Source organism: Neovison vison, chromosome 7, assembly GCF_020171115.1.
Source record: "Neovison vison isolate M4711 chromosome 7, ASM_NN_V1, whole genome shotgun sequence".
In the NCBI taxonomy this organism is placed as follows: domain Eukaryota; kingdom Metazoa; phylum Chordata; class Mammalia; order Carnivora; family Mustelidae; genus Neogale; species Neogale vison.
This window is the reverse complement of record NC_058097.1, coordinates 41403121-41546031: the sequence shown is the minus strand read 5'-3', so window position 1 is coordinate 41546031 and position 142911 is coordinate 41403121. Positions and strand designations below refer to the sequence as shown.

At 47.0% G+C, this 142911-nt stretch overlaps 3 protein-coding genes and 1 pseudogene across 6 annotated transcripts in view; 1 reads left to right on the top strand and 3 right to left on the bottom strand.

Annotated features, from left to right (window-relative positions):
• The window catches only part of PDCD2L (programmed cell death 2 like), a 24526-nt gene extending 14758 nt beyond the window's left edge, over positions 1-9768 (bottom strand). For 2 of the 3 annotated variants that reach the window (XM_044256289.1, XM_044256291.1), the window contains exons 1-6: positions 9623-9768; positions 9343-9509; positions 9140-9200; positions 7140-7513; positions 5089-5199; positions 456-604 (exon numbers count right to left, since the gene is read on the bottom strand). In XM_044256289.1, the coding sequence (XP_044112224.1) occupies positions 456-604; positions 5089-5199; positions 7140-7513; positions 9140-9200; positions 9343-9509; positions 9623-9730 (970 nt within the window). In that variant the 5' untranslated portion in view covers positions 9731-9768. The remainder of the gene's footprint in view (positions 1-455; positions 605-5088; positions 5200-7139; positions 7514-9139; positions 9201-9342; positions 9510-9622) is intronic. The other variant, XM_044256290.1, reaches the window with a different exon arrangement.
• A 5854-nt stretch (positions 9769-15622) lies between these two features.
• GPI (glucose-6-phosphate isomerase) lies at positions 15623-41975 on the bottom strand. The gene is made up of 18 exons (XM_044256287.1): positions 41771-41975; positions 40411-40501; positions 39984-40052; positions 38270-38389; positions 33886-33969; positions 33610-33756; positions 32975-33046; positions 32433-32477; positions 31098-31151; positions 19999-20059; positions 19539-19582; positions 19276-19428; positions 18001-18130; positions 17802-17878; positions 16800-16928; positions 16502-16577; positions 16131-16197; positions 15623-16030 (listed from the first exon to the last, which is right to left on the bottom strand). The coding sequence occupies exons 1-18, from the start codon at positions 41890-41892 to the stop codon at positions 15895-15897; spliced, it is 1677 nt and encodes a 558-aa protein (XP_044112222.1). The 5' UTR covers positions 41893-41975; the 3' UTR covers positions 15623-15894.
• Positions 41976-48912: 6937 nt separating this feature from the next.
• On the bottom strand, positions 48913-130952 carry GARRE1 (granule associated Rac and RHOG effector 1). 2 transcript variants are annotated; one of them, XM_044256286.1, is made up of 14 exons: positions 130900-130952; positions 99913-101202; positions 76617-76823; positions 72778-72918; positions 72465-72560; positions 72167-72328; positions 71128-71286; positions 68177-68274; positions 61432-61557; positions 59510-60543; positions 54676-54841; positions 53835-53972; positions 52044-52122; positions 48913-51550 (listed from the first exon to the last, which is right to left on the bottom strand). In XM_044256286.1, exons 2-14 carry the CDS (start codon positions 100405-100407, stop codon positions 51242-51244), a joined length of 3210 nt encoding a protein of 1069 aa, XP_044112221.1. In that variant the 5' UTR covers positions 100408-101202; positions 130900-130952; the 3' UTR covers positions 48913-51241. The 2 variants fall into 2 exon arrangements, with proteins under 2 accessions (XP_044112221.1, XP_044112220.1); XM_044256285.1 differs by lacking the exon at positions 130900-130952 and adding an exon at positions 123852-123944.
• On the top strand, positions 119455-119553 carry LOC122914784 (annotated as a pseudogene).
• Positions 130953-142911: the final 11959 nt, after the last annotated feature.

The following is a 142911-nucleotide window of genomic DNA, read 5'->3' as shown; positions in this document are numbered from 1 at the left end:
CCAGCCAGGGGCTTTCTGCTATGAAAATAATTTTAAGGACAGAAAACAGCTTGCCCTTAAACCAACAAAATGATATTGGTGTTTGTGTCGGATTGGCTGGATATAAATTTTCCAAAATTTCTGGGGGCCCCTGGGTGGCTCAGTAGGTTAAGCCTCTGCCTTCGGTTCAGGTCATGATCCCAGAGTCCTGGGATCAAGCCCCGCATCGGGCTCTCTGCTCAGCGGGGGAACTGCTTCCTCCTCTCTCTCTCTCTCTGCCTGCCTCTCTGCCTACTTGTGATCTGTCAAATAAATAAATAAAATCTTTAAATAAATAAATAAATAAATTTTCTAAGATTTCTGTAATAAGCTTATATTTTATAAGTAAACAAAAATGAAATGATAGCCTTTCCTTTTGAAATAATTCCTATTTGTGCAATAAATCCACAACCTCAAATTCATAAAGGGCTTATTACCTAAATTAGTGCTTCTGAGCATGCTGACCAGTGCTGGCATAAGCTGAAGCTCAAATGTCCTTCGGTCTCCACAGTGACTGCAGGCTGGGAGCTCAGTGACTTCTGATGTAGGAGAGGTCAAAAAAAGTGGTTCTCCACTCCAGGAATACCTAAAGCAAGGAAACAAAGAACCCTGAAGGAAGATAGCACATAAGTCACATTTCAACATCAGAGACCATGCTTTGCAAACTTTGCTTCCTTCTTGCAGACGACCAGGAGCAAAACCAGACAGCAAAGAAAATCCAAAGACCCAAAACCTAGCAGCAAGCCTGTAGAGCTCAGCAAGATATCTAAAGTCTTGTCAATGTCTGGTTCAAAGTGTGGATGAAGGCACTAAAGCCAATGTAGAACTATATCTAACCACACTGCAACCAAGCCCAGACTGAGCTCAACCACAGAGTAAGCCGACTTGGACTCCACACTACTGGCCTTACGGAAGGAGGCCATGTCCTTCTAAGGAGTAAATATTCACTTCAGTATCTTCAATATATCATGGCAAACAATAAAAAGAAATTAGATATACATGACAACAGAAAATTAATTACCTGAGAGAGAGTATGTGTAAACTGGGGGGGGGGGTGCACGGAGGGCAGAGCAAGATGGGAGAGGAGAGAACCAGAACCCTAAGCAGGCTCCACACTCAGCAGAGCTCGATGCAGGTTTCGGTCTCACGATAGGAGTTAAAATCAACAGTCGTGCACTTAACTGAGCCACCCAATGCCCCAAGAGCAGCAGAAAAATTTAACCCACCAAGAAAGTCAATACAGGAACACCCACTGGGATGCCCAGGTGTATGCTCAGTGGGTTAGGCCTCTGCTTTCAGCTCAAGTCATGATGTCAGGGTCCTGGGATCAAGTCCCTCATAGGACTCCCTGCTCAATGGGTCTGCTATTCCCTCTGCCTGCCCCTCCTCCTGCTTGTGCGCTCTCTCAAATAAACAAATAAGATCTTTAAAAAAAAAAAAAATACCCAAAGACAAGGTGATGGACTTATCAGAAAGAGACTTAAAATATCAGTGGAAGGGGGACAAAACAAACAATAAAATATCAATAATAAACATATAAAAAAATAAATAAACATAAAAAGAATCTAGCAGAAAAGGTAGACATGCATAAACAGGGAAGTTAGCATAGAAATGGAAACTAAAAGAGATTGACAGAGAAATGCTAGAAATGAAAAATGGTGTAGCAGAATAAAGAACTTCATTTAGTAAAAGTTAACAGCAGGTAGGAAATAACAACAACAAAAAAATCTGTGAATCTGAGCAAAATAGAGATATCCAAAATTAAACAAAAGGTGAAAATAATTAAAAAAAACAACAACAAAAAAAAACAGGGGCGCCTGGGTGGCTCAGTGGGTTAGGCCTCTGCCTTCGGCTTGGGTCATGATCTTGGGGTCCTGAGATTGAGCCCCACATCAGGCTCTCTGCTCCGCAGGGAGCCTGCTTCCCACCCCCACCTGCCTCTCTGCCTACTTGTGATCTCTCTCTGTCAAATAAATAAATAAAATCTTAACAAATAAAGTACACTTGAGATAGCACCCGACACCTTTCAGAATGGCAATTATCAAAAAGACAAGAAGTAAGTGTTGGCAAGGATGTGGAGAAAAGGGAACGCTTGTGCACTGTTCACAGGAGTGTAAATCAGTCAGCCACTACAGAAAACAGTATAGAGATTCCTCAAAAAATCAGAAACAGAACTACCATATGATCCAGCAATCTCATTCCTGGGTATTTATTTAAAGGAGACAAAAACACAAACTCAAAAAAGATACCCACTCTGATGGCCCACTGCAGCATTATTTACAATAGCCAAGACATGTAAGTAACCCAAGGGTCCATTAACAGATAAAAAATTGTATGTGTGGGGGTGTGCATGTGCACACTCACATATACACACACAACAAACAACAGAATACTCAACCATAAAGAAGGAAATCTTGACATTTGCGACACCATGGATGGGCCTCAAGGGCATAATGCTAAGTGAAGTAAGCCAGACAGAGAAAGACAAACTGTGATATCACTTACATGCAGGACCTAAAAAAAACAAATAAACAAACAAAAAAACCCCCACCAAACTCATAGAGAAGAAATTGGTGGTTTCCAGAGGCAAGGGATCAGGGCTGAGAGAAATAAGTAAACTGCTTTTCTTTTTTAAGCTTAAATAAATCAAATAACTTAGTAACTTATAGAAACAAAACAAAACAACCCACTCTAAAGGAAGAGGTTGAAAGTAAAGAGTAAAAAAAAGATTAACCTTAAAAAGATGAAACAAGGGGCACCCGGGTGGCTCAGTGGGTTAAAGCCTCTGCCTTCGGCTCAGGTCATGATCTCAGGGTCCTGGGATCGAGCCCCGCATCAGGCTCTCTGCTCAGTGGGGAGCCTGATTCCCCCTCTCTCTCTGCCTGCTGCTCTGCCTACTTGTGATCTCTCTCTGCCAAATAAATAAATAAAATCTTCAAAAAATTTTTTTTAAAGAAACAAAAGAGAGCAAGTGTGCCTATACCAACAGGAGACCAAATATACTCCAAGGATAGAGTATCACTACAAATAAATAGAAACATTTACTTATATCAAGATCAATTCACCAGATAAATAAGCCTACAAATTGATACATCTTAAAACAGTACCAAAATGTGTGAGACAAACTGACAGAATTAAAAGGAGAAAAAGGCATATTCATAATTATAGCTGAATGTTTTGTTACTCTTTCTCTGTAACTGATAATCAAGACAAAAGTGATCAGTAATAGAAACTGGTGTTGCCAACAATTGGATATTCAGACCAAAAAAGAACCTTGAGGGGCTCCTGGGTGGCTCAGTGGGTTAAAGCCCCTGCCTTCGGCTCGGGTCATGATCCTGAGGTCCTGGGATCAAGCCCCGAGTCGGGCTCTCTACTCAGCGTCCCCCACCTGCCACCTGCCTCTCTGACTACTTGTGATCTCTCTCTCTCTGTCAAATAAATAAAATCTTTTTTTTTTTTTTTTTAAAGATTTTTTCTTTATTTCTCTGACAGAGATCACAAGTAGGCAGAGAGGCAGGCAGAGAGAGAGGAGGAAGCAGGCTCCCTGCAGAGCAGAGAGCCCGATGCGGGGCTTGATCCCAGGACCCTGGGATCATGACCTGAGCCGAAGGCAGAGGCTTAACCCACTGAGCCACCCAGGCGCCCCTAAATAAAATCTTTAAAAAAAAAACAAAAACAAAAGAAACTTGACCCTCATACATTATACACAAAAATTAACTCAATGGATCACAGACCTAAATGTAAAAACTAAAACCAAAAACTCCTATAAGGAAACACAGGAAATCAAACACAACGAATTCTGTTACCTTTGGTTATAGAGAATTTCCTGTGGAAATAAAAAGTTGAGGATTCCTGGCTGGCTCAGTCAGTTAAGGCTCTGTCTTTGGCTGAGGTCATGATTCTGGAGTCCCAGGATGAGCCCCACATTGGGATTTCTGGTCAGCGGGGTGTCTGCTTCTCCCTCTGCCTCTCCCCCTGCTCCTGAATCTCTTTTTTTGTCAAATAAATAAATAAAATCTTAAAAAAAAATCTTAAGAAAAAAACAACAAAGCTCTCAAGGTACTGAAAAGATAATGTAAAGATTACTTAAAAAAAAATCATATAAGGGGCACGTGAGTGGCTCAGTGGGTTAACCTGCTTTCAGCTCTGGTCATGATCTGATTCCTGGGATCAAGATCCGAGTAGGGCTCCATGCTCAGTGGGGATCCTGTTTCTCCCTCTCCCTCTATTGCTCTCCCTGCTTGTGTGTCTTGCTCTCTATCAAATAAATAAAAAAAAATATATATCGCGCTATATGATCCAAATTATGGGTTTTTTTTTTTAGCTTTTAAGTAATCTCTACAGTCAATGTGGGACTAGAACTCACAACGCTGAGATCAAGCGTTGCATGCTCTACTGAATGAGCCATCTAGGTGCCTCCCAAATTATGTTTTTTAAAAAATACACAATTCCTGGGGCGCCTGGGTGGCACAGTCAGTTAAGCACCCAACTCTTGGTTTCAGCTCAGGTCAGATCTCAGGGTCATGAGCTTGAGCCCCACAATGGGCTCAGTACTCAGCATGGAGTTGGCTTGGGATTCTCTCCCCTCCTCTGCCCCTCTGGCTCATGCTCTCTCTCAAATAAATAAATGTTTAAAAAACAAACTAAAAAACCTACACAGGGACACCTGGGTGGCTCAGTGGGTTAAGACACTGTCTTTGGCTCAGGTCATGATTCCAGGGTCCTGGGATCCAGTTCCCCAACGGGCTCCTTGCTCAGCAGGGAGCCTGCTTCTCTCTCTGCCTCTGCCTGCCTCTCTGCCTGCTTGTGCGCGTGGGCACACTCTTTATCTTTCTCACTCTTTTTCTAACAAATAAATAAAATCTTAAAAACAAAAAACAAAAAAAGCCCACACAGGTCCTACCCACATTCATGCATCCAAATGCATAAAAAATAAGTGAACATAATACACTAAAATCTTGGGCTCTTGGTTTGTGGAATACTAGATTTTGGTTTTCTCATTGTATTTTCCAAACTAGCATGTACGGTTGTTACAATCAAGAAAAACAATAAAAGAAAAAGTGCCTCTACCTCAAAATCTGCTCCTGACAAGCAGCAATTCTCTTCATGAATTTGTAAAATATCTTATCTCCACTTTTAATTATGGTCTTCTCATATTTTTCATCACCATCACTAGAAAGACTAAGAAAAGAAAAGCAGAAAACACTTTTGAGTGTCTATATCCAGAGAATTACAATATTCAGAGGAGCAAACAAGATAACGCACATAATTTAGAAATCATAAATTTAAGTGGTACCTGGGTGGAGCAGTCAGTCAAATGTCAGACTCGGTTTCAGCTAAGGTCGTGGTCTCAAGGTTGTGGGACTGAACCCCACGTCATGCTCCGAGGTCAGTACAGAGTCTGACTGGGATTCTCTCTCTCCCTCTGCCTCTCCCAACCCTACCCTGCTCACTCTAAAATAAAATTCATAAATTTAGGGTGCTTGAGTGGCTCAGTTGGTTGAGTGTCTGCCTTCGGCTCAGGTCATGATCCCAGTGTCCTGGGACCAAGCCCTGCATCAGGGAGCCTGCTTTTCCCTCTCCCTCTGCCGCTCCCTTGTTTGTCCTGCCTCTCTCTGTCATATAAACAAATAAAATCTTTAAAAAAAATTTAAGGGCGCCTGGGTGGCTCAGTGGGTTAAGCCGCTGCCTTCGGCTCAGGTCATGATCTCGGGGTCCTGGGATCAAGTCCCGCATTGGGCTCTCTGCTCAGCAGGGAGCCTGCTTCCCCCTCTCTCTCTGCCTGCCTCTCCGTCTACTTGTGATTTCTCTCTGTCAAATAAATAAATAAAATCTTTAAAAAAAAAAAAATTTAAAATAAAAAATGAATAAAAATTTAAAAATGATAATTTTTTAAAAAAGATTTTATTTATTTATGAGAGAGAGAGACAGTAAAAGATATCATAAGCAGGAGGAAGGGGCAGAAGGAGAAGCAGGCTCCCTGCCGAGCAAGGAGCCTGATGTGAGGCTTGATCCCAGGACCCTGGGATCAGCACCTGAGCCAAAGGCAGAGACTCAACCCACTGAGCAACCCGGGTGGCCAAAAATCATAAATTTAATACCTTGTAATATCTAGCAGTAATCCCCTACCCACCATTCTCCCAAGCCCTGCTCCCTAGCCATTTTCAACTCTGGAATAATTATTTGCAGTTTTAAAAGTCCTTATGCTCATTGACTATCTTCATTTCTTTCCCCATTATGGATTATTTTTAAATCAGTCTGTAAGCAGCCCAACATTATTCTGAAATGCTTACAAAAGAAACAGCTCTGGTAAAGAACCAGATTATCTCTCCAAATACCCAACTGTAATTCTACTAACAGCAAAAATTATTATTCTTAGTTCTTTATAGGGCTTTGGTTTATAAAGCCTTTAAAGACCTACTCTCTTGGGGCACCTGAGTGGCTCAGTGGGTTAAAGCCTCTGCCTTCAGCTTGGGTCATGATCCCAGCATCCTGGGATCGAGCCCCACATTGGGCTCTCTACTCAGTGGGGAGCCTGATCCCCATTCCCCCTACCTGCCTCTCTGTCTACTTGTGATCTCTGTCAAAAAATAAATAAAATCTGGAAAAAAAACCAAACAAACCACCAAACCTACTCTCTCACTGATTCCTAAAACCATCTGATGACACAGACAACAGAGATACCAACATGACTCTCATTTCAGTGGTGAGAGCTGAGGCTCTGGGAGGGTCTTTGACATCCCAGGCCAGTTCCTGAGCCACAGCCAAGAGTCAAAAAACAAATGGCGTTTTTCTAACTTACTTGTCTGAGCTAATCATTTAACAAAGAAAAGAAAGAGACAGTAAAGATATTCTTCTGCAAAAGCTGTCAGCCCTAACTTCCTTGCTCATCTTTTTGAGGGTACTTAGAGCAGTGTTTTCCAGCTAACCCAACAGTGGCTCGTAAGATCGCCTTGTCTCGGTCTCCCTTTCTCATCCAGGAGGAGCAAAGCAGAAAGGTCCTACACAGACAAGTTCTGCTTGAAAATGTTTCCCCAAGTACTAGAATCAAACCAAAGGGTACCTACCGTGGTGGCTTCCTGATCAAGTCCCCTCTCAGACTCAGCAGCACATATTCTCACCTTTGGGAAAGCAACTGTTCCATATCCACTCCTTCCTTCCGCTGATATTCCCTCAGAAGACTATGAGCGTGATCCAGACTGACAAAGTCCCCGTAATCCTCCTCATCGACAACACAGATATAGTAGGGCAGGAACTGCGGTGCCACAGAAGACAAGGCCGTCTCTTCCCCAGGAGAAACAGGAGGAGCAGCACCCATGACGGTATCCTGCAGGTGGAGATCTTGGAGCTGGGCAGTACAGCCTGTGTCCTCGGCACTGCTGGAATCATTTCCAAAATGCAAGGTAAGCTGTGGTGGCAGCGCCTCCTCACTGTCACTCCCCCAGTCATCTGCACCTTCGCACCAATCCTCAGCTGCAAGGCCGTTTTCCTGTTTCTAGAAGAATATCCAGTGAATGAAGCCCAAGCACATTTGGGTGATCTCACGCATCCCCTTGGTTTGAGCTATCCATTGCCTCACCTTCCCAAGGGAGACGTCACACAGCACCTTCCCCTCTTGCACACTCTAGACTCAACTTCGTGGACCCCATACACTCAAAGCATGTTGGAGGTAACAAAAATTCTCTTCCCTTTCCAGGGGCAGCATGGCCAATGTAGTAACGTGGTTTTTTCAACCATCTATTCCAAACCCTCTCCAGTTGTGTTTCATGTATTACAGAAGCTAGCTGGAGAAAACTACATTTCCCAGACCCCTTAGCAGCTAGGGTTTCAGATATGATCAAAGGCGGGCTACTCAGGTCCACTGGGGAGACACAAACTTGAAACAGAATGATGCGGAAAGAGAGACCACCAAGCAAAAGTCTGTAGATCGATACAAAGCAAGGACTTGGATCCAAAAGATCTGACAAGGGCAGCTTCCAGTTCACCAGACCACATCTCAGCTTTCCGACTGCAGGTGTCGCAGGTGGTTAGAAGGGGTCCTTGACAGGCCAGTTCTGAGGTGTGGTTCTGGAAGTCATTCCTGGAGTGGCCCCCTCCAATCTATTCAGGGTTAATAAAAACCTAATTCTGGGGCGCCTGGGTGGTTCAGTGGGTTAAGCCGCTGCCTTCGGCTCAGGTCATGATCTCAGGGTCCTGGGATCAAGTCCCACATCGGGCTCTCTGCTCAGCAGGGAGCCTGCTTCCTCCTCTCTTTCTCTGCCTGCCTCTCTGCCTACTTGTGATCTTTCTCTGTCAAATAAATAAAAATAAAATCTTAAAAAAAAAAAACTAATTCTGTCTAGGCTTTAAAAAGTCAGTGCTCTTCTATTTTCTGCAACCCAATGCTGCCATATTAAAGCAGATACCGGGGCGCCTGGGTGGCTCAGTGGGTTAAGCCGCTGCCTTCGGCTCAGGTCATGATCTCAGGGTCCTGGGATCGAGTCCCGCATCGGGCTCTCTGCTCAGCAGGGAGCCTGCCTCCTCCTCTCTCTCTCTGCCTGCCTCTCTGCCTACTTGTGATCTCTCTCTGTCAAATAAATAAATAAAATCTTTAAAAAAAAAAAAATAAAATAAAATAAAGCAGATACCACGTCTTCATCTCTTCATTCCTGGTACTGCTGGTACCAGGCCTGGCACACGTTTAGAGCTCGGAGTATACATAAGCGCACATTTACAGGCAAAACAGACTGAATTTTGTTCTGCAGCTACCAGCTTGCCCAATTTTGGGGTTCAATAAATTGAGATTTTTTTCCTTTTTGTTTGCTATATACACATACACATTATCACAGCAACTATGTTTACAATAAACACATATATATTACACGCAACCACATACACCTATACATCCATACTTGTTCCCCAACAGAAACATCACTGAGTCATGTGCCTCAAGGTCTTCAAGGTATATTAAAAGAAAAAAAGAACAAAATCTTAAGGAGATAGCACTTCACAGTTCAGGAAAGTGCAAAAACCATTCCAACGTACTTCAAAAGACCACGGCTGAAAGTTTATCTTAAAGGATATTCTAGAAAACACTCTCAAGTTACAGCAAGTCGTAATATGCTAAGAACAACCGGTTTACCTGAGCGTCCTGCGCCTCCGTCTCTTGCATCTGCAGATACTGGGAACGGAACACCTTCCAGCTTCAGGATAAAGATAAATGGCAGTGAGGCTCCAATGCTGACCACCAGCTAGCTGGCCAGCCCTATCCCGTGTGGCCCGTGCGGCCCCCCAGCTCTCGCCCACTCATAAAATCCCGAAGCAGCTCGGAACTTCCCCGCCTACCTGCGCGCCCCGCCGCTGCCGCACCTGGGGCGGGGGCAAGCGAACACGTGCAGTAGCCGGTGAAACGGGGAGCCTTCCAGCGGGCAGTACACCTGCACGACCAGGGCAAGAGGCTGCCTGCAACGTTCACACACTGGCCTCGGCGCTGCTACCGCCGGCAGGGCGTCCTGAGGGCAAGGGAAGCGCTCAAAACTCCGGCTCTGCTCCTGGACCTCGCCCGCTCTCTCACCCCGTAGCCTTCACCAGCACCCGCCGACCCCGGCCCCGATGCTCCACTCACCGGAAGGCCGCCCAGCTTGTTAGCAGTCCAGGCGCCCGGCCCCGTCGGGCGGCCATGCACTGCAGTGTCTCGAAGCCCGAGCAGTACCGGCTTCCGAAAAGCCGCCATGACGACGACGAGGCACCCACGTGGAAATGAGAACTATGGCGGCCGAGACAGGACGCCTCTCCGCGCACGCGCACCGGCTTCACCTCCGAGACGGCCCCGCCCCCTTAAGATTCTTAGGAGGATTAGGTCCCCTGAGCTGCGCAGGTCACAGTGGTTGCTCTTGTGGGCTCAAAATCCCAGAGCCCCAGACAGAGGTGCCTCCGAAAGCTCCTGAGGTAGGAAGAACGCACCATTTGGTATGAAGTAGTCTTGCCAAAAGATGTTACCTAAGTGGAATAATAGTATTATCGTTAAGACAAAAAAAAGTTTAATTTTTACAGGTACACGTTGAAATGTTTATACATTATTGGAGTGGGCCATGAGTTGACAACTGTTGAGATTTGGCGTTAGATACATAGAGATCTATTATACTACTTGACTTTTATGTGTTTGGAATTTTCTGTAAGGGAAAAAATTTTCTTTTTAATGCCTGTGGCACAACCTAGGTGAATTTTGAAAACATCATGCTAAGTGAAAGAAGCCAGACACTAAAGTCCAAGTTTTGGAAAAGTTAACCTCAAAGAAAGAAATCAGATCACTTGTTGCCAGGGTTTGGGTTCATGGGGTAGGGTTTGACCACAAAGGGGTGCCAGGAATCTACCTCTTCAGATAATGAAAATTCTGTGTATCTCACCGGTGGTGGATATATTTGTCAGAACTCAAAACTGCACCCCAAAAGAAGGTGCATTTTTCTGTATGTAAATTATACCTCAACCCAATTTTTTAAAAAAAGATTTTATTTATTTATTTGACAGACAGGGATTACAAGTAGGCAGAGAGGCAGGCAGAGAGAGGAGGAAGCAGGCTCCCTGCTGAGCAGAAAGCCTGATGCGGGGCTCAATCCCAGGACCCGGGGATCAAGACCTGAGCTGAAGGCAGAGGCTATAATCCACTGAGCCACCCAGGTGCCCCACCTCAACCCAAAAAAAAAAAAAACACAGATTGCAGGGCACCTGGGTGACTCAGTGGATTAAAGTCTCTGCCTTCAGGGGCGCCTGGGTGGCTCAGTGGGTTAAGCCGCTGCCTTCGGCTCGGGTCATGATCTCGGGGTCCTGGGATCGAGTCCCACATTGGGCTCTCTGCTCGACGGGGAGCCTGCTTCCTCCTCCTTCTCTCTCTGCCTGCCTCTCTGCCTACTTGTGATCTCTCTCTGTCAAATAAATAAATAAAATCTTTAAAAAAAAAAAAAAAGCCTCTGCCTTCAGCTCAGGTCATGATCCCAGGGTCCTAGGATCGAGCCCCACATCAGGACTTCTGCTCCTCAGGAAGCCTGCTTCCTCCTCTCTGTACCTGCCTCTCTGCCTACTTGTGATCTCTGGCAAATAAGTAAATAAAATCTTTAATTAAAAAAAAAAAGAAAAGAAAAAGAAAATAATTAAAAAAATTAAAGGGGCGCCTGGGTGGTTCAGTGGGTTAAGCCGCTGCCTTCAGCTCAGGTCATGATCTCGGGGTCCTGGGATCGAGTCCCGCGTCGGGCTCTCTGCTCAGCAGGGAGCCTGCTTCCCTCTATCTCTCTCTCTGCCTGCCTCTTCATCTACTTGTGATCTCTCTCTGTCAAATAAATAAATAAAATCTTTTAAAAAAAATTAAAAATACAGATTGCAAAGACACTATTGCAGTCTTCATACTATAGCGTGCAAAGGAAGTGTGTATCTTAAAGGACTGACATTTTTATTTGACAGAGAGAGATCACAAGTAGATGGAGAGAGGCAGGCAGAGAGAGAGAGAGAGAGAGAGGGAAGCAGGCTCCCTGCTGAGCAGAGAGCCCGATGCGGGATTTGATCCCAGGACCCTGAGATCATGACCTGAGCCGAAGGCAGTGGCTTAACCCACTGAGCCACCCAGGCGCCTAAGGACTGACATTTTTAAGCAGGATATAAATGCCTCATATGTTTGGCTCCAGCCCCAGCACAAACCTGGAGACGAAACCACTTTGCTACTGGTTTATCAGTGCCAATCTGCTTTAAAAGCTTTAGAAAGCACTGTGAAGTCTGACTTTGGTGTTCATTTCAGGTCTATTCAGAAGCTGGATGACTTGGCAGATACTTGTTACTTTAGCTAAGTTTCCCAGGGTATATATTCTGGTTATGACAAAAAGAAAGAGACTTCAAAACTGGCATTCTTGCTACCACAGCAAGACATCTTCCAGTCGTTACTGAGCTTTCTCCATCATCAGTCTCCTGTTCACATAACACTACTGACTACAGCCCCTTGTTCAAAGTGTGATCACAGCATGAAGGCTTATTGCTTAAGATGAATTTTCAAGATGTTAATTGCTGCCCCATTCTGGAATTCCGGAAACAATTTAACATCAAATTTGAAATTAACATTATTTTGGTGTCCTTGGAACAGTGTTAACAAGAAAATGCTCATATGTGTGACTCGAAGCAGTCCACTTAATGATTTTATAGGGTTTGGACTTCCCTGATAGACTCACATAAATCATCAAGGTAATAATATTTATGTGTGTGTGTATGTAATCTCTGCCCCCCAACCTGGGGCTCAAACTCACAACCCAGAGATTAAGGGTGGCATGCTCCACGGCCTGAGCCTGCCAGGCACTCCTGTTTGTATTTATCTGAGCAAGTACAGAATGAAGACGTTGAAGGCTGCTTGAATCTCACATTGAAGAGATGTTCATGGCGGTTTTTATGTACCAACTTAACTGGGCTAGGAGGTGCCCCGATACCTGGTAAAGTGTTATTTCTGGGATTGTCTGTGATGGTGTTTCCAGAAAAGAACAGCATTTCCATCAGTAGACTGAGTGACAAAGTTCTGCCCTTTCCAGTGTGGGTGGGCATCACCCAGTCTTTGGAGGGCCCTAAGAGGACAAAAAGGCAGGGGAAGGGTGAATTCTCTTAGTGAGCTGGGACATCCATCTTCTCCTGCCCTCAGACATCAGATCCTGGTTCTCAGGCCTTCAGACTCAGACTGAAAGCTACCTGCCCCGGTTTCCCTGGTTCTCCAGCTTGTGGGGAACATCCGTATTGTGGGACTTCTCAGCCTCTGTAATCACGTTTGCCAATTCTCATGATACATCTCCTCACGTCTATCTATATCCTACTGGTTATGTTTCTCTGGAGAACCCTGAATAATACTGCTTAGGAACTCAGAACCACTGGCTGCCATAGGACAAGCGGAAGCCACAAGGGAGGATAGTGGTGGTGACGGGGGGGGGGGGGGGAGAGCAAGGCGGGGCCAAGGGACATGTGGCTAACTGACCCGTGCAAGTTCCTCCTGCATAAAGCAAGACAGGAGACGAGCAACTGGCTGGTGAGAGGAGCAGTGGTCCCACTCCTAACAGATCCTTCCTGTGAAGCCAAGTTAGCCTGAGGGGCTCTGCCACCTGGAATTTTTCTCTCTCTAGAACTTTTTTGTGCTTGCTCTTTGTAATAGAGATGCCTCCGATGGGAAAAGACCTTCAGGTGGGTTGGGGCACCTCAGTGGTTCTGTCTGTTAAGCATCCAAGACTCTTGGTTTTGGTTCAGGTTGTGATCTCTGGGTCATGAGGTCAAGCCCTACGTTGGGCTCCATGCTCAACAGAGTCTGCTTGAGTTTCTCTCCCTCCCTCTTGCTCCTGCTCTAAAATTAAAAAACAACAACAACAACAACAAAAAAAACGGGCATCTGGGTCGCTCAGTGGAGCCTCTGCCTTCAGCTCAGGTCATTATCTCAGGGTCCTGGAATCGAGCCCCGCATTGGGCTTTCTGCTCAGCAGGGAGCCTGTTTCGTTCTCTCTCTCTCTCTCTCTCTGCCTGCCTCTCTGCTTACCTGTGATCTCCATCAAGTAAATAAACAAAATCTTAAAAAAATAAATAGGGGTGGCTGGGTGGCTCAGTTGGTTAGTCTCTGCCTTCAGCGCAGGTCGTGATCCTATGGTCTTGGGATCGAGCCCCGCCATCAGGCTCTCTGCTCAGCAGGGAGCCTGCTTCCCTTCCTCTCTCTCTGCCTGCCTCTCTGCCTACCTGTGATCTCTGTCAGATAAATAAAATCTTTTAAAAACATAAATAAATAAATAAAAATCTTTAAAAAAAAATTAAATGTAGTAAAGAAAGGAGGTTGGTTGCCAGGAGCCTCGACAGGGCCCGACGTCAAAAAACATCTTTTTTTCCTTTTTTTAAGATTTTATTTATTTGACAGAGCAATAGCACAAGAAGGCAGAATGGCAGGCAGAGAGAGAGGGAGAAGCAGGCTCCCTGCTGAGCAGGGAGCCCAACGTGGGACTCGATCCCAGGACCCTGGGACATGACCTGAGCCGAAGGCAGCTGCTTAACCGACTAAGCTACCCAGGCACCCCTCCCCCCAAAAAAACATCTTTATATCACATCTACCAAACTGAGAAGTGGGCATTCACTTTTGGAATTAAAAAAAAAAGCAAACAATAGAGAAGTGCTAAAAATTTCTGAGTATTATTTTATGCAGACACTGGCACCTGCATGGTCACACTTTCTGTAATTAGGACATTCCTCCATTTGAACCTTCCTGGGTGCAGTCTGCCTTCTCCTTATGGGAGCAAAAATACAAATCCTGGCTTTCCTTGAGGAAGGCACATGACCCAGCCAGAGTAAAACACAGAAGTGGGTGACCCAGGAGAGACTTGGGGTGAAGGCAACTGTGATGACAGCATGGAGGATAGCAGGGCTTTGGGAAAGGGGAGCAGTCTTCCTGTCCAAACTGTGTTGTGATCTAGGGTGTAGATCCCGGAAGCTCAGCCTCTAGTCTGCCTGTTAGTTCAGCTCATCAACATTTTAAAATAAAATTCCCCTTCTGCCTAGTTGGCCAAAAATAATTATTTGATATCTTGAATAGAAAATAAAAGGGGGGCGCCTGGGTGGCTCAGTGGGTTAAAGCCTCTGCCTTCAGCTCAGGTCATGATCCCAGGGTCCTGGGATCGAGCCCTACGTTGGGCTCTCTGCTCAGCAGGGAGCCTGCTTCCCTCTTCCTCTCTCTGCCTGCCTTTCTGTCTACTTGTGATCTCTGTCAAATAAATAAAATCTTTAAAAAAAAAAAGAAAAGAGGGCGCCTGGGTGGCTCAGTGGATTAAGCCGCTGCCTTCGGCTCAGGTCATGATCTCAGGGTCCTGGGATCGAGTCCCGCATCGGGCTCTCTGCTCAGCAGGGAGCCTGCTTCCTCCTCTCTCTCTCTCTCTCTCTGCCTGCCTCTCTGCCTACTTGTGATCTCTCTCTGTCAAATAAATAAATAAAAAATAAAATAAAATAAAAAAAAAAGAAAAGAAAAAGAAAAGGGTGGGTGCCTGGGTGGCTCAGAGGGTTAAAGCCTCTGCCTTCGGCTCAGGTCATGATCTCAGGGATCGAGCCCCGCATTGGGCTCTCTTTTTGGCAGGGAGCCTGCTTCCTCCTCTCTCTCTCTCTGCCTGCCTCTCTGCCTACTTCTGATCTCTCTGTCAAATAAATTAAGAAAAAAAAAGAAAGAAAAGGGTTATTTGTTAAAAATCCTTTTTTTCAACATCTGTCTTATAAAAGGAAAGAATTACCCGAGCATCTGGCCAGAAAATGAGCATCACCCTTGATTGGGACTGGGTGTTCACCCAAAATGGACATCATCTCATGCAGGTTCTTAGAACTATCCAGTGAACAGAAGGATGCAATTCCTCCAAAGTCACAGAGGTGAGGAGGAGACAAAGAAGGGATTTGCTTCCAGAAGCCAAGCTGCCCCTGTGACTCCAATTGTGCTCCACCCCCTCCACTCTCTTCTCAAGGGATCACCCTCCACTCTGGACCTATTCACCACTTACAGTCAAGCCTCAATCAAGCAAGGCACATCACTCCTACCAGGCACCTAACTCCTGGGTAGAGCACCTTCTGCAGACGAGAAGAGGCTGAGCCCACAACCTCCTTTCTGGCATCTTTATTTTTCTAGCTGGTACATGAACAAAGTGAACGTGGTCAGAAAAGTCTGCTGCACTGAAACACTTGAGCCGATGGTAAAACGGAGGGTGCGTGGACATGGAAGGGCGGGGTGGCAATTCCAGACCAGCTTCCCCCAGAGGGCTTGTGCGCCAAGCCCGCGACCAGAGGCTGCTCCGGGCAGGACCGTGCAGTGCATCTCTGGTGAGGAGGGACAAGAAGGACCAGTCACAACAGGGACTGCAGCCGGGCATGAGTTTATTGGCTTCTGGCCTCACGCTCCTGCTTGATGAAGTTGATTAGCCCATTGGTGGAAGAGTCATGAGAGGTCACTGGGCTACTGCCGTCAAGCTCGGGCTCGATTTTCTTGGCCAGCTGCTTTCCTAGCTCCACCCTGCCAGGACAAGGAGAAAGAATGGTAAGAGGAAGGGTCCAGCTTCGCAAGTAAAATCCATAGACATTCTCCACCCTCCCCTTGAGGAGCAGTTACTCACCCCCACTGGTCAAAGCTGTTGATGTCCCAGATGATACCCTGAACGAAGATCTTGTGCTCATACATGGCTGCAGAGGTGACAGATGGGGCACATTAGGGCTCAACCGGTTTTTTGTTTTTTTTTTTTTTAAAGATTTTATTTATTTATTTGACACAAAGAGAGATCACAAGTAGGCAGAGAGACAGTCAGAGGGAGAGGGGGAAGCAGGCTCCCTGCCAAGCAGAGAGCCCAATGTGGGGCCCGATCCCAGGACCCTGGTCATGGCCTGAGCTGAAGGCAGAGGCTTTAACCCTGTGAGCCACCCAGGTGCCCCTCAACCGGCTTTATCCAACCCACCCCAGGCCAGGACTCCCCACCCCACCCCCACTCACCAATCAAGGCTCCCAGAATGAATGGCGTGAGCTTGGTGAATACAATGGAGTTGGTTGGGCGATTTCCTTCAAAGACCTTTAGAAAATACCCGGGAATGTCCCCCGGTTAGTTATGACCCCCAAATCCTCAAGGGATGTGCATCCTGCCCCAGAGGTTGGGATATGCCTATCTGTAAGGACAGTCCCTCCTACTGGGTAGGACATCCCAGGCGTGCCATGAATCCCTACCCAAACCCCACAACTTTATCCTTCTGGCTCTAGGAGGCCAACCAAAGCCCACTTCAGGAGAGGTACTGACCTTGTGTGGCAACAGCTTCTCCAAGGCCTCTGGACTCTTCCCTGCAGCCTGCAGCTCCTTCCGGGCCTCCTCTGTCGACTTCCCCTTCATCAGGGCCTCCGTCTGGGCCAAAAAGTTGGCCAGGAGGATCTGACAAGAGACACACCCAGTTCCACTTGGAAGTCCTGCCTGAGCTACAGGCAGAGGGGCAAGATTGCCTGGCACTTCCCAGGTGGGGTTAGTCCCAGCCCCCAGTGTAGAGCTCAAGTTGGGGGGGGGGGCCGACGAGACGGCAGGGCACATCTGATGACACAACAAAGTAAGTGACAACAGTAACTGCCCTTTAAGGGATACACGTGACTTGCCAAGGACCCTGCTAAGAACTTAGCAATATCTATCTTGTTTTTTTAAAGATTTATTTATTTATCTGAAAGAGACAGACAATCCTAAACAGACTCCCTGCTGAGCACAGAGCCTGACTCAGGGCTCCATCGATCTTGGCTTCATGACCTTTGCCCCACCCCCGCTGTTACACCTGTATGGGTTATATCACATGACAGATGGAATGAAGGTAGCAGACCTTGTGACAGGGAGAGATGGGCCCACTGTAATCACACGGGCTCTTAGAAGTAGAAGACTGAAGACAAATGAGTCAGTCAGAGAGAGCAAGAGAAGGGGCAGGATAGAATCGAGGCTGGAGCAGGACTCAACCCCCCACTGCTAGCTCTGAGATGGACAGCGCCACAGGCCAAGGCGGCTTTTTGAAGCTGAGCATGACCCCCAGCTGCTGTTAAGGAAACTGGACCTTGGTCCTGCCCTGAGCAGACACCCAGCGGAGCCTGCTAGACTTCAGACCCACGAAAACCAAAAACTGGATGTTGTTCTAAGCCACGAAGTTTGTGTAATTTATTATGGCAAGAATAGGAAACTTGCATAACTGCCAACCAAAGCAGCAGCTCCTAAGTAGCCCGGGTGTAAGGTGAGCCTGAGAAAGTGTGAGGAGAGGCTGGATGAGGCTCTTACCTTGTGGTGCAAACCCTTCCTTATCGGGTGCTGGGTCTGGACTGGGATGAGGAAGTCACAAGGTATCATCTTGGTGCCTGTAAAGGGCACAGTGGTCACCCACGTGCCAATCCCAGCTCGCGGGAGCCACCGGAGGGAGAGGTCTCTGCTGGCCTTTCACGTGCACAGCGCACCCCTGCCCAGGCCAGAGGGTCCGTACCTTGGTGGATGAGCTGGTAGAAGGCATGCTGGCCATTGGTCCCTGGCTCCCCCCACAAAATGGGGCCCGTCTGGTGGTCCACGCGAGTGCCAGACTTGGTGATGTACTTCCCGTTGGACTCCATGTCGCCCTGGAACAGGACAGAAACCCAGCCCTCTAGCTGCAGGTCTTGCTTTTCTTGAAGTACGGTACCCCAATCCTGCCCAGGCTACACTACGCGTAGCTTCCCAACCCTGTGTGGTGTCCCCAGGCAGTACCCCTGTATCTCCCCTCCCCCGCGAGGACACAGGCGCACAGCTTTCTGGCTCAGACCCTGTAGGAAGGAGCCATGACGGGGGTGGGGGGGGGTATGGAGGTCTGAGAAAGACTTCCCTAAGAGCAGAAATCGGTCACAGTTTCTTTAACGGATGTCTTTTTTTTAAGTTTGTTTATTTATTTATTTAAGTAATCTCTACATCCCACGTGGGGCTTGAACTCATGACCCCAAGATCAAGAGTTGGCATGCTCTTCTGACCGAGTCAGCCAGGTGGCCCTCTTTTTGAGGTGACAGACCTCAAAGGCTGCACACCTTGGACTCCTGTCAGCCTTTCTCTTAAGACATCAGTTAAAGAGGGCCACCATGTCTTAAAAGAGAGGCTGGCAGGAGTCCAAGGTGTGCAGCCTTTGAGGTCTGTCACCTCAACCAGATACTGGGCTGCCTCTTTAATCAGCTTGCGGTATTGGCCCAAGTCTGCTGTGCCTGCCCAAGGGCTGCAGGGCAAAAACCAGGTTCATGCTAAACCAACCGGGGACACATGTAGAAGGACTGCCTAGAACAGAATCCGGAGCAGGAGAGGGGCTACTCAGTCCCCAGGGGTTCTGGGAGACTTGGTGGGGGGGGGAGCAGAGGGCCATGAGTAGCCCAACGGGGCACCCCAGACTGGGTGTGAACTTGCTTTCCTGAAGGGGCAAAGGGAGTACCAGCCACAGGGGTCCCTGCCGGTGGCCCCACCCTCTGGCAGGCACCCAGAGTGATGGCCAAGAAAGCAATGACCCAGGGGAGATGCGTGCTTTCTGACTGGCCACCATGGTAACCAGTAATATCCTCCCATGGTGGATTCGGCCAACACTCACCAACAGATTTACCCTGAAATCAGAACACAAGTGGGCCTTGGCTGTGCCCAAGGGCAGCTGGGGGAAAAACCCACCGGAGGGGCCAGAATCTGGACCCCTGGGCTCCGGGGCCTCCCAGGCCCCCCATAGGTGGGCCCCAAGGCCTGGCCTGGCAGCAGGTACCTGCTGGAAATAGGCCGCAAAGCGGTGCAGATACTGGTCGTAGGGCAGCATGGCCTGCGTCTCGCACCCAAAGCAGTTGATGTACCAGATGCCCAGCATGGCCAGGATGACAGGCGCGTTCTTCTCCAGGGGCGTCGTACGGAAGTGCTGGTCCTGCAACCAGAGAGGGCGGGTGGGAGCTGAGCAGTTGCCCAGGAGGGAAGAAAGGAGGGAGCTGGACCAACCAGACATCTCCAGTGGAGAACACAAGCCTCAGCACTTACCATCCAGTGAGCCCCTGAGAGCAGCTGCTCGAAGTTGTCAAATCCTGCGACACAAAAGCAGCATCAACAGAAATGGTCATGCCCAGTGCCCTCGTGGCAGTGGACACAGCTTCTTCTGGAACCAAGAAAAGCTGATGTGCAGCCAGAAAAAACAGGACCTGGGAAGACTCGGGCCCACAGAAAGACTCTCTAACCAGAGTCGGCCTTGAGCGCAAAGGCCGATCTAACTTCACCGACCACTGGAAACAACAGGACAGCGGCTGTGAAGGGTAGAGGAAAAGGCCAATCTGCCAACCCCAGAGAAAAGTCAGGCCTGCCCGCCTGACCTGAGAGAAATGTTCCAGCCAATGGGGGAGAGCACAGTGGCCTGTGGGGTCAGAAGGGTGCTCAGGGACATGAGATCCCCATCCCTGACCGCAGACTACAACTTGGTCCCCTGCCATAACAGACACACACTCACCCACATGCAGTGCGATGGAGAGTCCAATGGCTGACCACAGCGAGTAGCGTCCTCCTACCCACTAGGAGAGACAGGAAAAGGTGCTGAGGAAAGGTTGGCACACCCCGCCCCCCTCCCTCCTGCCACAAAACTTGCCCCCTGAGAGCAAAGCTCTTCCACAGGTGCAGCACGGAGGGCCTGGACCCAACCCACCTCTGGGAAGCAAGACAGCAGGCAGGCGCTGGCAACTCTTTGTGCTGACCAACAGGGCAGACTACATGGGACTGATCAGAGCCACAGGACTCAACTGAAGACCTTACCATGGCTGGCCCTGTCTCCTCAGACAAAGACAGACCCGTACCTCATACCTGCAACAGGCCGGGCCTCCTCCTCATACAGACAGACCCAGGACCTCATACCTGCGCCAGGCCCAGGCTCCTCCTCTGACAGACCGACGGACCCAGGGCCTCATACCTGCGCCAGACCCCACCACCTCTCAAACACACAAACCCAGGGCCTCGTACCTGTGCCAGGCCCAGGCTCCTCCTCTGACAGACCGACCGACCCAGGGCCTCATACCCGTGCCAGGCCCAGGTTCCTCCTCCTCTGACAGACAGACCCACGGCCTCATACCTGTGCCATGCCCGGGCTCCTCCTCTGATAGACAGACAGACCCAGTGCCTCATACCTGTGCCAGACCCAGGCTCCTCCTCTGACAGACCTAGCGCCTCATACCGTGCCAGGTCTGGCCTCCTCTCAGACAGACAGAACCAGTGCCTCATACCTGCACCAGGTCTGGCCTCCTCTTCAGACAGACAGATAGAACTAGAGCCTCATACCTGTGCCAGACCTGGCCGCCTCCTCCTCAGACAGACCGATTGACCCAGTGCTTCATACCTGCACCAGGCCTGGCTTCCTCCTCAGACATACACACCCAATGCCTCATAGCTGCACCAGGCTTGGCCTCCTCTTCAGACAGACCGACCCCCCCAGCATCTCATACCTGCGCCAGGCCCGGCCTGTGCCTCAAACCCAGCGCCTCATATCTGGTACCAGGCCCGGTTTCCCCAGACACAGATCCAGTGCTTCATACCTGTGCCAGGCCTGGTTTCCTCAGAAACAGACCCAGTGCTTCCATACCTGGTACCAGGCCCCCCTTCCTCAGAACCAAAAGACCAGCATCTTGTACCTTGCCATGTCCAGTCCCCTCACACACCGATAGATCCAGTGCTTCATACCTGTGCCAAAGCATCTTCAAATACTGACAGACCCAGTACTTTCATACCTGTGTGTGGCTGTGCCTCAGGGACACTGACAGAACTGGTGCCTCATACTTGTGCCAAACCCTATCTCCTCAGACACACACAGATCTAGTACCTCAAAGCTATATCCAGCCTCTGTAGACACGGACAGACCCAGGGTACCTGTGACTAGCCCACCTACCTGGATGCTAACAGGTCAGGATCTACCTGTGCCTGGCCCAGCCTGCCCTCCTTGAGCAGTGACAGACCCAGCACCTCATACCTGTGCCAGGCCCTACATCCTCAGACTAATTGACCCAATGCCCCATACCTACACTCAAGCACACTCCTCAAGCAATGAAAGATCCAGCACCTTCTACCTGGGTCTTGGGCCTGCCTCCTCAGATACCGATAAACCTGGGTTTGGCCTTGCCCCAGCCAGACCCCTTGCCTCCTGGGACAGTGACAGGCCCAGGGCTCATACCTGAGAGGTCTTCTCAGCCTCATCCCCAAGACCTACCTAGCCACACTTGTGGACTCCACCCTGTATCACCTAAGTCCTCAGAGATCCATTCCCATCTTCCTAACAGCTTTTTACGGACCACCTACCATATTCCCAGCACAGGCAATGGAAGCAGCCCATGAGGGCTCCCCAGAGATGTAAATAGAATAATCATGCCAATAAATGTGAAATGAAACGCCAAGTGCTTGGGAGAATGGAAATACAGCAGTGAAATCAATTATAAAAGCAATCTGGGGAGCACATGAGCTTGGATCTAAAGAGCGAGCAGGCATTACCTAGGAAAGCACTGGGTGGGGGGGCATTCCAACAGCCAGTATGGCATATACCAAAGTCCTGTGGTAAGAGCAGCCTTTCTCAACAGTGAAGAGAATTAAGCCCCACAGGAAATACTTTCAATGCTTCATTTCTCCATTCTCTCAAGGATGGTCCAAGGCTAGCACCCTCCTAGAAGCAAGGAAGAGATGCTAATTCATGACCTCCACTGGATGCCTTGGGGCATGAGGGCTTAATTCTCTACTAGAGGCCCATCCAGACAGGTTGGGCAAGAGGAACCACAGCACATTCTAGACGAAGGAAGGGGTGGGAACAGGAGGGTGGAAGCTGAGAGGCAGTGCTGGGGGATGAAGCATGGAGCCCCGGTGGTCGTCGGGAACACGATTCTACCCTCGATAGGGAGGGCAGAGGACTGATTCGGGAAATCAGACAGGAAGAATTGAAAGAACAAGACAATCACGTGTGCCCCAGAGGTTTCTGGCTTAGGTAATGAGATGAATGGTGGGGCCCTTCACCTGGAAAAAGTCCAGGTTTGGGGGAACCTTACCAGACACAGTCCCAGAAGCCATACCATGCCTGACACAGGCTCTTGGATCTCACCAAACAGGCTCAGTTCTAGAAGCTGGACTGCCAAGCTGTTGATTTTGGCTGCCCCAGGTCATCAGACCTCACTTTTAGGAGCTCAGCAATGGCAGCATCCGACCTGAGCCTCTGAGACCTCCTCTTCCAGACATAATCTCTAGAACTCACTTTACCTGCAAGAAGCCCCTTTCAGATCGCACCTCACAGACGTAGCTCCTCATCGGTTCGGTATCCTGTCCCTCCCCTGCCCCAGCCCTCACTTTATCTAACCAGTTATAATCTACTTTTATTCCCACCTGAGTAATTCAGACCCTAAGCCAGTCGGACCCCAATGCTACAGACCACACTTCGGCCTGGCTACAGATCCTTGGGTCTCTGCGATACGGTGAGCTCTGCCCATCATGTGTGACCCGGGTACCGAGAATGGGCTCAAGGCACTGTATCTGTCCTACATGATCCTAAGTGTTCCTGAGACCTCCCCAGGCTGGTGACTCTGGCTTTCCCCTACGGAGAGCCTGTGCCTGATCCTAACACCAAGGATCCCGCCTGCACCTGGCCCGCGTTCTCAGGCCTCACCAACCACACCAGTTCCTAGGCTAGAGCAGGCCTACCCATTTCACCTAACAAGCCTAGGGATGCCAACTTGTTCCTGAACCCAGGGCCAAGGACCCATCTAAGATCACCTTTATATACCTCTGTCCATGGCTTTACATCCGCAGACTCATAACAACTCCAAACACGGATGGATGGATGCAATGGCTTCACCTGCGAGCTCAACTCTGCCTGCCTGGGTCCTCTTCCAAGGCGCACCCTGCAGGGTCACAGCCACGCCTAAGCCAGGCTCCACCAGCTGTCCTCTGTCTCTGCCTGACCCCCAGCTCCTCACATCTCAACCAACAGACCCAGGTTCACCTTGCTAAGCCCAACTCGGACTCCTCACACCTTCCTGAGTGAGCAGCTCTGTCTACACAGGCCTGACCTCAACTCTCCCAGGCCTAACCTGAAAACCCGCTCTCTATCCTTGTCTGACTAGCCCTTCACATCCTGCAGACCACAGCTGACCACCAATAGCTCACCGACGAGCCTCAGCTCATTGGACACAAAGATCTCTGCAGACCTGTGCCCTAGAGAACCGCCTACCGCACGAGATGGGGTTCTCCCTCCCTGTGACTGAGCCGTGCTCTCCAAGCCTCCCCTCTAACACCTGGGTTCACAAAAGTGAGCCAGAACCATGTTCCAAGGACTTCAGTGACAAGACCCAGAGGGCTCGCAGACCTCCTCGAGCCCCATAGGGACTCGCCTGTGGCCACTGCGCTCACCTAGGTTTCACCTTCCTTCTTCAGGCCTCACCCTGAAGATCCAAGGGTACATACCCTTGCCTGAATCCAACAGCTCAAAGTCTGACTACCTACCTCACCGACCTCCTCAGTCCATACCTGGCAGGCCAGCTCTGCCCATCTAGGCTGGACCTTAGTTCCAACTCTTCAGGACCCCAACTCTTCAGGCCTTCTCAAAACATTACACTTGGCAGATGGGCTTTGCCCTCCTGCCTGTGACCCTGGGTCCTCAGACCACACGTGGCAAGCCAGATCTGTATACCTGACGAGCCCCACGTTCTCCCACTGCAGCTAGTAAAACCAGCTCTGCCTATCTTGTGTGTATGTTCTGGGCTCCTTATACTGTACCCACTGGACCAGCTCTGCCTACCTGTGCTTGACCCTGCTTCTCACACTTTGCCTAGCAAGCCGAATCTACCTACCTGTGCTGTATCCCAGTTCCTCAGACGTCCTCCCATAGTCTGGTTCTACCTACCTATGCTTGACCTTGGCCCCTGAGACCATACTACCTACCTGCGCTTGACCCTGGCTCCTCAGACCTTGCCTAGCAGTTAGATTGACCTACTTGTGTTTGACTTTCGCTCCTCAGGCTTCACTGGACCAGTTCTACCTATCTGTGCTTGACCCTGGCTCCTCAGACTTCACCTGGTGGGCCAGCTCTGCCTTCCTATGTTTGGCCCCAGTTCCTCAGACTTCACCTCATAGGCTGGTTCGACCTACCTATGCTTGACCTTGGCCCCTCAGATCATACCTGGCAGTCCTATTCTACCTACCTGTGCTTGACCCTAGCTCCTCAGACCTTACCTGGTGGGCCAGCTCTGCCTATCTGGACTTCATCCTGGTACCTCAGACCTCACCTAAGCAAGCCTAATCTGCTTACCTTTGCTTGATTCCACTTCTGCAGACCTCACCTGGCAGGCTACCTAGCTGTGCTTGATTCCAGTTTCTCAGACTTCACATGATAGGCTATAGTGCCTGAGAGAGCCTACCTGTGCTTGACCCTGGCTCCTCAGACCTTGCCTAGCAAGTTAGATTGACCTACCTGTGCTTGACAGGATAGTTCTATCGCTATTCTTGATCTTGGCCCCTCATATCATACCTGGCATGCCCGTTCTACCTACCTGTGCTTGACCCTAGCTCCTCAGACCATAGATGGCAAGCCAGTTCTACTTACCTGTGCTTGACCATGGATTCCTCAGACCTCAACTGGCAGGTGAGTTCTACCTACCTGTGCTTGACCTTGGCTCCTTAGACCTCACCTGCAGGCCAGTTCTACCTACCTGTGCTTGACCTTGGCTCCTCAGACCTCACCTGCAGGCCAGTTCTACCTACCTGTGCTTGACCTTGGCTCCTCAGACCTCACCTGCAGGCCAGTTCTACCTACCTGTGCTTGACCTTGGCTCCTCAGACCTCACCTGCAGGCCAGTTCTACCTACCTGTGCTTGATCCTGGTTCCTCAGACCTCACCTAGCAAACCAAGTCTGCCTACCTGTGCTTGATTTAAGTTCCTCAGACTTCACCTGACAGGCTAGTTCTAGCTACCTATGCTTGACCTTGGCCCCTCAGATCATACCCGGCACACCAGTTCTACCTCACCTGTGCTTGACCTTGGCTCCTCAGACCACATTTGGCGGGCCAGCTCTGCCTACCTGTGCTTGACCCTGGTTCTTCAGACCTCACCTGGCAGGCCAGTTCTACCTACCTGTACTTGACCTTGGCCCCTCAGACCATACCTGGCAGGCCAGTTCTACCTACCTGTGCTTGACCTTGGCCCATCAAATCATACCTGGCAGGTCAGTTGCACCTACCTGTGCTTGACCTTGGCCCATCAGATCATACCTGGCAGGTCAACTATACCTACCTGTGCTTGACCTTGGCTCCTCAGACCACACTTGGTGAGCCAGTTCTACCTACCTGTGCTTGACCGTGGCTCCTCAGACCATACCTGGCAGGCCAGTTCTACCTACCTGTGCTTGATCTTGGCCCGTCAGATCATAACAGGCAAGCCAGTTCTACCTACCTGTGCTTGACCTTGACTCCTCAGACCACACTTGATGAGCCAGCTCTTTTCCTACCTGTGCTTGACCCTGGCTCCTCAGACCATAACCGACAGGCCCATTCTACCTACCTGTACTTGACCCCGGCTCCTCAGACCATACCTGGCAGCCCAGTTCTACTTACCTGTGCTTGACCTTGGCCCCACAAATCATACCTGGCAGGCCAGCTCTACCTACCTGTCCTTGACCTTGGTTCTTCAAACATTACCTGGCAGGACAGTTCTACCTACCTGTGCTTGACCCTGGTTCCTCAGACCTCATCTATCAAATCAAATCTGCCCACCTGTGCTTGATTCCACTTCCTCAGACTTCACCTGGTAGACTAGTTCTATCTACCTATGCTTGACCCTGGCCCCTCAGATCATACCTGGCAGTCCTGTTCTATCTGTGCTTGACCTGGTTCTTCAGACCTTACTTGGCAGCCCAGTTCTACCTGCTTGAGCTTGACCTTGGCTCTTCAGACCACACTTGGTATGCCAGCTCTACCTACCTTGACTCATCAGACCTTCCTGGCAGGCCAGCTCTGCCTACCTGTGCTTGACCTTGGCTCCTTCAACCATACCTGGCAGGCCAGGTCTACCTACCTGTACGTGACCTTCAGACCTTATCTGGTTTTACCTACCTGAGCCAGTTTTACCTACCTGTGCTTGACCTTAGCTCCTCAGACCATACTTGGTGGCCTAATTCCCTGGTACTTTAGACCTCACCTAGCAAGCCAAATCTACCTACCTGGGCTTGACTCCCAATTCCTCAGACTTCACCTGATAGGCTAATTCTACCTACCTGTGTTTAACCCTGGTTCCTCAGACCTCACCTGGCAGGCCAACTCTGCCTACCTGTGTGCTTGACCTTGGTTCTTCAGACCTCACATGGTGTCAGTTCTACCTACCCGTGCTTGACCCTGGGTCCTCAGACCATACCTGATGGGCCAGTTCTGCCTACCTGTGCTTGACCCTGGCTCCTGAGACCTCACCTAGCAACCAAATCTACCTACCTGGGCTCGACTCCCAATTCCTCAGACTCTACCTGATAGGCTAGTTCTACCTACCTATACTTGACCTTGGCTCCTCGTATCATATCTGGCATGCCAGTTCTACCTACCTGTACTTGATCCTGGTTCCTCAAACCTCACCTGGTGGGCCAGTTCTGCCTACCTGTGCTTGACCCTGGGTCCTCAGACCTCACCTGGGAGGCCAGATCTACCTACATGTGCTTGCTCGTGGCTCCTGACACTGTACAAAGTGGGCTAGCTCTGCCTACCTGTACCTCCTCTCAGTTGTTTACATCTAAGACATTCAGTTCTTACCTGGACTCAGCTGGAACTATTTTAGATCTCACTGGAGAGACCTAGCATTATGAACCTGCCCTGATCTTGGTGGCACAAATCTTACCTGACAAACCCTGCTGTATTCACTTGTGCTGAGCTCCTATGGCCAGTCCCAAGGATACAAACCCTTGCCAGATACAGACTCCGCAGACCTCACCTGAGAAACTCAATCTCACATAGCTGTACCTGACCACAAACTCATCAACTTTGTGAGAGAGCTCTATAAGATAGGCAGAAGTGCAGTTCTGTCTGCCTATTTTGACCTGAACCTGGGAGATCCAGATCAAGTCACCTGCACTCAATCCTGGCTCCTGAGATCTCAGCTGAGAGACCAAGCCTATCCTCCTGATGTCCCTTCATCACCTCAGAGATCGTCTAAAAGATAGAGTTCTTTCTAGATAAGCCTAACATGGCCTCTCTAGGCCTTACCTGACAGATCTGGTCTACCTACCTGTACCTAAATTCAATGGCGAGACAGAGTTGAATGACACTAACCATGGCTCTTCAGGTCAATCTACCTCTGCTTGCCCGTGGTTTCACAGATGTTACCTGAAAAACTCAGCTCTGCCCACCTATGCTTGACCCTAGCTCCTCAGTTCAGAATACAAACCAGAACCCGACCTCAGCAATTCAGACCCTACCTGTTCAGGACCCCAAATGTACAAACCTGAATCTCACCTCCCCTCTCAAGGCCCACCAGACATACCTGTTCTACATACCTAAGCCAGACCCAGAACTCATACACCTTCCAGATGCACACAGCTGTCCATCCCTCTGCCTGACTCCAGCTTTTGTCTTAGCCCACAGGACTCAGGACCACCTCCAGGATAGTCAACCTGAGGAGCCCCAGAACCACTAGATGTCTATCACCTGAGGACACAGTTCTCACCTGGACCCAATCAGGCATTTCTAGTACTCACTTGTCAGACTCGACTATGTCTGCCCTTTGTTGGCTCTGGTGTCCTTACCTGAGCTACCCACTTTTTTTTTTTTTTTTTTAAGATTTTATAGATTTATTTGACAGAGATCACAAGCAGGCAGAGAGGCAGGCAGAGAAAAGAGGAGGAAGCAGGCTCCCTGCTGAGCAGAGACACACACACACACACACCCGCCCCTGATTCAGGGCTGGATCCCAGGACTCTGGGATCATGACCCGAGCTGAAGGCAGAGGCTTTAACCCACTGAGCCACCCAGTGCCCCAAGCTACCCACCTTCTACCTTTATGTGCCTCATCTTGGCTCCTTAGGCCTTCCTAAGAAACCTAGTTACATACACCTTGTCTGATTCCAGCTCCTGTGACCTCAGACGGACAAGGTTCCCTGGGCAGACTCCACCGTACAAACCTAACCTGAAAGGAGTCTTTCCTCAGACCAGACTGCTTGCTCCTGGCTGCCTACCTCAGCCTGAGGGAAAACGGGTGAGACCCTCTTGGTCCCTGAGACTTGGGCCTCAGATACCTCACCCTGCAGATGTGGTTCTCTAGGCCTTTATCTACCACGAGCCTCTCGGATTACACCTTACCAACGGAGCTCCTGTCTGTTCATCACTTGTCCCAACTCCCCATTCCTTACCTTTCACAATTCAGTATATTCCTACCTTTTACTTCTCTGGGCCCCTTGAGCTCCGCCCCCTCCCCCCACAAAACCCCTGCCAGGACCCTGAGCTGGTTCCAGGTCCTCAGAGGCCTCTGCAACCCCTGAGCTCTTTTCATCACACCTGGTCAGGTTGCCAAGAGCCAGGCAGCTGACGCAGCTCAGGGCACTTACCTAGGTTTGCCTAATTCTGAGTTTTAATCACCTCATTTTTTTTTTTTTTAATCACCTCATTTGAGTGATCAGACACCCATCACCTGATACTCACTTTGTAGAACCAGTCGGATAGACTCCAATGCATACACCTGTCCCATGCCAGGGACTTCAACTCACAGATCAAGGTGTAAGTACCTGTATGTGACTCTCATTCCGCAGACCTTACTCGACAGAACCATCTTGAAACCTGTGTCTTCCAGAATTCGCCGACCTTATCATTACCTTTACCTATCCTGGCTCCTCTTCAGACCCCGCCAGCCAAAGTTAGCTCTCCCAATGCATACTAACTCTGGTTGAGCCCTGAGAAACCCCATCATTTACCACCATATCTCTGTGTGATCCTAGCACGAAGCTTACCCGTGACTAACTAACCAGGCCTCACCACTTAGATGTCCCCCTACCAGAATGGCCTCTTCTGAATCTTACCTTAGAGCCAGCACAACATCCCTAGGTCTGGCCTGACCTTCTATTTTGCCTAAGAGATACTAGCTCCAAGTTTCACCCATCCCTGGCTCCTCAGATGTCACCTTCTTGACTCAAAACAATATACATCCTTAGCGACCCAGGCAGGTCCCCTCTTCTAGCCACTGTGTATGTGGTTTGCCTGGCCTGGCCCAAGAGGCCTTCACTGTGTCCCCCTTGGCCATTCATGCCTCACTACCCGGCCCCAGCCCCACATTTGTGTGCCCAACTGTCATTCCCAGGCCTTACCTGGGAGGCCTGGGCCTCGCCCTGAGCCGCACCCCAATCACCTCTACATGCTGGGAAGTTACAGGCAGTGAAAACCCACACAGGGGTTTGGCTAGCAGGAGCCCCTTTTGTCCCTGACCACCACCTGTTGAGGCTCCAGATCCCAGAGAAGAGGTAGCAGGTGCCTCCCCTACTTTATCAGACATGCAACATTTGCTAGAAGCTGCCCGATCTCTCTCGACTGGGCTTCCTCATCTGAGCCACAGGATGCAGAAAATGCTTTGAGTGACTTCTCAATTTTTCCAAGGATGGTACATAATTAGTCCCATTCTAGAAAGAAGTTAACTCATTACACACAACAGACGCCTCAGGACATTAGGGCTTGATGTTCTCCCAGACTCCAAGGCCTGTAGAGTTTTCAAGGGAGAAAACTGTGGATGCTACCACCAAGCGAATAGCTTCCAGTCTAAAGGCCTGAAAACTGACCCCACCCCCACCCCTCCCTGGGAAAATCCCCAACCAGAGGATGCCCTCCTTGGTGCGCCTGCCAGTCATGTGTTAGAACAGTGCCCCCTGGGTTCATAGAGCCCACACTGCACCCTGCATCCCACAGCGTGAACCCTCTCCCCAGGACAATGTGCAAGCCAGCCGCCCAAGGCAAGGTGCCCCTCCCCACTAGCTGCCTGGCACCAGGGGCCTCCCACCCCCTCTCCCCCAACCCCCAGCAGGGATGAGTCCGTGACCCCCTACTGCTAGACTCGCCCCAGCACGGTTTGTGCTGCAAGCTGCCTGACAAGGGCCCAAGCAGGCCCCAGGCCTGGCGCCTCCTTTCTGCCACCTTTCAGCTGTTCCTGTACCTCCTGACCGGGCCTGCCCGGTCACACACCCTGCCTCACCCTGCCCTGTGGCCTTTAGAGACCGATGCTGCAAGTATGGAGAAAGGTCATCACTGAGAATAACTCACAACTTCAGTTCAGTGAAGGGGGGCAGGGGTGGCTCCGGTTACCCCCCAGTGGGTGCTGCTGGCAGATGCCCCAGGGAGCATTAGCCTGGCCCGGCAAGCTCAGCCCTCCCAGGTAGAAGTGGAGCCCTCCTCCCGACGGGGTTGCTCCTGCCCCCACGAGCCTCCCTGAGGGCCTCTCAGCCCCTCCCAGAGCCAGGCATGCAGCAGGTGCACAGTAAATGTTGACCTGACCTCACAAGCCCCTCATCTGTGCCACGGTGGTCATGCCTTGACCCAGGACACATAATTCACCCAGCACAAGGATGTGCCTTTACTTACATCCCAGAACTCGAACATGTTTTGAGGGTCAATCCCAAACTCCTTCACTTTGGACTAAAAAGGGGCAAAGGGAGAGAAGGAAGAAAACCTATGTTAGCTGGATAAGAACAGGAGCTCCAGGGTGCCAGGTGTCCCGCTGTCCAAGCTACGGACGGATGGATGGTTGGACGGGGCAGGGCTGGAGCGGCCTTTCAGTCCAGGCAAGGAACCAGCAGCGGCCAACCCAGAACTGCCGAGGCCAGCTCCCATGTGGCAGCACCCGTGGCCTGGTGCCTGTGAAGCCCTCTGGCTGAGCGAGGCTGCCCAGCCCATGCATGGGCCTGGCCCCACACATCGTCCTCCAAGAGCCGCTGCCTAGAACCGTCGGGGTACAGACACTGACCCATCCAGGACAGACGGGAAACTGTGCCAAGGGCCGGAGGCCGAGCAGAGCGGGGCCCACATCTGAGGCCAGGTGTCCCCCAGCGAGGACCCCTGTCCAGCCCTTCCGCTATCAGGGATGGGGACTCTGCTGCAGGAAGCCTTGAGGAGATAACACATCCTACCCCTTGGGTGCTCTGCGCCTCTGGGCAGACCGGGTCGGCGACCCCTTCTATTGCCCAGCATGAGCTCGGTCAGCAGCAGGCACATAGTGGTGCTGTGGTGAGCCAGCCCGAACACGTCCCCCTGCCTCCCCACCATGGGCAGGTTAGCACTGGAGGGCAGGGGTGGGGGTCGGACAAGAGGGGTGGACGAGGTGGGAGGGAGCAGTCAGGACAACTGGAGGGTGTTCCAGCTCTCCCACAGCCGCGGACCAAGCCTACTGCACCACAAGTGCTCACCTGGTTTGTTATTGCTGGCACTCAGCTCCGCCCTGCCCCCCCAACCCTGGCCTACACCTCTCAACAGCCTCAGGCTGGGCGGACAGGGGCAACGTTCTCATCCCGGCACCACTGACTCAGCCAGTCGCTGTGCCAAAATCCTTCCCTGGGGCTTAACCTCCTCATGAAGAAATGGGATGTACCCCCACCTCGACGCCACACATCCCATGTGGGGAGAGGCCAAAGGAGGTCATGTATGTGGAGAGTTCTGGACATCAGTCAGGCCTGAGAGGTGGACACAGCCAACTGGATGCCTCTCTGGAGCTACAGAGATTTGATGCAAATGGAGGAAGCAAAAGGGATGGTTTGCAGTTCATATCCCTCACAGGCAACCGGCCCTTCTATCCCATCAGCTGAGCCAAGATCCCCAGACCTGGGACTGACAGCTGCACTTGAGTATTCTGATAGGCCGTGACCTTGACATGATCTGGGCCCTCCCAGGGAAGGAAGTCTGGGAGGCCACACGGGCACTTACCGTGTTGGTAGACAGGGCAACAAAGTGCTTCGCAACTGCAGAAGGCTACAAGAGACAGAGCCGGGTTACACCAGACCCATCCCAGGGGGGCCACCCGAGGAAAGTAAGCCTCCCGTCTCTGGAGAAACCAAGGCCCTGGGTGGGACAGACTATTTCCAGGCTTTGACTCTGAGGCTGTCAGAGGAGCCCCATGTCAAGGGGAAGGGGACAGAAGAGTCAGAGGCCCATCCTTCCACACAGGCATCCGAGGCCCAGGTTCCCTCCCCTGTAAAGTGGGTGTGGCCAGGGGCAGAGAGGATCCTGCCAGAGCCAAGAGACCTTGAAGTGCCTTCAGCTAGTTCCAGCAGGTTCTAGCACATCTGACATGTCTCGGACTAGCAAAGCCAAATGTCTAAAAAGCAGGCACCAAGACAGGCTACCTCCTGCAGCCAACTTCGGGAGAAACATGGCAACAGTATCAGATAAGGCCTCTCAGGTGGATGGGGCAGCCCACTCTGTCCTTCCCCGCGCACACACTGCCCACCTCCCACCCCAGCACTCACGTCCTTGGCCGACAGGAGAAACCACTCCTTCGCCGTCTCTGCATTCGTAATGGTCTCCTGGGTGGTAAAGGTCTGCGGCCAGAAAGTAGAGCAGTCAATCCCCAGCTCAGGCTCAGTGTGGCCTGGAGTCAGGGCCCAGTGGCCATGTGCGTGCCCACTGGTCACAAGCAGTGACAGTCGCCCCACATAACCTCTGCCCACCTGTCCACAAAGCCACAGCGAGTGGCTGGGTCTGGGGTAGGGGCCTAGAAGGAGTAGTACCATCGTCCTGGGGTCCAGGACTTCACAAGCCGAGGAAAACGTAAACAGCAGACAAAACCCTTACGTTAACTGGGCATGGCTTTGGGATCAGAAAGGAGCAGACATTAAGCACCGAGGTCTCAAAAGACAAGAACAGTCCCGGGCTGGGCACAGATCCCAGAAAGCAAACGGATGTGGCCTTAAGATGAAGGTTCTGACTAGTTCAGGCTTCCATCAGGAAACCGTGTGTGTCGCCTGCCAAGAACAGTTTGAGGGCAGCAAGCCTGACCCGATCCACAAAGCACAGTGAGCCAGAACACTGGCAAAGCCTCCACTCCCCCCACCCCCACCCCCCGCACAGGGCTGAGGAGCCAAGCCAGGACCCAGGCCCATACCTTGGAGGCAATGATGAACAGGGACGACTCAGGATTCAGGGTGGCCAGAGTTTTGGCGATGTGGGTCCCGTCGATGTTGGAGACAAACCAAACCCGGGGACCTCCTGAAGAGTATGGCTTAAGGGCTTCGGTCACCATGAGGGGTCCCTGTGAGGAGCCGCAACGTCAGAAAACAAGATTCCAGGGACCACAGGGACGAGGAAACCAGGTCTCCCCCTGGAAAAACCAAGGCTCTGGGTGGGCCCCCTCACCCCGTCCCCAGGGAAGACTCCTCACCAGGTCAGAGCCGCCAATGCCGATGTTAATGACGTCCGTGATGGGCTTGCCTGAGTACCCCTTCCATTCGCCACTGCGGACGCGCTGGCACAGAACGGGAGAGATGCGTTCAGTCCCAAGCCCCAAGGACACGCTGGTGCTCAAAAGCATCCTCACAGCTCAGGTCCAACGTCCAGGTGCTCGCTGGGGCCTACAGAGACCACACTGGCAGCTGCCTGCCATACTCGGCCCCAGCTAAACCCTATTTCATCATCAGCAAAGTGGGGGACACCCCCACCTCTCAGAATTCACAAAACAAGGGCAAACTCTCAGCAGAACCTAATGAATTAGAGACCGAGAAATGTGGAATGCCAACTACCGGGACTGGTCTGTGCCAGGGACAGGACGACCAGATAGGCAGCCAGCCTCCTGGTGCTTACAATAAAACCCAAGAATAGAGAAATAAACTAAAGGTAGAATGTCCAACAAACAAAGCAAGCCAGGAATTGTTGGGTTTAGAAATTCCCAGCTTCTCCAGGCAACAACAGATGCTAAAATGAAGAGATGGCTCCTTGGCAAAGATCAAAGGCAGGACACTCTAACAAAAAGCACAATATGAAGGGGAAGCAGAGGGTGTCGTTTTAAGACCTTCCCTTGTCTAGACCTCCAAAAGGCCTAAGGTGGTAACACAGAAAACATTTTGGTCAAAGAGAAGGCTTCTGAGAAAATCTGGTCTCAAAAACAATGGTAGAAAGAGAGAGAGAAAGGGAAGCAGGCTCTCTGCTGAGCAGAGAGCCCGATGTGGGGCTTGATCCCAGGACCCTGAGATCATGACCTGAGCGGAAGGCAGAGGCTTTTTTTTTTTTAAAGATTTTATTTATTTATTGGACAGAGAGAAAGATCACAAGGAGGCAGAGAGGCAGGCAGAGAGAGAGGAGGAAGCAGGCTCCCTTCTGAGCCGAGAGCCCGATTCGGGGCTCGATTCCAGGACCCTGAGATCATGACCTGAGGTGAAGGCAAAGGCTTGACCCACCGAGCCACCCAGGCGCCCCCGAAGGCAGAGGCTTAACCCACTGAGCCATCCAGGTGCCCCTAAATAAAAATTTTTTAAAGATTTTCTGTTTGGGGCACCAGCAGGTAGGAGGGGGCTGTGGTTACCCTGAGCTGCCCCACTGTGCGGGATCTGCTGTGAAGTTGAAAGTGGAAGTTGCAGAATAGGCACGTGTCATAAAACCCCATCCGGTCTAATAAAGAGTGTGTGTGATCCTGTTTAAGACGTACAATTTTCTTCTCTGGGATGCTTTATTGTAATGAAACTTTAATGGTGAGGTTAAGGGGTTGAGAAGCTGAGCGACTTTATTTCTGTATTGATGGAAAATTTCCTATGGCCGTTGATAGCCTTATTTGGGGGAAAAAAAAGCTGCTAGGTGTTACTGGTTTAGGGAAAGATATACAATACTGGTTTTCTATTGGTATATAATAAATGGCTCCAAAACTTGGCATCTGTCAACAACAATCAACATTTTTACGAACCAGGATTGGCGGTGGCTGTGCTGGCTGGTTCTGGTCTCTTAAGGTTGTAAACAAGATGTTGGCCAAGGTTAGCACTCCTCTGAGGGCTTGATGGGTGGAGCCTGAAGGATCTGCTACCAAGATGACTCTCTAGCAGTTAGTGCAGCTTTTGGGAGGCTTAGGTTCCTTACCTTGTGGACCTCTCTACAGGCTGAGTGTCCTTATCACAAGACATCTGATTTCCCCAAATGAGTGATCCAAGAGAGCTTGGCAAGGCAGAGTGCCTCAGGGTCCTTTATTTCCTTGAGCTAGCATCGGAAATTATATCTGTCATTTCTGTAATACCCTGTTTGTTATAAAGGTCACCACTGAGCAAAGTAGGAGGGGACAGGGGCGCCTGGGTGGCTCAGCGGGTTAAAGCCTCTGCTTTCAGCTCTGGTAATGATCCCAGGGTTCTGGGATCGAGCCCCGAGTCGGGCTCTCTGCTCAGCAGGGAGCCTGCTTCCCCCTCTCTCTCTGCCTGCCTCTCTGCCTCCTTGTGACCTTTCTCTCTGTCCAATAAATAAATAAAATCTTTAAAAAAAAAAAAAAAAAGCCTCTGCCTTCGGCTCAGGTCATGATCTCAGGGTCCTGGGATCAAGCCCCACATCTCTGCCGAGCAGAGAGCCTGCTTCCCTTTCTCTCTCTCTTCCTGCCTCTCTGCCTGCTTGTGCTCTCTGTCAAATAAATAAATAAAATCTTACCAAAAAAATTTATTTAAAAATTAAACGAGGGGCACCTGGGTGGTTCAGTGGGTTAAGTCTCTGCCTTCGGCTCAGGTCATGATCTCAGGGTCCTGGGATAGAGCCCCGCATCGGGCTCTCTGCTCACTGGGGAGCCTGCTTCCCTTCCACTCTCTGCCTGCCTCTCTGCCTACTTGTGATACCTGTCCAACAAATAGATAAAATCTTAAAAAAAAAAAAAATAAAATAAATAAAAATTAAATGGATGTAGAGGTCAGTTAAACCTCTGCCTTCAGGGACGCCTGGGTGGCTCAGTTGGTTGGACGACTGCCTTTGGCTCAGATAATGATCCTGAAGTCCCGGGATTGAGTCCTGCATGGGGCTCCCAGCTCCACAGGGAGTCTGCTTCTCTCTCTGACCTTCTCCTCACTCATGCTCTCTCTCACTGTCTCTCAAATAAATAAATAAAATCTTAAAAAAAAAAAAAAAAAGCCTCTGCCTTCAGCTCGGGTCATGATCCCAGGGTCCGGGGATCGAGCCCCGAATCAGGCTCCCTGCTCAGCAGGGAGCTTGCTTCTCCCTCTCCCTCTGCCTGCTGCTCTCCCTGCTTGCGTGCTGTCTCAAATAAATAAAAGCTTTAAAATAAATAAAAAGAAAGAAAGAAAGAAAGATTTTATGTTTAAGTAATCTCTACACCCGATGTGGGGCTTGAACTCACGACCCTGAGATCAAGAGTCACATGCTCCACAGACTGAGCCGGCCAGGTGCCCCAGACTCAGGTGGTTTTTGATTTCTGCCACTAGAATCTAGATCACGGTGAACATCCTCAATCCAGCCTTGGCAAACTTCTAAGAGCACAGCCACACCGGGTGTTCCTTACGTGGAGCTGCTGCCACTTGGTAGCATTTTTTGAACTATAAATACCCCATCTGTCTGAGTCAGGTATCCCGCAGCCAGCTGTTAAGGGAGGGCTTTCCTGGAAATAGCTTCCCAGACAGCCAGGACCATGCTCCTCCATACAGCAGACATGAGCTCCCACATGCTCACTGGACAGAGCAATGGGCTTCCAATGCACATCAGCTCTACCACTCACCACCCATGGCTGGGAAGGCCCTTCCCTACACGCGAAGCCCATGACAGGTACCCACCACAACTAAGAAACATTCTGGAATCCAGATTTGCAATAGGCTGCCAACCCCCTCCTCACCCTCAGACGTTCCATTCACTTGGCTTATCAGGCTTCCAGGATGGATGGCCAGATCGCTTCTGCCATCTGAGGTCTGAAGTGGCTTTGAGCCAAAACAACCAGACTTGGACCAGCCAGAGGCAGGGGCCGCTGGTCTCAGGGATAAGCTGACCAGAGCCCAGATTATCACTCCCACTCCCAGAGCAAGCATGGCCCACTCGTACCATGCATGCACACACACACCTCACCCTGGTATCCCAGGCTTGAAGGTGGCCACTAACCCTTGCAGAATTGCCCCTGGGACAGACACCATGGTAACAGGAATTGATGTGGGGAAATCTCTAGCTGGTCTCTGAGGCAATCTCTACTCCCCCATCCTTCAACAGGAGAAGAGGGCACAGTTAATGAGCATTGACACAGACCCAGGGACATTTCTTATTTTTAAGTACAGACAAGCTGCAGAAGGATATGTAAAAATGAACCCGTGTGTGTGAACGCGTAGAATGCGTATGCACATTTGTTTCGAAGAGGAGGAGACAGATGTACACATCCACAGCACATGCACAGGAAGCTTTCAGAAGAGCTCACAGGAAATGTTACAAACGCAGGGGTATGGCCAAGCGAATGTTAAAACATTGATTTTTATCTAGTTCTAGCCCAGAAAAGGAGGGCATATCACTAAAGAGATTTGAAAAAGCAAGTCTCTCCTCTTACTAGCCCACCCCTCAGGGACCTCACTTCTCTCTCCCCATCTCTGCGCTGGCGGGACGGTCACCAGGAGCCCACCGCTGCCTAGAGTTCAACAAGGAGACTGCTCTGTAGCGACTGGTGGTAGGTTCCCTCACCACAGGGGCAGGGAAATTCCCTCAGAACACGGGCCGATGGTCGTCTCTAAGCAGAGTGGATGGCCCATCAAGGCCCCCAGATTGCCAGTCCCATGCATGTGCACATGCCCAAGGGCATGTCTAGCACAGGCTTGGCTTACCTGACAGAAAGACTTCATCTTCTCCAGGACCCTGTTGACTTCTGGCATCACATCCTTGCCATCCACCAGAATGGGTGTGTTTGACCGGTTTCGCAAGGCCACGTGCAGCACTGCCCGTTCCTGCGGACAGCAGTCAGTGCATGAAAAACCCCAGCCCAGGGCAGCCACACCAGGCATGCTGGAGCACACGGTGCAACATGGTCCAGGAGTCGGCTTAGCCCTTTCCCCACTGGACATGCAGGCCCCAAGGTCTACTGACAGTCACAAGGGGAGAGAGATCAGGAGAAGACCAGGGCAAGCCCAGATGGTCCCTAGCTGTTCAGAGCATGAAACAGCTCTGAAAGAGGAACAGAGTGAGCACTGGCAGAGAGAATAGAATGGGGACCACAAAGCAATAAACAGCTTCAGAGGACAGGGGCTCATTAAGGCTAATCTCCTCGTCTCCGTGAGAGTACATGGCGTCTTTGCTGGCACCTTCTAAAAAGTATTCCCAGGGACGCCTGGGTGGCTCAGTTGGTTAAGCAGCTGCCTTCGGCCCAGGTCATGATCCCAGCGTCCTGGGATCGAGTCCCACATCGGGCTCCTCGCTCGGCGGGGAGCCTGCTTCTGCCTCTGCCTGCCATTCTGTCTGCCTGTGCTCGCTCGCTCTCCCTCTCTCTCTCTCTGACAAATAAATAAAAAATCTTTAAAAAAAAAAAAAAATAAATAAAAAATAAAAAAAATAAAAAGTATTCCCAGCCCCTTGGCTGTGGAGCAAAGCAGGCAACTCAAAATGTCCCTTGCCAAGCAGCCCCATTACACACACTAACTGCCAGAAACAAACGGAACTGTAGGCTTGTGACAGGTGCCAAGAAGCTGGCCTTGTTGTGTGAAAGCAACAGTCCCATCAAGCTGAAGCTGGTAGAGGAGTCCTTAAAGGAAACAGATCTGAAGACTCTAGATGGGCAGGAATGGGATGGTGGCTGGACTCCAAACCAAGGAGAGGCCCATTAAGGTGGAAGACTTCAAGCCACTCTGCCCTCACCGTGCCCAACCTCACTCCTGTCCCCTCTTCCATAAGAAAATGAACTCCTCCAGGAAGCCCTCTGTGACTGCAGCCCCCCTCAGCCTAGCCCAGGGGCGAGGTAAATGGAGTCTGAAACCTCTGTCTCTTACAGACATGTCTTGGATAAGTGATCTGCTCTCTGATCATCAGCTTCCTAGAGTGTGAAAGGAGGATGTTACCCCTGTGAGGAAGGGACTCGGAGCACTCAGTGGTTATTATGCCTCCAGGCTGCCACAGCAACTCAGGAACAAGCCCCCAAGGCCTGGCCTTATTGCGGCTTCTTACTGACGCTTACCACGGGAGAGGCTGAGCTTGTGCCCTAAGATTCCTCTTTTCACTCAAGAAACTTGCAGCAAAGAGACCAGAGTTAAGCTCGCTGAGGATGCCTCAAGAAGCCAGATCCCTGCAGGCCTGAGACCTGCTCTCACTAGGCAGATACCGGGAGCCACTCCATGCTCACCAGATCCAGACGGCCAGTCCCGGGGAAGAGGCACCCCACAGCCCTGCAACCCACTCTAGGAAACAGGTTTCTGTGCCCCTCGTTAAGCAAAAACATTGCTTAAGAGAAGAGATGAAGACACAGTGGGATGCCATCAGTCAGATAAACCCCAGAGGGAAGGAAGAGGCCCTGAAGGGTATGCAGCGCCGGCTGCCCACAGGCCAGCTCACCTCTGTGAAGTTGATCTTCTCGCCACTGAACATGCGATCCCGGGCAGCCTCCACGCCCCTGGACTTGGCCTGAGAAGAGAAGATACTAAGGCCTAATCCCATCCACATCGGTGACCAAGAGCCCAAGCCACCAAGTTCTGGCCTTGCTGCAGCCCCCAGTGGAGCTGACAGATAGCTGCAGCCTGGTGTCCACCCCCTCTGCCTGCGAAGGGTCTGCTCCGACACCTGGCCCTGGGCCCCCTGGGATGCTGCTCAGAACCTGAGCCAGGGGAGCAGGAGCTCAGAGCTGTAGGTGGACACAGAGGCAGTGACCAAGATCCACCGAGAGAGGGAAATAAAGCTGCTCAAGGATCTGGGGGCTCCCAGGAGCTCAGCTCACTTGCCAAGCCGTGGGTCACAAGCCAAGCCCCCCACACCAGAACATTACCAGGTCCACCAGCATCTGCATCACAGTGTCGGTCACAAGGTTTTTTGAGTAATCCACCAGAATATGCCCATGGCTGGTGTTCAGGTTCAAGCTGCAAAAAGATGGCAGAAGCCAGTGACCACACCCCAGTTCTCCCCAGCCTATTCCTGACCAGAGCTGCATCCAGAAAAAAACATCCTCCCTGAGCCACACCCCAGACAAGCCCCAGCTGCCCAGCACAGCGGTGGTGTCTGTTACCTGCAGCAGCAGCAGCAGCACAGTGAAAGAGGGGCCATTTACACAGAAGGCAGGTGTAGACCCTTCCTGAAGAGTCATTCTCCGCTCAAACAGCGAAGCCAAACAGCTGCGCGCACCGCCCCTGCCTAGCCAGGAAAGTGACCATTCCCTCCCAGAGCTTCCACGCTGCGACTCTGAACGCAGGGCAGGCCATGATGGCTTCCAGTCTGGAGCCCCAGACGTCCCCTCCCCCACACACCCACCAGCACCACACACCAGAACGCCCCGAGATTCCTGCTCCCCAAGATTTCCTCCAACAGACTCCTTTCCATTTCCTGGCCGTTCACAGGTCTCCGCATCGAACTTCTTTTTTTTTTTTTTTTTTTTTTTTTTTAAAGATTTTTTTTATTTATCAATTTGACAGAGAGAGATCACAAATAGGCAGAGAGGCAGGCAGAGAGAGAGAGGAGGAAGCAGGCTCCCTGCTGAGCAGAGAGCCCGATGCGGGACTCGATCCCAGGACCCTGAGATCATGACCTGAGCCGAAGGCAGCGGCTTAACCCACTGAGCCACCCAGGCACCCCGCATCGAACTTCTTTTGCAGAAATCATGCCCGCACATCTCAACCCTTTCTCCGCGGTTCCATGCAAACCCCCCCGCCCGGCCTGTCCATCCTCATCACACCCCGCGGATGTCCCCCACCCGTTCTGGGCCAGGAGCTGGGGGAAGGCGACAGCCCCTTCCCCGCTTGCTGCGTCACCGAGGGCCCCTGCCCACAACTGCGGAAGGAGTCCCTTCTCAAATGGCAGGGGCTGCGGGGGGAGGGGGCGACAAGAGGTGGAGAAAGAGATGCCCCTGCAGAGACGAAACCGCAGAGGAACCTGCTTCTCATGACTAAGCAGCCCAGTTCCGATACCTCCAGCGAGCCCGCGAGCCCCCCAAAAACCTCCTTCAAGGAGGCGTCAAGGACGAACGGAGGCCTGGGCCCGGGCCCCGATCCGTGGCCGGGAGAGGCCAAGGACCCCCGGGGACGGACAAGGACCGCCGACCGGGCCGTGCCCGCCCCGGGCCTGCACACCTGACCCCCAGCGCCCGGAGCCAGCTCCCGCCCGTTCGCGCCCCGCCTGTGGCCCGGCGCGCGCACCTGAAGTGGCTGAAGCGTTCCTTGTCCCCTTCGAAAAGGCGGCGCAAGTTGAGGTCAGAGCCGTGCTCGCGGTACCATTTCTGCAGCTTCTGGAACTGCGGATTCTGGGTGAGCGCGGCCATGGCGACAGCAGTGGGGTGCACCGGCTTGGACGAGCTCGGAGGAGGAAGAGGGGGCGGGCGGCGCGGCTAGCGGAGGCCGTGTGCGCGCAGCGGCCTTTATGGCGCAGGCGCAGCGCCAACCCCGCCCCGGTCCCCGCCTCGTCCCGCCCCGCCCCGCCGCTGTCCGCGCCCTCGGGGCGACCTTGGCAGCATCTGAGGCTATGGGGCCTAGCTTTGTCTCTGCCTGCAACAGGTCAGCCACTTGGCCTGCCAGTCTATGCATGGAAGTGACTGGGGTAAAGAGGCCGAGCTCCTCATGCCCCTGCCAGCGTCCTTTGTCCATTCATTCATTCATTCATTCAGCACCTTCCACATCCCTAATCATGTTCCAGGTGTTAAGGACACAAAGTGATACATAAAATATATGGGGGGTGGAGGTCAGAGGCTGGTAAGGGTGCTAGGAATTGGGGTTGCAGTTTTGAATAGAATGGCCAAGGGAAATGACTAGTGAGGTGACTTTTTGAGCAAAAACCTAAAGGTGGGGAAGTCAGCCGCTTTGATGTTGGAGGGGGTGCGGTGTTCAGGCAAAGGGAAGAACAAAAAAAATTCCCCTGTGAAGATGCTTTGGTGTTTCAGAAGCAGAAGGCAGGAGGCACGTGTGGCTGGAGTAGAGTGAAGGAAGGAAAGAGACAGGAGTTGAGGTCAGAGAGAGAAGGAAAGCAACAAAACCGCATAGAACTTGTAAGTCCAGGTTGCCTGAGTGGCTCAGTAGGTTTACTATCTGCCTTTTGCTCACAGTCCTGGGATCCAGCCCCATGTTAGACTCCCTGCTCAGCGGGGAGCCTGGTTCTCCCTCTCCCTCTGCCTGCTGCCCCTGCCCACGCTTGTGCTCAGTGTGTGTGTGTGTGTGTATCAAATAAGTAAGTAAAATCTTAAAAAACACAAAAACAAACATAAGTCCTTGTGAAAACTTTGGTTTTCTGAGAGAAATCCGAAGCCATCAAAGGGTTCTAAGAGTGGAAGGACATCATTTAAAAAGCTTTACAAAGGATCAGACCCACAATGTAGCTGGAATGGAAGGACTCTAGATAGGAGGCTACTGCCTCAAAGCAGGCCGGGGATGAAGGTGACTTGAGTCAAAGTAGTAGGAGTCGGGCATGGTGATCTAGTACTGAGTGAAGAACTGACAGAAAAAGACCAAAGTCACATCCAGTTTTTAACACAAATCCCTGGGAAAATGGATTTGTCTTCACATCTAGGAGAGATGAAAGTTTGGGGTTGGGGGAAGATCACAAGCTCTGTTAGAGAGCTAAGTGTAGGTGACACGTTGGGTATTTTTTACTCTCTCCCCAAAGGTTCGAGCTGGAGGAAAAACTTGGGAGTCATCAGTGGATGGATTGCATTTGAAGTTATGAGCCTAGGTGAGAGTCTGGATGACACAGTATGGATGGTCACAGAGGAGAAGAGGTCCAGGAACTGTGCACCCAAACTGAGCTTCTCCATTGCCTGCTTCCTCCAGAGAGCCAGGCCTCTGGGAATGAACCATGTCCCGCTGCTGCTCCAGTCACCCCCCCCAGCTCCATGCAGTCCCTACCTCCTCCTCCAACCTCTGCAAATGGCTTTTCCCTTCCTGCCCAGGAATATCTGGGGTCCTAAAGATGCACAAGGAAAATGGAGAAAAGCTGAAGACTGAAGAAATGAGTGGTCAACAGGACTTTATAGGGAACTTCCTTGTCCACATGGGCCCTTACTTACCCAGAGTTTTGGGCCAACTGTCAACTCTTGAGATGTAACTGAACTTCCTTCACTCAGCACACCCCTGACAGCACTGAATGGCATCTGTTTTCCTAGAGTCCCTGAGAAATACTTTAACCAGCGTTTCTCACACAAGCCAGGAACTTGTCTACACAGAACAGCACTCCCACCCCCAAATCCTGTGTTTTATAACCTTATCCAAAAGGAAGGCCTGTCTCGGTAGACACGACCCCCTCATCACTTGCCCTGTAATTCCTCAGATGGCCCTAGCCCAACCATAGTCACTGACTGATTGCCTTCTTCTAGTAGGCTCTTTCTGGTGACCACAGTGGATGTCTGTTGTCTTTATCCAAAACCACTGCATCCCACTCCTGTGTCTCTTCCTTTGCCTCCTCAGTTGCATCAGAGAAGAGCCCATGACCTAAGCCAGCCAAAGGAGTGTCAGAGGGAGAAACTCAGTTTTGTGTAGTGTTAAGCTGCCCCTTCTGAAAGAGAAGACCTGAGGATCATCTGAAGGAAAACAATGCAGAAAGTCACCCCCGGCGCAATACCAGAGTCAACCTCACAGGGCCCAAGTCCCTGGTTACCAGGCTACCTCTGTCTGCAGCTGGAACATAAGTCAGTGATTTCCCTTTGTGTTGATGTTGTTGGGGCTGGGCTGTCATTTACAACTATGTCCTTCCAAAGGTTTTCTGGGTACTCACCTAACCACTGCCACACACCTCTAATTGTCGTCTCCTGGCCACTTGATCCCCACAGGTGCTGCTTTGGTTACTGAAGAAGAGGCTGGCCATAATGTCTAATGATTGCCTTTTTGGAGGCTTCATCTTGTTTGACATTCTCTGATATATATACCTTTGGCACTTTAGGCTCTCTGATTCCCAGCAGGTTTAACTACTCCAGATTTCCCAATAATATTTGAAGTTTGACATTGTGCTTTGAAAAGCCAGTTGCATGCATTCTTTTTAAATTTATTTTTGCAAGATACACACACACACACACACACACACACACACACTCGAGCAGGGATTTGGAGGGTGGGGTGGGGGAGGTGACCGGAGTCAGAACTTGATCCCAGGACCCTGGGATCCTGACCTCAGCCCAAGGCAGATGTTTAACCAACTGAGCCACCCAGGTGCCCTATATTTTCTGTATTAGCAGAAAGCTATATTGCTATGTGGAGGGCCAGAAGTCACAGCTGCTAAAGAGAGAAAACAATTAGGAAGAGACAAAGAAGATCATTATTACGTGAAGGTCATTCATCAATCAACTACTAGCATTGTTACTACTTCCGCTGGTTTACTATGTTTGCAGCTCTGCGCCAAATGCTCGCCCATGTAATTCTCAGAGCAGCCCTGTTATCCTGCTGTCCTCCCCATTAAACAGGCAGGTTAAGAAATCTGAAAATAGGCACCCTATTGCTAAGTGGAGAATCAATCTAAAGTTGCCTGATTTCTGAGCCCTGTTCTTTATCACAACCCTGTCTTGCCTGCCACTTTCTGGCAATTCCCCATCATCCCAGTTCTGTTTTAACTTCAATTAGGCCTCTATGATATTAATTCCAATCGACAGGGTAGAATTTTACAAGTGGAAAAGGCCCAGAAGGGCATCTCAAACAGGAAAGACAGCAGCTTAATCATAGGCATCAAACTGAGGGCTGCTCAGGTGAGGGGGAGTGATGGACACTGGGTAGGGTTTGTGTTGTAACCAGCACTGGGTATTATATAAGACTGATGAATCACAGACCTGTAGCCCTGAAACAAACAATACATTATATATAAATTAACGGAATTTAAATAAAATAAAAAGGACAGCAGCACGGAAAAAGTCAGAGAAGTAGGAAAATCCAACCATTGCACTGCGTTAACACCGGTCCCTCTATACCGGATCTAAGGATTTGTGTAGGGCAACAGGGAGAAACCCTGCAGGAAAGGTGTGGCGAGCGGGAGAGTGATCAGTTACTGGAGTGTGAGGTTAGCATCCCAGATCAAATCTCACGGGATGGTTTGGGATTTGGAGTTTGGAAATTTTTCAGTGTAAGGGAATTTTACGTTATCACAGAAGTAAACCCCTACTGTTTTCCACCACCACGATCACCATCGCCACTTGTTGTTGTAGCCCTGTCTACAACTATCTACAGAGTTCAGAGTTCAGATACCTGAGGATCCTGTGGCAGTGAAGCTTGGAGGGATGGACTAAGCCACAACCCAAAGAAAACCTGGCTGGCTCAGAGCCTAGTGCAGTCTTGGAAAACCTGCTGGGCCCCACTGAGTATTTGCAGAACTAGCACTTAGTGAGCCTGCGGCCAGCGAGCAAGCAGAGTTCCAAACAGGAGCCCTGTTCTGTAAATGGGGAAACTGAGGCATGGGCATTGAGTTAAGTCAGGCCTTCATTCGGGACAGCTGGACAGGATTCAGGCAGAATCTGGAGACTAGAGAATCACCTGCTAAGGTCGGAAACAGTGCGGGGGCGGGGGGGGGAGAAGGGAGGGACAGTTCTGAGGCAGAGCTGAAGTGGCCCACAGGAGGTCGGGCGCGGGGCGATGCACGCCGACGGATTTTCGCCAGCTGTTCCGGGGAAGCGCACCCATCCCGATGCTGAGTCATGGCGACCTGGCGAGGGGTGGGAACTGCGCCTCCAAGGAGCTGCCCGAAGATCTTTGCGCGCAAGCCACTCTCCGGAGAGGCAGTGTGCACGCATCTACATGCAGGCGAGGCGGGATCGGCGCAGGTTGGGGGCGGGGGCGCGCACGCGTTTGCGTGTGGGCCGGCACGTACGGGGTGCACGTGTGCGCATGTCCTCGCGCCGGGTGGGAAGCAGGATGCAGGGAGCACTAGCAAACGTCTCCGTCCGCACGTCTCGAATGGACGCGCGCGCGCATGTGCGCAAAGTCCAAGTAGGGTGGTTGTGCGCGTGCGTACGCGAGCAGAAACGCGAATGGGGTCATCGGCGCCCCCCGCAGGCGGCGAGCTCGTCCTGCGTCGCGGCGTTTCGTGCGACAGATTGTCGCTAGGGGATGTCGCCGCAGATTTTCCCTGCGCTTCCAGTTGTTAGGTGCTTGAAAAAAATTCCTTAGGGTTTTCACGAGAATAGAAAACTCCATAGTTACTAAAAAGCTGCATAATCCTGCCTGTAGTTCCCAATGTCAATCTCGTTTCACAGTTCTGGTACAAACTCTGGCATCGTGTATTATTCTTCTAGTTTGATGTGAGAGCTAATTCTAAGTCGTTATTATTATTTTTTGGCATTGGAATTTGCTCAATAATTTCCTCATCAACACCTCGTTTGGTCTGGCTCCTCTGAAATTGTTTCATGCTGTTCTGCACTCTGGCCATGTGGCCACGAACAAGACTTGTTCCTTTCCCTTACGGAGACTTCGTTCTAGTGAGAGGGACAAAGGCAGACTCGATTCCAGGGGAGCGCTAAGTGCTATAATGAAAAACAAAGCGAGTAAAGGCTGGGCTTCTACCCAAAAGAGAACAGATGGAGGCAGAAGCAGGGAGCACTGTGGGAGCAGCAGGCAGGTGGGCATTGGGGGAGGGGCACTGAGGTTGGCAGAAGTGTATAGGAAACCCTGAGACCAGAGAGGAAGAGGCAGGAGCCAAGTGAGGACCAGGTTGTTGGTAGCATATATGTAAGAACATGATGGAATCCAAATGTGCTTTTAGATAGACTTACAGAACCTGCCAGTTAAGGAGAGTAAAGGAAATAATTAAGAATGTCTTCTAAGATTTCTGCCAGAGCAGTTGGGTGAATGGATGGTGGCACCTCCTCAGAAGTATGGGAAAGATGGGACTGTGAAGACTGAGTTTTAAAAGCAGAGACTAGATTTTCTTTTCAGCCCTGGCTCCTAGCAAGGGCCTTGCCCTTAGGTGACTTTAGTTGTTGCAAGGAACATGACCTCCTGAAACAAACCTTCCTCCTCACTTAAGCCCACATTCTGAACCCAGTCCCAGTACTTGCCACATGCAGCGCCCCCACCACACTCACAGAGGCCTGAGTCCAGCCAGCCTCCCCTTGTGGAATCAGAAGGCCAGCTGTGGGTGATACTTCCGGGAGCCTGCCCCTGGATGTTCCTCAGCATATGTGGCCGGGAGGCAGCCAGTCATGCCTTCCTTGGACATGGCTTTTTGGCACTTGAGGAGCTGGCCATTGGAAAGGTTTATTTCCTCTGTGCCTCCAGATCACAGGTCACAACAGTGGCCACAGGATGCACAAAGGACCATCTCCTCAGAGTGCCACAGCTGGCATGCCGTGTTTCAGCAACACTCCTTTAAGCTGGATGCCCTACTTTTCCAGGGTCACCAGCCTCCCAAGGACCCTCTTGCAGCTCAGGTGTAACATCTGTTCAGGTTTCCACTCAACCATTGGGCATGTAGCCAGGCCCTGGGAATCCTCTTGTCTCCACCACTGCTGTGAATCGAAGTCAGTGAACAGCACCACGTACTGGTGTTGAAGAGGAACATGCTTGAATAAAAGGCTAGCATTTTAATATGCACTTCTAGTGTATTTCCTAGCACACTCATGCAACACAGCTGTTACTAAGCAGCCTTGTCCTGGGGGGCACTTAGAAGGCTCTGGGTCTTGGTCCCCATGCCCAGCTTCTGGGCATTTCAGCAGAAAGAAGCCTGAGCAGTACTTACACTGGTAGGTTATAGATTAATGCTCATATCCATTTTCCTGAGTTCATGAAAAAAAGTTTCGATCAAATAATGTCTTGCTCTAAGTGAAAAGAAGTTGAAATTCTCCTGTAACACACCCTACCTTTGTGGTTCTCACCCAAGCTTTCCTTTTGCTGAGCAGGATGATATTATCCAAAGAGACTAGTCCTTGTCCCTGAAAGGTACGGTCTCTTTGCCAGATATGGGGTCCCTGGCAGAGCAGGGGGAGAGCTCATCCCTGGATCCGCTCCTTGGAAAGGCTGGCTGGGCAGTTCATAGTGCCCAGGGTTGGTGGAAGGGGGGTGTTGATAGGCCACAACCCAAGGAGAGAACCTGCATCCTTCCAGGTGGTCTCCTTCACCATGACATTGGCTCTGTCCCTACAGAAGCCTCTTCCAGCAACTGGCCTTAGGGAAGCCAAATGGAGAGGTGTAGTAGGTCATCTGCTTCCTGCTCACCCACGCCAGCTCATCTTAATATTCCCGGTGGTCTTTCCTCTCTCAAGGTCTCAGAACCAGGGGCCCGGCTGACCTAAAAAGCAATGCGGGTGTCCCTTTTCAAAGTCATGAACCAGGCAGGGTTTCTCATGTGTCTGCTGCAGTTCATTTCAAACAGAGATACAAAGTATTATTAAATGTATATTTTTAATAAAGCCAATAGTTATTTTACTTATAGGAGCTTTAAAAGTAAGATACAAAATGTAGAGTTCCAGTTTGGAAGCGTTGTAACTATTCACACGATGTCCTGCTGATGCCCGAGCAAGGCAGTCACGCCCGGCCATGCAAAGGACACACACACTCACACACGCACACACATGCGCTTTGGCAAGACCCCTCTGCCGAGCGCAGCACCTGGAATTACCAGTGTTCAGAGCAAGGCGGTGCCGAGAACACAGCACCTACAAGGAGACCACACAAACAGCTTCACACAGTCTCACAGCCCACGGATATGCGATTACAAAACGTCCCGCTTAATCGAGAAAAACAGACCAGAGAGTGACAATGTAGCAGTGTCAAGGTCACCTGCACTGGGGCGTCAAGGGCTGACCTCTGTCCAGGGTGAGGTCTTTAGGGAGGCACTATTAAAACAAGAGTACTTCAGTATAATTGAACTTGAAAATACAAGATACTGTGGACACCTTACAGAAGGAAAACAGAAAACTACCTTACAAGGAAAACAGCCACAAACACGCTCAGACAGATACACACTGGGACAGCGAACAGAGACAAGAGCCACGCAGGGTTGGTGCAAAGCACGTGCCTGGAGAAGTCTATGTACAAAATAGTTCTCTGTAAACATGGTGAGGTGAATGTTCGGAAGCCACGGTGAAAAGGATCAGAAGTACAGGCAGCAATGGCATCCCCACACAGCACAAAAGACGACACCCGAGGCCTGCAAACAGCCTGGCAACACAGTACTAAAAATTCAGATGGCTGGGCTCAGACACCCCAGGGGGCCTCTATCATTAGTGTGTATACATACATATACATATATATTTTTTCTTTTTGGTATTTTTAAATATAAATTTACTTATATCCGTAGAAAAATGAGAACATAAATGTGTTATTACAATCTCTGCTGGAAAAGCTTATATGGAGTTAGAAAGAATAAACCATTTATTAGTAGTTAACATATATATTAAAATGGTTTAATGATTTAAGAAAATATAAAAAAAAATATTAATACTGTCCAACTTTCATACCAGAAAATATTATGGATTTTTCTCAATTAGACTTTTTCAAAGATGAAATATGAAAAATTTAAATAAGTTTTATATAAAGAACTTCTGTAACCTCAATTAATATACAGCGGGATATGTCTACTCTGTAGAGATATATGTATCATTATTTCTCAATTTAAGCACCATTCAATTCTTCTGGATCCATTCTGGCTGGAAAATATCCCTAAATCCACAGGATGTTACCTCTTTAATGGCACATGTCAACTGAAAATGAGGTGGTTTTTTGTTCTTGTTTTTTTTTTTTTTTTAAAAGAAAAGACTTTAAATTAATTCCTATCTACATCTTAATCGGTTTGTCTTGAGCCAGCTCACAAATGTTACTGCAAGTTCAAGTGCAGGTGTCTTTGTGCAGCCTTTTGACCACACCCCCAAGTTTGGAGACTGTGTCAAAGCCTCTGGCCACGTGTGGATCTGAGGGCAGCAGGTGCAACGTCATCCCGCACATGGACAGCAGCCAGCTGGCTCATCTCCATGCACCATCAGGAATATGCCTCTCAAACGATCCTGGTTTTGTAAATCCAGTCAGGACTGCACCCCTGGGGTGCTGCTTGGGGTGGCGAGGGGCTGGCTGCCCACCCACAGAAAAAACAGGTGATTGCTTCCAATCACAAGTATTCTATACTCTGCCCGTTTTGTGTAAGCTTAAATAAAGATAGTGTTGAACAAACATCCAGCCTCTATATTTGTTATCTTAAAATATTCAATGCGTTTTAGGCGGGAGATGTTTTAACTAAAAACCTATATGAAAAATAGCTATAAAATACAGTGATTGATGTGGTCATCACTCAACGTGTTAAGGAGGAGGAGTGGGAGGGTTTCAGAAGAATGGTCAGTTTTGCTCTCAGCCTTCAGGCCTGAGGCCTTCCCAACACACACAGTGGGACTACAAACTTGAGAGCTGTGTTTCTCAAAGTGTGGCCTATGGCCCATCTGCATCAGAATTACTGGGGGAGCTTATAGCTCAAAGATCCCCCAGCATCTCCCTGAGGGTCAGAAAGCTGTTTCCAGCTGGCCCTCCAGGGCTCTGATGCCTCCAAAGTTTGAGAAGCCAGGCCTTAAAGGCTTGGAGCTGCCAACTACCAACATCCCCAGGGATCCCTGCCTGGGACAGGGGTGCACTGGTCCTCTGGGGGGGCTGGTGCCAGCTAGTCAGCCCTGGGATGGGGACGCTGGCCCCAACAGCTCTGGGCAAGGCAGGCAGGCTGCCCCTGGGTCAGTACTGGGGCAAGTAGGCCGGCCGGCGCTCAGCCTTCCCGGGGAAGGCCTTGAAGCCCTTGGGTGTTGCCTTGTGTGCTGGTGGGGGTGGGGGCTGCGGTGGGGGCTGCACATAGGTAAATGAGGCGGCGCTGCAGTCGCTGGTCGCGGCCCACACTGGGGACTGCAGCATCTGCATGGTGTCGTTCCACTGGCTGCCGGGGCTGGCAACTGCGTAGAGTGGGGCGCTTGGGCTGGGCAGTGTGCTGGGCAGCGGGGCCGGGTGCTGCCAGGGCGCTTTGGGGGGCCACGTTTTGGTTTTGTTATCCTGAGAGACAGAAGAGGGTTCTTAGTGGCATTTCTGGCAACTGGTCATCTTTTCCCACCTCCCCAGGTCTCTGGTCCTTATCCCCACCTGGGAGACAGGGAGGGAGCCCCTCACCCTCCCCACAGCCCTGGAGCAGCACTGTCCAGCTGAACCTGCAGTGACAGAAATGTTCTGTGCCTGTGCTGTTCAATGCAGTAGACACTCCCCGCACGTGGCCAGTGCTACTAAGAAACTCAATGTGTATTTATATTGGATCCATTCCAATTTAAATAGCCAAATGTGGCTACTGGCTATCCCAGTGGACAGCACAATCCTAGGGGCTCCTCTACATCTGGCTCTGAGTCAGGTGAGATGGTTAATCATGGGGAAAAAAGTTGTTCACCACAAAGAACCCGTCTTTGAAGCCCTCTTGAAATTTAAGCTTTGGAACCTCGCTCATGGTCTGTACCCCCACACAGCTGGCCCTCTGTGGCCAGAGCAGGGCCCATGGTACCTGGTTCATGTCCTCCACTGTGGTAAGAAGAGGCGGTGAGGGGAGCGTGCTGGTCTCCTGCTCTCCACTGCTGTGTTTCCTGAAAGAACCAAGAGCTCAGTGCAGTGGGTGCCTGACTTGCTGCCCTGCTGACCTTGACACGCTGGCCACCTGGTTCTGGGTGCTGGTTCTAGGTGGGGAGAACCTGGGTCCATTGCACGCAGGAGATCGGGTGGTGGGCAGTGAATGGAGCACTCCCAGGAGGCCTCTGGGCTTGGGGTGGGGGGCTGGCTCTCCCAGCGGCTTTGAGTCTGCTGGCTCTGGCTTTTGTTAATGCAGTCAATGGATACTGACTGTTTACCATGCCCTGGGGAAATGGGACTTAAAAGACTGTTAGTTTTAACTACAAACATGAAAAATTTCGGTTATAATGTTGAATAAAAAAGGGAGGATGGAGCAAGCTCCAAGCCAAGTAAATCAGTCTTCCGTGCTCCCACCTGCAGACAGCGGTGTCTACAGAAGCCATGCTCCTGGTGGCTTCCTCGCCGTCTCATCGGCCTCTCTGATTTCCCTTGTCTAATGCAGACATCTTAAATGCTACCCCTGGCTCAGTCCTGCTCCTCCGGTCTCCGCTCCTTGGCACATCCTTTCACACAGATGCTCCAGCTAAAACCTCACATACCATCCCTGATTCTTCTCTCTCACACACACCCAGTCTCTCACCAGCTGCTCCCTCATTGAGTTCGGCTGTCTGCTCATTAGAGGCCTCCCTGACTCCTATATATATATATTTTTTTTTTTTTTTCTTTTTTTAAGTAGGCTCCATGCCCAGTGTGGAGCCCAATGTAGAGCTTGAACTCATGACTCTTGAGATTAAGAGCTGATATCAAGAGTCTGATGCTTAACCGACTGAGCCACCCTGGCCGCCAACCATATTTTTCATCATAGCAACTAACTGAACCTAACATGTTTGATTTTTTTCTTTCTTTTTTCCTTTTCCCTTCCCTTCTTTTTTATTTTTATTTTTTGACTAGTCACGATGCCCAAGGAGGGGCTTGAGCTCATGACCCTGATACCAGGAGTCTCATGCTCTACCAAATGAGCCAGTCAAGCACCCCTACTTTCAAAAACTTCTTAGACCTGAATATACTCTTATTATGTTTTCTTTTCAACTTTGATGAAGAAACTAAGGAACACAGAGGGCCAGGTCCTTGTTTGGAGTTGCAAAGCCCATTGGTGAGTCCTGATTAGAACCTAGTCATCCTGGTCCTGCTCCTTCCACAGAAAGGGCTGCCTCTTGTAAGGATCAAACCAGTGTCCAGACCCATCTCTAGAACCCTCCCTTGCCTCCTACTGATTTTTCCGGCTCCTACTTGCATGAAACTCTTCTGCCAGTGAAGTCTCAACCCAATGTTAAGTCACCTGGGCTACAAGCAAACCCACGGGGAGCCTGGGCTACAGTGAGGCCGTGCTAACAGAGGCTCGCTGCCTCTCTCACACCAGGCTGACCAGGAGCCATGCCGTTCCTGAGCTTTCCAGAGGAATGAACTGGGGGAACACATTCATGTGACCCTCTATCCTTTGCTTTTAAAAATCTCTTTGGGGCGCCTGGGTGGCTCAATGGGTTAAACCTCTGCCTTCGACTCAGGTCATGATCTCAGGGTCCTGGGATTGAGCCCCACATCGGGCTCTCTGCTCAGCGGGGAGCCTGCTTCCCCCCACCCCCAACTCTGCCTGCCTCTCTGCCTACTTGTGATCTCTCTGTCAAATAAATAAATAAAATCTTAAAAAAAAAAAAAAATCTCTTCATACCTTCTCTGCTTGACAGCAGCCACGAGGTCAGGCCCTGAAAACATGGAGAACAAACTGTCCCCGTTGGCGGAGGATGTCTCATCACTTGAGCTGGCTGAGTCCCCCTGAGCACCAGACCAGCCGCTATGCAGGCCATCCCTGAAAGCCAGAGAGAGAAGCTAGTCCTGGGCCTCCTACTGCCAGCCTAGACACCAACTGGATATGCCCGAGGCTTTCCCCACTACCCCGCACTTATCTAACAACCAGATCTCGGTCTCTTGTCTCCCCTTCTAAAAACCCGAGCTTTCCTTCCTGTCCCTTATTTCAAAAGTAACATGTACTCTTCGCTGCCCCGTATTCTTCTTGGAAGCCTTTGGTTTGCGTGTGAAACTCATGTTAGAACAAAAAGCTGAAATGGTCTTTAGCTGTCCAGATTTATTAACTGGGTGGCAGTAAGAGACATGCAAATCCACAGTTCTCTGGATACACTGGTATCTGAACCATACACATCTGCTTTTTGGAGTTTACAAGATTTGCATTCCAAGAATAGCCTGGGGTTCACAGCCATGCCCATTTCAGCACAGAGACTGTGTTAAACATTCAGTGACCTCACAAACACCATCAGGTAAGTTCCTGGTTCCGGGCAGAAGAGTACATGCCGAAAATCATCAACTTCCACCAATGGTGTGTTCACAGGGGCATATCATGGCACTCGGCATCTTTGGGTCTGTCACAAAACTTTGACCACCTGAAGATCTGACCAGATGGGCTTGGAATCATCGAGTTGTCTGATAAGAGTGCAGAGGGCCCCTGGGGATCCCCAGGGCCCAAACTCAGCTTCCCTCCATCCCCCAGCACTCACCCTTCTGTGAAGAACTCTGGGAAAGGCCAAGTCCGATGGGCATCATCCATGGGGGGCCAGTGGCCCCGGGGGTGGCCTGGGCGGCGGCCATGTTGCACTTGCCGCTTCTGCTGCATTGCCTGGCTCACTCCTGCCACGTAGCGAGCAAACTCGGGGTCCGAACCCACTGTGTTAAGACAAAGGGGGAGAGAGGGGTTGGGGACACACTGGCCTCTTGTTTCCTTCCCTGCTGCCTGAGCATGTGCTGGTCACACACACAGTGAAAAGTGGGGAGGTGCCGCCAGGCTGGTGGCCCCAAGAGCTGTAGGACTGGGGCTTTCAGCCCGACATCTGACCTGGGGGACGGGGTGTGCACAGGGACTGTCAAGAAGGGTTAGGCCTAGGACAGAGGCAAGCTAAGTGGGACCAAAAGAGTATGAAAAGGATCCATGGTTAAAGTTTAAAGACAAATACCAGATACTTAACAATGTTCCCATGTCTGGTGCTACCTACATAAGAACTTAGAAAATCATATGATTGGGGCGCCTGGGTGGCCCAGTGGGTTAAAGCCTCTGCCTTCGGCTCAGGTCATGATCCCAGGGTCCTTGGATCGAGCCCCACATCAGGCTCTCTGCTCAGTGGGGAGCCTGCTTCCTCCTCTCTTTCTGCCTGCCTCTCTGCCTACTTATGATCTCTATCTGTCAAATAAGTAAATAAAATCTTAAAAAAAAAAAAGAAAGAAAGAAAATCATATGATTGATGTCCTTAAGTGAACTAGTAACCTTCAAGTTGTCAAAGAATCAGTGTCATTGCCACTTGGCCCAATCTGAATCCAGGATTTTCCTGGATATTGGATGGCAGATCTCTGTGTGAAGACAGTGAGTAATGAATGAGATGAAATATCAGAATTTCAGAGGTATTAAGAGGGGCCTGGGTGACTAGGTATTAAGAGGGGTGCCTGGGTGACTCAGTCGGTTAAGCATTTGCCTTTGGCTCAAAGGGTCTTGGAATTGAGCCCCACATCGGGCTCCCTGCTTAGTGGGGAATCCCCTTCTCCCTCTTCCACTCCCCCTGCTTGTGTTCCCTCTCTATTTCTCTCTGTGTCAGATAAATAAATAAAATCTTTAAAAAAAAAAAAAAAAAAAAAAAGAGGTGACTCGAAACATACCGGCCAGAGCTGAGTAAGGATGGGCAGGACAGTGCAAGCGGGAGGAAAAAACAGGAATAGAGGACGCTGAGAGGAAAAGTCAAACAAGAAGATATGGCGGGGGATGGGGGACGCATGAGGGGGCGCCTGGGTGGCTCAGTTGGTTAGGTGTCTGCCTTCAGCTCAGGTTATGATCCTGGGGTCCTGGGATTGAGCCCTGTGTCGGGCTCCCTGCTCAGCAGGAGGCCTGCTTCTCCCTCTCCTCCCTGCTCATGCTCTCTCTGGCTATCTCTATCTCTCTCTCCCAAATAAAATCTTAAAAAGAAAAAAAAGAAGATATGGCAGGAAGGCATCTATGGTTCACAAACTGAAAATGACTCAGCAGTGTATATCTAAAGCTTCACACTGGGGAAGATACTAGGGCAAAATCTCATTCTTAGCTCATCCTCAGGGCACGCCACAGGACTGCTGGTAAGACTGCGTGCACTGCACAAAGATGCCCACAACAAGGGAGGGGAGGGGCTGGGCTGAAATTAAAGCTCCCTTCGCAGTAAGTCAAGCTATGCCTCCAGGGGCTAAGTGTGCCCTGTCAAGAAGGGGCACTCTGCGAGGAACTTGCCTTGCCCGAGATGGGGCCTTCTGTAATTTCATCTATCCAGAGGAGTGCCCTCCTTTATTTGGGGAAAGGGCGATGCAGATCTTATGCCCTCAGGGCAGGGTCTGCAGGAAGGTCCATTAAGGACCTGCATATCAGAAAGGACAAGCAGCAGATGAAGCTAATAGCATTTGTAGCTTAAAGACATAGAGGCCATCCAGGACTCAACAAAGATAAAAAACAGTAAAATTCGGCCAAAGAGTGTTTATATTCTGGACTTAATTACATGACTATTAAAAGATGTACAGACTGTCTAAGAGCAGTTGAAAAAAATGCCCTCTGCGGCACTGCGCCCACCCCAGTCAGTGGCAGCCAGATGGGGCCTGCTTTTCCTGAGCGGGGTGGAACCATGGGCCCTTCCTGCACCCCAGGGTCCAAGGTTGCCCACATCTACCAGAGAATAAGAAAGTGTGAGCAGCAGTATGAGGGATTTTTAGACAACCTAAGGAAACATTTCTTTCCATTAGTAGCTAATGCTGGGCTGTTTGAGCAGGGAATTCCTCTTCTGCTGGTTTATATAAATATTTGCTATAGTTATTTATATATTTTACAGTATTCTCCTTAAACAGAATATATTTTCCACCTGTATACCTTCTGCTACATTAAAGGGTAATGCATTTCTATGTATTTATCTTGCAACCACCCACCTTATCAGATTCACTAATTCGTTTTTTTAAATTAAGGAGTCTTGTTGGGTTTTTCCCCCCTCCAATTCTGTTGCCAGGAAAGAGATGTGCTTTCAGTGTATCTTTTTTCTAAAGCTTATTACACATGTCTGGCTGTATTTGCTAGAAAGTCCAAGACAAAGTTATACCTATTGGCAGTAACAGTTGCTACTCTGTCTGGGTCTTGATTTAAACTGGAATGATTCTGTTTCACTATACAGAGTAATTCTTGCTCCTGGCTTTTGGTAGACAGTCTTTTTAATATTTAATAGATTTCTTACTTACTTTCTTTCTTTTTTAAAAGAAATTTCTTTCTATTCCTGTCTTCCTTGGAGGTTTTCCTTTCTTCTTTTTTGTTTTGTTTTGTCTTTTTTTTTTTTTTTAAGATTTTATTTATTTACTTGACAGACAAGAGATCACAAGCAGGCAGAGAGGCAGGCAGGGAGAGAGGAAGGGAAGCAGGCTCCCTGCTGAGCAGAGAGCCCAACTCGGGGCTTGATCCCAGGACCCTAAGATCATGACCTGAGCCGAAGGCAGAGGCTTTACCCACTGAGCCACCCAGGCGCCCGTTTTTTTTTAATCACAGGTGGCTTTTATCAAATGTCTTTATAACTTCTATTGTTGTGTGACCTCTCATGCAGTGGGGTGACACCATGGGTTACTGAGCAGCAGCAGAGTCCTTCTACTGTCCCACCTGCCTATGCTGGCGGTAGTAACAGAGAACTGCCTTCCCATCATGGCTCTGTCATCCTGCCTCTATTCACACTCGGTTTGCTTTCAAATAACCCGTATGAAGTTTTTATGGGAAAATCACGTTGGCTTCCTAATTACTGTTCCAATTTCTTCTACTGAAACAGATCTAGGCAGGTTTTCCACTTTTTTTTTTTTTTTTTTTAAGATTTTATTCATTCACTTGACAGAGAGAAATCACAAGTAGATGGAGAGGCAGGCAGAGAGAGAGAGAGAGAGAAGCAGGCTCCCTGCTGAGCAGAGAGCCCGATGCGGGACTCGATCCCAGCACTCTGAGATCATGACCTGAGCCGAAGGCAGCGGCTTAACACACTGAGCCACCCAGGCGCCCCAGGTTTTCCACTTCTTGGCACAAATTCGGTGATGTGTATTTTATTAGGAAAGAAGTCATTTTTCCATTCAGTTTTCAAATATGTTGTCATTGAGTCGTACGTACGTAGTAACGTCTTAAACTTCTTTCAATCTCTCCTATTTCTTTTTTTTAAGATTTTATTTATTTATTTGACAGAGAGAAATCACAAGTAGACAGAGAGCAGGCAGAGAGAGAGAGAGAGAGGGAAGCAGGCTCCCCGCTGAGCAGAGAGCCCGATGCGGGACTCGATCCCAGGACTCTGAGACCACGACCCGAGCCGAAGGCAGCGGCTTAACTCACTGAGCCAACCAGGTGCCCTAATCTCTCCTATTTCTGAAATGACATCTTTCTCTTTCTTTTTTTAAGATTTTATTTATTTGTTTATTTTTAAAATTTATTTATTTGTCAGAGGGAGAGAGAGGGCAAAAGCAGGAGCAGCAGGCGGAGGCAGAGGGAAAATCAGGCTCCCTGCTGAGCAAGGAGCTCAATGCAGGACTTGATCTAGGACACCAGGATTATGACCAGAGCCAAAGGCAGAGGCTTAACAACTGAGCCATCCAGGCGCCCTTCCTTTCTCTTTCCTAATCTTGTTTCTCTTTGCTCTCATCTTACTGAGACTTATAATAAATTGGCTTATCTATTCTGTTGGCCTTCAAGAGAACTTTTTAGATTTTATTTATAATTCCTACTATATTTTTCTTCTAAATTCAATTAATCTTGGCTTTTCTTCTTAATTACTTCCTCCTCCTAGTTTATTTTTGTCTATTTCTAGGTTCTTTCTCTAATTTTGTGAGGTAACTCTGATGGTATTTTCACACTACTGAGGCCAGGAGAAGCCATATTCTCTGAAAGCAGGAGGATGCTCTACCACCTTTCATAGGTCCTAGCATTTAAGCATAGACCAGGTTATGTAATCAGGGAAAGAGCAGCTCACAAAGGGCCTGATGTCTTGGCTCCCACGAATAGGAGGGCCCAGGCAGAAGCCCACTTCAACTTTGGGATGTGGAGTCATTCGAGGAACTTCTCTTGGCCTCGATCCCAGCCTCTGCACAGAGAGAAAACTAGTAGTCCTGACCTTCCTAGTCTCATTCTCACCATGGCTATCTACCTTTGCTGGATGTGTCCCATACTTGCCATCCAACAGCGAGAAAAGGTCTTTAAAGGGAAATTAGCAATTCACTTGCCCCCACAAGTAAGGCTGTATCAGATGGGCCCTATGAAGTCCCAGTGATTACATTTCTGTGAAAACCCCAAGGTCGGCACAGGGCGGGGGGTGGTCCACCTACCTGCAGGATCAAAGGGCAGAATCTCTCCCAACATCCCAAAGACGCCATCACTTTGGTCACGGTTTGGCCAGGTGTTATTTCTAGGTCCCTGCGGCTTCTGCCCCAAAACCTCCGACATCACATTATCCATATAGCTGCTCACCAGACCCAAGCTGTACAAGTCAGAACTGAGATCAGATATGCCAGGCCACTGGCCGAGAGGAGACAGACCTGCTCCGACAGGCTGGGCGGGCTGCTGGGCTGAGCCATGCACCCACTTCCCAGGGGCCCGAGGCTGGGGAGGGGGCTGCTGAGGTCCAATGGGCTGGAGCAGGTGTTGGTAGTACTGGACCTGGGGTTGTTGCTGCTTTGGGGATGGCTGCTGAGGTGCCAGGCCGGGCTGGGGGGTCAGAGGGGCGTGGGCTCCAGCCTGGGGTGGCCGCGGTGGAGGGGGCACTGGTAGTGGTGGCTGCTGTGGCGGCATGGCTCCTGCCTTCTGTTCAGTCACCATGGCTGTGGCAGCAGAATTACGCCTTGTCACCAGTGGGGAGCCCTGATGTGACTGACCCATGTTAAAGCCCGAGAGAAAATCGATCACCTCCTGCATTTCCTGATCGGTTGGTAAGTTCATGCCCTTCTCGTCCTTGCCATCATCCCCTGGCAGGAAGTTGTCACGTCTCTCCAGGAGAAAACCATTGGCCATCTGATTACTGGAATTCTGCACTGACTGTGAAGGGTCTGTAGTCCTAGGGAAATTACCAATGTTCAAAATGCTTTGTAATCTTGAATCAATATTGCTAGGCATTTTGGCCTTCTCTTCCGAACACCCAGCTATGAAGAGGTTTTTGGAAGGGGTATTTGGGATGGAATAATTTGTGCTGCTGCTAGAGCTGGTGCATGAAGCTTTCTTGGTGAACCGGGATGTCAGCTTGGAGAACGTCTTCTGCAGGCCACCTGAGGATTTGTTCCCGTTCCCAGAAGGCAGGTCAGCCTGATTCCCAAAATCGCAGATCTCCCTTTGAAGCTGGATCTGTATGCAGGGTAAAGCTTGTTCCCTATTTCAACAGAAACATATTAAAAATTAAAAAAAGACAAAATACAAAATGGATCTCTTTGCATCTAAAAAAGACTTAAAAGGACAATAACAGTCTCTCTAGTGTCCTGGTGTCATGTTCATCTATTTTATAGAGAAATAAAATGAAACCCCAGACTTTTAAGTGTTCATAAGACTGATGTGGGTAGAGGTAGGGCAGTGGGCAGAACTCAGTGACACCATGCAGCACTGTTGTCTTGACAAAGACAGTGCCAAGAACAGACGCCGGTTACTTCAGGGTTTTCCAAGAACTTTCCTAGTACTGAAAGACAGCCCCAGAGATGGAAAGGGTGTGGGGCTGAGGCAGGCGACGGCTGCTGTGACCTGGGACAAACCACTGCAGTGTTCCGGGCCTTGGCACTTGTGAGTTCGGAAAGGGATGTTCACTTGTGAGTTCGGCTGGATGTTCAAGGTCCCTACCATTCTGAAATTCATAATTCCCCAGAGATGGTCTTGTGACTGTCAGCTGCTTTCAGATAGAAATAAATTTCATGCAGGATATTAAGTAAATTTTCTACACGTTTCTCTGGTCTTTGTTCATGAGGAGAGTATAAGTTGGGCTAAAATCCTTTTGATGGACTTACTCTCAAACGGTAAAACCAATGAAGGCAAACATGTTAAGTAACTGAGGAATCTGGATAAAGGGCAGAGAACAATGCTTGGTATGAATGCAACTTACTAGTAAGTTAGAAATGATTCCAAATCTAAGTGACCAAAAAGTTCTCTTTCTTGCCTTACTTCCTCACAAAGGATCAGCAATGTGAGCGTGCAGGAAACTGTACATGGGCACACTGTCCCTGACTATGGGCCCGAATGTGAGCTACTTCAGGTGATCAGCAGGGACACCCACCTCCCTGCCCTCCAGCGGCTGAGGTCCAGCACGGCTGTGTAGAGCACGTCCACCAGCCCCAGGGTCTTCTCAGGATCGAGGCTTCTCTGCAGCAGGGACATGGTAGCAGGGTCTTCCTTCAGGCACCTAGGCAGGAGGCAGGCCATGTTAGTCTGGGTGGCACTGCTCTGAGAAAGGGTCCCAAGTAGGCTTTGTACAAAAGGCTACAATGTTTACATGCTTTGGGCACCAAATGAAAATCCAGTAATTAAAGACCAGTTAGAGAATGACAAGGCTAACACTGGAACTTCCTGCTGCGCAACGGGAAGAGAAAGCCACAAGGGCTGCGATCACCCTAGATTTCTAATTCTCTTGAGTCTGTTTGGTAGGAAGAGAAGGTTTCAGTGGAGGGGCTACATTCTGGGGGCCCTAATGCCCTCTTACTGTCCACACTGGCTCCACCCTTGACTTTCTGTTCTACTGTGTTCAGATTCTGGGATCTGACACCCTTTCCAAAACAACCTTGGCCCCAAGAAACTAAAGGTCAAAGGAGGGACAAACCTGGACTCGCTGCACACTTCAGGTAAGCAGCAAACATGGCCTTCCCACATGAGTGAATGTTTTCCCTTTCCAAGCTGACCACTTCAGCCCGTATCCCCTCTCCTCCGAGCTCGGCCATCCCTGCCACTTCTCCCCTTCTTTCCCATCACAACCCTCATGTCACCAAGAGGAGAGCTGGTCCCTCTCCTTACCACTAATCCACCCCCTTGAGTGCCCGTGCCTACACTACCAGCCTGCCCCTCCGGTCATGGTCAGGGTGGAAGACAAGGCCTGCTCTGCCACCGGTTGACTCTCCAGCTGAGCACTGCATGCTCTGTACCCTCCTGCTTTCCTGAGGACCCCTGCTCACCTAATCCCCCTGCCCCATGACATTCACCTGAGCCAACAAACTGGCCTCACAGACCAGCTTCTTTCTCTCAGCCCCACATTCCCCTCCAGATACTGCTAAGTTCCCTACCCCCGCTTTTAGCAAAACACTTTGTCTCCTCCTTTTCCTGACCTCCTAGTCTCCCCTCACCCCACTCCTGCTGGGTTTTGGTCCCCATAACTCCACTAGAATAGCTTTTATCAAACACCTTTGATCTCGCCAGTGTCAGAGGTCAATTACCGGTCTCCATCTTACTCAATCTCAGCAACTTGTGCAATGCTTCTTTCCTCCCACAGCACTATCATCTGTAGCTCGGCGACCCCAGACTTGCTCAACTTTCCTCCCACCTGGCTGGCAAGCTCCTTCCTGGTCTCCTCTGCTGACTCCTCCTGCTCTGCTTCCCCGACCTCGGTATGGTGGTGTCTCCTAGGCTTTGTTCTTTCTCCCCACAATGCTGCATCTTGTCCTGCAACTGCACAGACTATCTTCCACGGAAGACTCAAATTTCCTTCACCAGCCAAACCCCTCCTTCTGAACCCCACTCTCCTGAATCTAGCTGCACAACTGACATCTCTTGGGTGCATCTAATAGGCAGCTTGGTCAGCACAAGTGCTTCCTCGCCTCTTCATCAAAAACCACTCTGAAACCTATACACTTCCTCTGTAAGTACACAACACAGCCATCTACCCCAAACCTACACATCATCTCTGGCTACCTGCAACCCATGCCAGTCCACCAGCAAACCAAGCACTTCTCGCACCTCTTTTATTACAGCTCTACTCCAAGAAACCACCAGCATCTGCGTCTCAGGACCAACCTCCCAGCTGGTCTCCTCTCCCCTACTGCTGTCCCTCCCAGCCCACCCTCCACACAGAGGCAGAGTGAACCGGTAGTGCCAATCAGAACACATCACTTCCCTGTTTAAAACCCTCGAGCGGCATCCCGTCAGGACTGAAATAAAATCTAAACAACCCTTGGGGGTTTCTGTGACCTTATCCCTCCTGTCTCTCTGACCACACCTCTCTCCACTATCACCTCCATTACCTCTGTCCCAGTCATAGGCTTTGGCTTGCTCCCTGAATATGATGGATTTGCCCACATCTCAGGACCTTTGCTTCTGCTGCTTCTGCCCAGCCTTCTCTCCTGAGAGCTGCTTCCCACCATTCAGGTCCACGGTGCCCATTCAGGGTACCTCCACCAAGAGGCCTCTTCTGAGAGGCAGAACCAGGAAGATGTTGTCTGTCTGCTGCTAGGCACTCTGGCAGATAAGTGGTAAAGTCGACAGCTTGCAAAGCCATCTAAGAAGGCAGAAGCACTCCCCAGCGTGACTGAGGGCTTGCAAAGAAATAGGTCTCTGAGGATATGAGCCAGCCAGCCTCAGCAACACTGCGAAAGGCAAGCTCTGCCAGTGCCCAACCAGACCCTGGACTCCTGGGAGAGAATCTTGGCCAGTGGACCTGGCCAGGGTTCATGTACCCGAGTCTCTCAGCCTGGAATTCCTGATTATTAGGACATCTTTGCTCTGTGCTCCCAAGCCACTCCTGGCTGTGATTTGGCAGGTCACATATGTTTGCCCGCTAGGAGAGCATTTGCTGGTCATGCGGAAAGAAGTACTACAGTTGCTGGGGAGAATCATTTTTCTTTCCGAAAATCAACAAATCGGCACTTTTATGAATTCATCAGTCCTAAGAGTTGATGGATAGAATCCCCTTAAGAGACGAAAACCATTCTTTTGGCAAATCACGTAGACTTGCTTAAAACCCTCTACCTGTTCTTAGAAAATCCAAGTCCCTTGGGGACACTGCAAGTCCTGGCTTCTGTGAGTCTCTCTCTTTATGACCACCCACCACGTCTCCAGCTGTGCCAATTCACTCCTCAGAAATCCTTTCCCCAACTGTTCTCTCCATGGCCAGCTCCTTTACAATGTCTTATCTTCAAGGAAGGACCCTTCGTGACTGGCCTCATCCCAAACAGCCTCCCCTCCCCAGCACCACCTCTGTCATTCTCCATCATATGACATTATTCTGCTCCTAGCCCCTCAAACATCTGCTAGGGTTTGAACTGAGCTCTTACGATTGCTAGCTATCCCCTCGCCATCCCTCCCATTACAAAGTCAACTCTACTAGGGACAGAGAGCCCATCTGTCTTGCTCATACTTAAATTCCCAGAGCCCAGGCAGTGTCTGCCACATAGAAGGTATTTAGTAAGTATTTGTTGAAAGAAAGAATGGATGGACTAAAATAAGACAGTTAAAAAATCTAAATAAGGTATTACTTAATTTGGAAAGAAAACATATCTGGCAATGGGACACTCCACTTTATTAAACGCAAAGCATATAATAAATTTTTGGCTGCCTTTGTTAACTATTTCATTTTTCCGAAGGTGGAGTAAAGCAGTCACTTCTTTTGGCATTCTTCTCAACAAGCACATAGTTTATACTTTGAAAGAAACAAAAATATGGGGGCGCCTGGGTGGCTCAGTTGGTTGGACGACTGCCTTCGGCTCAGGTCATGATCCTGGAGTCCCGGGATCGAGTCCCACATCAGGCTCCCAGCTCCATGGGAAGTCTGCTTCTCCCTCTGACCTTCTCCTCGCTCATGCTCTCTCTCACTGTCTCTCTCAAATAAATAAATAAAATCTTAAAAAAAAAAAAAAAAAAAAAGAAACAAAAATATGTATTTTGAAAGCTTTGTACTTTTACCAAAAGCAACCACCAGAGGGAGCCTCCCCAAAAAATTATAGTCTATAAGGTCTTTCGTGGAGGTTCAATGAATTACAAAGAATGAATTACTCTCAATAAATTAGTCATGATACATGGAGAGTTCTGGAAGTAAACTGCAGTGTTCACCATTTTAGTACTAGTTATTTATATTCACTCAATTATTCAAAAGTTCAAACTATTTTCTCTAAAATGAGAATCCTGGTTAAGTTTAGTATTTTTCAGTAAGAACCTGAGTTGGACAACAAATTAAGAATTCAGAGACACGGGGCGCCTGGGTGGCTCAGTGGGTTAAGCCGCTGCCTTCGGCTCAGGTCATGATCTCGGGGTCCTGGGATCGAGTCCCGCATCGGGCTCTCTGCTCAGCAGGGAGCCTGCTTCCTCCTCTCTCTCTGCCTGCCTCTCTGCCTACTTGTGATCTGTCCCTGTCAAATAAATAAATAAAATCTTTAAAAAAAAAAAAAGAATTCAGAGACACTTGGGGCACCTGTGTGGCTCAGTGGGTTAAGCCTCTGCCTTCAGCTCAGGTCATCTCAGGATCATAGGCTCCACGTTGGACTCTCTGCTCAGCAGGGAGCATGCTTCCCCCTCTCTCTCTCTGCCTGCCTCTCTGCCTACTTGTAATCTCTGTTAAATAAATAAAATAAAATCTTAAAAGAAAAAAAAAGTGTTAAGGGACACAAAAATCTTACAGAAAAGTGAGCTTTTGGTATGTTGTTTGATAGGAATGGAGAAATCTATATAAATTAACAATATATCATCTCAAAAATCAAATAAAAAACTTAGTGGGGGAGGAAACTGAAAGAAGGGAGGTTTTGGGACATGAAGTAAACTTCTCACCCTCACCTCATATATCAACAAGTCCTAAGACTTTGGCAGAGTCTATCACTGGACCCTCACATTTCAAGGAGAAACGGTTTAAATAAAACTCCAGTGTGGGGCGCCTGGGTGGCTCAGTGGGTTAAAGCCTCTGCCTTCGCCTCAGGTCATGATCCCAGGGTCCTGGGATCGAGCCCCGCATTGGGCTCTCTGCTCGGCGGGAAGCCTGCTTCCTCCTCTCTCTCTGCCTGCCTCTCAGCCTACTTGTGGTCTCTGCCTGTCAAATAAATAAATAAAATCTTTAAAAAAAAAAAACAAAAAAACAAAACTCCAGTGTATGACCCAGATACCATCCTGGTCCATACAGGCACCAAACTTGCCATCATGCTTTACTCCCTTCTCTCTTTCTTCCTACCAGAATGTTTCAAAATTTTTCTATATGGTTAAATACTCATTCATGCCATCTTTTTTTTTTTTTCCCAAAAGATTTTATTTATTTATTTGACACATAGAGAGAGATCACAAGTAGGCAGAGAGGCAGGCAGAGATGGGGGTGGGGGGGAAGCAGGCTCCCCGCTGAGCAGAGAGCCCGATGCAGGACTTGATCCCAGGACCCTGAGACCATGACCGGAGCTGAAGGCAGAGGCTTAACCCTCTGAGCCACCCAGGCACCCCTCATATCATAATCTTTTTTTTTTTTAAAGATTTTATTTATTTATTTGACAGAGAGAAATCACAAGTAGACAGAGAGGCAGGCAGAGAGAGAGAGAGGGAAGCAGGCTCCCTGCCGAGCAGAGAGCCCGATGCGGGACTCGATCCCAGGACCCTGAGATCATGACCTGAGCCGAAGGCAGCGGCTTAACCCACTGAGCCACCCAGGCGCCCCTCATATCATAATCTTAATAACAGAAGTCTTCCAACACTTTCAACAGCTCAGTTTTTGCTATTTATCAATAAAGTTGTGATGCTGCTCTGTTAGCTGGATCTATGCACATCACAAGGATAAATCCCCAGAGGCAGAACTGTAGAACTCCTGAGGTCAGATTTCTTATTTTAGGCTTCTGATACACTGAACTGCCCTCCAGAAAGGCTGTGTGATTTATCCACCTCCTGTGCCTGTTTTTGCACAGTCTGGCCAAAACCTTTATATTTTTGTTTATTTACTTACTTATTTATTTATTTATTTTTTAGAAGATTTTATTTATTTATTTGACAGAGAGAGATCACAAGCAGGCTGAGAGGCAGGCAGAGAGAGAGGAGGAAGCAGGCTCCCTGCTGAGCAGAGAGCCCGATGCGGGCCTCGATCCCAGGACCCTGAGATCATGACCTGAGCCGAAGGCAGCGGCTTAACCCACTGAGCCACCCAGGCGCCCTTTTTTGTTTATTTTTTAAAAAATTATTTATTATTCTAAAACAATTTAACAACATCTGGGCAAAATGACATCATATTGTTTCTTTACTCATCTTATCAGGTGAGGTTACACATTTTCTTCATCTATCTGTTGACAGCTGTGTTGTTTACGTTATTTTTTGGCTACCTATTCATGCACCTTGCCCATTTTCTTACTCCTTTGTAGGAGCTTCTGTTTTAATAAACTAAGAAGAGGGGCACCTGGGTGGCTCAGGGGGTTAAAGCCTCTGCTTTCGGCTCAGGTCATGATCACAGGGTCCTGGGATCGAGCCCCGCATCTCGATCTCTGCTCAGCGGGGAGCCTGCTTCCTCCTCTTTCTCTCTCTGCCTGCCTCTCTGACCACTTGTCCTCTCTGTCTGTCAAATAAATAAATAAAATCTTTAAAAAATAAATAAATAAAATAAACCAAGAAGAATACTTTATCTATTGTAAATTTATAAATGTAATTAAATAATAAAAAATAAAAATGGCTCAGTCTGTCCCCACACTTCTAATGGCACGAGCTCAAGATCATCAGGGTTGTTACTGGAACAAAGGAGGAGAAGGGATTCTATGTTCTATGCTCAGCTTTAGAGAAATACTGGTGACTTAAGGAAAATGAGGTACTCTGTTCAAAAGCTGTGGACCCAGTAATAAAGAGAAGATAATTTTGGTCATTATGATCCATGAGTACATAACATTTTACTTATATTATTGGTCAAAAAGACTATTTTTCAGACATCTTGGCTTCCTTCTCATGGACCGATAACCACTGCCCGTGTACCGGCCCAAGTAGCAAGACCTGACATGCCACCTAACATGGGGCTTGTCCAAAACAAAGCAATCTTTTCAAAGATGTGTACACTTCAATCAGAGCCTAGGCTTGTGTTAATAGAAGAGTCACGTTACCATGTGGACGGGACTTGAACCACAATTCTGGAGCCCTCTAAGCTGATCTGGGGGGCATATGCTTCTTTATTTTCAATCTGTGCTGTGTCAACTACCACCTAAGAGAGAGAAAGAAAAAAACAACAATCAACTTTCCGAGAGGCAAACAAATCACAAACAAATCTAATACATGAGCCTACTGATGTGAGTGACTCTGGCAAGGCGGTCATGCAGAGGTCACTCCAGAGCCCCAGGAAGACAAGCACAAGTAATAAAGATGACTGAAGACAGTTATACTTCAATGAGCAGAAACCAAATTCTGGGTGTAGGATGTACTGAACTTTGTAAGGACTTTCAGTACTTTTTCCAAACCATAAATATGTTAATTAGGAATTATTTTGTTTCCTTTATTTAAGTATTTTTTTTTTACTTTATGCACTTGAAAGAAGTAAAACCGTCATTAAAAATCTAACCACAGCTTCAGAAAAGTCCATTTATAATGACTGAATACAAGCTAGAAGTGGATGAAGCTTTTTTTAATGGATCATTTTATCCTCAGCCATCAATAAAAATAGAATTAGTTCAGAAAGGTAAAGATGAGGGGCGCCTGGGTGGCTCAGTGGGTTAAAGCCTCTGCCTTCGGCTCAGGTCATGATCCCAGGGTCCTGGGATTGAGCCCCACATTGGGCTCTCTGCTCCATCGGGCCTGCTTTCCCCTCTCTCTCTCTGCCTGCCTCTCTGCCTGCTTGTGATCTCTCTGTCAAATAAATAAAATCTTTAAAAAAAAAAAAAGAAATTAAAAAAAAAAAAGAAAGGTAAAGATGATTCTTCTTGCACTGATTTTTTCTGTTCTTTTCTTGCCCCCCCCCCTTTTTTTTTTTTAAAGAGAGAGAGAAAAAGAGAATGCATGAGCAGGGCGTAGGTAATGAGGGGCAGAGAGAAAGAGAGAAGCCCAAACAGGCTCCATACCCAGCATGGAGCCTAAGGTGGGGCTGTGTCTCACAATTCTGAGATCATGACTCGAGGCAAAATCAAGAGTCAGAGGCTCAACTGACTGAGCCAACCAGATGCCCCAATGATTTCTTCTTATTTGGAATAGAGTCTTTAACATTACACAGATGATGTAGTAGCCTAGGTAGAGATTTTGATAAAATGATGAATATATTTTCAAATAACTAAAAGAATTTAAGAAAATAAGCATAAAGCACTTTAAAAATAAATCTCTTATGGGGCACCTGGCTGGCTTAGTCGGTGGAGCTTCTAACTCTTGATCTCAGGGTCATGAGTTCAAGCCCCACATTGAGTATAGAGATTACTTAAAAATAAATAAATAAATCTGTTATATTGCCAAAGTCATGCAAAGCTGCTTATTTTGATTCCAAATTCAGCCTCTAATGGAGCTGATTTCCACTGCTGCAAACAGAATTCCCAGAGCTGGTCTGCAATGTCCTTTGGAAAAGACTTCCTGTCCAAGTAATAGCCATTGTTAGACCAGGCAGGTGTTTCCTCTCTCCGCCCATCTGCAGAGCCATAATCTAAAGGTTCTTTGTCAATCGCACACAAAGGTGCCCTGGGAGCAAGGAGTAAGGAACTGGAAGAAGTTTCTGCTCTCGCAATAACATGGGATTTTTTTTTTTTTTTTAACCTACAGTGTTTTCCCAGAACAGTCTGTGTCCTTCTGCCTTACTTTATTCACTCCTTTTTGGAGAACTTATGCCATGGTTCTCCTAGTTTCAGCTAAAATGACCTCTGGGAGTATCGATCAACTTCCTAGAGGCAGTAGGCTCTCACATACTTCAGCAGGGGGATCTCCTGCTTACTCCTTATTCCTTCTCTTAGGGGTTCCTGTAGTAAGAACTAGAACCTAAAGGAAGCATAAGTCACCTGGCCCTATCCAAGGCAGCGCACCCCTGAGCTCTCACCCACATGAAACAAGAGGACAGCATCCTCCCCACGGCTCCATTCATGAATAAAGTAGGAATTAAAGTAAGAAACAGTTCTTTAAACTTTCTTAATCTCGAATTAGTCTGCTTTAACCTCTGACTAAAATGCTGTATCTTGGGGTGCCTGGGTGGCTCAGTGGGTTAAGCCTCTGCCTTTGGCTCAGGTCATGACCTCAAGGTCCTGGGATGAAGCTCTCTACTCAGCTGGGAGCCTGCTTCCCCCTCTCTCTCTGCCTGCTTCTCTGCCTACTTGTGATCTCTGTCTGTCAAATAAATAAATAAAATCTTTTAAAAAAATAATAAAATATTGTATCTTTCCAAAAGGTAGCCATTTAATTCTAGAAGGTAGAATTAAGTATGTAAGGTTATATGGGTCTTAGATGCCAAACAAAAAGCTAGATGGTGATTTCAGATGTTGATTTCCTGATCCGGTCCAACTCTGGCAGAAGTTACCCTTCTCTCCAAAGGTGAAAGGACTAAACTTACTTCATAGCCAAGAAGGAGAGAAACAGAGCTGGGATACAAAGTGACTGGTCAGGGGACGACTTACACTATGGTGGTTTCTCAGAGGAGGTGGTATCTGAGCTGACATCAGGAAGCTAAAGAGTAAGTCACATAAAGACTAGAGAGGAGGAGTCTCGGGTAAAAGGAGCAGCCAAGTGCAAACGCCTGAGACAGGAAGAAGCCTGGCACATTTGAGACCCCACTGTCACTCCAGGATAGGCAAGCCAGGTAAAGAGGCCCTCCCTGTCAGATCATTACGGATGTTGTTTTCTTTAAAATGAGGAAAACCTGCAACATCATTTTGGAGCTAGGATCCTGGCAAATACATACCATCAATCTATAAAAGGAATCAAAAGGGCTTTTTAATGCTGCTGTTCCTTTACCTTCTCCACATGGTCTGTACCCTGCAGGACTTATGAACTTTCAAAATGATTCAGTATTTACACACCTGTGCCCACACCACGTGCCCCATGCTGGGCACACGGCTCCCAGCCTCTCTCCCCTGCATCCCACACGACCACTCACCAGTCCAGCCTGGCCAAAGAGCAGCTGCACGGCAGTCTTGCAGGCACCCCGCCACGTGGACGGGCACACCTGGTTCAGTACTTCGGTCACAGGAAGCTCATCCCTGGGTGTGATTCCATTGTAGCAGCCCGCCTCCTTGATCAGCTGTAACATTGTATGCTACGGATTGAGAAGACAAGAGCTCACTGCCCAAGATAAAGCTGTGCAAGATTCTCAAATGTGTCGAAATGAATGGACAGGTACACAGCAGTCCTCCAGAAAAATGCACTTTTGTTTCAGTGCACCCCCCCATCACATCATTTTCATGTCTCAAGCAATTGTCATCAGATACCCTCAGAGAATATGGATACACGTGCATTAATACGTGCATGTGATTTCTATACTAGCACAAAATACAGCATCATATAGCCATTTGCTGATGCAAATTGGTGAGGAATTTGGAAATTCTGAATCCCTCTAAATAAGGAGACAAAAATCATCTGGTAAAAACAAATACCAATGAAAACCTCAACTTTATTTTGGATGACCAAGTGGTCAGGTATGCAGGCTCTGGAAACAGACTGTATAACCTCAAATTCCAGTCTCCTCCTTTCTGGCTGTGTGAGCTCGGGCCTTAGTTCCTCTAGCCATTGAACAGAACAGAGCAGCACCCACCTCAGGGTGAGCTTTAAACGAGACTGCGCACATGAACCCTTGGCACCATGCCTGGCACACAAGACGGCCCACGAACAGTCATAGTCACTACGGTAGTATGACAAGACTTCTTATTTAATTCGCAGAAGTCCACTAAAACATCAATCATAAACAGTATTTTATAATGTACTTTCAAAACACTTTATGTTAAACATTTAACTCAACTATGAATAAAACCCAGCAAATGTCTCATTAAGGTAAGTCACCACAGTCTGCTTTTAGACACCAATTTACTAATACCTCCTGCCTTGACTTCAGTTTTGTTTTTTAGTATCTATTTTTTAAAAGCCCCTGAAGAACTGTTTCCACGTTCACACCCAGTTGCTGAAACCCCATGGAAAGCTACCGTCTTAAGTTTCAGGTTGTCCGCAGCCGATTCGTTGAAGGAGACGCCCTTCAGGAAGTGTGATCCTATCTGCACGGGGACGGTGGGAAGCTCACACTGCATGGGCTGCGGGGGGGTCTGCCGCCGCCCTGTCTGCTGTGCCTCAGCCTCACTGCAGCAGCCCTGCGAGAGTTTTGGAGAGGAGAGGGGAGGAGAGGAGAGGTGACCCACGGCACACCAGCCCCAGATACCAGGCTCACTTGGGGTGGAGGGTCTGCCACCCCACAGCTCCCTAGAGCAACCAGAGAGAAAAACATACCTGTAAACTGGCTTCAATTGCCTTTGGATTCAGGTGGAAACCAGCTTTCATTGCATATTCACAGTGGCCTAAACTTTCCAGAGCTATTTTATAAGCCTGCAAAGAATTGTTTTGTGAAGAATCAAGATTATACAGCAGACTATAAAATGACAACATCCAGTGACAACAGAAATCTAAAAGTTCTATAGTTAATTAAAAGGCTTCAGGCCAACTACCATCTTACTATTCTTTCCAATTGGCTCAACATCCCAACTTGAACTCCCTCCCCTGTTCCTGCCCTCGGATAACTACGTGCCAGTTCTAAAACACTGACCTGCAAAGCACTGTCGATCTTCACGTTCAGTTCTTTGAGCTGGTGCTCAGGAATCGGCGCGCTCTGCGAACAGAAGAGCTGCTGAACCTCGATGCCTGCCAGGCGGCCATCACAGCCTCTTTCCCTCAGTCTGGATGTCGCCTGCAACAAGAAACAGTGGCTGGTAGGTGACAGAGAATGTGAAAGGCATGAGCAATATTTAGAGAACAAGAAACAAAAAAATCAAACACAATTAAGTTAAAGTGAGAAACTCTCTAAGCGTGAGAGGTACACCAGACATTCTGGATTGTCAATATTACCAGGTGAGAAGCCAGAAATTTAGGAAGACAAAATCAAGCATCTTGAAGTGAGAGCAAAGCAGGGCACCTGGGTTGCTCAGTAGGCTAAGCCTCTGCCTTCGGCTTGGGTCATGATCTGCCTGCCTCCCTGCCTACTTGTGATCTCTCTCTCTCTCTCTGTGTCAAATAAATAAATAAAATCTTTAAAAAAAAGAGAGAGAGAGAGAGAGAGAGAGAGAGAGCAAAGCTAACACAGCACCACTTGACTTAAGAAACCCTGGAAAGAAGACACACCCGTCTGCTATTAATTTTGTTTTGTATGTCAAACCGTCACATTTTTTTAATTTCTCTGCTTTAAAATACAGAGAGGCTAGAATATTGGCACTTGGATTTTCCAGAATAATAATAAGAAAAAAGAACATGGGGCGCCTGGGTGGCTCAGTGGGTTAAGCCGCTGCCTTCGGCTCAGGTCATGATCTCAGGGTCCTGGGATCGAGTCCCACATCGGGCTCCCTGCTCGGCAGGGGTCCTGCTTCCCTTCCTCTCTCTCTGCCTGCCTCTCTGCCTACTTGTGATCTCTCTCTGTCAAATAAATAAATAAAATCTTTAAAAAAAAAGTCATTTAAAAAAAAAAAAAAAAGAAAAAAGAACATGTAAGGTTAGGTGCTCCTCTACACCAAAGTAAAAAGTCATGCCAACACAGGACAGGGAAAAAAGGTACATTAGAATGTTAAAGGAAAAATAGTATTTTTTAAATCTGCACCAAAAAATTAAAAACTTATTGTTTGGTCATTCAATGTCTATGAAGAGTACATAATCAAGACAGAGAAACAAGAAAAAAATGAATCAATGTCTTGCTGTGATGAAATGTAAGTTACCTATCCATGTGGGTCAGGACCAGAGAGTACAGAAAAAAATGTATTTAATTTCTTAGATGGGAGGAAGAATTCAGAATGAACTGTCCTTCAATTTTTCCATGTCCATTTTTGTAGCAACAATATTTGTGTAACAAATGACATTTTTTAACAGCTGATTTTTGTTCTTCTGGTATAGGAGTTGTAATATTTACCAAAATTGCAGTAAGGTAATTAGCAGCTATAATGCTATAAAGTTCCCAAAGCTCCACAAATGACCCAAGACTACCATTCCATCCAGTCCCTGAACCCTAAGAGTCCACAGTTTAAAACCATCTGACTTTCTAAGACTCACTCAACTATTTAACCCGCGAGGTCCTGTGTTGGGTGTCACTGGATAGGCAGTCAAGCCCACAGCCTGGTCCCTACCTTTCTGGAGCTGATAGCCTCATGGGCCAAACTAAAACATGTAAGACATTTAAAATGGAGAAAAACCCCAGACACTGAGACACCAGCATTTCAGTTATGCGTTCACAGAGGAGGAGACAGTCAGCAGAAGTGTGGGATGGATGAGCAGACATGTCAGCGAAGAAACCAGAACCCAGTGAGCAAGGGGGACAGTGGCCACAGATAAGGCTACTGAGCAAGGCAGGAACCAGACTGTGGGATGAGGCAGGTCAAGGTGAAGGGTCTATACTTTACTCTAAGGAAACAGCAACACCATCCACTTTTTTTTTTTTAATACTTTTTTAAAAAAAGATTTTATTTATTTATTCGACAGACAGAGATCACAAGTAGGCAGCGAGGCAGGCAAAGAGTGAGGAGGAAGCAGGCTCCCCGCTGAGCAGAGAGCCCGATGTGGGGTTCAATCCCAGGACCCTGAGATCATGACTAGAGCCGAAGGCAGAGGCTTTAACCAACTGAGCCACCCAGGTGCCCCAACATTTTTAAATGGAGAGTGATGAAGGATGGTAAGACAGGGAGGAGAGAAGGGAGTTCATTTACTGCAGGTATCAGGGAAGAGTAGTGATTCCCTAAATGAGGGGAGTGACAGAAAGGGACAGATCTGGGATAAAACTTTGCGGGTGGGACCTTCAGGGCTTTTGGATTAGATGCAGATATGATGCAAAGACAGGAAGGCAAGTCTCAAGTTTTTTGGCATGTAGGACCCAGTGTGGGATGGCAGCACTTGCTAGCATGGGGAAAATCTGGGGAGCACCAGATGTGTGGGGAAAGTTAAGACTGAGCCATAAGGATACCTGAGGTAAGCAACAGCTGAACACAGGGGCCTGGAGTTCCTGTATTCCAGTGACCAAAAGTGGACTGGTCACACATATTTGAGGGCCGCCAGCACACAGGCAGTTTTTTAAGTCCAAGGTTAGGACTTAAAAAGGGTTCCTCCTATAGGAGGAAGGGGGCCCAGAACTGAGCCTTGAGAAACTGACATTCATAAGTTGTGTTGAAGAGGGGAAGCTAGTGAAGTAGACAGAGAGAATGACCCAGGAGGTTAATGCCGGTTTCAGGGATGCCACAGGAAGAGAGGGTCTCCAACGGCCCATGTTGTCGTGAGGGCTGGATGGAGTCGGTTCCCTGGATTTGGCCACACAGAAGGCCCCAGTGACCCTGAGAAGAGAAAGCCTGTCCTTGTGCAGGAAAGGAAGCCGGATTTCAGTGAGCTGAATGATGCCATTTGTATACAGTTTTGTACTGTGCAAAATAATTACTGATGTCCTCCACAGATACATGCATTCAGAGTAAAAATAAATAAATATACACAGGACTCACAAACTCCTAATTCAAAAGAGGCTATCACTACAAAGGAAGGGATGTGAGTAAGACAGTAAAAAGGTACAAAGGGAACTCAGCTGCATTTGTAAATAATTTTTTTTTTCTGTTAAAAATAACAGGCATGAAAGGGGCACCTGTTTGACTCGGTAGAGCACGTGACTCTTAATCTCAGGGTTGTGAGGTCAAACCCCACATTGGGCACGGAGCTTACTTAAAAATAAGTAAGTGAGTAAGTAAGTAAACAAAAGGCATGAAGCAGCAACTGGTAAAGAGTTAAGATTCACTAAAAGATTTACTAAAAGGAAGACAGAGGGTAAATGGGACATTTCCTAAATGCTTGAAGTGTTTCATAATAATCTTTTTAGAACTACTCAAAGGTGTGGTGGACAATTCTTCCAAGAAGTTGGCTGTGAAAAGAGCAGAGAAACAGGGCAGGACCTCTCTGGATACCAAAGACTATTAAAGTGCCTACAAGAAATGCGCTGTCATTGCCCACACCCCACCTGGCTGCCTGGCCAAGCACGGACCCTTGCAGCCATCTCTGGCCTGTCTTTCCAGACTGAGGCTCCAGCCTTTTCTCCCTGGTCCCTCTTCCTTGAAGCTCTGCTGGATTGCTCCTGGTTGGAGACAGGGCCTTTTCTCTGGGCTCCTGCACCCCGCACACCTCCATCACAGCTCTTTCACCCTGTTTTTGTAGGCCTTTCCTCTTGGAGGCTAAGAGAGGAAGCCGTCACCCCGGTGCCTGGCCCACGCCCGGCACCCAGAGGCAGTCACCATCAAATGAAGGAAAGAGGGAATGATAACATTCAAAACTAACACCTCCAAATGAAATACTGCTTTTAGGTACCAACTGGCAAAAGTCGTCTGAAGCCTCTGCTATTTGAACACAAGGCACCCATCTCCCCCAAGTCAGGGTTACCTCGGCAGCGCCCCGCCAGGAGCGCACAGCTTCCTCCAACTCGGGCGTGTGGCTCACGCCAGATAAGCCGCTGCCGCCACCGTTCTTCTTCTCTGGCACAACCACCTCGGCAAAGCAGGAGTGAGCCACGGGCTGGACCTTCTGTAAGGCCTGGGTCAAAAACTGGAAATGGACCTGCACCACCGTCAAGAAACATCGCCCCAACACCTGTGAAAACAAGAGAGCCGGGGGGGGGGGGTTAGCGTGCGGGTCACCACCGCCATCAGTGCAGCACCCTGTTAACCATCAGTGTGAGCAGGAGGTAACAGAACCCGGAAATGTGAAATCATAGCAAGTTCGACAGTCAGCCTGCTTCTGCACGATGCTTGTTCTCACGTCTGTCTGCACCTGGGTGCCTCATGTCTACAAGCCAAAATGTTGCAACCCAATAGCAAAGCCCAAGTTTCAAATGGGCCTTCCCAGTTCCCACTGCCCTCCCCCCACCCACACTTCTGTTCTCTACTCCCCTCAGGTGGACTCTGGCTCACCCTAACCCTAGTTGTCTTTGGGCTCCTAACGAACCAGAAGAACCCACAGTTCCAGTTATGTGTACACAGGATTCAGAAGGCACAATAAAAGCCATGGAAATGAAAATCTGAAAGGTCAGTTTGACCATAAGAATTCTATTAGAAATGGAATCCAAAGATACAAGTTATTTTGGTAACAGTGTTATTACATAGCTGTATGTCATAATTCCAGTCTTAGGAAACAAAGAAACAAAGCTGACAGACCAGTCTTCTAGGAGTCAACAAAATGTACTGGATGAGGGCGCCTGGGTGGCTCAGTGGGTTAAGCCGCTGCCTTCGGCTCAGGTCATGATCTCAGGGTCCTGGGATCGAGTCCCGCATCGGGTTCTCTGCTCGGCAGGGAGCCTGCTTCCTCCTCTCTCTCTCTGCCTGCCTCTCTGCCTACTTGTGATCTGTCTCTGTCAAATAAATAAATAAAATCTTAAAAAAAAAATGTACTGGATGACTCTATTTGTCACAACAGTCGAAATTCACTCTCCTGATACCTATCAGTAGTTAGTCGGTTGATGGAGCTGTCCATTAGCAGATACTATACACAGGGGCGCCTGGGTGGCTCAGTCAGTTAAGCATCTGCCTTTGGCTCAGCTAATGATCCTGGGGTCCTGGGATGGAGCCCCGCATTGGGAATCCTTGCTCAGTTGAGTCTGCTTCTCCCTCTCCCTCTGTTCCTCCCTGCTCTTGTGCTCTCTCTCGCTCAGGTAAATCAATAAAATCTTTAAAAAAAAATACTACATACATAATACTATGCTAATACATACTGTTAATATGTGACTATAATAATTTATATGCCAAAAAAATACTATATACAATTAATATTTTAAGATACAAATGTGCAATGCCATCCTTGGCAATGGCCAAAACCATTCTCTGATTTTTTTTTTTTTAAGATTTTATTTATTTATTTGGCAGAGGGGAGAGAGAGAGAGAGAGGCAGAGAGAGCATAAGCAAGTGGAGTGACAAGCAGAGGGAGAAGGAGAAGCAGGCTTCCACTAAGCAGAGAGAGTAAGAACTTGTCACATGCAAAGCAACTTGAGCAGAGAACTTCCAGATTACTGACAAGTTCTCTTAAATTTTAGTTGTGTTGTCCATACTAAATTTGACAATAATAACAAAACTATCTTTTATCATGTTCCATAACATTTACCGTATTTTCCATGGAGGGTCTATAATATTTCATTGGTTCATGCAGTAGATTACTTACTCAAGAAGTTATTTTATTGAGTTTACAATTTATTCAATTGGTAGGAGCACAGTTTGCTGCTAGCACTTGGTGCACTGCCTTGGGGAGGTGGGAAAGGATGGGGAACTGTTTCCACAGCCTTTACAAAGAACTAAAATCTGATCCTAGTGCCCACCCTCTGGTCCAGTCCTGTCCCCTGAAGCACCTAAAAGTGAAACTTGAATTGGGCCTTCTCACCTCCCAGCACACATTTTAGATGCTGTCCTTTTCCATCGCTACTGGTCAGAGCTCTGCTTCCTGGAGAAAGTCAGGCAAGTTTCAGTGGTAATATTTGTTCACTCTGATTCTCCCCTGTGGAACTCACCAGGGCCAGACTAAAACAAATAATCTCACACATATCTCACACCAAACCATCAGCCCTCTATGGAGAACAATTAGAGGCTGAACTCCCACCCAAACCTCCTGGGTTTCCACTCATACCTGTCTCAAAGCTCCTTCCCATGACTGATCTACGCCAGCTGGAGCAAGGTAAGGGACACAGAGGAAGTGTCCTAGCAACCCAGAGTCACGTGAAAGAAACAGACTGAACAGCATATATTTCGTATTGTATGTAGCAGCATCTGGCCTTCACGGAACACTTCATGTGTACACCATCTATGTACCATGCCTACCAAGGAGCACCTCATTTCATCCTCAGAACAACAGTATGAAGTCAGTCCCATTTTACAGACAGTAAGACCGAGGCACAGAAAGGTTATGAAACTTTGTCAAAGGAACACAAACTGGTTATAACAGAGTGGTCACTTGGCTCAAGTGTCTATGCTCTTGGCTCCTGTGCCCCACTGCCTCCAACAGGCTAGACACGGCTAGATACAGCTGTGGGCTGGCAGCACCGAGACCAGGCACATGATACACTCAACCTTAACTGACCTAGGCCGAAATGAGGGTATCCTGAAGCCCCACGCAGCGCAAACACAGGAGGAGTGGAGCTGACTCCTCAGACACAAACTCTTCCTCCTCCTCCTTCCTCAGCCTCTTGGCAGGCTCTGGGGAGGTGGGAAGAGGAGGAAGTGGAGACACCAGGTACCATGTGCTCTGGGGTCACGTTCTTACAGCTTCTGACAAATACAATCAAGACATTCATTTGTTCAACACGTATGTAGTGTACAAATACTGAGTATGTACAAAGCACAACAAAAGGCCAAAGGACACTACAAAAGAGATAGTCAGCAAGTCCTTTTCCTCATGAGGGTTTCTTTCTTTCTGTCTTTGTGTTTTTTTAAAAAGATTTATTTATTTATTTATTTATTTATTTATTTAAGGGAGAGGGAGTGAAGTACACTCCCTGCTGAGTGCGGAGTCGGACGCAGGACTCCATGCAGGACTCGATCTCTGGATCCTGAGATCACGACCTGAGCTGAAATCAAAAGAGTTGGAGGCTCAATCACACTTTCTTTCTTTCTTTCTTTCTTTTTTTAAAAGATTTTATTTATTTATTTATTTGTCAGAGAGAGAGAGAGAGAGAGCAGAAGCAGGCAGAGTGGTAGGCAGAGAGAGAAGGAGGCTCCCCGCCGAGCAAGGAGCCCGATGCGGGACTCGATCCCAGGACCCTGGGACCATGACCCGAGCTGAAGGCAGTGACTAAACCAAATGAGCCACCCAGGCATCCCTCAATCACACTTTCTAATGGTGGGGAACAAACTGCTAAGTCAATATTGTATGTCAGGGGCTGCTGGAGAAGGAAAACAAAGGGGCGATGAGGAAAGGAAAAAGCTCTCTGAGGGAAGGACTAAGGGAACAGGAAACTACTTTTCCCCCTTCTAAAGGGGAAAATTCTGGGAAAAGCCTGATGGGAGGAAAGGGCTGGGGTGCGTTTCTCATGGGAGAAGGAGGATGTTGCTGCAGGGATAAGGGGGTAAAGATGCAGAACAGTTTAAAAGGCAGACATTCGGTATGTTGTCTCCACCATTTTTACATGTTTGACCTTGGATGAGTCATTTAATTTAAATTTCTTCCCTGTGAACAAGGAATGATGAGAACCAGAGCTCAGCAATCTCTCCCCTGCCCCTTCTCCCCACCCTTCCCCAGGATAGATGCACCATCAGTCCCAATTACAGCTGCAACAAAATATCTGTGTTGGGAACAAGTCACTAAAAGCCAATCAAATAGAGCTCTGCTTAGAGTAAGAGATGCATAAACACTGTGTTCTCTTGAGAGAGGACACAGCTCAACCTCCAGCCTGCCTCTACCCATCTCCTGTCACAGTCCAGGTTTCCTCCTGTAACAGATCCCACCGGCCTCCATCAGACCTGGGCCAGTCCTTGGGGCTTCCTGACGAACCTGGAAGGAAATACAGACTCTAATGCTGTGTACTCGAAAGCATGTGACCTCAGGGCCGTGGCCAGGTATTTTGTCCTTTGCATGGAGACCACTGCCTGGACTGTGGGATTGGGGAAATGGGTGAGTGGGGAGGTCAGAGACACTGGAGTTTAAAATGTCAGCGGACAGACACCTGCAGCTCTAACAGCAGCTTCCGTGTATTGAAAGCTTAACCCATACCAAGCACTTTACTTGCAGGGAAGCAACTCTGTGGGTAAGAGAAATGTACCCATTTTACAGATGATAACACTGAAGCTTCAAGAAAGAAGCCTGCTCCAATGCCATGTAGGTGATAAGAGGTGGAGCAGAGACCTGATGCCAGATATGTTCAACTCCAAAAGCTGTGTTCCTAACCACCAAGCCACTGTCTCCCTAGGATATGATCCAGGACGCAGCCACAATAGTGGTGGCTCCTAAGAAGAGGGGAAGAGCCCTGTGCAGGAGCCCTGACTTCTCCCACATGGTGTCAGGACCCGGGGTGGGAACAGAGACTGAGAGGCATGGCTCCGTCTTCTCTGGCTATAGAAAAGGGACTATGACAAAAGTTTCAAGCGGGACAGCCTGTGGCACTCCGAGATGGCATGAGTCTCAAAAGCTAATGATTCCACAGCAGAGAGCAGCTGCTAAGACTGGCTGGAAACAGCAATTTGAAATAGGGAGAGGGTGCAAGGGGCTTGGGAGAAAGAGCAGCTTCTCCCGCCTACTGAGGAATACCAAATCCAAAAACATCTGTTCAGTCCTTCAGCACATCAGTCTCATTTAAGAATTATGAATAAAGCAAGTGGAATTAATTGACATTTGCATTTTTAAAAGATTAATCTAGGGGTGCCTGGCTGGCTCTGTCGGAGAAGCGTGAGACTCTAGATCTCGGGGTCGTGAATTTGAGCCCCAAGTTGGGCATAGAGATTACTTAAATAAATAAAACATTAAAAAAAAAAGATTAATCTATCCAAAGCATCCCAAGTTGATGGAATTTTAGGCCAATTTCAGACTTCTGCATTAAAAGAAACCTTTCAATGTGACTTAAATCCCCCATAAAGGCCCAATTCCTGAATAAAGACCATCAGTGACCTTGACCCTCTTGCTTCTCAATGTCCATGGAGGATTCTGGATATAATCAGCCTTTAAGGATCTACCAAAAGGAAATCTTGTTTTCTGGAACTCCTTGATGGCGGCAGGAAAAGGTAGGAGTTCACGTTCCCATATCCACGTCCACATACCACATCTGCTGCTAAGGGTGTTGTGTTGATGGACAGAACCAGAAAACCTTTTCTTTTTGGTGATGTTTACATTTTACTAATTAAAACAGATTTTAGTTTAAGGTAACCCTAATTTTGAGTCCCAAAAGACCATGCTTTCTATGCCCCCACTGATGCTGAGGATCAATGGAACTCTATCTTCCTAGACATATTTCAAAATTTGGTTTTAGTTATGGCTGTTCGAGGCCAAGCAAGGTCTGCCTCAGCCCTGAACACATGCCTGTGTTGGGATGATGGAATACCCAAATCTACTCCATCTCCCAACATGCCTTGTGATTTTCACATTAAAACACACAGTGTCTTACCCAGTTCATTTCCTACTCAACCTCACTTAACAATCTGTCTCTCTCACATCCCCGGAGTGAAGAACAAATAAAACTGTCACAAACACCACCCTGTCAAACATTTCCAGGAATTCTAACATTTATTTCTGATCAGTTTAAAAGTCTAGAGTAAATGAAATGGAGTCAATCTGGATTGGCCGTTTTTATTAGAAATTCCAAAACAATCATTTCTTTCTCTGCAATATTTACTTTTACCTTAAACACAACAGTTGGTTCCAAGTATCCTCAACCTTGCTCCTTTGTTCATATGATAATTCCAGAGTTATTACATAATGATCTAACCAATAGAGCAGAATGTGATATAGAGACCTAAATGCGTCTCCAGAGAAATAGAGAATGCAGCGGACCATGGCCAGGCTACGGAAAGTGCTCTGCAAAGATTAGATTACAGTATAAAAATGTAAAAAACAAACTTACTGAAACTATGTATAGTCTGACCTAAAACAGTTGAGTGTTTAAATATTTAAAAATTTTAAAACAGGCAATTAACAAAACAACAAAGATCTCTTTGCAGTCAATACTAACCTAGAGCAAGCTGCCATGCTATGTATAGGAGAGAACGAAGAAAGGGAAGAAAAGCTAATGTGTGCCCAAGAATGGCCGAACCAACACCAAATGCTGATTATTCACACAAGATTATATATATTCTGCTTCTGGACATGCTGCCCTTGCCTGCTGGTGAAAATATCAACAGAGACAGTTTCAGAACTCCTACTTCATGGGCTGAGCACTCTGGTGCACAAAATCTTTTACAACAGTAATACATAATCACTGCAAACAAATTAGGGGGAAAAAGATCAGTTAAATAAAAATCTACTAAATATCACTAAATAGATATAACCACTGATTACATGTTTCCTCTACAGCCTACATTTGTACCTAAAGATGGATTTTTTTTTTGCAAAAACTAGATTATATTTATATACTCTCTTTTATAGCCTGCTTTCCAAAAGAAAATATATCAACAATTTAATACGATGCCAACACACATAGGAAGTTTTGTATTTTAGCTACATAGCTATAAATCTTTCTTTTTTAAAGATTTTATTTATTTATTTGAGACAGAGAAAGAGAGAGAGAGAGAAAGAGAAAGCACGAGAAGGGGGAGGGTCAGAGGGAGAAGCAGACTCCCTGCTAAGCAGGGAGCCTGATGTAGGACTCAGTCCTGGGACTCCAGGATCATGACCTGAGCCGAAGGCAGTTGCTTAACCAACTGTATACTGCTATATCCAGGCACCATACATTGCTATAAATCTTAACATAACTAATAAGGATAATTATAAAATGTCACTCAGGACATGAAAACATGAAAGGCTACTCAAGGTAACTAAGTCCACATTAATTATGGTAAACAAAAGGACTGCTCTTCCAGTAATTTTTCCCATTGAAAATGAAAGTTTCCTCCATAAATAAAGCAAAGTAATATTATGGGTTTCTACAGGCAGAGATAAAATATATTTAAGTTACCCAGACAAGCTTATGGCCTGGGAGCCTATCAGAATTCAGAAAATTCTTTTTGTTGATAGGAGTGTATTTTTCTTTAAAAGTTAATACTTCAGGGTGCCTGGGTGGTTAAGCATCTGACTTTAGCTCAGGTCAGGTCCCAGGGTCCTGGGATCAAGTCCCACATCGGGCTCCCTACTCAGCAGGAAGCCTGTTTCTCCCTCTGCCTGCCGCTCTCCATGCTTGTACACACACTCCCTCCCCCATCAAATAAAGAAATAAAATCTTTAAGAAAAAAAGTTGTCACTTCAATCAAGAAGAAAATATTATCACTGGGACATCTGAGTGGTTAAGGCACTGACTTAAGAAGAAAATAGTAAACTATCTCTACTAGGGGCACCTGCGGGGCTCAGTCAGTTAAGGATCTGACTCTTGGTTTCAGCTCAGGTCAGGATTTTGGGGTCCCGGGTCAGCTCTGCGCTCAGTGTGGAGTCTGCTTGAGATTTTCTCTCCTCCTCCCTCTGCCCCCCTTGCTCATGCTGTCTCTCTCTCTCTCAAATAAATAAATATTTAAAAACAAAAACAAAAACAACAACCCTATCTCAATGGAAGAAATGATTAAAAAGACAAATGGGGAACTTACAAGTAGAAATCCACTCCATCAATATCATCTTCACCGTACAACACTGAGCAGAAGGCCTCTGCATCCCAGGTGATGTGGCAGGCCAGGCCTCCCCTGTGCTTCACTGAGCTGGGCTTCACCATGCCCGTGTGACTGACAGGCTCTGTCATGCATGTGGTATTCCTACTCGTGAGGACTGTGGCAAAGTCTTGGGCTGAGGCAGGGAAGGGGGTCTTCCACCTCCTCCCAGCAGCATCTGAGATGGGGGCCCCTTCCCCCTTCCTGAAACACCTGCTTCTCTGGGCTTCCAAGACACTGCACTTGCTCTGTCTCTACCTCACTCTCCAGTTGCTCCCAGGTCATCTCTTCCCTCTTAATACTGGAGTGCCCCAGGGCTCACTCGTCCTTCCATTCTCCCTCTGGTTCCCTAGTTATATTCACTCCCTTGACGACCTGGTCTGGTTTTACAGCTTCAAATACCATCTATTGACTCAACTGTTCTCAAGTTCCTATCTCCTGTCTGGACCTCAGCCTTGAACTCCAAATCTGTATATCTGACTATCTACTTGACATTGCCCCTGGGAGATCTAACAGGCACTGCAGACCTATTATTCCAACCTACTCTTGCCCCATTTCATTAAAGAGCATGACCAGAGCTCCAGTTGCTCATGTGGTAAACCCCAGAGTCATTGTCGACCCCTCTTTCTCTCTCTCATGCACTCACAGTGTCCCACAGTGCTATGTTCAAATAAAACTGCTAGAATATCAATTAGCCTTAAAAAGGAGGGAAGCGCTGACACTTACTACAGCATGGTGAGCCTTAAAGACATAAAGGTAAATGAGAGCAGCCAGCACAGAGAGACAAATACTGTACATCCCACTGATACGAGGTACGGAGAACAGGAGAACTGACAGAGACAGAAGGTAGAGAAAAGGAGGTTTCCCGGGATTGGGAGGAGGGTGGAATGGAGGGTACTGCTTAAAGGAGCAGGGTTTCAGTCTGGGAAGATGAGGACGTTCTGGAAATGGATGGCGCTGAGGGTTGCAGGCCAGTGTGAATACACCTAATGCCTCTGAGCCGTTCACTGAAAAACAAGTCCAACCGCTTCCAGTCACCTCCTCTGCCAGCATTCTGTTCCAAGCTACGATCATCTCTTCCTCGGATTAATTACTATAATAGCCTCTTAACTGATCTTCCTGTCCCACTCAATTAGGATTAGGTCTGTCTATACACAACAACAACAAATGCAGTGGCTTAAGCAAGAGTGGTGTTTACTTCTTTCTTTTTTCTAAGGTAAAAAATAAACCTAGGGTTCAGCCGTCCAGAACCAAGATGGGGACTCCCGGGTACCAGAAGGAGCCCAGTTCCCATCTTTCTGCTCTGCATCCTCTCGCCAGGCCGACATTCTTCACCACCTCATAGGTCAAAGGGCTAAATGACCTTCAGCCATCCTCCTGCATCCTAGAGAGCAGCCAACTGGGGCAGCAGACTCATCTCAAACCTCTAGTTACATCTTCACAGACCAGAACTTACTCAAGTGACGCTGGATGTAAGGAAGGCTGGGAGTATACTCCCTTTTCCGGGCACAGTATGCCTGAAAACAAAACAAAACAAAACAGAAACAAACCTGGAGTTCTGTTGCTAAGGAAGAAGGGGAGACTGGATTTTAGGAGGCAACCAACCAACAGCATCTCCTCTCTCCCCTAGAGTCCACTTTCCACACAGGAAATGGATTATTATAAAACAGAAATCAGGTTATTGCACTCCCCTGCTCAAAATCATCCAGTGGCTTTTCACTGCGATCAGAGGAAAATCCACGGTCTTCGTTCTGTCCTACAATACCCTGCAAGATCTGGGCCCTGACTGTTCTCTGAACACATCTCCTATCCTCCCCTCAGCTCTGGCCACCCTGCTTTCTTCCTGTTCCTCAGAAATCCTGAGCACAGCTCCTGCCTCACATCTTGGCACAAGCCAGTTCCCACCACCTCAGGGTTTCTCCGGATCAACATTATCGACATTTGGAGCCAGAGATGTCACTGTTGTGGCGGGGGAGAGGGGGGTTCCTGCTCGAGGCTGTGCATTGTCAGCAGCATCCCTGGTCTTGTAGAGATGCCAGCAGCACTGGCGGGAGATGCAGTAACCACAGCCTCTCGGATCATACTGCTTGGAATACATTTTCGAATCGTTACTGTTTCTCTTGTTAAAGCAAAAAGAGGGCAATCCTTTCCTCCTAGGGTGACTTCTGAGAGAGGAAGAGCTGCAGGAGAGCATGAATGGGGCAGCAGAGGGGAGCTTTTGAGCAGCCACACTTCTGCTCCGTTGCAGGACTGAAATATAACCCGACGGGCTATGAGGAGAGAAATACCAAGATTCTGCCTTCTCCAAATAAATCTGAATTGAAAATCAGACAAATCGAAGAGCTTTGTGCTTCTGCAAACTTATGTCTTTCATGAGCTGGGGCCTGAGTCTGGTTACCTACTGTTCTATACTTCCTGCAAGGAACACCATCCCACCAAGGGTTTACGTGTGTGGGATAGGAAGGTTGGGATATTAGTCAGAAGAAGAGGGGGGGGGGACCTGGGTGGTTCAGTGGGTTGAGCCTCTGCCTTCGGCTTGGGTCATGATCTCGGGGTCCTGGGATGGAGCCCCAACATCGGGCTCTCTGCTCAGCGGGGAGCCTGCTTCCCTCTCTCTCTCTCTGTCTGCCTCTCTGCCTAATTGTGATCTCTGTCTGTCAAATAAATAAAATCTTAAAAACAAACAAAAAAAAGAAGCAGAAAGGGAAACTGAGGTCTTCAGAGATGGCAAAAATTTGTCCTCCAAATATACAGGAAGTCAGTAAAATTCTAACTTCCTAGCATGCAAGTTCAAACCTGCTCCTTCAAACCATTCTAAGCCCTCTGGGGTAACAGTCAAGTTCTTCTCAATGAGGAAGACTCCTCTTACCCTATCCCTAGCATGGAAATAACTGGGGGATATCATTTTTGTGACAACTGAAAATACTTCTAGACACTGCCAAGTGTCCTCTGAGGGACAGCCCACCCTGACCCAGTGGCGAATGAACTACTACTCTATCTGGAGCATTCTTCCTCCTGGAATTCACACAGCTGTTTCTCTCACAGACTTTGCTCAAGAGTCCCATCCTTTCCTCTCTCTCTTCCCTTATCCTTCATTTTGCTTCACAGCAACACCCCACTACTTGACATTACCTTTGCACATGTTTTTGTTGTTTTTGTTGTTTTGGGGGTTTTTGTGCCTATTTTCCCACCTAGAGGCTAAGCTGGACGAAGGCAGGATCTCCGTTTTGCTCTCTGTTGTATTCTCAGTGCCTGGTGTACAGTAGACAATTCCTCCTATGTATCTGCTGAAGAAGCAGTTGCTACCCTCCACATAAAAGTGTCAAGTCAAGGGGCATTTGGGTGGCTCATCTGTTGAGCGTCCGACTCATGATTTCAGCTCAGGTCATGATGATCTTGGGGTCCTGGGACTGAGCCTCGTGTTGGGCTCTGTGCTCAGTGCAGTCTGGTTGAGGTTTTGCTCTCTCTCCCTCTTCCCCTGCTCACATGCACTTTCTATCTCTCAAATAAATAAATAAATCTTAAAAAAAAAAAAAAAAAGCCAAGCCAAGCCAGGAACAGCATGGTGACTACAGGGCTGAGGGCATCAAAAGTGCCAGTATCTTTGTGCCAATGACATCAGATTCTTTCCCCCAAAACTTTTCCTGCTTTCTTTCCCTGGACAGCTCTTCTGCCACCAGCCCACAGACACCACCTGCAAACCCTGAAATGACCTTAAGGGTGACAACACCAACAGGCATAGGGGAGATCACAACTACTGTGGAGAAAGGAAGTCTACAAACCACGTAAGGCTTTCCTGTAAGCAAAACACTCATGAATGAACAATCAGATATAACACTTGTTATACCTGTACCCTTATTCTTTCAAACTAAGAGCCAGTATGTAACGAACAGGTATTCTGTTTAGAGATATGCGTAAGGGAGTAAAATGATGTATTTTCCCTGTATGTTTCTGTGTGCGTTATCTATTTGCTGCTATCTGCATCAACACATTAAGACTATGAGCCACCCAGGCGCCCCCAGCCTGGAGCACTTTGGACTGTCCTCACTCATTCTGCCAGCTTACAGCCAGCTCTTGGGTATTTTCTCCAGCAAGTGGGGTGGCAGCAGCGAGGTGAAAAGGAAAGCCAACCAAGGGACTGAGGCCTTTTCCAGGGGCTGGTAAGGCCTCAGGAGGGGTCCTGCAGTGAGCAGGAACTCACAGGGGTTCCTTCACATCAGGCTCTTTCTACTTTTCTGGCTCTGGGTATGTCAGCATTAGCTGGAGGGCCAGGAAATGCAGTCTCACAGAGGAATGGACACGTCAAGTGAGCACACGAGCCTGAGGCAGTGGAGGGACAGAAGACACAAGCCCTATCTAGGCTGGTCCCAGGATTGCAGGCAAATGTCATTTAACACACATTCAGAATCTTTATTTGTAAAGACAAGCGAGGCTGCCAAAACAGGCTATTATCTAATCCTGTGAGATCTCACAAGCTGACCAGTAACCATAAACATTCAGAGTAAAGAATAATTCAGGAAACCTAGTTCTGTGTAAAATTACACTCCATGAACTCTTTTGTTTCTGTCTCCTTCTAATTAACCCACCAAACCTAGTATTTCCCTTATGGCCACTCAAATCTTCTTAGCAAATATGAAATTTTAAGTCTTCTCCTCCTAAAGGAAAGCAACATTGCCATTTCAGTTACCAAAATTAGGAGCACTCCTACCTACTTGCTGGGGTCCTGCCTGGGGGATGGGGTGGGTTTTCTTTTCTCATTTTCTTCCTAGATTCACTTTTATTTTCTTCATTTTTTTTTTAAAAGATTTATTTATTTATTTGACAGACAGAAATCACAAGAAGGCAGAGAGGCAGGCAGAGAGAGAGGAGGAAGCAGGCTCCCTGCTGAGCAGAAAGCCAGATGCGGGGCTTGATCCCAGTACCCTGGGATCATGACCTGAGCCGAAGACAGAAGCTTTAACCCACTGAGCCACCAGGCGTCCCTTTCTTCATTTTTCTGAAATATACCTGCTTTTCTTTTATTCACTACAACTTCCTCAATAATACTTCCTGTGATATTGTGATTTACAGCAAGAAATACCTATTTCGGTCTTCTTCCAAATCCTGGCACAGAGCTCCTAAAACCCTTGGAATTTTCCGTGTGATAAGAGAGATGAAGTGTGGGGCACCTGGGTGGTTCACTGGTTAAGCATTTGCCTTTGGCTCCGGCCCTGATTCCAGGGTTCTGGGATCGAGCCCTGCATTGAGCCCTGGCATTGAGCCCTGGCACTGAGCCCCAGCATCAGGCTCCCTGCTGGGCAGGAAGCCTGCTTCTCCCTCTCCCACTCCCCCTGCTTGTGTTCCTTCTCACTGTGTCTCTCTCTTGTCGAATAAATAAAATCTTAAAAAAAAAGAAAAAAAAAGAGCAATAAAATGTGTTTTGTTACTCATAACAAGCCTCTCTAAACCAGATCTGAGTTTATGTCAATGAGGTGACTTTTGAGAAAAGCCCCTAAGAAGGGCGGCTAGTTGTCAGATTAGAGATTTAGAACTTTCAGGCCCACCCCTTTGGGAATGTGAGGGGTTAGAGGTCCAATCATTCACCAATGGCCAACAATCGAATCAATCCCTTGAATGAAGCCTTGAGAAAGCCCAAAGGAGGGTTCAGAGGGCTTCTGGGTGGGTGAACACGTGGAGATGTGAGGACAGCCGTGTATCTGGAAGGCACAGAAGCTGCTGCCCCTTCCCATATACCTTGTCCTATGCATCTCTTTTACCTGGCTGTTCCTGAGTTATATCCTTTTATAATTCAGTAAGTAAAGTGTTTTTCTGAGTTCTGTGAGCTGCTCTAGCAAATTAAGGGAACCCATGATGGGGGTCATGAGATACTCTGCTTTACAGCCAGCTGGTATGAAGCATGGGTAATAAACACCCTGGCCTTGAAATTGGTGTCTAAAGGGGAGGAGGACACTCCTTTGGGACTGAGCCCTTAAACTGTGGGGTCTGATCCTAGCTTCAGGGAAACAGTGTCAAAACAGACCCAGAACTGCCTGGCATGAGAACCACCCTTACCCCACATCACACATTTGGTGATCAGAAGTGCCAGAAGTGGACTATTCTATGAGGAGACAGAAAACAGAAGAGTCTTCCTAAACACTCCGAGTTCTGTTACAAGACCACTTTATAAGCACAAATCCTCCACGGGACAGAATCATTTACGGGGTATTCCTGATACACTCCTCCTAAAAAAGTTTCTTGCTCCTTTCTTTTAAACTTGGAAAATATCCAAACACAAAAGGAGTATAACAAACCCTCATATACCAATCAAAAAGCTTCAATAACCACTAACATTTGCCATGGTTTTTTTTCACCCTTCTCCCCAACACCACCTTTTATTGCTGCCATTTTTTTTTTTTTAAGATTTTATTTATTTATTTGACAGAGATCACAAGTAGGCAGAGAGGCAGGCAGAGAGAGAGGGGGAAGCAGGCTCCCTGTTGAGCAGAGAGCCCGATTCGGGGCTCGATCCCAGGACCCTGGGATCATGACCTGAGCCGAAGGCAGAGGCTTTAACCCAGTGAGTCACCCAGGCACCCCTGGAATGTTATGAAGCAAATCCCAATCAATCAAGACCAAGTACATGTTCAAACTTCCCAAATTATCTTTTTTTAAAGATTTTATTTATTTATTTGACAGACAGAGATCACAAGTAGGCAGAGAGGCAGGCAGAGAGAGAGACAGGGAAGCAAGCTCCCTGCTGGGAAGATAGCCCGAAGCAGGGCTCCATCCCAGGACCCTGGGATCATGACCTGAGCCGAAGATAGAGGCTTTAACTTAAACCCCAAGCCACCCAGGCACCCCCCCAAAATTATTTTTTAAAATGTATTTTTTAAAATGTACTTTTATTTGAAGTTCAATCCCCAAAAGCTCTTATTTGGTTGTCATATCTCTTTATATATATATATATATATTTTTTTTTTATATTTATTTTTTTAAGTAATCTCTACACCCAACATGGGGCTCAAACTTATGACCTTCAGATTGAGTCGCATGCTCTTCTGACTGAGCCAGCCAGGCACCCCTGGTTGTCATATCTCTTAACTCTGTTTTTAGATGCCTTGTATCGCATTCTCTCTCTCTCTCTCTTTTTTTTCTCATGCTACTTGACTTGATTAAACAAATCAAGTCAACTGACTATAGAATCTGCTACATTCTGATTTGTCTAATGGCTTCCTTGTGGTATTCTATGATTTGCTCCACTACACTTACTTCACTTAGATTGGGAATTTGTTCTAGAGGATCAATGAGATTATTTCAGGTCCCCTCCCACCCTGGGGAGAGGGGAAAAATAGAAGAATATACTATGGGGTACTGTGTGGTTCTTAGGATTCATAATCAACTAACTGGTGGCCTAACTTTCAGTGATACTGAGGTGGACCAATGGATTTGGGTGGAAAACGTCTGATCTTTCCCTTATGAACTTTCCCAATGACATTTTTTTCCCTGATCCCTAATGTTAATTTTTTTTATTAACATATAATGTATTACTTGCCCCAGGGGTGCAGGTCTGTGAATCATCAGGCTTACACATTTTATAGCACTCACCCTAGCACATACCCTCTCCAATGTCCATAACCCAGCCACTCTATCCCTCCCCACAACCCCAGCAACCCTCCCCCCAACCCTCAGTTTGTTTCATGAGATTAAGAGTCTCTTATGGTTTGTCTCTCTCCATATCCCATCTTGTTTCCTCAATGACCTTTTATCAACTGGTTTTATCCTCCATGGTTTACCACTTGCCTGAGTCAGTCAATTCATTTTGGTGTGCAAAATGGTGATTTTCCTAATTTTATCATCCCTTCTACATAGAAGAATACTGAGTTTCTTTTAAACAGAAGAAACTTCTCCCATCCATTAGGGCTATTTGGTTACCCTGAAAAACAGTTGTACAAGAGAAGCAGGAAATTCACTTAATTCCTTATTTTTCTTTTAATTAGCAATTTTCAGAATAATGAGGTGGTTGCACAGTGTGTCTTGGGCAGTCAAAATCAAAGAATCCAGTGCCTCCAGAGTGGCAGATGCCCTCTGGCCGCAGTAGCTTCCACCCACACAGAATGGGCTGGGCAGGCAGTAAATCTTGTTGTTCCACAATGAAGTTTATAAAATCACGCAAATTCCAAGTGCTTAAATTATAGGTTCTTCTAAAGGCTAAAATCTGAAGACAATTTAGATAATAGAAGAGCCACCTCAATAAAAGTATAAGCCAAAAAGAGTGACTTGAAATTAGGACCAGCCTGAAAACTACAACTATATAAGCTTTTTATGAAGTGAACTTCAGTTTCTGATTAATAGCAACTTGGATTTTCATTTGGCACATAGTTAGGAAATATTTACTCCACAATCTATTATGGAAGATCTGCGAGTCAAAACAAGAAAGGAAAGAAAGAAGTAATACTGAATTTTACCTTTAGGCAAAAAAAAAAAAAAAAAAAAGGAACATGCTAATTTAATTCCATTCAGGTTAATGAAAATCATATTTTGAATCCGTCCCTAATATTTTCTATTACTGTTGCTTTACAGTATTTCTGGCATGTATCTACCCAAAATAAATTATTTGGTTCTTATGAATTAAGGTTCTTAAAAGTCAGTCAGTGGTCACAAATCAGTTATTTCAAGCAGATTCTCGGGTAATCACAAGGTACAAAAAAGACATCTGTCAGTCCATCAAACTGGAAGCCAAGGTTCAACGACATGAAGATTTGATTTAAACTCTGCCTGCCCATTTACAAGGTGATGATACTTGAAAAGCCACTGAGTTTGCCAGAACATATAAAATATAGTCCCCTTAAAGAACTACAACTCCTGGGATCCCTGTAGATGCCCTGGGCTTCTGGAAGGCAAAGCAATTGCCCAGAGGGCCACACCCTTCTAACCCTGAGGCCCCAGCGTGAGACCAAAGCCTGGAGCAGTCAGGGGGTGAAGGAGGCCAGGGAGAGAAGTGACAGCACTACTCACTACACAGGGATCCTGTCCTGCTGTCTGCCCTCCACAAAGGCTGAGCCCACTCCCAGTACTTTCCCTTTTGCAGCTTCAGCCACAACAGATCCTCTCCACGCTCTAAACACTCAGTTCATCCGGCCTCAGAAACTCCGAAATAGCTCTTTCCTCCACCTGGGCTCCTGCTTCCGGTTATCAACAGGGTTTACTCCTTGACCTCCTCCAGGTCTTTATTCAAAAACAGAAATAAGGAGTTCCAGAGGAGTCTCTTCTGCTAAGCCCCACATCCAAGCCCCACAAACCAAGACTTAACACTTAACGGAACTGCAATTTCAGCCTCCCCCAGGAATGAAACCTGTAACCTGTCAACCGGAATGACCTAGTCAGGTAATCCGCTGGAGAGATGCCTTCCCTCTCCTATAGGAAGGTGGTCTTCACCAAACCAATCTACCGTGCTTGAAACTTTCTTTTCCTGCTTTTTGCCTATAAAGGCCTTTTATTCTTTTTTTTTTTTTAAGATTTTATTTATATATCTGACAGAGAGAGACAGCGAGAGAGGGAACCCAAGGAGGGGTAGTGGGAGAAGGTGAAGCAGGCTCCCCACTGAGCAGGGAGCCCGATGTGGGGCTCGAACCCAGGACTCTGGGATCACAACCTGAGCCGAAGGCAGCTGCCCAACGACAGAGCCACCCAGCTGCCCTGAGTGATGCCTTTTCAAATCCTCTTATCTAAGACTATAGTCCTCTTTCATCTACTGGAAGGAGGAATTTCCATCTTGTTCACTACCGTATCCTTTGTACCTGGGACAGTACCTGGTACAAATAAAGTGTGCAATGACTGTCTGTGGAATGAAGGCAAGGATCACGAGCCAGTCTGATTCTTTTACTTACATTTCTACTGAAAAAGAATTTCATTTAAGACAAGTGACAGATGCTTGTGAAAAGAGGTGGACATTTGTGACTTTCTAATGAATAGAAAACCACGTTACAGGGCTGTCTATACTGCTTTAATACAAACACAAGGTTTAACTGAAAAGGATAACAGATTTCTCTGCCAAATGATACTGAGGCAGATAAAAATCAAAGAGAAATCAGCCATTCAATTTAGTCAGCCTGGCATTTTACAGGAACACTGGAATTAAGAACCACCTAACAACGACCAGTGAAAGTGCTCCTAGACTCAGAGAAAAGACAGCAGGTCCCATGCAGTCTACTTCTAAAAAAATGTGTGGGTGGGGTATTCAAAGCTTTGTATAGAGAACGAATTCAGTATGGGAAACCATTTTTTTTTAATATTTTATTTATTTATTTGACAGACAGAGATCACAAGTAGGCAGAGAGGCAGGCAGAGAGAGGGGAAGGGAAGCAGGCTCCCTGCTGAGCAGAGAGCCCAATGCAGGGCTCGATCCCAGGACCCTGAGATCATGACCTGAGCCAAAGGCAGAGGCTTAACCCACTGAGCCACCCAGGTGCCCCTGGGAAACCGTATTTTTCCTGAATTCACATTCTGGCTGGACTGACAGTTTGAGACTTACACAAAGGAATTCCCATGAAGCAATTAATTGTGACCACATTTCCTATTTTGACAAAATCCCAGTTCATATACAAATAAACTGTGTATTTTTTGTGAAGATTTACTTATTTATTGGGGGGGGGGAGATTGAGCAAGTGGATAGGTGGGAGGGGCAGAGGGAGAGGGAGAATCTCCAGCAGATTCCATGCTGAGAGTGAAGCCCAATGTGGGGCTTGATCCCAGGACCCCAAGATCATGAGTCAAGCAGAAACCAAGACTCAAGACACTTCATTGACTGCACCATCCAGCTACCCCCATATATTTTCTATAAATCCAGAGTAGGATAAATCCTACCTAAACTGTCACCTGGCTTACCCAAAGGTTCTTGGTTACTCCAAGTGTATTTGCTGGATACCCCACTCCCTACTCCAATGTCCCATTCCAGGCACAAGGCAAACAGCAATGACTACTGGTAAAAGAGGTCCCCTTGGCTTTTATGATGAAAAGGCCCTGGCAGTTCCTACATTAGGCAGGAAATACTGCTGCTGCCTTACAAGGGAGGTGCCTACTTCAAGAACCAGGAAAAAAATGAGCAGAGCAAATGTTCTGGGAGTGGTAACTTTTTCCACCTAAAAGGGTTTCAGTTACAAGAAGAACTTGCTGGGGTGCCTGGATGGCTCAGGAGGTTAGACATCTGACTCTTGATTTCAGCTGAGGTCATGAACTCAGGGTCATGAGACTGAACCCTGCCTCCAGCTCTGGGCTCAGCACGGAGTCTGCTTGAGATTCTCGCCTCTTTCTGCCTGACCCTCACCACCCTGCACTACCACGCTCTCACTTAAAAAATAAATAAATAACTTGCCCAACATCTCTCTCTGATGTTGGGTTTATACATAATTGTGCTCTATACTTCAAAGAAGGGCTCACAGCACTTTCAAGCTATGTTGGAAACAATAAGAATGTTGATGGCAACTAACTGGGTACAGCCTTTCAGACACACTAACCACATCAGATTATCACAAAAACTTGGACAGTGGGTGGCAATTCCATTTTATTTAATTTTTATTTGTATTTAATTTAATATATTTTTAAAAGTTTTTACTTATTTATTTGAGAGAGAGAGCGAGAGAGCGCGCACACAAGCAGGAGTGGCAGAGGAAGGAGGAGGAGTAGCTTCTCTGCTAAGCAGGGAGCTCTATGTCAGGCTGGATCCCAGAACCCTGGGATCATGACCTAAGCCGACGGCAGACACTTAGCCGACTGAGCCACCTAGGTGCCTGATTTTGTTTCATTTCTTAAATATTTTTTTTAAAGTAATATCTACCCCCATCATGGGGCTCGAACCCACAATCCCAAGATCAAGAGTCTTATGCTCTTCCAACTGGAAGCCCTGATAATTCCGTTTTATAGATGGGCAAAGTGAGGCTTAGAGATGACGGGAGATTTGCTCAAGGCCAGACAGATGGTAAGAAGTATAGAGTCATTTTCTAAACCCAGATCTTCTGACTCTATGTCCTGTAACAGTGTCACAGGTGCCTATTACCTAGTGAAACACCATGGTCACAGCTCATCTCTCTGAAAGTTTAATTTTAACAGTGAGATTGTGAGGGTGCAGCAGCAGGGTAAGGGGCAAAGTCACTGACAAGTACAGACAAGACAGGACCCATGTACACCTGCCTTTTCCAGAGCATGGAGTGAGCAACGGGAATTCCTAGAGATATGCACTGGGATCAATAAGCACATCCCAAACCTGACTGTAAGTAAGGAACATGAAAAGCATCTTTGGCCCCTCCCCCACCAGAGGTGGGCCAGTAGGATCAGTGCTTTCTTTTAGGTTTAAAATGGTTCAAGCATTTGAGGGGCATTTGGGTGGCTCAGCTGGTTAAACATCTACCTCTGGTTGGGGGTTGAGCCCCATGTCAGTCTCCCTGCTCATCAGGGAATCTGCTTCTCCCTCTCCCTCTGCCCCTCCCCTCTGCTCTGCTCTTTCTCTTTCTCTCTCTAATAAATACATAAAATCTTTTAAAAAAAAGAGGGGGGGTTTCACGTATTTGAACACTGAGTTCAGGGCTTTCCTCACTCACAGGCCTGGACTAAGCTCCTCAGCAGAGGTCCGTACTTAGCCAGTCAAGTTCAGCATTGTTAGGCCCCAGGGATGAACATTAGAGTCTCTCAGGACCCTTCTGTTAAAACCCTAAAAAAACTAACAGGGAAAAACCCAAATGGCCAGCCATTCTATCTGAACTGGTGAATATTCTAAGAGTGAGACCCTTATTGGCCCATGGCATCACATAAATTCCAGAAACAACAAACACTGCTTTGTGGAAAAGGCAAGCAGGCCTACACTTGGCAATCACATTTTAGAATTTACTTATAAGTCAGCTGTCTGAAACTCAGAATACACCCATAGATTCTAAAACCCATCAACAGCACTTAGTTTCCAGTCTAGCCTCCAAAGCCTGCTTAGCCTATTATGTACAAAAACATGGTAGTATTCCAGCTATCCTAATCACATTTCAGTGGCGAAAGCCAAGTCAAAGTTCCAAACCACATCAATTAGAAATATTTCTCCTTCTCAGCTCAAGTGGTCCATGCTGGTCTCAAGAAAGCAGAAGGGCCAAGAGAGGGGCAACTTCAGCCCAGTGGCTTCCTAAATCCCCAGTCCTCAGGGTTGGTTCATCCTGTTCTAGTGGTCCTGACCTGGGGAACGAGGGTGCTGGCCGGTTAGGGCTAGAGTGCAAAGGGCCATGCATGTCTAGCTGTCTCCACCAGCACCTGGAGGCATGGCCTGAAAAAGAGCTCAATGCTGTTCAGGTTAAAATAAAAGCATTTGGCCTTATTTTTCAAATACTCTTGCTTGAAATTTTAAATAAAACTGAAAGCGCTGACATCATGACAGGATGAGAGCTGTTAACAGGCTGGGTCTAATAGCCTATAACCCTTTCTGAGAGGGCAGAGTCCCTAACTGGTATCTTGCTACATCTCTGCAAAGCAGCAGGCAGGCACACTGGTGGCTGAACAATCGGTCCTTTCTGTAAAGCAAACAGAAACGAAAGCTGTCCACTTGTGCATGTGCACGTGTGTATCCAGACGGTAGTCTGGGATGGCACACGCCGGCCAGCTGAAGGCTGCCGCTTCTGGGAAACAGAAAGGGATGGGAAAGTAAATCAGCAGTTTTGGGAAACAGGACAAGATGGGAGAGAAAGTCAGCAGTTTCATGTTTCACCCTTTGAATTTCTTTTGAGAAGTGCATTAAAAAAAAAAAATTGCTTTATGCATGCTTTACATGTGTTAACTCCTAAAACACTTTACACAAGCCATTTTAAAAGCACTTCAAAATGGTAATTTCTCTAAGTATAAAATGTGATAATAGAAATAATCAGAAATTTTAAAATATACTTGGGATAGATTCAAAACAGAATGACCCAAGGAGGCTATTATATATTTCTACCAGCAGATACAGCAAACAACAGCCCATGGGCCAAATCCAGCTCAACAGACAGGTCCACAAGATAAGACTGGTTTTTACTTTTTAAAAAGATTTTAAAAATTTATTTATTTGACAGACAGACATCACAGAGAGAGGAGAAAGCAGGCTCCCCATTGAACAGAGAGCGGGATGGGATGCGGGGCTGGATCCCAGGACTCTGGGATCATGACCTGAACCAAAGGCAGAGGCTTTAACCCACTGAGTCACCCAGGTGCCCTTGGTTTTTACATTTTTAAAGGGTTATTTTTAAAAAAGAAGAAGATATGACAGAGACCACATGTGGTCCACAATTCCTAGAATCTACTATTTGCTCTAAACAGAAAAAGTTTGATGATCCCCAATTTACACCAATAATACTGTGTCTTCTCAAGTATGGTTCTTTTTTTTTTTTTTAAAAAAGCAGGCTCTGTGCCCAGCATTGGGCTTGAACTCATGACCTTGGGATGGAGAACTACATACTCTACTGACTGAGCCAACCAGGTGCCCCTCAAATATAGTTCTAAATTCTCTTGGAAATACCTTCAAAATCACTTTTAAACATGATAAAAATAAGTCATATTACTTAACAGCTTACCTATTCCCCTCCTTAAACCCACAGCAGTATAAATTAGCTTGCTCAGCTACCCAGGCCATCAGAGTTGGCTCCGACGTGATTTCCTAAAATCAAATTCAGCCCCAGGATGGGAAAGAGACATTCTCTCTCCTAGCATCCAGGAACTTAACCTCTGATGTGCTGCTAAAATGTACAAGGACTCAAGACATCAAACTCAGAAGAACTCTCTGAGAAGATAACAATAATTTTTAAAATTTAGCAGTTACACCAGTGACACTAATCTAGCAGCAGATTAGTTGGCAGTTGAAAAAATGATTTCCTAAATGAAGGAAGGGAAAAGGTCAACTTTATTCTGAACAAAATCTATATTCTAATCTTACATTCTAACCCAGAGCCCTGAAAGAGGGAGGATACTTCATTTTGATTATGAAAGACCCTAAGAAATGTACTGAGGAAGAATCAGACTCAACCAAATGGGAACAACTGTGAATGCAGAACTGGAAAAATAATTTATCCTGTAAATACGTGTGAACTTTCTACATTAAGCCAGTGGTTCTAGAGAATGCCAATTCATAAAGCTCATAATCATATTTCGAAATCTCAGTCCCCACTAGATACTTTTAGCAGGATGTTATTTGGAAATAAAGTTTCACTTTTAAAATGTAAAGAACATAAAGTACAGGCTGATTTGCTTGTTCACAGTCTTTGAACCTACTCCACTTGAGTCTAGAGCAATTCAGAACGTGGCGTGCACCCATTTCTCACCAAGGACCGAGTAAGAACACAAAGAAGATGGAGATCGTTAAGGTCATTTGGGAAGCCATGAAGACGACACTCTCACTTACCTCTGGGACACATTCTCCTACCCAAGAATCACAGACAAGATACTCTACCTCAATGTCCTGGAGGCTGAACTCCTTCTGGTCTGTAAAGTTTGCTGCCCCAGCACTGAGCTCCATCAGCATCTTGGCGATCTCAGGCTTTATGGCAGAAGTCAGCCGACTGGCCGCTTCCATGACGTGCTCCTGCACGTCTTTAAGCTGCATGGCGGCCTTGGAGTAGTGCGAGTTCCTGAACACAGTGCTGAAAAGATCCGTGAGGAAGGTGCTGGCCCGGCAGAAGACGTTGAGGGCATCCAGGTACTTGGAGATGCCTTGCTGGATGTCAGCGATGGGAGTGGAGTGGGGCATGGCATGGTGGCAGCTGCCTGCGGCGGTCAGACTGCCCAGGGGGGCCGCAGGGGCTGCCGACGCCAGGGGAGCACTCAGCGCTCGGCCCAGCTCAGGCAGCGGGTACTGCTGGTGCTGCTGCACCTTCTGCTTGGACCCGCCAAGCAGGAAGCGCCGCTTGTAGTCCATTTTACTGTCCTGGGCGCTACAGCAATACATGCGGGAGCGGGAGCTGTCCCAGGGACCGCGGGCGGGGCAGGGTTCGGATTCCTCTTTTTCCCCCCAAGACCGTAGCTAGGTATAAAAATAGTGGAGTTCTGCAAATCTAAGTTTTGAAAAAGGCATTTCCATGAGGCAGGAGCCCATGTGATCCAACGTCGGTGGGAGAACAACAGGTTTAGATGATGAATGTTTTCAGGGTAGGCAGGAGGACCTCTGACCAAAAAATAAAAGTGTGTCCAAAATGCTGTGTAAGAACTGTTAGCATTCCACTCTCTTAATAAAAAGATATGCTTGCGGAGAAAAATGTTTACCTATCATTGCTTTGCAAAAGAATATTTTGATACTTGTATTTACAATGGCAGAAAAATAACTTAACTTTAAAAAATGTAATATAATGTATCTTCAGTATACCAGAAAAATTAGAGCCCCAAAACCCACAAGCTGATCAACAGCGATTTAAAAAGCAGTACCGTGACTTCACACGAAGTCCTTGGGAGGGAAGATCAAACGCTGCGTTAGTTTGACAGAGCCCGCCTGCCAAATCCATTCACCCACAGGTATTTTTCTCAATGCGAAAAATTTCCAAATTTCCTTTACTGTTTTCTGAAAACAAGTGTTTTTCCTAAAAATGCCATTTGTTATTCTAAGTCTTCTCCTCCTTTCCTTCTGTTTGCTGAGGTAGCAGTTTCCTTGTAACAGAATAAGAGGTGCTTCCGAGACTGGGCTGGCCCTCAGTTGTAAAGTCTGAAGCAAGAATGTGCAGATGTATTTGTAAGGCCTCTAAGTCATTTCCTGTGGGGGGGGGTGCAAATAAGATAAAGTTAAGAAAATTACAGGATGAGGAATAATTCTGAAACATTAACCCCTGAAATGCTACAATCCACAAAGGTGGGCTTGAAGTGAGAAATCATCTGTAACCTTACCAAAGCAGGCATGACAGTGAGAGTCCAACTACAACATGACAACTACTAGAATATTCCTCAAGCTGTACAAAAATAGTGCAATGAGAAAGGTCTGATTCCACACCAACCACTCCAAAGCTGAGGCGAGCGGGGCCTGGACCTGAGTTTGTGTTCAGCATACACCCTTGATTCCTTCTCAAAGAGCTCATAAATCCCCAAGATGCTCAGGAGAGCACCCAGATCGTGGGGAGGGCTGCCAACAGTGACTGCTCTCCCAACACTTTAAGGACTGGAACAGAGAGGGAGAAATCGGGAAGGTTGTGATAAAGAAAATGTTATTCTGAGGGAGGCCTTGACCTTAGGATAGGTTTTGACAAGTGCAAAAGGGATGGGTGGGGCTCCCCAGGTCAAAGGACCACCACAGATGGCAAAGCCCTGAAGCAGGATGGCATGGGGCCTGCTCAGGACTCTCAGCTCAGCCAAAGTGCTGCGCCCGGATAGAGCCTGCCGTGAGTGGCTGACGGAGGTCTGCAGGAAGGATTCTCCTCACCCTCACCCTGGTTCCTTCTGGATGTCCAAAGAGAAAGAAGCCTGGCAGGGTGTGCTGGTTCCTACTCCCAGGGATAGCTCCTGTGGAACCCCTGGCTCTGGACAGGTGCCAAGAGCAACATCTGGACAGCTCCAGTTATAGCTGGCGATACCTCCCCCAGTGGAGTAGTGGGGTTCTTCTCACAGAGCTCCTGTCAGGATTCCCACTTGCCTGAACTCTCTGTTCTCCCAAACATAACAAGAGTTCAAGTCTATTTTACTCAGTGTTATATTTAGTCTACATTGAACTTCAAACCACGTGATAGCTGAATATAGTCTGGCCTACTTATTGACAACTAGGTTTTCTTCCCTTCCACCTTCCTTTTTGATTTAAAAAAAAAAAAGCAAGTCACATGTTGTCACCCATCACAGCTGCCTACCACGCCTCTATAATCGCACAAGGAACCCAGGAAAGCAGGGGGGTTAAGAGAGCAAGATGGGAGAGATACAAACACACACTCTAAAAGTGCGGTAACCCTAACCCAGTGAGCATGGAAATGCAACTCAGCGGGCTGCCGTTGGCAGTTCTGCACTCAAGGGACTCTTGGCTCACAAGAATTTCATCAACTTTTTGTGAAACAACATATCAAAAGGCTACTTGTAAGAAATCTGTTCCCAAAAGGCCTTTTTTCAAATTTATGACAATAACAAAATCTTCTCTACCCCTACCCAAATGCTGTACTATAATCAATGTAGCTTTACAAATTCTGCTGTACAACAGAAGACCTCAACAGGAATGGTGCTCATACAGAAAGTGTGAAGTTCGTGAAGGAAAACCATTGCCTTGAGCTGGCTAGTGTGAGAATCTGGAGCGGTCCTGAGGAACACTCCTTCTTCTTTCTGTGTTGCACGCTGCTGCCTCTAGCCCTGACAGTCCACCCCCACCGCTCTGTTAGTTGGTCCTAAAAGGCTGAGTAAGACCCACATACTGACGTAATTTTAATGAATGCAGCATAACATTATACTTTTCTTCCTTTTACATATTTCCAAAATTTATGTGAATGAAACTTATAATGCTTAAAAATATACTATGTCACCAAATTCACTTACAAATTCAAAATCAAAATGTGAACCACCTTTTTTTTTATTGGAAATGGGCAAGCTGATCCTAAAATTCATACGGCAATGCAAGGGACCCATGATGGCCAAAATGTATACCAGAAAATAAAGATGCTGGAGGATTCACAGCTCCTGATTTGAAAACCTACTACAAAGCTATAATAATCAGTGGCGTACTGCATCATGAAAGATACACAAATCAAGAAATATAAATGAGAGTCCAGGATACACCATACAATTATGGTCAACTGATTTTAGACAAAGATGCCAAAACAACTCAGTGGGTAAAGAAAAGTTTTTTAATACATGGTGGTAGAAAAACTAGATATTCACATGCAAAAAATGAATGTGGACCCCTACCTATATCATATGCAAAAATTAACTCAAAATGAATCAGACTTAAAAGCAAGAACTCAAACTATGAGACTCAGAAGAAAACACAGGTGAAAAATCTTTGTGCTCTTGGGTTAGGCAATGGTTTCTTAGAGACGGCATCTGAGGTACAAACAAACAAAAAAAACAGGTGAATTGAACTTCATCAAAATTAAAAATATTTTGGGGTGCCTGGGTGGCTCAGTTGCTTGGGCATCTGAGTTTAGCTCAGGTCATGATCTCATGGTCCCGGGATGGAGCCCTATGGCAGGCTCCATGCTCAGCAGAAGTCTGCTTGGCCCTCTGTCCCTCTCCCTGCTCATCCTCTTTCTCTAAAAATAAATAAATAAAATCATTTTTTAAAAATCAAAAACATTTTTTGCATCAAAGTTCACTATCAAGGGGAAGGGGCAAGCTATAGTATGGACAAAAGTATTTGAAAACCTGGGGTACCTGGGTGACTCAGTCAGTTAAGAATGGGACTCTTGGTTTTGGCTCAGGTCATGATCTCAGGGTCCTGGGATCAAACCTTGCACTGAGCTCTGCCCTCAGTGGGGAGCCTGCTCGAGATTCTCTCTCTCTCCCTCTCCCAGCACACGTATGCATGCGCTTGCTCTTTCTCTCAAATAAATAAATCTTTAAAAAATATATTGGGAAAACCATACAACTATTCAAGTTCTAGTACCCAGAATACACAAATTCAACTCAACAAAATAACTTAATTAAGGGGCGGGCGCCTTGGTGGCTTAGCCCGGTACGTGTCTGACTCTTGGTTTCAGGTCAGGTCATAACCTCAGGGTCCTGAGATTGAGCCCTGCATTAAGCTCCATGCTTCGCAGGGATTCTGCTTGAGATTTTCTTCCTCTCCCTCTCTCTTCCCCTCTCCTGTCTACATGTTCTCTCCCTCTCTTCCTCCAAAATAAATAAATAAATCTTAAAAGCAAATGAAAAGATGCACAACAGGGTGGGTCATCAAGAAAATACAAATCAAAACCATTTCATACATGCTAGGATAGCTGTAATAAAGACAAAACAAAAAAACAAATAAATGTGGGCAACAATGTGGAAAAACTGGAATTCTTGTACATTGTTGGTAGGAATGTGAAATGATGCAAGCACTGTGAAAAGCAGTTCAGCAGTTCCTCAAAATGTTCAAGAGAGTTGGCATTTGACTCCAAAATTCCACTCCTAAGTATGTACCAAGAAACCTGAAAACATAGGTTCACATAAAAACTTGTACATAACAACTAAATACAATCATAAATGAAAAACTTGCACATGAATGTCCATGGTATTATTCGTAACAGCCAAAAAATGCAAACAACCCAAATGTCTATCAACTGATAAATGGATAAAAAAAAAAGTGGTGTAGTCATATAGCATTATTCTGCCATAAAAAGGAATGAAGTACTGATTAATGCTACACTGTAGATGAACCTTGAAAATACATGGTAAATGAAAGAAGCCAGACACAGAAGGCCATATAATGTGAGACTCCACTGACATCAAACCTTCAGATAAAGCAAAACCACAGAGTCAGATAAAAGTAGAATAATGACTGCCATGAGTTGAGGAGAGGAAAGGAATGGGGAATGACCGCTAGTTAAAACAGAGTTTCTTCTTGGGGTGATATGGATGTTCTGGAATTAGATGGTGGCGATGGTCATACAATTTTGTTAATACACAAAAACCCACTGAATTTCACACTTTAAAATGGTAATTTTTTTAAAAGATTTTATCTATCTGAGAGAGTAAGCAGGCACACAAGTCAGTGGGGGTTGGGGTGGTGAGGAGCAGAAGGAGAGGGAGAAGCAAACTCCCTGCTGAGCAAGGAGCCCGATGTGGGGCTCAATCCCAAGATATGGGATCATGACCTGAGCCAAAGGCAGATGCTTAACTGACTGAGCCACCCAGGCGCCCCAAAATGGTAAATTTTATGGCATGTGTATTATGTATCAATAAGAAAAGAGAAATAGGAAAACATATATACTACTGGCCTCCAGAAATGTTTTAGAATAGATGAACAAAAGTCTGATATGCTATTTCTGAAAAATGACCCACTGGTTACTGGGTAGATCTGCAGCACTGTGGGTAGCTACTGACTAACCAAGGTGGTGACCATCTACATGTATACTTGAAGGTAAAAAAATCAAACACTGTTAGAATAATCTGTGTACTTTCCTCCGTTATTCTTCAGTTAAAAAAAAAAAAAAGGAAAGAACAAAGAGTTAACTAGCAAAGAAAGGAGGGAAGCTTGGGCTGGGAAACTGTCATTGCAAGCAGAGTGGCACTGCGGGTGGGAGGAGGGGAAGAACTGGGAGGGAGCAAGACAGAGATTACCGAGTGGCCCGTCTGAATCCAACCTCCTTCCTTCCTTTCAATAAAGCAGTGGGGCCAAGAATATGTGCACCGCACTACTCTGAAATGTATGTGCTTACATGACTAACTTGGGGTATAAGAAAAAAGTCCTAGATTAAAAGCTTTGGCAAACTCGAAGACTCAGGGGCGCCTGGGTGGCTCAGTGGGTTAAGCCGCTGCCTTCGGCTCAGGTCATGATCTCAGGGTCCTGGGATCGAGTCCCGCATCGGGCTCTCTGCTCGGCAGGGAGCCTGCTTCCTTCTCTCTCTCTGCCTGCCTCTCCATCTACTTGTGATTTCTCTCTGTCAAATAAATAAATAAAATATTAAAAAAAAAAAAAAACTCGAAGATTCAGACCTAATCCAAACTGCAATTTCACTATTAGAAAGAGAACAACAGATTCATGAAAATAAAAGCCTGAAAAGGAAGGGGAGAGGAATGGTGTCATCAAAAATGGCAGAGTAAACACCTCCAAAAATTCTCTTCTCAAAAAAAAAAAAAAACAGTAAGAAAACTGGCAAAAATGTGGGGCACCTGGGTGACTCCGTTGTTACGAGTCCGCCTTCGGCTTAGGTCGTGATCCCAGGGTTCTGGGATCAGCCTTGCACTGGGGTCCCAGCTCAGCAGGAGGCCCGCTTCTTCCTCTTCCACTCCCCTTGTGTTCCCTCTCTCACTGTGTCTCTCTCTGTCAAATAAATCTTTAAAAATCAAATAAAAAATCAAATAAAAAGGGCGCCTGGGTGGCTCAGTGGGTTAAAGCCTCTGCCTTCGGCTCAGGTCATGATCCCAGGGTCCTGGGATCGAGCCCTGCATCGGGCTCTTGCTCAACAGGGAGCCTGCTTCCCTTCCTCTCTCTCTCTGTCTGCCTCTCTGCCTACTTGTGATCTCTGTCAAATAAATAAATAAAATCTTAAAAAAATATATATCAAATAAAAAAGTCAAGCAAAAATCTCAAAAAAGAAAAAAAGAAAAAAAAGAAAAGAAAACTGGCACAAATGGTCAGAACCAACTTTTTCCAAACTCTGGAAATTAGCAGACTTGCAAAAATTTGGGGGAATATTTATTCTAGAAAAAGAGTTGAATTTCAGTAAGAATAGTGAGCTTTATAGCATTTTAACTTGACCTAGTTCCATTCCCTGTTCTCTAACTCTGCCATTGCCTTGAAAACTACCAGTGGCATTTGCAGTGAAAACCAGAGGGCAGGTAGCCACCAGAGGGAGAACTGGGCTAGAGCACCTTCAAAATTTCATTCCCAGGAAATTATCATTATTTGACCTATCTGGTGGTTCCCTGGAAGATCCCACTTCTCTATTTGAATGGACATGGAGCTCACCTGGAGAGGGGAGTAAATCTGCTTTACAGAGTTCCCCCATTATATCATTTAAAATGTTCAATTTTCGGGGCACCTGGGTGGCTCAGTCATTAAGCGTCTGCCTTTGGCTCGGGTCATGATCCCAGGATCCTGGGATGGGGTCCAGCATTGGGCTCCCTGCTCGGCGGGAAGCCTGCTTCTCCCTCTCCCACTCCCCCTGCCTGTGTTCCCTCTCTTGCTACCTCTCTTTCTGTCAAATAAATAAATAAAATCTTAAAAAAAAAAAAAGGTTCTATTTTCAAGTAAAATTCACAAGATTGGCAAAGAAACAAGAAAGTATGGCCCATACACAGGAAAGCAAATGATAGAAACAATTCCTGAGGAAGTTGGATTTACTAGACAAAGACTTAAAATCAGCAATTTAAAAATACATTGAAAGAACATATGTAAATACATGTAGCAGATGTAAAAGAACTAAAAGGAAGTATGACAGTGCTGTCTCAGTTAATACAGAATACCAATAAAAGATAAAAATTATATTAAAAAAACAAATAGAAATTCTGAAGTTGAAAAATATAACTGAAATTAAAAAATACACTAAGTGGTTCAACAGCAGAGCTGAGCAGGAGTCAGCAAACTTGAAGAGAAATCGAGCTTATTCAGTTTAAGGAGCACAAAGAAAGAATGAAGAAAAAAGAAAAGAGCCTCAGAGACCTGTGGGGCGCCGTCAGGCATATAACAGGACTCCCATAATGAGGGGAGAGAAAGCACAATCACTGAACTCTACCTCTGAAACTAATAATACATTATTACATGTTAATTAATTCAATTTAAATAATATAAAAAATTTTAAAGGGTAGAGAAAGAATATTTGAAGAAATAATGGCTAAAAGCTTCTCAAATTTGATGAAATTTGGTTGCATTATAGCTGCTTTATCAAAAATAATCACTTCAGGGACACCTGGGTGGCACAGTGGTTAAGGGTCTGCCTTGGGCTCAGGTCGTGATCCCAGGGTCCTGGGTTCTAGTCCCGCATCGCACTCCCTGCTCAGCGGGAAGCCGGCTTCTCCCTCTCCCACTCCACCTGCTTGTGTTCCCTCTCTCACTGTGTCTTCCTCTCTGTCAAATAAATAAATAAATAATCTTAAAAAAAAAATCACTTCAAACAAAAAGATGATAACAAGTATTAGCAAGGATGTGGAGAAACTGGGACCCCCCCATAACTTGCTAGATGACTGTAAAATGGGATAACACTTATTTTTAAAAAAGATTATTTATTTATTTATTTGAGAGACAAGAGGTCGCAAGTAGGCAGAGAGGCAGGCAGAGAGAGAGAGGGAAGCAGGCTCCCCACTGAGCAGAGAGCACAATGGGGGACTCGATCCCAGGGCTCTGGGATCATGACCTGAGCCGAAGACAGAAGCTTTAACCCACTGAGCCACCCAGGCACCCCTGGGATAACACTTTTGAAACAGTTTGGCAGTTCCTCAGAATGTTAAATGTAGTGTTACCCCATGACCCAGCAATTCCGTTCCTATGTACATACTTAACAGAAATGAAAACTACACGTCACATAAAAACCTACACATAGGAACGCCTGGGTGGCTCAGTTGGTTGTAAATGGCTGCCTTTGGCTCAGGTCATGATCCCAGCGTCCTGGGATTGAGTCCCACATCGGGCTCCTTGCTCAGCAGAAAGCCTGCTTCTCCCTCTGCCTCTGCCTGCCTCTCTGTCTGCCTGTGCTCACTCTCTCTGACAAAACAAGCAAACAAACAAACAAAAAACCCCCCCAAAAAACCTGTACATAAATGTTCATAGGAACATTGTTCTTAGTAGCCAAAACACACAAACAATGCCAATGTCTACCCACTGGTGAACAGATGTGGTGTATGTGTTTTTATCACATACATGTAAAGGAACGAAGTACTGCTACAAACTACAATGATGAACCTTGAAAACACTGTGTAAGTGAAAGAAGCCAGACCCAAGAAGGCACATATTATATGACCCCATTGATATGGAATGTCCAGAACAGGCAAATCCCGAGACAGAAAGCAGATCACTGCTAACAGGTTTCTTTTTGGGCTGATGACAGAGTTCTGATTAGAGCCTGCTGATGGCTGCACAACTCTGAAAATACTAAAACATATGAACTGTAACTCAATAGAGGTATTATCTTAAAAAATATTCCATCTTTCATTGCCATTTTCCTTATGTAACTTCTCATTTAACAGCAAAAGGTACATAATAAAGAATGAGTCTCCCAGGGACACCTTTAATGCCAACCTTAGTCTCCTGTTCCTACTTCATGAGAAAGCTGCTAACCAGAATCTAGAAATGTCACTGCCAAAAAGGCCCACAAGGACCCCCTAATCTAAGCCCGGCAATTTACAGACGATGGGGATGGTCCCATGAAGCAAGCGGCTCAACCTAAAGGACATCACTCTCGCTCCCATGCAGCTCAACGGGGGTCTGGCAGCCCGTCTTCAACTTGTGACATGACTGGAACTTGTATTTCCCAGTCACCTCAGCACAAAACAAGAAACCCGTACCTACTCTTGACTGCTTCCCACTGGAAGGGACACACATCACCTCCCCTCATGGCCCTCTGGCCAGACTTAGTCACACAGTACCAAGGTAAGGACAAGAGAGGCCGGGAAGGTAGCGTGTTGCGCTGCCCCGGCGGTGATGTCAATTCTGATCCCACGTGGGACAGGCTGTTAACATGTAATGCAGAGTCTGCGCAGTTGCTTTCCACAAGCCAGGAGATTCTGAACGTGGGCTGCTCCAGGCCACAGTTCTTTGCTGTGAGTATGTATGCACCGCGGGGAGTAGTAGGTTGTGCGGAGGGAAAGGTCACAGATTCTTTTGAGAAACAGAGGAGAAAACACTCGTCAAACACATATCCAAAACACTAAAGCTTCCACTCCATGAAGTTTTGGAATTGGAGCCCCAGTGAAGAACCACCTGCCCTCCATTCTCCCTGTGCTTCAGCGAAAACCTGTATATACGTAAGTGCTTCTAATGAGACTGCTTAAGTCTTGCAGTCTAGTGGGGTTCTTCCACAGGCAGAGAGAACATGCGAGCCCCTTAAGAAGATGAAAACTGGTTTTTACTTATTCTTAACGGATCTGTTTGCTCCTGTGCTGATCTTTGCTGTAATGAAACTAGACTGTGTTGAAGTCAAGGAAATATCATGGAATTGAAATACCATTCAAGTTCTACCATTTTCAAATGGGATTCTGCCAAGAAATACTAAGCAGAAAAGGTGGTGACATCCATTTTAAGGAGTTGTCTTCATGGTAGTGATCATCACCCCTGACAAAATTGTTGAAAGCTGGGTGATAGGTACATGAGATTCATCGTATCATTTGCTCTACTGTTGTGTATGACTGAACATTTCCATAATAAAAAGTTTTAAATGGGGCGCCTGGGTGGATCAGTTGGTTAAGCGACTGCCTTTGGCTCAGGTCATGATCCTGGAGTCCCGGGATCAAGTCCCACATTGGGTTCCCTGCTCTGCAGGGGCTCTGCTTCTCCCACTGACCTTTCCACTCTCATGCTCGCTCTCTTTCTCAAATAAATAAAATAAAATCTTTTAAAAAAAAGTTTTAAATGCACACAAACATGCACAGAAGCACCTGGACTTATCCCTTCTGTTATTTTTTTTACACAGATTATTCCCAATGCTTAATATTTTCCTAATGCTTTCCCCCCATATTTATCGGCCTGAAGGGCTAAAATATGTTCAATCCATTTAAGGACATTTCTGTATTTTCTTTTCTTTTCTTTTCTTTTTTTTAAAGATTTTATTTATTTATTTGACAGGCAGAGATCACAAGTAGGCAGAGAGGCAGGCAGAGAGAGAGGGAGAAGCAGGCTCCCTTGCGGAACAAAGAGCCCGATGCGGGGCTCGTTCCCAGGACCCTGAGATCATGACCTGGGCCGAAGGCAGAGGCTTAATCCACTGAGCCACCCAGGCGCCCCCGTTTCTGTATTTTCTTAAAAAGAATTTTCACTGGGAAAATATTCATCATGTATGGATCCATTATTCATATACACTGTGGAATCCATATACATTGTGAGGACCCCAGAAGTTAGCTTTAGCCAAAACTTGTAAGATTTAAGTACTTTATTCGTAAGTGTTAATGCTGCCTGAAGAGTTACAAACACATAGCTAAAAAGGACATTTTAGGAGATAAATCACATTTTCCCAACACCACAGTAGTTTGCTAAAATTCTTAATAGATTAAAACTGAAGTCGGACCTGATTATGTCATTTAAAACATTCCTTTCTGCAACCCAAATTATTAGCAATCTAATTTCACATGATAACAAAGAACATGCTTGAAACTAGACAAAGATTAAGTATAAAAGGGTTTTCTTATACCCATAACTGACAAGATATAAAAAGTGGTCTAGTCAGCCTAAGAATATCTGAAAAGCTTCCCTTTATAGAGAGTACTGCGGACAAGAGAGTGACCCTGGGGGTCGGCTAACTGGGTGGGATCCTGGCTCTGCCACTTACCAGCTATGTGACCTGGGGCAAGTTCTTTAACCTCTCTGTGCCTCAGTTTCGTCGTCTGTAAAATAGGGATAATAACAGTAACTACTGTTACTGAGTTCAATGAGTTTATACACATAATGCACATAGGATAATATCTGGCATATTCTGAGCACTGAATATTTGATGATCCTGTTATTATCATTTCTGCACAATAAGTGAAAGTAAACAAGCCTTGTTAGCCCTGCTTGTCTGGAAAAGAGTATAGACAAAGGTCCTGTAAAGTCACCCAATCCCTGAACTGAGTAGAAAACTATGTATCCTAGGGGAGGAGGCATCACATGCTTCAATGATGTGATATCTATGATTTGTGAACACAGAGAATATTTTAAATCCATTTCAGGCATTAAGCCAACAGAGAAAATGGGAATGAAGAGCAGGCCTATTGTCAGCAACAGGATGGCACAAAGTAGCTTCATTTCAGGTTGACAGTCTAAAGAAATAGGCACATGTACTTACCTTCCCACTGGCCCCAAATCCTGAAGACCTAACAGTAAAGACAGTCACAAGGGAATCACAACATAACAGAAATGAGAAGGGCCGAGGGACAGTCTTTTTAAACGCTGCCTACTTTCTGGAAGAGAAAGCAGAGGGAATTATATGATACGACAGACCACAGCAGAGCCAGACACTTCCCAGAACATGCAGAGCCAAAGGCAGGCAGAGAGGCAGAGCCCTTTTTCCTGGAGGAGCTGGATCAATGCCCAGCTCTGAGTCAGCAGGTAAAGAAATCAGGAGTCGGAAATAGGTTCATCAACCTGACCTCCTCCACACTTCTCACTCCTGGTCATTCACTCAACCAACTCTTACCAAGACAAAAGGCTGTTGGAAAAACAAGAACCTTTTCTCAATTACCTATATCATCAACCACTTCTTCACTGATAAGGATCACCAGACAGTAGGGAAAAAACCCTAAAAACCCAAAAGACAATAAGGGACACCTAAGATGAAAAGCAGATCAGACTCCAGAAGAAACATATATTTTAGGTCCCTGAAAAGAAATTCCAACTGGTATCCTTAGAGAGATATAAGATAATGCATCCTTAAAACAAAAGCAAGCAAACATAAAGGAAGCAGGAATCAAGAAAGAATTCTTAAAAATAAGAATTCTGATTGCTAAGGTAAAAAAGAAGGGGAAAAATAAAATGATAGTAGAATAGGGTGTACATATTTGCTTATATATTTTGAAACAAGCAATGGAAGAATAAATCAAAAACCAATAATAATGTTACCTATGTGGTATAGAGAAGAACAAAGGCATGGAAGGAAGCCATAATTCTTTCAATCTACCTTGCTTTATAGTTTTATCTTTAGAACCAGGTAAATATTTTATACAATTAAAAGACAAAAGCAAGTAAAAAAGAAAGCAATCCCTAAAAATAAAAAGCAGACAAATGAACCTAAACTATCAAATTGGTAGCATTACCACACAGAGAAGGATTACTTGAAGCTTATATATATATATATTTTTTAAGGATTTTTATTTATTTATTTGACAGAGAGAAATCACAAGTAGACGGAGAGGCAGGCAGAGAGAGAGGGAAGCAGGCTCCCCGCTGAGCAGAAAGCCCAATGTGGGACTCGATCCCAGGACCCTGAGATCATGACCTGAGCCAAAGGCAGCGGCTTAACCCACTAAGCCACCCAGGCGCCCCAATGAAGTTTATATTTTTTTAAAGATTTTATTTATTTATTTATTTGACAGAGAAAGACACAGCGAGAGAGGGAACACAAGCAGGGGAGGGGGGAGAGGGAGAGGCAGGCTCCCCACTGAGCAGGGAGCCCCATGCAGGGATAGATCCCAGGGCTGAGGGACCACAACATGAGCCAAAGGCAGACGCTTAACGACTGCGCCACCCAGGAGCCCCTACTTGAAGTTTCAACAGTGTTTTTTACTATACCTCTCTGGTGTTACTGTCAACAAAGGAGAACAGACACAAATACAAAATCAAAGAAATAAAAATCCTTCAAATCTTCATCTAAATTTGAAATATCAGTCTGAAATCATGATTTACCTTTTAATTTCTTTTTACATCTTTAATTTCTTTGTACATCTTTACTGAAAAGACCTAGAAGGAGTCAAATTCCAGTTGCAGTGAATGCCCCTAATACTATTGCCCACCAAAAAATCAGAGCGCCCTATAGAAATGACTGATTCTAGATCTGAGGTCAGAAACAAAAAAGATAAGACAGAAATTTAAGGTAAGAAAGCAAGGAACCCCTCTAATCTGCCTTGTGCCAAAAGGACTCACAGTCAACCTGAAGAATAAGCTGTATTAATGACTGACAATGGGACAATTTAAGCATACAAACGAAACAAAACAAAAAACCTCCCCTGGAGCAAAAATTATTAAATACATAAAAATTAATGAGTTTGGGGGCGCCTGGGTGGCTCCACTGGTTAAGCATCCAACTCTTGTTTTCTGCTCGGAGTCTAATCTCAGGGATTTCATAGGTCATGGGATTGAGCCCTATACTGGGCTCCGCTCAGTGGGCGACTACTTGGATATTTTCTCCCTCTGTCCCTCCCCCGCATGGTGCTCTCTCTCAAATAAATAAAATCTTTAAAAAAAATTAACGAGTTTGGACTTGGCAATAATGTCCTGGATAAAACCCCAAAGCACAGGGAACGCCTGGGTGGCTCAGTTGGTTACGCAACTGCATTTGACTCAGGTCATGATCCCAGGGGTCCTGGAATCGAATAATAAATATATATATATAAAATAAACATAAACATAAACAAATATATATATATATATATATATCTTTAAACAGACAAACCAACCACCAAAGTACAGGCAACAAAAGAAAAAAAACAGACAAACTGTACTTCCTCAAAATTATAACTTTTGTGCATCAAAGGACGCTATCAATAGAGTGAAAAGTCAACATAGAATGGGAGAAGATATATGTAAATCGTACCTCTGAAAAGAGGTATATTCAGAACATAGAAAGAACTACCTACAACTCGAAAACAAACATATCCAATTTTTAAATGGGTGAAGGATTTGAATAGACATTTGGTCCAAAGAAATCGATAAACACATGGAAAGATGCTCAGCATCACTAATTATCAGAGAATTGCAGGTCAAAACCACAAAGAGACACTACTACAAATTCATTAGGATGGATATTATTTAAAAAAAAAAAAAACCCCAAAATAAGATGTTGGCAAGAATGTGGAAAAACGGGAACCCTGGGCATCATCTGTGAGAATATAAGATGGTAATGCCACTGTGGAAAACAGCAGGACCGTGCTTCAAATATTTAGATATATAATTACCATATGGTCTAACAATTTCACTTCTCAGTATATACACAAAAGAAGTGAAAGCAAAAACTTGAACAGGTATCTGTATAGCAGTGTTCACTGTAGCATTATGCATAACACCCAGAGGGTGGAAATAAGACAAATGTCCACCAATAGATGAATGGATAAAAACAAAATGTGGTACAACCATAAAACAGTATGTTCTTAAGCCTAAAAAGGACAGACATTCTGATACATGGTTCAACATGGTGGCGGTATCAGTGGTCTTAAGAAGGCAGAGAACATGGTCTCTACTTCCAAAGTCACAGCCAGGTAACAGGATCATTAAGCCCCCTGTTTCTCAAGCTCAGGTGGAGAGTGAAGAGTACAGGTGCGGGGAGAGTGCTGGATGCTTCCCTGGGGGAGCCTGTCCTTCATCTTTTCCATCTGTTTAGAGCCTCTTTCACTATGTGCACGCACACGTGTGCACACACACACACACACACACACACACACACACACACCTCATTTCTCTAGTCAAATATGTTCATCTGTTCTTTCATTTTGGGGTTTTGCAACTTAACTGACCTTGCCAAAATTAATGATCAAGTGTAGATGAACCTTTCAAAAATGATAGATAAATGGCCGATAAAGCACATGAAAAGATGAGTGGTATCGCTAGCTGTCAGGGAAATGCAAGTGAGAGCCACAAGATACCACTAACCACTGGGATGGCTTCATTAAAAAAGATAGACAACACCAAATGCTGGGGAGGATGTGGAGAAACTGCCTACGGGAATACAGTCTGGAAGAACTTCACCAGATTAAACAGAGAAGTAGCAGATAACCAAGCAATTCCACACCGAGGTATGGTATTTTTTTTTTAAGATCTTATTTATTTGACAGAGAGATCACAAGTAGGCAGAAAGGCAGGCGGTGGAGGGCGGAGCATGGTCCCTGCTGAGCAGACAGCCCAATGAGGGTCTTGATCCCAGGACCGTGAGATCATGATCTGAGCTGAAGGCAGAGGCTTAACCCACTGAGCCACCCAGGCACCCCATTAGGTGTGGTATTTCAAGAGAAATGAAAAATATGTCCACAAAAAAATCTGTATATGAAGTTTATTATTCATAACTGTTAAAAAAATGGAAACAATCCAAATGTCTATCAACTGATGAATGAATAAACTAGATGTAGGAGAGCCATGTGATGGAATATTATTCAGGCATAAAAAAGGAGAGAAGCACTGATCCATGCTACCACATGTATGAGCCTTGGAGACACAGTGCCAGGGGAAAGAAGCCAGACACAAAAGGCCACATACTACATATGATTCCATTAATAAGAAATGTCCAGGACAGGCAAACCCACTGAAATAGAAAGTAGATGAATGTCTACCTAGAGCTGGGGTGGATGAAAAGAATGGGAATGACTGCTAATGTATACAGGGTTTCCTTCTGGAGTGATAAGATGTCCTCAAATTGATTGTAGTGGTGGCTGCAGAATTCTGAATATCCTAAAAGGCACTAAATCACATACTTTAGATAGATGAACTGTATGGTATGTGAGTTATGTTTCAATAAAGCTGTTAAAAAAAAAAAAAGATGAACTACTCCATAAACATTCCCTCTTCAGAGGAAAAAAACACAGAAAATTTTTTCTTCCCTCCAGTCTGTAACAATGTAAATCTCAATCTACCCTTGATAATACGGAGACGCCACAGGAAATTCTTTAGGGAGATTAGTGAAGTTATTGTCTGTGAAGTTCAAAGCCCAACCATTTCCATGTTTTTTGTCAGTTCAGAATGACACGAGCCATATTTAGAAATGCACTCCAGAAAAATGCTTTGAAGAACTTTATTCTCAACATTCATGAATTTAAAATATCTATTCAGGCAAGAGAAAATGCCTGAAAGATTTAGTTCTTTGTTCTCTTAGTCCTAGGACTCTACTTTTTTGGCTCCCTTTGTAAGAATATGTTATCACACTGAAGAGTGAGACAATTTTGTATGGGAAGATGCTTGTCGTCCTAGCTCTCCTCCCACACCTCTGGCCATTCTCAGTTGCCACTGGGAGCCCCTCCTCCTCTGACCTGAAGCACTGTGGTTCCCCAGAGCTCCATGTTGTGCCTTGTCTGTTTCTACCACCAACATGGTCTTCCCGGGAGGATCCCTAAGTCCATCTCTCTAGCCCAGATTTTTCTCCTGTGCTCCACATCCCAAATATTCATTGGCCAACTGGACAGGTCCCTGAGTCAAGTAGGCATCACCAACGCTCTCCAGGCTCTCACTGTTCCTTTCCTGCCTTGGTGGACAGCATTACCACCTACCTATAAACCAGAAACCTGGCAGTCACCTCTACTCCTCACTCTTCCTTTACAGCCACTTAGTCATTTAATCATACCCCTCCTGCCTCTTTAATATCTCTCTAGTCTTTTCCTTTTTCTCTACCTTCACTGCCAATCTAAAGTTTAGACCTTCTTTTCCTCTTGCTGGAATTACAAGACGAGCCTCCTCAGTGATCTTCCAAACTCCTGGACTGCTCCCTTCTGGCTGCTGTGTGACTGTTCTAGATCCAACGTAATCATCTGCTCTCCTACTTCACATGTGTTACGGCTCTCCACTACCCTTCCCAACTGTCTTCCCCCACCCCTCTGCCCACCCCTGCCCAGTTCTTGCTGCTGCTGTCTTCCCACTCACCGTCTACATGCTCCGTTCCCTCTGCCTGGCACGTTCTCCTAGTTTATTCTCACCCCTCCTGGATGTCTGACCTAGAAATCACCTCCTTTGAGACACCACCTTGGCAAAAAGTGAGCTAGGAGGCCCTCTGTGTGCTACTGGAACACCTTGTCTTTAGGTCCGTCTTTGCAGAGTCGTGGCTGTATTGCAACGTACTGTATCACGCCACCGGTTTCCGTGTTTCCCCACCACCTCCAGCCCTCGCGATCCCCAAACTCATTCAAGATAGTCAAGGCTGTTAAGCACACTGTAAACATTCAGCAGGTATTTGTTGAATGACTGGCGCATCCTCAGTATTTATTTAATGGGATTTTGTTTTGTTTTGTTTTGCTTTTACAGCACTCATGGAGTCAGTGTTGCCATCCACAGAAGCAGCAGTTAAGTGCTAAAGATAAGCCTCTGCCAAATAAACAAATATAAATAAATAAATAAATGAAGTGACTGATGATTTGCCATATTCACGAGAGTACTCCTCAAAAAAACAGACCATTCATTAAGGATCGACAACCTGTCAAGCATTAAACTGAGCTTTAGAGACCTAAGCTCACTTAATCCTTGCTAGAACCCTAAAATAAAAACAGCTGACATTAACCGAATGGGTACTCGGGGGCTAGGCTCTGTGCTGGGCACTTCATGTATTATCTAACTTAATTCTCACAATGACCCTGTGAGGTAGGTAAAACATCTAGAGAGGTTAAGTGAGTTTTTCAAGTTTTTGCCACTGGCCGAGATGGAAGTCAGCAACAGAACTGGGTTTGGGGCCCGGTAATCTGAGGCTGCGCTCTCCACCACACTATTCCATCTCTGTCGAATACCTAGACCTTGGCGTTCTGTTTATCACTTTTAGAGTGGATGGCTGAAAGCTGTAGTTGTCTTGGAACTGACCGGGAGTTGAGATGAAATGATGGAAAGTAAAGTGATCTCTGTTTAGGAGGTCATACCCATACCTATTGCTGATGACACCCAAATTCAACTCTTTGGTCAAGACGTCTCCCAGCCAGGACCAGACTCATGAGTCATCTCCTCAGGTCCTTCAAACTTCACAAGTCACCCTTCCATTCCCTGCTCCTTCTGCTATACGTGTTGTTTTGGCTAAAGGCACTACCAGCCCTGAGCCTAACCCTAAGATGTCGTCCCAGACAGTCACTGTCTTGTTCCTTTGGCTTTCTATCTCTTACATTCAATCCTGCAGATTCTGTTCACCTTGTCTCCAGCAACTGCTCCATGAACATGAGCTACTGTTACTGTTACATTCTAGATGCCTTTCATTTTCTCCTTTATATACACAGTGTTCAGCTTCCCAGGAAATAGCCTTCTGAAACAAGCAAGATCAAGACTGAGAGAAAATGCTTTCTATGAGGACCAGAAGCCAAGCTGTCAGATGCTCAGGCCCCAGTTCTTTCAGTGGAAGCACACAGAAGGGGAGATATACTTCAAAGCTGGCTGATAGATAATAGCAAAATCTAACTGGCAAACCAAAAATGTATGAGGATGTTAGATATTGGAATAGAAACTAACAAATGGCTCCAAACCCAATGAACCAAACATTCTTTTTTATTCCAATTTACAAATTTAGAAGTCAGCCATAGATCCTTTAACACAGTGGTTCGCAACAAGTAGAGGAGAGGATCCTTCACACGCACCCAGTTCAGGGAACATCTGGCAATGTCTGGAAACACTTTTTGGTTGTCACAACTGGGGGAGTAGGGGAGTGCTAGTGGGTAGAGGCCAGAAAAGGTGTTAACTATGCTACCACGCACAGGACAGCTCCCTCGTTCATTCAAAGCCAAAGAATTATCCACCCCAAGATATTAATAGTGCCACTAGAGAAACTCTGCTAAACAAATGCTTCAAGCACCTTCCATGTTCAAGTTACCTAATGTATAAAAGGTTACTTCTTCTGTGCTCGCTTCAGCAGCACATATACTAAAATTGGAACGATACAGAGAAGATTAGCATGGCCCCTGCGCAAGGATGACACGTAAAAGGTTACTTCTTCTGAAAAGATGATACAAACTTCTCCCTAAGCGAAGCTCCCGCAAGTCCACAATATGATAAGAGTTATCAGGGGAAAAGAAAAGGGTAAATGCTAAATAGTGTTTAGAAAATAAATGCCATGAGTTCAGAGGAAGGAGAGCACCACGAAGGCTAAGGCCTCGTCAAAGATCTCAGAGAGCAGAGAGGGCCCCTAGAGTCAGGGCTCCCACCTTGAAGGACCAGAACCCACCTTTCCAGCCTTACTTAGAACAGGTCCCTTCACCTTTTGCTTCTGCCAAACTGTTCACCCACGACAGCAGCTGGGCCACAAGGCTACAATGTCCCATTCCTACTGTTACAATGAAGAAAAGCTCTCACCTACTACTTCCCCAAAGCGCTGCGCTACAACTGAGCAGCATCCCACCCCACCAAGGGTGAGGAGGACATGTCATCATCTCAACCCAATCACAAAACCATGTTCCTATGATTCTTACAGGAAGGAGGCAGTGAAAAGACTAAGGAGGAAAATGTTTTAAATGGCTCCTGCCCTTGTCCTCTGCCACCTAAAATCAGTGCCAGAAGCTGCCTCATTTCCTGTAGTTGGTTGGTAAAAATAGGAAGTGGGGGAGGAAGTTCACAAAGCAGAAACAAAAGTAATCACTGCCTTGCTTCCTGAACACAAATCACCGAGCAAGGAGGGTATCATTAAAACATCAAAATGGAAAGGCAGGCATGGAGAGCCAAAGCCAGAGGAAAGGAAGTGACACTTCTGGGTCCACCAGGCCCAGATGACTTCCACACCCAGAGACTGCCCCCAAAGAAAAATATGTGCAAAACTGAACACTAGCCCATTAAACAGAAACAGTTCCCAAGAAATTAATACTAAGCATGTTAATTTCAAAAATCGTGCAAAAACTCCAGAAATATTAAAGTTCTATCAGAGTAAAAAATATCAATGAAAAAGTTTTAAGGAGGCCAAGATTATTATTATTTTTTCTGTTCAAGAAATGACTACTATAATTGCTGTTAATGCAAAACAAAAACTTACCGATCAAACTGATCAGTTGACAAAAAAAAACCCAAAAAACAAAAAAACAAAACAAAACAAAAACAAAAACCACAAAAAAACCTACTAAATAAAAATTCTGATCAACGTTCAAATCTACCATAGTTCAAATGAAGATGTTTCTATACGCATCCTCCAGCAACAGAGTCAACCCTGCGAGTGGTCCCTGAATGCTCAGGAATGGTCGGGGCACCCAGGATGCAGCGGGAGGGCCCTCCAGGAGCTTCTGGTCAAATGGGAGAACAAACTATCCCCACATGGTGACATCTGACCACCTCTTGTCCTGACACTTGCTCTGTAACATTTATCACCACAAAATAGGACATTCCTCTATAATAACAAAGGACGATATTAGTGGATCCGAAAAGCTTTTATCTATTTTTTTTTTAAGATTTTATTTATTTATTTGTTGGAGAGAAAGCACAACAGCACAACAGAGCAGCAGGCAGAGGGAGAAGCAGGCTGCTTGCTCAACAAGGAGCCCAATGTGGGGCTCAATCCCAGGACCTCAGGACCCGAGCTGAAGGCAGACGCTTAATGACTGAGTCACCCAGGCACCCTGAAAAGCTTTTTTATTCAGTCATCTACAAACAAGTGATAATTTAATTTAAGCAGAAGAAAAAATTTTTTAATCATTAAGTCAACAGAGTTGAAATTTAGTTTCAAAATAGAACAGGTTTTTTTTTTTTTTTTAAAGATTTTATTTATTTATTTGTCAGAGAGAGAGCGCGCACAAGTAGCCAGAGAGGCAGGAGAGGGAGAAGCAGGCTCCCCGCTGAGGAAGGAGCCTGATGTGGGACTCGATGTGGGACTTGATCCCAGGATCCTGGGATCTGACCTGAGTCAAAGGCAGATGCTTAACTAACTGAGCCACTCAGGTGTCCCTCTTTTGTACATTTAAAAGTCTTTAAGACTCCTATTTCCTGATGAACTCCAAGCCCACCAAGATCCTTTGGCTTTATGGAACCATCTTGGGTTAAAATGTAAAAATATGTGTATTTTAGAATTGAATAAACACGGTTCAGGAGCAGATATGCATCAAGCTCAGAGAAATGTAGTGAAACAGGTAAGATGCAGAACAATGTGTATATGGGCCCATTTGTGTAAAAAAACAAAGGGGAGAGAGAGAGAGATACACCTGAGCTGAAGGCAGACACTTAACCAACTGAGCCACCTAGGCATCCCCAAAATAGCACAAATTGGGGGGGTAAAAAAAAAGACCGAGTGTGTTAACAGTTATACAGATGAAGGGTAATTTTGTTTAAATTGAGGGTATTTTGGGGGTGAGGAGAAAAAGAGGAATATCAAAGTCTAGTTTATTTTTTAAATAGTTAGTAGAAAAGTAGAAAAGTAAATGAAATGGATGGAATCACCTATATTCAGTTTCATATCAAGAAAAGTGGTGAACATTTAGTAGGAGGAAAAGAATCCATTGCCGGTCCTGCTGAGGGCCGATCTAGCTATTTGTCAAATTTTCTGGTGATAAAATCAACCTGCTGTATTCTAAGACTTGTGTTTAGTTTTCTTATAAAATCAAAAGAGTAACCCAAGGGGCACCTGGGTGGCTCCGTGAGTTAAAGCCTCTGCCTTCGGCTCAGGTCATGATCCCAGGATCCTGGGATCGAGCCCCACGTCGGGATCTGTGCTCGGCAGGGAGCCTGCTTCCTCCTCTCTCTCTGCCTGCCTCTCTGCCTACTTGTGATCTTTCTCTCTGTCAAATAAATAAATAAAATCTTTAAAAAAAAAAAAAAAAGAGTAACCCAAAACCTGTTGCCTTTAAAACAAAACAAGTATTACAACTTTTCAAAGAATTTTATTAGAGGAACACTCTGAGCCAAAACACTTTATTAAATAAAAATCTTCCAAAGAGGCTAAAAGCAGGAGGCAGGGGGCAGTTGACACTGCCTTGCCAAGGAAAGGTTTATCTACAAATGACTACCACATATCACCCAAGGATAAATGACTTTGGTTCTGAAGCTTCTGAAAAAGTCTGCTCAGGTGAAACCAGGTTTTTGATGAACTAAAATGGTGCTGGACCATTAGAAGTTTTCACATCCAATACAGCCAAACACAATGAACATATTCACAGCAACAAATTGTGATGCTGATAGAAATTAGGGGATAAATTAAGGAGAATGACTTAAAGTAAATCCTTTTCTTTTTTTAAACTGAAGTATAGTCGACTCAGAAAAATTTTTTAAAAGCCACAGGCATTGAGGTAATTTTTTCAAACACAAATTGTTAAAACATTCAAAAAAATCTACATCTATTAAAAACCGCGAGTTTATTTTCGTTAGTACGTTACAGCATGAAAAGGCCCTGATGCTCCCCAGCACCCCCCCACCCCCATTCCCCAGGCAGGGAGGATAGCCCTACAGAGCAGGCCTGCAGCGGGTTACCATCATCTGACTTTCAGACTCTGCCGCTTCTCCACACCATGAGCCTTCACATACTGAGGCATCTACCGAGGTCCTACTATGTACATGACACTGCTCCAGGCACTGGGGGTAGCGGGGTGAATGAAACAGACACAAGTCCTGCTCTCTGGGAGCTTACAACCTCATGGGAGAAAAAGCTCATGCTTTTACCTTGTAGGTCAGATGCTACACAGTACATGGGGTGCCTGGGTGGCTCAGTCAGTTAAGCGACTGCCTTCGGCTCAGGTCCTGATCTCAGGGTCCTGGGGTCGAGCCCTGCATCAGGCTCCCTGCTCCATGGGGAGCCTGCTTCTCCCTCTTCCCCTGCCTGCTGCTCGCCCTGCTTGTGCTCATGCCCACACACTGTCTTTCTGGCAAATAAATAAATAAATAAAATCTTGAAGGAAAAAAAAAAAGAAAAGAAAAGGTGCTAACAGTATCAAGATATTTCTTGGAAACAGGCACTGACAAAGTACAGTAGTTATGGTACGGGTTTGGGAGTCAGACTGACCTAGATACGAATCCCAGTTCTTAGTAATTATCAGTTACGAGAATGGCACTTATTAACTCTACGCCTCTGTTTCTCTGAACTCTGTGCCTCAGTTTCTTCAGTATGGTGGTGAGGCTTAAGCCCATAAACCATAGCACTTGGCACACCTTGAGTCTCACTCAGAAACTGGGGCTATCTGCTCTGAAAGAAGCTGGACACTAGTCAGAGGAAAGCATTTTCTCTTCTAATGAAATACTTCACGCCAGCCTACCATTCATGGGGGGAAAAACCAAACTCTTCCTCCTCAAAATACCACAAAGCTACCAAGTTTTTTAAAAAGATCACTTACCTTCCTGCTGTTCTGTCCCCAACTCTCAAGGTCCTGGCAACAAAGTAAAAGGAGGGCTGCCTTGTGTCCTCCAGAGGGGAAGGAGGTCAAGGCTCCTCCCATTTCCCTGCCGGCCACTCCCTCCTGTGTCAGCCCCAAACTGAAGGAAGACAGGCAAGGACAAGGCTCAAAGCTATTGTGGCGGCATTCTCTACGACCTTGAGACCCAGGCATGGGATAGGTCGTTGGGAACTAGGGAGAGATTGCTCTCCCCTTGCCTAGGTTACCACTGCCTGCAGCACTCAGGTCTGGGAGCCGAGCCAGCTTCCCTCTGCCTCTGTTCCCAGGCAAACGCATACACCTCTGGGACCTGGGGGTGGGGTGAGGGAAGACTCAGGTAGTCCCACGTTCCCCATCATAAATGCCACCTCACTGGCACCTAATCCCAAAATTATTCCTAATAAGAAAATTGGATTTTTTCCCAGGTGATCTCTAGCTCGAATTCTGCACTCAAAAGCTATCCCATTAAGGGGCGCCTGGGTGGCTCAGTGGGTTAAGCCTCTGCCTTCAGATCAGGTCATAATCTGAGTCCTGGGATCAAGTCCCACATAGGGCTCTCTGCTCAGTGGGGAGTCTGCTTCCCCCTCTCTCTCTGTGTCAAATAAACAACAACAACAACAACAAAAAATCTTTAAAAAACCCGAAAAACTTTCTATTAAGATTCTGTGCAGTTGGGGCGCCTGGGTGGCTCAGTGGGGTAAGCCTCTGCCTTCGGCTCGGGTCATGGTCTCAGGGTCCTGGGATCGAGCCCCACATCGGGCTCTCTGCTCAGTGGGGAGCCTGCTTCCTCTTCTCTCTGCCTGCCTCTCTGTGTACTTGTGATCTCTCTCTCTCTCTCTGTCAAAAAAAAAAAAAGATTCTTTGCAGTTACCAATTTGAAAAAGCACAGATCAGACAGTGACCCAGACACAAGAAACATAGACAAAACAGTTAAAAAAAAAAAAAGTGATACCATCTAGAAATGAGTCCTAGCAACAGACTCAGTAAATGTAGAGTCAGACATTAGAGATACTTACGGGCAACACAGTCTGTAAGCACCACCTGGAAGTGGCCCACAGGTGCTGCATTAAGGGACTCATTAAGTAAATTACACAGGGACATCTCCTGGCCATTTCAAAGATCAAGGTCCAGCTACCAGATCTCATCAAGCCTAAGATGTCATTATAAATCACATCAGTATTTTATATAGGTAAGAAAAACTGCCATATAACGATGACCTGTCATCACAAGCTAGATCCCAATTTCGGGCTCCCCTCAGGCTTTTTCCTGTCTCATTTCTCAGTCTGTCTGGGGCACACATCACCCTTGGAACCAGTCCCTGGGTGCCCTTTTAACTTTTTGTAGAAGTTACCCACATTTAAGATTCAGTGTTTGGATGAAACCATCCTGGGCCCCTTCAGTCCCCATGGAGTCTGTCTTGAGCCCCTGCAGCCCCCACTGCCATTGCTCGACACTAGCCTAGCTTCGTATGGCTTCCCCTCCCACAGAACTGCCAGTGCAGAGCAATAGGCTGATCCCCTCTTTGCTCACACTGTGGTGCCCAGCACCTGCCCATAATGCTGCCAGTTGGGAACTGGTCTAAGAACTTCACAAATAGGGGCGCCTGGGCGGCTCAGTGGGTTAAGCCGCTGCCTTCGGCTTGGGTCATGATCTCGGGGTCCTGGGATCGAGTCCCGCATCGGGCTCTCTGCTCAGCGGGGAGCCTGCTTCCTCCTCTCTCTCTCTGCCTGCCTCTCTGCCTACTTGTGATCTCTCTCTGTCAAATAAATAAATAAAATCTTTTAAAAAAATTAAAAAATTAAAAAAAAGAACTTCACAAATATTAAGTCATTAACATCCCACTATAACTCCAGAAGGCGTGTTACCACCCACATTTTCAGAGAGTGTAAAAGGAGGTAAAGAGAGGTTGAGTGACTTAGAGATGAATGACCAATAGGTGGCAGAGACAGAAACCAAACCCAAGCAGTCTGGATAAAGTCCTTGTTCTTACTGCCTGTGCTACTCCCTCTCTCAGTGACTATTACGTACATGGCAAACACTTCAAAACTTGTTTTTATTAACTTTGAATTGAAAATATAATACACATATACAGTGAAAAGAAAATCACCCTGTACAAAAGAGTATACAAGACAAAGCTAGGTCAGCCTAACAGCCTAGATTTCTGGGGCCTCATCCCAAAGGCAGCCACTGTTTCTTTTCTATCATTCCAGAATTTTTTTTCTACACTTAGAAACCTATTTCATGTTTATCTCTCTCTCTCTCTCCTCTTTGTTTTTTTACACAAATGGGTCCATATACACATTGTTCTGCATCTTACCTGTTTCACTACGTTTCTCTGAGCTTGATGCATATTTGCACCTGAACTGTGTTTATTCAATTCTAAGATACACATATTTTCACATTTTAACCCAAGATGGTTCTATAAAGTCAGAGGATATTGGTGGCGTGGAGTTCATCAGGAAATAGGAGTCATAAAGGCTTTTAAATGTACAAAAGAGGGAGGCCTGAGTGGCTCAGTCAGTTAAGCATCTGCCTTTGGTTCAGGTCAGATCCCAGGGTCGTGGTATCGAGTCCCATATCGGGATTCTTGCCCTGCTAGGTGCCTGCTTCTCCTTCTGCCTGCTACTCTCCCTGCTTGTGCACGTGCGCACTCTCTCTCTGACAAATAACCTCTTTGAAAAAACAAAATTTAAAAAAATGTACAAAAGATACTAAGTGTTAACCTTGCAACAGTGTGCAGGCTGAATCACCAGGCAGAGAGACCTACCAGCTGACACTGGACACATCACTTCTCCTGTAACGTAAGCACCTGCATCATAAGGTTGTTGTGAAGACAGAACAAGGTAATATACACAAAGCACTTGGCACCAAACCTGGCTAGCACAGTGAGTGGAAGGGATTAACATCTCACCTGACACATTGTTAGTGCCCAATAAGTTACATATTGTCATTAATAATTTCTTCAAGAGCTGGCCCCGCCTTCCTCTCCAATCTCATTTCCCTCCACTTCCATATTCATACCTGTCCACCCTTTACCCTAAAGCTCCTTCAGCTCACACACCTCCCACTTGTTCCCCTACACCTTTGTACCTGTCATGGCCTCTCCTCTTACTGTGGTGCTGTACTAACCTTCTCCCAGTGTACTCAGCTTAAGCCTGTCCTTCCTGGCAACAGGTGGATTCTCCGGATGAGCAGTCTGGGCAGAATGTATCTGTCACAACTTCCCCTCTGATTCTCAGCTTTGTCAATGTACCCAGGAGCAAGGAGGTCCAGGGCAACTGAGTCAGGCCGCCTAAATTTAAAGATGGCTATGTACTAACCAGAAGACCAGTTACTACGTTTATAAATATTAATGAGGGCTAATATTTATTGAGCACTTAGCAGGTGCCAGGCAACAAAGAGGAAGGTACTACCATTCTACCCATTCCATTGAGGGGCAAAGAGATTAGCCAGCACCCCAAGACGAGGATCTAATCTGAGCGATTTGGATATGGAGCTCGCAACCATTCATGTTCTCTCCTTGGCTGGGAGCGTGGAAGCAAAGCAAGGGAAAGATTCTCCTGCCTAGAAAGGCATCAACAGAGATGTACCCAACTGTCTGGCGGTGCAGAGGCTCACTGGAGGACGGCACACAGCTCCCCTGGCCAGGGCCCCCAGGCAGTGCTATAGACATATCACCCAATTCCTCTCTTGGACCTGTCACCCCAATTTCCATGGACACCATCCCAACCCTCTCTTAGAAATGCAGTCTTTTCTTCTGAGGATACAAAATTAAGTTTAAGCATTCTGGCTATGAACACATTCCAATCATGCCTTCTTAGGGTTACAGCTGGGTCATTTTGGTTGAACTTAAAGTTTTCCTGAAATTCTCCAAACTACACTTAAAAAATGTCTCTTGGTTTGTATCTTCTCTATAGACAGCACTTTTATTCTCATGTCATTCTCAGATGATCACTGATTCATTCAACAAATGCTTGATTGTTCCCAGAACAGTGTGTTCTAGGTCCTGGAGCAGTGAACAGACAAGATCTCTGAAACCTGGGGGAACTCATTACATGTCCCCCACTTCTAGGCACTTATGATACTTTATGGCAATTGCTTTTTTTAACTTTCTGTTCAGACTGTGCCTTTCAGCTCTGTAGTTTAATTTTCCACTACAGTAACTAGCCCATACTGTAAAGACTCCATAAATGTGAGTTAACTAAATTAATAAATAAAATCACTGGATCTCATCTTTCTCATCCAGGGTGGGACCAGATTATGTCTGAAGTCCCTAAGAGCAAAGATACAAAGTCTAAATCAAGTTGCAGGCATAGAAAGCAAATGGCGTATGCAGCCCAAATCAAGAAGGAAAAGGAGATGGGATAGGTCCTTGGAGCTATGAAGGACAGGCCACCTTGGCAAGCAAGGAAGGGCTCCCTAAGCTGGACAGAATACGGCCTTGAGAACATGACCAGGGTCAGTTGGAGATAAAGAAATGACGTGCAGCACAGTCTGAGTTGGGGTCACTGCGTGGAGACAGGAGTAAGGAGGTGAAGTGGTTCTCCGCCTGGAAGTCACATACTGGATGAGTGGGAAGGAGCACGTTTTTTGGTTAAGAGGTAGAGGCACAAAGCTAGGCCTCGGGAAATGCTCACAGGCAGACGTGGAAAGAGAAACAACAAACTCAAGTGAAAAAGCACAGTCTCCAAGTTAAGAAAATGACCACAATAGCTCCAACTCAAGAAGGCCAACCAAAAGAAGATTGACAACAACAAGAAAATCTGGCTCACCATGCCAAATATTTATGATCAAGGTCAAGGGAAATGAGTAAGCAGCAGCCACTGCATCTATCAATTGGGCCCCAAGAGCAGTTTCAGGAGCGATAAAGACATCTGAAGCACAAACCCTCACAAGTTCAGGCTCTCTGTGAACTTGTACTAAGAGAAGAAGGCATCCTTTTTTTTTTTTCTTTTCTTTTCTTTTTTTCCCTGTAACTCTACAGTAGAGTAATTCCTTTTCAAACCAATATTCTTTCTTCACCTAGGAAGGTCATCATTTTCCACAAAGGACAACATCTCAAGAGGGAAAGAAAGAGAGTGGACACCCAGCCCACGTGATGCCCCAGCCTACTAGCTCTTAGATACAATTATTTTCCTACAGACTTGGAAGACCCGCTTGACATAAAGCTTCTGGTGTATTAGACTCCAGGATTGAAACAGAATAAACATTTAGTAAGATTTCAGCAGAATCATGTGCAACTTGTTTTAAAAAAAATTTTTTTAAAGGATGCTTAAAACATACTGTCTTCCAAAAATCCAGAGATAATTTTAGATTGAAAAAATCTAGGCTTGCCAAGGGAATCTGAGAGCTTTTCTATCTTGGTCTCCAATGCTAACCTACGTATTCGAGTGCAAAAATAGAGGAAGATTAGAATCTCAAATGCCAGACTGAAAAGTTGCCACAACAAACCTGAACTCTTCATATGGAGTTTGTTATCTTGACAGCAAGAAAGCAAATGAAACAATAAACTTTTCACTTTAAAAGATAAAAAAGAAAAAAACCTTCAAACATGAACTATTTCCTAGACTTGTAAAGGAAATTAAGAAAAAATAAAAGATACTGCGAATGAAATTTAAAAAGCATACACAAAATCCAAGTATCAATTTTGTGAGTAGTCCCTTATAAACACATACTGAGAACTTTAGATCTAAAATATGACAAAACAGCAGTCAGAGCTTAGTCAATAAAACTGGGTCAACCAACCATTTGGAAAATATTTCGTATCTTACACTGAGACGAAATTTTAAGTAGAAATTTTTAAGCTGGAAGTTTAAAAAAAAAAAAAGCCATGAAATGAGGAGCAAAAATGAGTGGAACTTTTTATAACATCGGGATGGAGAATTTTCCAAACATGTCAGCAAAGGAAACAAATATACCTTATTTTTTAAATGAATGTTACCTTTGACCTCATTTGTAAATTTATGCTAAAACAATCAGAATTATCCTGTGACAACTGGAAACAATCTGCATGTTCATCCGTAGGGTTTGGTTACATTATGGTCTACAACGGTAAGTATGAAATCTATATAAGTGATAATACAAGTGAAAGAGACCATTTATTGTATTAACAAAATGTTAGCAATGCCTTCCCCTGAGTGGTAGGTGGGCGGACGACTGTCATTTGAAAAAGTATCGTCACGATACTTTCTGTGTTGTCTCGAATGTGAGGAGAACGAACTGCTTTTATAATGGGTGTGAAGGGGCGGGAACAAGCTACTTTCAAATTGGGGTCCCCCAACCTGAGTGTTCATCTGGCAAATTTTACGAGGAGTATAAACAGAATTCTTATCGTGCCAAGCAGGCATGCTTCTTTCCTCGCACCGCGCGGAGCAGGAAGACACACCCCTGACCCTGCACTCGCCCCACAGGCGTGGGTCCTTCATCCCCCGCCCCGGCCCCGGCGGGTCCCCGCACAGCCACCCCCGGGCCGACTGCGCCAGCAGGCTCCGCCGGGCCGGAAAATCGTGTTCCTCGGCTGCCCAGCACCGCGGGGAAGGTGCGCGCAGCCGGCCCGGCAGCCGCCGGGAGGCGTGAGGGCCGCGTCTCCAGCCAGTCCCGGCGGACCCCGGCCGCCCACAGGCCGCCGTGCCTCCGCGGACTGCTCCGCCGGCTTCCGGGAGCGGGTGCCCGCGCCAGCACGACCTCCTCGGCCCCGGCGGCCCGAGGGAGCGACCCCCCGCTCCTCTCCCGTCCCGCGTCTGCGGGGTCCCCCGGCGCCCCCGGTCCTGGGCACGAGCCGGGAGGCCCCTCCGGGCTTCCGTCCGCCCGGCCAGCGCCCCCAGAGCCCGGCGTCCTCCACAGCGGACGGGCAAGGGGCGGGAGCCCACGGCCCCGCGCCCTGCGGCCCCGAGCGGAGCGGCGCCCCGCGAGCTCGTCCAGACGCCAGCCCCGGCCGCAGCCCACCGTCCACCCCCCAGCCCGCCCGCCTGTCCGCACCAGGTAGCGCCCGCTCGCGCCCGCTCCTCACCTGCGACGCGCCCCGGCCCCCAGCGCACCGCCCGGACCGGCTGTGTACACCGGAAGTGACGTCTCCAGGCCGGCCCCGCCCCCGCCCCAGGCGGACGCCGGACTGGCTGCTGACCCAAGGGCTCGAAGTCGACCACCCTGGCGCGAGCCGGGAGGGGGCGGCCCTGAGCTTCCTACCCCAGGCGCCGGCGACCGCCCTGTGGGATTGCGTTAGGGCGGGGGTTGAGGACAGGCAGCCCGAGCCCGCAGGGCCACCCGGGTCCTCCTCTGTGGCTTGGCCCCTGGGCGGGAGGGGTTAGCTGCGTCTCACGTATTTATTATTGAAACAGAATACTAAAATACTGAGTGCTTGCTGGATGCCGGGTCCTGACAGGCACTACAGGGACCGGGTAATGAACGCTCTCACCCTCACAGGTTTATTCTCTAGTGGAAACACAATAAAATTCTCACAAATACACATGATGAGACAGTGCCAATTGTGACAAGCGGTAGGAGGGTAAAGTGGAAGAGGGAGGGAGAGAGAGTCCCCTGACCTAGTGTAGGAGGGTGATCAGGGAATTCTTCGCCCAGAAAATAGAGCAGGAGATGAGGTCCTAAAGGGAAGAAGGAAGAAAACAACTTGGAGAAGCAGAGAGGAAAGCACGGTTAGGACAGAAGAAACAGCAGGTGTCTTCAATGGCTTTGTGTTCAAGAAACGAGGGTAGTAAGATCTTGCCTGATAGCAATGGGGAACTATTAAGTTTTAAGCAAGGGGTGATATTACCATACTTGTGGGCTTAAAGGGATTACTAGGGATACAGCTTCAGGGAAGAACTAGAGAGGGGCAGGCAAGAGTGGATGTAGATTTCTTTATCCATGTTCATAGCAGCATTATTCTTAATAGCCAAAAAGGTGGAAGCGACCCAGATGTCCCAGGATGGATGAGTGGATAAACAAAATGTCTATCCATGCAACAGAACATTATTCAGCCTTAAAAAGGAAGGGGATTCTGACACATGCTACAAATGTATGAACCATGAAGCATTTTGCTAAGTAATGAATAAGTCAATCACAAAAGGACAAATATTCTACAATTCTTCTACAATTCCACTTATATGAGATACCTGGAGGAGGCAAGTTCATAGAGACAGCAAGTAGAAGGTAGTTGCCAGAGAGTGGGGAGAGGGGGGCATGGGGAGTTTATATTTCATCGGTATAGTGTTTCAGTGTGCAAAGATGAAAAGTTCTGGAGATGAGTGTAGTGATGATTCACAACCACATCAAAACTATACAATTAAGATGGTTAAAGTGGTGAATTATATGTATATTTTAGATAGATGGATAGATAGACAGCAAGAGGCTATTTTGATTGTGCAAGCAAAAAGTGATTCTCATTTAGACCACGGCTTTCAAATTTTGTTGTTGCTGTTCTTGAGCATCTATTAGAAAACAAGTTTGAATATCACTTAGATTTTATTAGTAAATTACATATAAGCATGCCTCATTTTAATATGCTTCCGTTTATTGCAATTTGCAGAAAGAATATTTTTTACAAATTCAAGGTTTGTGGCAACCCTGCTTTGAGCAAGTCTATTGGTACCATTTTTCCAACAGCATTTGCTCATTTTGTGTCTCTGTGCACATTTTGGTCATTCTCCCAATATTTCAAACTTTTTCATTATTATTTTACTTGTGATGGTTATCTATGATCAGTGATTATGACTCAAAGAAAGCTCAGATGATGGTTAGGACTTTTTAGCAATAAAGTGTGGGCTGTTTTTTGTTTGTTTGTTTGTGGTTTTTGAGAGAGAGAGAAAGAGAGAGAACAGGAGGAGAGGGGTAGAAGGAGAAGGAGAGAGGGAGCATCTCAGGTAGTCTCCATGCCCACAAACTGAGATCATAACGTGGGCCGAAATCAAGAATTGGATGCTTAACTGACTGAGCCACCCAGGCGCCCCAGCAATAAAGTATTTTTACTTTATATACATTTTTCTTAGACATAATGCTATTGCACACCTAATAGACTATAGTCTTATGTAAACATAACTTTTATATGCACTAGAAAAAACAAAAAATTCACTTGACTCACTCTAATGCAACATTAGCTTTATTATGGTGGTCTGGAACCAAATCTGGAATGTGTCCAGGTGTGCCCATAGATCCACTAGACTATTCATATTCTACTTATGTTATGAAACAGAAATAAAGAATTTTAAAAGACGAAAAAGAAAACAGCCTATATAGAAGTTCTACTAGTTTCTTCCTGTACTCTACTAGATTGCTTTCTTATACTAGTGAGTATGTAAACCTCACTTGCAAAGACACTCACAGACTATGGTAGTGGCAGTAGGGAGTAAAGCAGATGAGTGTCGGTGATGAAATGGATTTGGAGGGTCAGGAAGAGAAGGGAATCCTGGATTTCTCGAGTCTCTTGGATGAACCATTGTTGTGGTGATACTGAGTGCTGGGAAGTTCCTGAAGACCAAATGTGGAAGGGTGGAAGATAGAAAGAAGGCCATGAGTTCTGCTGTGAACATGACATCAAGGACAATGCCGCAAGGAGGAAACTTAGGACGAGGTTCTGGAGCTTACGAGAATGCTGGAGATGTCCCTGGGGCTTAGGTGGTCATCGAAGCTGTGAGGAGGAGCCGAAGGTGAGTTTAGACCGTGGGGGGGGCATTTTAGTGATTTTGTATTATTTTCTTTCAAAGAAACTCTATGCCCAACATGGGGCTTGAACTCACGACCCTGAGATCAAGAGTCTCATGCTCCACCAGCTGAGCCAGGTAGGTGCCTGTTTGGAGATTTTTTTTTTTTTTTAAAGTGGAAGAAACTGAAACATATTTCAATGTCAGAGAGAAGGATCTAGTTAACACAAAGAGGCTGAGTATAGTAGAGATCTATGGTCATTTTGTGAGATTCTGAAGAGGCTTGAAAGGGTGGAGGGTAAGATGCTTTGCAGCAGGGGCATCTGGGTGGCTCAGCTGGTTGAGCATCCGGACTCTTGGTTTTGGCTGGGGTCATGATCTCAGGGTTGTGGGTTCAGGCCCCCATCAGGCTCCGTGCTGCTGGCCAGGGAGCCTGCTTGAGATTTTCTCTCTCCCTCTGCCCCTCCCGTCCTTTCTCTCTCTCTCTCTCAAAAAAATTGCTTTGTGGGGGCGCCTGGGTGGCTCAGTGGGTTAAGCCTCTGCCTTCGCTCAGGTCATGATCTCAGGGTCCTGGGATAGAGCCCCGCGTCGCGCTCTCTGCTCAGCAGGGAGCCTGCTTCCCCCCACTCTCTGCCTGCTTGTGATCTCTGTCTGTCAAATAAATAAATAAAATCTTTAAAAAAAAATTGCTTTGCAGCAAAGAGAGAGGGGAGCTGAGGGACAAAGATGTGAGGAGTGAGGAAGGGCTGAAGGCAAAAAGGTGAATAAAAGGAGAAATATGGTAGAATTTACAACTTGCACGGATGATCAGTTTCAGGCGGAAAGTCATTAATTCAGAGTAGAGCCCTCCTTCCGAGGAAGTGACTTCCCCCAGCAGCCTTCAGGTCAAAGTGAAGAAGGTGGAGTGGGGATTCACCAGGCAGTTGAACATGGGTTGTGGGGCAGGAGGGTTCCTGGCGTGTTGGCCTATGGGACCCAAGATACAAGAGGAGGGATGTGAGGCGGGAGGAGACAGCTGGGTTGGAGGAAGTTTCTCTGGGTGCTGGGCTCACCTGACCTTGGAGGCTCCAGAGAAGGGACCAGGGGTGATGGCTGACTTCTATGCGGTCCGAGTGTGGTTTCTGCAGTCCCAAGACAAACTGGCCTACCATTAGGTCCTCCTAGCTCCTAGGACAGGACCCAGTGGCCTCCAGTGGCTAGGTAGGGAGGCACGTGGTAAACATTGGGTGGGACTTGAAAGAGGCTCCCTCCGCATGTGGCACGTTCTGATCCACGTGTTCAGCCACGGGCCTCACTTCACTCCAAACCTCGTGGTCCCAGAGTGATGTGCTGGAAACTCCTTCAGTCTTCCTCCATCCGGGCCCCTCCTATAGACTTCCAGCCAGGACCAGAAGGTTCTAGAAACCCATTCCTCCATGCCTGTGGTTCTTTTTTCTTTCCTTTTCTTTTCATTAAAGTATAATTAACGGACAGTGTTATATTAGTTTTGGGTCATACGTGAAGTTCTCATTTGGGTTTGATGTGAACCTTGTCAACCTTGGGGCCCTTCTGGTGGCTTCTGTGGTGCTCTGAGCACCAGGCCGTCTTGGAGTTCTCAAGCTTCCCCAAGGACGTTTTGTATGGTGCCCATTCATGCCTGCTTTGTGAGTACATCTACTGCTGTCATACCCCCCTCCTAGAGGTTCGAACAATTCGTTTTTCTTCATCAAATCCACATGCCTGTGGACAAGGAGAGAAAAAACATCCATGTGCCCACCGCACAGGTCTGACACATTTGTCATGTCATGTCACCTCTCCCTTCCAAGCTCCCTTGCACAGGAGTGCCAAGAAAAGAGGTTGGAGTGCGCAGAGTCTAGAGATGGAGGCCAGGCCCTCCTGGGGCCCCCACATCTTCAGGGACAGAAGCTGTGATTCTCTAGCTTTGCAGAGAGGTCTGTGATTGGAGCCTAAACATGCACATAGGGATTGGACGGCAGCCTAGAGACCACCAGACCAGCACCTCCATTTGCCACATAGGAGGCCAAGAAGGCACAGGCCGGGAACGGATTCAGATTCTCTCTGAATCCACCTGACCCTCTGTGTATCTGGTCAGAGGCGCCATTGGTGAGAGCCAGATCCCGTGGCTGGGAGGAGAGCCTCGGAGGGCATCACCATGGGAAGTGAGATCGAAATTTCAGGAGTTCCTCAGTGACAGAAGAGCTCTGCTTTAGGGAGATGGACCTGAGATGCATCTTGACCTTGGCATGGGATGCCTCTCTTCACAGAGAAAAAAAAAAAAAAAAAAAGGCAGATTCAGATTCCTATAGTGGAAGGTTGCCGAATACAGACATCCACACCAAGGGGCCCGGGAGAAATGAGAGAACTAATTTTCTTAAGCAGCCACAGTTATTACTGTTGGTTTGTGCATTCTTTGTGGCAGGAGAAGCCAGGGCTCCCAGGCTGGACTTTTCCGTGTTAGTTTTAGTGGGCATGCCTGAAAGAAGAGCCTTCAGGGAAGGGGTTATCCCAGCCAAGTTTGGGGGGTGGGGCAGGGGGCAATGGGGTTGGTTTGGAAACAGGACCTTTTCTCCTCTACCTTACTGGTCTCCCTTGGGCAGAGCATGAAAGCTGCCCTATGGACTGGGAAGCCCCAGGAAGAGTAGCTGCATTCCAGAATCCACAGGATTGGGGAGCAAGTCTGGAGAGGGCTGGCCAGACGTTCTGGACACAGAGCAACCGGCTGTCTGCTGGGCATGGAGCGAGGCTGGGGCAAGGCCAGTCTAGTCTAGCTTGAGCGGCGTGGCCCAAGCAGGAAAGGGGGTGAGGGCGGTATGAGTCATGTGCTGAAGGGGAAACTTCTCCCCCAGTCTCCAGATTGCCTCCCTGAGGAAGTCATTCCTCACCCCTCCCTTTCCCCTGTGTGTAAGCATCTGAGCATCCTGTTGTCCCTCATTCACTGGCTGGAAATGGTGGTGCTGTGGCCAAGAGGCCCTTGCTGGGCAGAGCCATCTGCTTTTTGTCCGCCCACAACTCTAAGATCCCAGGTTGCTTTTCATTGTTCTGAGGGGCTGGGGCCAGCCAGGGTCCTGGGAGATCCCTGATGGGGGTGGGGAGCTGGGCCCCAGGAGTTCAGGTCCCTTCCCCTGTTGCCAGGACAGGAGACCTGGTTCCATCTTAGGGAACATGCAATATACAGGCAAGGCAAGTGGCTGGGGGCTCTCTGGGGGCTCTTTGGGGCTGGGTGAAACAGAGGTGTCTGGATTATGTGGAGGGGTGGGAGGGGGACTGGGGAACGGACTAGGGATGTGCCCATCTCAGCGATCAGCTGTGAAGGTCTCAGAGTGGAGAGGGATATAGTCCAGGCCCCACAGACTTCCAGGGGGTCAGAGGGCTCATGGGCAGGAAAGGACGGTGTGCTGGGGAGGGAACCAGGCAAGATTCTGGTACTGGTGAAGCCACAGGTACTAGGGCCTTCAGGTCAAGTTATCCTGAAAGCTTGGGACAGCTCCGGTCCACTCCACAGCTGACAGAGCCAAGGCTCTACTCTCCTCAGGTTCCCATATGTGAACCCGGCCACGGGCACTGCCCTCGCTCAGAAGGTCTTTGCTGTGGTTCTGGTTCGGCAAGACGAGTCTCCCAAGAACTTCAAGAGAAGAGTTGCGTGGTTGATTCCATGGCCTTGTGGAAAGTTTGGACTTGAAGACTCGTTGGAATTCTGAACAATTAAATTTATGAAAATCCCCCTCAGATGTGTACACCCACCAGGGGCCAAAATGGAGGGGCCTGAGAGACCTTCTCAGGTCCATCCGGTTGAAGAAAGCAGAACTCTGTCCCCTTTCCTGAGGGCGGGCGACTTTCTTTTGGTTATCAAAACGTAATAACCCCAACTCCTTGTCACAGAAACAAGAGGGGATTTATTAGCCCTAACAAAAAGGGCACTGTGGTCACAGAATGGCGGTCCTTGGCAGGCGTCCTGATGCCCGGGAGTAACTCACAGACTGCTGGCCTGCGGCTGGCCTGCTTCCTCGGACGCAGCAGAGAAGAGGGCCTCGGGAGCCGGGGCTTCGTTTCCAGAGTCCTCCAACCTGATGACTCTGACGTTCCTATCAGGCTCCCCTTAGAGACCTGACATGTGGTTGCCCCTAGTTACAGTCCAGTTAGGGCGTTTCAAGTGGGTCTTCAATCCTAGCAAGCGGGGGCTGGGAACGGCCCCTGGCTGAATTTCCGGTGGCAACGGTAATTTGTGAGACCTTGGCGACTGGCCGCAGAACCCGGACTCCCTTCCAGAGAGATGTGGGATGATGTGGGTGCTGGAGAGCAGGAGCCCCTAAGCATCAGACAGCTGGCGGCTTCCTACGTGCCATTGGGACAAGCAGGTGTTCTAGCCAGGTCAGAGAGCAGTGGGTGTTTGAGTGAGGAGAGGCGAGAGGGAGCTTCTTCCCCCATTACCACTCCCACTTGCTCCACTGGGGAGAGATGGGCTCAGGGCCCAGAACTCCAGGCTTCTCCACTGCCGGGCAATGTCGTGCCTAACCTTGACCCTAACCTGCCCAGCTGCCAAGTACTCTGACCTTCCATTTAGGGGCAAAGCTGGACAGAACCAAATCACATTTTTAAGCCAAGTTATTAGAAATATTGGGGGAAAGGCTGAGTGGATACACTACGATGTGGCCTTTGACCTACAATGATTTCATGACCAGGAAACATTGCCTGCAAAGTGCAAAACAATGAAGCACAATCACTCTACCCCACAGCAAATGAGAACCAGTAGCATCCAGTTCTGAGCCAATAGTGAGGCCTGAAGAGGGAGCTGACAAAAATAAAAGCCACCTTGGGGCCCCTGGGTTGCTCAGTCATTAAGCATCTGCCTTTGGCTTAGGTCATGATCCCAGGGTCCTGGGATAGAGCCCTGCGTAGGGCTCCCTGCTCTGTGGGAGCCCTGCTTCTCCCTCTCCCACTCCCCTGCTTGTGTTCCCTCTCTCGCTGTGTCTCTGTCAAAGATATAAATATAATCTTAAAAACAAAAAAATGAAAACCATCTTTCACTTGCCGTCTCTCTGACCTTTGCTCTAGAATCACGGAGGAGACTGGGTTGAGTGAAAGGGAGCCAGGTACCCCACAACATAGATGAAGAAACCCTGGAAGTAAAACACCCCCTCGCACTAAGCCTATCAGATCAGTAAAAAGATATGAGATTACCTGTGATCTCAGAAAATTGGCAATTTTGGGGCGCCTGGGTGGCTCAGTGGGTTAAAGCCTCTGCCTTCAGCTCAGGTCATGAGCTGGGATCGAGCCCCACATCGGGCTCTCTGCTCGGCAGGGAGCCTGCTTTCTCCTCTCTCTCTCTGCCTGCCTCTCTGCCTACTGGTGATCTCTGTCTGTCAAGTAAATAAATAAAATCTTAAAAAAAAAAAAAAAGAAAGAAAATTGGCAATTTAAGCTGATTCCACATCTGCCCAGGTGTGGACAGATGCCCAGGCACACCCAAGAGAATCCTGAGCCCAGAAGCTGTCACAAGTTTGGCTCCCTCCCAGAACAGGCCTCTGGTGGTGGGGCTCTTCAAAGCATGACCTCAGGGGCCTCCTCCTCCAGGAAGCCTGCTCTGAAGTTCCCCACTGTATATGTTCCCCGTTATAGTCTTTATCCCATGAAACTGTTAAGTTTTGCCCTTTCGGGTCTGCGAGCTTAAGACAATGTTCGTCTCATACTCAGCTATCTGTCCAGCACTGGGTGCAGCATAGAGCACCTCATTCAGTCAACACATCTCTGAGCACCTACTATGGGCCAGACACTGTGCCAGGTACTGGGGATAGAGTGGTGAATAAGACAAAAGTGATCCTTCCACTCATTTGAGGGGGAAGATGGAATTGAACAAAACAAAATCCATAAAGAGAAACATAACACAAACATGCAAGCGTGAGAACACGTTGCAGTGGAGAAAAAAACATCCAGGAAGTCTTGCAAGGAAAGCTTAACACATTCTAGAAGGTCCTGGAAGGCATCTTTGAAAATGTAATGTTTAAACTGGCATTTGAAGAATGAGAAGCAATTATAGCTGACCCTTGAACAGCATAGGTTTGAACTGTGTGGGCCCATTTACAGGTGAAGTTTTTTACAACAGTTCTGGATTTTCCTAATGACATTCTTTTCTCTAGCTGTATTGTAAGATTACAGTATATAATACCTATAATAACATATAAACTACGTGTTAATCAACTATGTTATTGGTAGGGCTTTTAAGGTCAGCAGTAGGCTATTAAGTTTTGGGGGAGTCGAAAGTTATACGTGGATTTTTTACTGTGTGTGTGTGGGGGGGGTGTCAACACCCGAAACCTCCACTGTGTTCAAGGGTCAGCGGCAGCTGGCGGAGACCTCCAGGTGAAAGAACTGCCTGTACAAGGGCCAAGCAAGGAATGTGGCTCATTTTAGGAACCGAAGAAAGGCTAAAGGAATTCCCCAGGCACTAGATCATACAAGATAGGCTGGCAGGATGGCTCTTTCTTAAGAGAAACAGGAAGTCACTGGAGGGTTTGATGTAAAGATTTGTTTCCATAGCACTGGTTTTTGGGGGGGATGGTTGGCAGGTGGAGAGGCAGAGGCGACGGGAGTCAGCAAGGCTCTCAGGGGCCTGTGTGTGGTAACAAAGGTCCAGAGCAACGGAGGGAATCCAAGATCCCTTCCATGGATCTTTTATATTGATGTTTAGTTTACATCAAGTACATAGATTTTAAGGGCACAGTTTAAAATTTCACCCATGTATACATATGGTACCCCCATCCTAATAAAGATATATACTTTAGGGGCGCCTGGGTGGCTCAGTTGCTAAGCGTCTGCCTTCGGCTCAGGGTCCTGGGATCAAGCCCCGCATTGGGCTCCCTGATCGGCAGGAAGCCTGCTTCTCCCTCTCCCACTCCTCCTGCTTGTGTTCTCTCTCTCGCTGTGTCTGTCATATAAATAAATAAAATCTTTTTTTTTTTAAAAATATTTTATTTATTTATTTGACAGAGAGAGATCACAAGTAGGCAGAGAGGCAGGCAGAGAGAGAGAGGGAAGCAGGCTCCCTGCTGAGCAGAGAGCCCGATGCGGGACTCGATCCCAGGACCCCGAGATCATGACCTGAGCCGAAGGCAGCGGCTTAACCCACTGAGCCACCCAGGTGCCCCTAAATAAATAAAATCTTAAAAAAAAAGTATATATACTTTAGTGGGCCCTGCCTCCCCCAAAGATAACTGCTACTCCATCTCTACCATTATAGATTAGTTTTGCCTGTTTTGAGTTTCCTGTCCATGAAATCAGGTAGTGAGTTACCCTTTGTGCCTGGCTTCTTTCACTCATCGTGATGCCTGGTGATTCATTTATGTAGCGTAGAATAAATTCTGATTTTAATTTTTTCCCACTCTATTCCATTGATGAACATACCACTACTCATTCTATTGTAAATGAGTTTTATGTAATGTAATGTAAATGTAAATAACAAATGTAAATAATATTTGAGTTATTTCCAGGTATTGGCTATTATGATGATCATGAACAATCCTGTCTGTCTTTTGGTGGACATAAGCCAATCACTGGGCACATACCCAACAGTGAAACTGCTGGATGAAAACTACATATATGTGGCACCTGGATGGCTTAGGCGGTGAAGCAGCTGCCTGCAGCCCAGGTCATGATCCCGGGGTCCTGGGATCGAGTCCCATATCGAGTCCCACATCTGGCTCCTTGCTCAGAAGCAGGGAACCTGCTTCTCTCCCTCTGCCTGCCGCTCCCCCATGCTTGTGTGGTGTCTCTCTCTCTCTGACAAGTAAATAAATAAAATCTAAAAAAACAAAAGCAAAAACACCCCAAAACTACATATATACTTAGCTTTAGTAGGCACTACTCATTAGCTCTCCAAAGTGGTTATACCAATTTACACTGCCACCATCGAACTGTGTCAATCCCAGCTCTTCCGTTTCCTCACCAACACTTGACATTCTGGTTTTCAGAAAAGTCCGTCATTTTTGTGGGGGTAGAATGGTATCTCCCTGTGGTTTGCCTTTGCATTTCTTTGATGACAAAATGTCAAGAATGTTTTCATATGTTTATTAGATATCTGAATATTCTTATTGTCTGTTCAGGATTTTTAAAAATTGAATTGCTGGTCTTTTAAAAAAAAATAAAATGGACTAAAAGAATAAATAAAACAGACTTGTAGTACTTTATATATTCTGGGTTATGAGCCCTTTGATGGCTAACATTACATGATGTAAATACCTTATCCCAGGCTGTGGCTCTCATTTTCACTGTTAATTTTTCCTCTTAATGAAGTTATTTACCAACATTTTTTCTTTTTTATGGTTATCACTTCTTGGTTGGTGTCTTCTTTGCCCAGTCCAAGGTCTTAAAAATAAGACCCTAATTTTGTCTTGGAACTGTCCTGTAGTCTGCAGTGTAAAGGTCTTTCACGCCTTTTGTTAGATTGCTAGGTATTTGTTTTTTTGGGTAGGGTACTATTAGAAATCACAATATTTTAACTTATCATTTTCTAATTACTTGGTGCTTATTTATAAAAACAAATGCTTTTTGTATGTTGATAATTCACTTACTAATTATAGTAGTTAGGATTTAGCTTTGGATTTTGTACATATCCCCTCATGTTATGTTACAAATGATGGTTTTCTCTTTTTCCCAATCTTTATACCATTTTTTAAAAAGATTTTATTTATTTATTTATTTATTTATTTGTCAGAGAGAGAGAGAGAGAGAGAGCGCGCACGCACAAGCAGGCAGAATGTCAGGCAGAGGCAGAGAGAGAAGCAGGCTCCCCACTGAGCAAGGAGCCGGATGCAGGGCTCCATCCCGGGACCCTGGGATCATGACCTGAGCCGACCTGAGCCGAAGGCAGCAGCTTAACTGACTGAGCCACCCGGGTGTCCCCAATTTTTTTTTTTTTTTAAATTTTACAGAGAGAGAGAGAGAGAGAGAGAGAGATATCACAAGTAGGCAAAGAGGCAGGCAGAGGTGCGGGGAGGGGGGGAAGCCAGCTCCCCGCTGAGCAGAGAGCTTGAACCCAGGACCCTGAGATCATGACCTGAGCCGAAGACAGAGCCTTAACCCTCTGAGCCACCCAGGCACCCCTTTATTTCTTTTTCATACCTTATTGCACTAGCCAGGATGGCCGATATATTGCTAAATGTAAGTGGTGGTACCTGACACTAGTCTCAAAATGAGAGTTCCATGTTTTACCATTATATGTAATACTGCCTAACATTTTTGGTAAATTTCCTTTACTAGATGAAGTTTCCATCTCTTCCTAATTTGCTGAACTAAAGAAATTTTCGAAAGGCTTAAGACAGTGTGCACGCCATTGGTTTATGGTGGAAGGAGGCAGGGAATCCAATGTGGAAAGATGTCAGGCTGCTCCAGAA

Bases quoted from the DNA above. Each gene is read 5' to 3' on its own strand.
- GPI (XM_044256287.1), bottom strand. From the start codon at position 41,892: ATGGCCGCGCTCACCCAGAATCCGCAGTTCCAGAAGCTGCAGAAATGG. The intron at 33,970-38,269 runs GTAAGCCAAGCC...GTTCTGTGCCAG, and splicing joins AGATGAAGTCTTTCTGTCAG to CGCGTCCGCAGTGGCGAATG. The intron at 16,198-16,501 runs GTGAGTGGGGGT...TCACCTCTGCAG, and splicing joins CATTCTGGGAGCCTTGATTG to CCATGTATGAGCACAAGATC.
- GARRE1 (XM_044256286.1), bottom strand. From the start codon at position 100,407: ATGTATTGCTGTAGCGCCCAGGACAGTAAAATGGACTACAAGCGGCGC. The intron at 61,558-68,176 runs GTAACGTGACTC...CCTCCTGCCTAG, and splicing joins GTTCAAGTCCCGTCCACATG to GTGCCTGAAGGAAGACCCTG. The intron at 54,842-59,509 runs GTAGGTGGACCA...GTCTTAACACAG, and splicing joins TCTGCCCTTTGATCCTGCAG to TGGGTTCGGACCCCGAGTTT.